Genomic DNA, 118182 nt, shown 5'->3' with positions numbered 1-118182 from the left:
TACTTGTGTTTTCCTCACCTGGCGCGTGCGGCGGAGGTTTCGCGTATTCAGTGTTGGCGTTTTCTCAGTGGTTCACAGTCATTGTTTCAGGGAGCGTATCAGTCTTGGCAGCTGCAGGCCTACAAATCAATTAAAATGTATTTTATATATCAGCCTTTACAGACAGCAACATCACAAGATGCACTTAGTACAGCAAGTTAATCGAAAAGCAATATACACTGAAAACCTACCAAATGGCTTAATGGTGGAAGCTATTAGGCAGCACATTAAAGTCAGGATCAGAAGTAAAGACACAGTGGAGTCACTTACTGAATAAAACAGAAGACAGAACAGTCTTAACAACATCATAGACCCCCGGGCAAAGTAGAGCACAAAACAGAAAGATACAGAGCCATCAGAAAAAATGTGAGCAACTGTGACACGTTAATGCGACACACTCAGAAACGCTTCAATGGTAGAGCATGAGTGTGTAAAGTCTATTATTCAACAAGCTAATGAAGCGAAATTCAGATCTATACTTACCCACCTAACATTTTATAGATAGATAGATGGATAGTGCTTTGTCTAGGTAGAGTAATACATATTGCTCTACTTTCCCCTATTGTATTATTAATATGTAGCCTTAGAATGCCTAATCTCACAGACTTACCACTGTTTATAAGGTATTATTGTATATAACTTATCCCCACCTTCCCTTCTATATCTATAATCTTAGGCAATTAGATGTAGTAAAAGACAAGCAGAAGTTAAGTTACAGTTTAAACAATGTATTAGTATTATTGATAATATTCATAAATAATAACAAAATGCAAAGTACATTTGAATATTGGCAACCATACAACTGATTAAATGATGATATGTAGTTCAGGTGGCACACAGTCTTCTGGTTACTTAAATGTCTCTAGTTAAGGCATCATTGATGCTCAGCTTTCAGCCACATGTCTGTTCAAAATGGCTGCTGAGCTGTGCTCTTCATTGTGTTCTCTTCATCATCACAGGTTAGCAAGAGAGATGCTTCTTTCAGATGTTGGTTAGTAAGAGAGAGATACTGAGGTTAAACACATACATTTATAGATGTTCTGTCCAATCCCGAGAGCCAATAGGACATCATGGTACTTAAAGGTCTCTGAGACAAGCCAATTCCAAACAGCCATACCTCAGACCAATGGGGGAAATAGAACATCTTAATACCTGCCACCAAACCATATGTTAAAGTACACCTTAGCCTATTTGCAGGGGTAGAAATGACTTTAGCAAAGAAACACTCGGCAAACTGGTTTAAAACACACATCCCCCAAATCCTGTCGTAAAATTCAAACAGACCCATTCCTAAGGGGGGGGGGGTAAACACTAAATTACACTGCTTTGTCTAAATTACAAATAAAGATATACAGTACAAAATATTCATCAAGTTATATGTAAAATCTCACATCACAATAGATAGATAGATAGATAGATAGATAGATAGATAGATAGATAGATAGATAGATAGATAGATAGATAGATAGATAGATAGATAGATAGATAGCGTAGTTGGCAGGATTAGATAGATAGATAGATAGATAGATAGATAGATAGATAGATAGATAGATAGATAGATAGATAGATAGATAGATAGATAGATAAGTTGGCAGGATTAGATAGATAGATAGATAGATAGATAGATAGATAGATAGATAGATAGATAGATAGATAGATAGATAGATAGATAGATAGATAGATAGATAGATAGATAGATAGATAGATAGATAGCGTAGTTGGCAGGATTAGATAGATAGATAGATAGATAGATAGATAGATAGATAGATAGATAGATAGATAGATAGATAGATAGATAGATAGATAGATAGATAGATAGATAGATAGATAGATAGATCTCATAAAGATGCCCACTTTTGGCTGAATTGGAACACCACCTGCTAGTCAGGCCTTATCCCCCAACTCCGGTGCCCAGTGTCTCTCTATGGAGGTTGCATTTCTGGCTTTTTTCTTGATTTTATGCACCTGCTAGCAATGAATGTGTTTCAAATAGGTGACCCCACTAATTTTAGGGGTATCCACACGCTTCTGCCCATGTAGCGCTGTGTTAAGCCGCAGACCTCTTACTGCACAGTTATCTTCTTATAGTTTCTTTACACAGTCATGCTGCTGTATTCCTGATCTCCCTTACTGGGACAGCATCCTTTTTCCTCAAAGTTTCCAGTATCAAAGGTCTATGATGGTCATATATCTTTCATAATGGTACAGACATGCAGTGAGTGATGTGAGAAATATCTTTGTACAAATAGTAAACCTCTGCCAACTCCCTTTCCTATACTTTATGTTTACTTATTTGGCTAAGGTGACTTACAACATTTGAGGTACAGCTGGTTACACATCTTTCTGTTTTTTCCAGATGGCACACTGGCAGGTGAAGTGACTTGCTCGTGGTCACACGGTGCCAGTTGTTGAACCCACAGTCTTAAGGTTTGAGGTCCAAAGCCTTAACCGCTATGCCACACTACTTTACAGTACATTGCTGATTGATGTCTGTTTCTTTTTTAAATAGACTTTTACTACAGCATGACGTTTGTGAAAATATGCTTTTTAGCAAAAACTGTTCTTTTCACCAGCAAACTTTTACCCTGAAATTTTACATTGATTCCACTCCAATGCAGAAGAGACCTTAAAAGCCAAGATGAAAAGAAAAAAAGAATGATATATTTAGTACATTTCTCCTTTTCTCTCGGTTGAGAACAAACATTACTCGACTTCCTCTTTTGCAGGTTTCTGAAATCAATTCTTGGAAGGACAGAACAATACGGCAGGAAGGAGCTAAACTGAGATTTTGACTATGATGACACCTTTAGCTGGCCTTTCATGGTGAGGAAATTGTGAAAGCTCCGATAGGAGGGTCTTGGAGCCTAATGGCTAAGAACTAGGCCTGCAGTCACAAGGTTGCAGGTTCACTTCCTATCAATGACTTCCCTGTGTGACGCTATTTTTAGTCACCTCACTTCAGATATGTGGAGACACTACATACTAAAATACATGGAAAGCATCTTCGGATTGTGTTAAAAAAAAAGAACACAGAACATTCTACAAATTTGCTTCATACAATTTAAGGACGCTGGACCCCCTGGATGGGGTGTCAGTCCATCGCAGAACCCACTAATACACAAACAGAAAGCCACTTTACAAAGGCCAATGATCCTGACTAGCAACTCATTGAGGGACACTGAATGGAAACCTGAGGATCCAGGAAGAAGGCCATGCAGACATGGCGAGAACGTGCAGATTCCATACAAGACAATGACCGGCGGCAAGATTTGAACCCAGGATGCTGGAGCCATAGGCAACAGCACTGGCAACTGTGACAAGCAAGCTTAACTCCAAGGCTTCCCATCCAGGCTCAAGTAGATGCTGAGCTGCCTCAGCACAGTCAAACGACACAACAAAACTGAATTCTGTTCACTCAACAATTTGAGAAGAGTGGTTGTGATGAACTGCACATCCAGGCGTAAAGCAAACACAAAGACGTTTTTCTGTTGTACGAGAGGTTATTCAAACACGCGCAGCGCTCTGCTGTTAGTCTACTCAAGGCCAAGGTCAAAGGAACATGGACGTTCCACTGTGGGGTTGCACCCATGTTGAACAATGCACCGTAGCGAGGTTTCTGTGGGCAGAGGGTGTGAAACCTGCTGAAATTTACAGAAGGATGCTGTCTCAGTACAGAAGTGGAATCAGCACAACTCAATGAAAAGTTTATGAATGGCCAGAAGGCGGAAGGAGGAGTGTAAGCGACGAAGCTCGATCTGGTTGACCATCAACAGCACGCACGGAAGCCTACATTGACATGGCGAATGCCTCCATCAGACTACATTGTCTGCTGTTGCTGAACATCTGGGTATCAGCTATGGATCTGCATACGCCATAGTGCAAGATGACTTGTGTTACCGTAATGTTTGTGCAAGGTGGGCACGCAAACAGCTTACTGATCTACAGAAGCCAACATCCTTAGGTGAATTTCAACAGGTGTCACTCGGTCTGCCCAAAGAAACCTCACTATGCCACATTGTTTAACAATGGTGCAGTTTTGCCAGGGGAATGCCCATATTCATTGGCTTCAACTAGAGCGCGGCACTGTGCATGCTGAGACTACCCATAATCCATCGCAAATGTATTGTATTGCGTCACCTTCTAACCATTGCGGTTACCGTTGAAATGGACTTCACACACACGGACTGGCATCCCTAGCTGGCACTTTACAAGGATCCCTACCCAGCTGGCAGGCCTGTGCTAATGCAAGGTCCGGAAGAAATGAGCACTGCTGAATATCTTCTCCTCCAATATGCTGGATGGCAACATCCCTGGGTTAGGATTCCCACACGGACACCCACAGGGCATGCTGGGACCTGTAGTCCCATGGGGAAGACCTTTTTGGATTCTGTGGGGCAAGCTGTTGGGATTTTCGAGGAGGAATGGAAGAATCAGAATCAGAATCAGCTTTATTGGCCAAGTATATGTACACATACAAGGAATTGGACTCCGGTTTTACCTAGTATTGTCCCTGATGCTGTGAGATTGACTTAAGTGTTCATGAGAGTGATGGCCTGAAGAAAGAAACTGTTCACATGTCTGGTAGTTTTGGCATACAGTGCTCTGTAGCGCCTACCAGAGGGAAGAAGTTGAAAAAGGTTGTAACCAGGGTGTGATGGGTCTGCACTGATGTTTTCTGCTCGTTTCCTGACTCGAGATCTGTATAAGTCTTGAATGGAGGGCAGATCAACACCAAGGATTTTTTCTGCAATCCTGACTGTCCGTTGAAGTCTGTTCCTGTCCTGTTTTGTGGCTGAGCCAAACCAGACTGTGATAGATGAACAGAGAACAGACTGGATTACTGCAGAGTAAAATTGGATGAGCAGCTCCTGAGGCAGGTTGAACTTCCTGAGCTGGCGCAGGAAGTACAACCTCTGCTGGGCCTTTTTAACAATTGTGTTTATGTTTAGTTCCCACTTTAGGTCCTGGGAAATTGTGGATCCCAGAAACCTAAAGTTTTCCACAGCAGACACAATGCTGTTGAGTAGTGTGAGAAGGGGCAGCACTGGGGGGCTCCTCCTGAAGTCCACTGTCATCTCCACAGTTTTAAGCTTGTTCAGCTCCAGGTTGTTTTGACCGCACCAGAGGGCCAGCTGTTCGACCTCTCGTCTGTATACAGACTCGTCACTGTCCTTGATGAGGCCAATGACTGTCATATCATCTGCGAACTTTAGGATTTTAACAGACGGGTCTCTTGAGGTGCAGTCATTTGTGTAGAGGGAGAAGAGCAGAGGAGAGAGGACACATCCTTGGGGGGCGCCAGTGCTGACTGTTCGTGTGCTGGATGTGATTTTTCCCAGTCTCACTTGCTGCTTCCTATCTGCCAGGAAGTTTGTGATCCACTGGGAGATGGGAGCTGGTACAGTGAGCCAAGTGAGTTTGGTGTGGAGGACTTCTGGAATGATAGTATTGAACGCCGAGCTGAAGTCCACAAACAGGATCCTAGCATATGTCCCTGGAGAGTCGAGATGTTGCAGGATGTAGTGCAGTCCCATGTTGATTGCATCATCCACTGACCTGTTTGCTTGGTAAGCAAACTGTAGGGGGTCAAGCAGGGTGTCTGTAATGTCCTTCAGGTAGGTCAACACCAGTCTTTCATAGGATTTCATGACCACAGACGTCAGGGCGACTGGCCTGTAGTCATTTAACCCTGCGATGGAGGTTTTCTTTGGAACCGAGATAATTGTGGAACGCTTAAGGCAGGAGGGAACTTCACATAGCTCCAGGGATCTGTTGAAGATCTGTGTAAATATGGGGGCCAGCTGATCAGCACAGACTTTAAGACAGGAGGGTGACACACCATCTGGACCTGGTGCCTTCCTGATCTTCTGTCTCCTGAAGAGCTGACTCACGTCCCTTTCACAGATCCTGAGTGCAGGTATGGTGTCAGTGGGGAGGGGCAGGGGCTTGGTAGTGAGTGCTGGGAGTGTATTTAGATTGGCGTGGGTGAGAGGTGTGAAAGAGGGATTATCAAACCTGCAGTAGAACAAATTCAGCTCGTTGGCCAGTTGATGGTTCTCTTCAGTATGGGGGGATGGTTTCCTGTAGTTGGTGATGTCTTTCAAACCTCTCCAGTCATTTTCTAACTGGCTGAGGGTACTGGAACTCATTCCAGCCAGAAGAGGGCGCAAGATAGATAGAAATGAATTATGCATTATATAATAGATAGATAGATAGATAGATAGATAGATAGATAGATAGATAGATAGATAGATAGATAGATAGATAGATAGATAGATAGATAGATAGATAGATAGATAGATAGATGTTAAAGGCGCTATATAATAGATAGATAGATAGATAGATAGATAGATAGATAGATAGATAGATAGATAGATAGATAGATAGATAGATAGATAGATAGATAGAAATGAAAGGCATTATATAATAGATAGATAGATAGATAGATAGATAGATAGATAGATAGATAGATAGATAGATAGATAGATAGATAGATAGATAGATAGAGCTCCAGTCCATCTCAAGGCGAACACACTCACGGCCCAATTTAGTATCGTTGGCCCATCTGAACCGCATGTCTGTGGACTGTGAGAGGAAACCGGAATACCGGGAGGAAAGCCACGCAGACACGGGGGGAACATGGAAACTCCATGCAGGGAGGACCCAGGAGACGCGAACCCTGGTCTCCATACTGTGAGGTAGAAGCACTACCCACTGTGCCACCCTCTTTGTGAGGTATTTGGTGCAAATAAACCTTCTACTGTACCGGGCCTTTTGTCATGGCGGTTGTGTCAGGGGTTTTATGGGGTGCTGCAACGCCCCCTACTGGTCATTCCGTGCAATTTTCAAATTGCTATTACTTTTTGATTTACCCTTGCATAATTTTGGAAAAGGCAACTGTTATCCAAATAGCATCAACTACATAGACACTTACCGTTTCAGCAGTCTAATGTCACCCTCCCAAGGATTCTTACGGATGCAGAGAGACTCAGTAGGCACACATAAAGGGGAAAAAAATGAAAGGAAACAATAATGGGTGTTTATCGGAATCATCTTCCCAAATAAGATTAGCATTTTGATAAATGAATAAAAATCCACACACTCATTTATTTCCCGGATTGGCTTTTTCCATTTATAGGTACCCACTGAACCAGAGCCTACCCAAGGAGCACTTGGCACAAGGCATGAAGAAAACGCCTCGGATGAAAGAGCAGTTCGTTACAAGGCACATTAACATTTACTTCACAGATTAATCCAACATGAAAGTGTGTTGAATATGGAAGGCAAATAAAGAAGCTGGAGAAATCTCAAACGCCACACCAACCCCGACAGAGCTGGAAGCCGAACTGCAGATTCTTCCAATCCGTAGCCCCCGTGCTGCCCACCCAGAACAACAAGTCTATCATCACAACAGCGGTTTTGCCTTGCTGTGTTTTTGTTTCTGCTACCCAGAATTAATTTTTTAGTCATGTCTATTTCTTTTGGCAATAGCTGAATATGGTGCATGGGAGGTGCTGCTTAAGTCCACTTAATCACTCGAGTGCACTTTTTGAACCTCTCTGGTGCTATTATTTTCACTTGGGAAACTTGGACAGCTGCACGCCCATGTCAACAACAGAGAGGATGAAGTTCTACTGTTTTATTTCAACACCAGCAGTAATAGGCGGAGGATATCCTCAATTAGGCGCGTAAGGCGCACAATGAACTGTCTCACTGACAGAAATATGACTCTTGTTATCATATACTGGAAAGAGGGCCGTGCTCTTTACTACCCTTAAATAACATGTTGCTCTTTCCGTCTCGCTATTCTTTTTTCCCCCCAACACTTTACCTCTGGTTTGATTATTCTTGGTCAAGGAATGGCTTATTTTACCTCACAGACCTCGACACTACGGGCTGTCACTGGGATGCTGCCAATGTGTCTAAAAGAAGCAATAAATATAATTTGTTATACCTCAGTTATGTGTCTTCTTTAGAATCCTGTTTTATACGCTGACATTTCATAACAAACACAATGAAAACACACAATGTACATTTACAGGAAAAAATGTTCTGATCAATCCATAAAATTAGCACAGGCCAGTGAAGAGAAACAATGAGGGGGTCAGTAATGAGGACTGAACCAACAATTTTATGATTTTAAATAATACTGTCCCTAGAAGGCTTATTGATATTTTAATGTACAAGTGCTTTCATGTTTCTAAAATATAAACAATGGCAGAATTACTGACTCACTTACAATCAAACACTGAAACAATGGCGGGGACTGAGACTGCAGCCTTGTGGTTTACTGTCTGCAGATAAACGACTTATATCACTACACACCTTACTCCATAGACAGATTATCTACAGTAAAAACAACAACAATGTAATTATCGGCAACATCACAATGTCACAGTTCTATATTTCTGCAATGAGGGTATTGGAATATGAAGTGACTTGTAGTGGTCTTGTCACATGTACAGAGTACAGTGAATTCCTCACTTGAATGTCTGACCAACCTGCAACACGTCATCACTCTCTGATGCCATCATAAACAAGAATGTGTTAAAATATAAAACTTTATTTCCTAGGGTTTATAACCAATGTTTTGACTGTACAGCTCCCAACAGTGTGATGATGGCCATTTCAAGTCAAGTCAAGTGGCTTCATTGTCATACCATTCATACGCCACATTACAGCATACAGTGGAACAAAATAATATGTCCCGGGACTGTGGTGCAAACACCTAAATAAAAACAGGACAAGCACAAGACAATAATGAACTAAACAATACTAGAGACAGAATGATAGATGACAGGCACTATACAATATATAGATAGATAGATAGATAGATAGATAGATAGATAGATAGATAGATAGATAGATAGATAGATAGATAGATAGATAGATAGATAGATAGATAGATAGATAGAAATGAAAGGCATTATATAATAGATAGATAGATAGATAGATAGATAGATAGATAGATAGATAGATAGATAGATAGATAGATAGATAGATAGATAGAAATGAAAGGCATTATATAATAGATAGATAGATAGATAGATAGATAGATAGATAGATAGATAGATAGATAGATAGATAGATAGATAGATAGATAGATAGATAGAAATGAAAGGCATTATATAATAGATAGATAGATAGATAGATAGATAGATAGATAGATAGATAGATAGATAGATAGATAGATAGAAAGAAAGAAATGAAAGGCATTATATAATAGATAGATAGATAGATAGATAGATAGATAGATAGATAGATAGATAGATAGATAGATAGATAGATAGATAGATAGATAGATAGATAGAAATGAAAGGCATTATATAATAAACTAGCAAAATACCCACACTTCGCAGCAGAGAAGTAGTGTGTTAAAGAGGTTATGTAAACATATATATACACATACATATATATATACATATCTACATATACACGTATCTACATATATACATATATATATATACATATATATATATATATATACACATATCAACATATATATACACATACATATACACACATACATACACACACACATATACATATATACATATACACATACATAAATACACATACATATACATATCTACATACATATACACATATATATACATATCTACATACATATATATATATATATACTAGCAAAATACCCGCGCTTCGCAGCGGAGAAGTAGTGTGTTAAAGAGGTTATGTAAACATATATATACATATACATATATACATATATATATACACATATCTACATATACATATATATACTGTACATATATATATATACACATCCATATATATATATATATATATATATATATATATATATATATATATATATATACACACATATCAACATATATATACACATACATATACACACATACATAAACACACACATATACATCCATCCATCCATCCATCCTCTTCATATATACATATACACACACACATACACACACACATACACATATATACATATACACACATACATAAACACACACATATACATATACACATACATACATAGTGCGTTGTAACACGGGCTGTGATTGTTACATGGGAGGGAGACGACAAATGACAGCTTCCCGCTTTCTAATCGGGCCTGTGATTGGTGCTTTGACTGATGCCCAGATCCCACAGTATGTCTCCTTAGGAGAGGCGTTAGGCAAGTGTAATTGAATAGCGGTGCTGCAAGTTTAGCTTTACACCTGTTTTTAAGGCTTATTGACTGAAAGGGGCTTTCATGAAAAAAGTTAGGGCTTTGCTACAGGATACACCCTCCACAAGTTAAGGAAGTAAAAATAAAGGTATAAATTTCTGTTTTATTTAAACCTTTTAAGTTTGTATGCGGGCAGTATGGTGGCGCAGTGAAAGGTGCCACTTAGGAGACCCGGGTTCGCTTCCCTGCGTGGAGTTTGCATGTTCTCCCCGTGTTTGTCTGGGTTTCCTCCGGGTACTCCGGTTTCCTCCCACAGTCCAAAGACATGCAGGTTAGGTGCATTGGCGATTCTAAATTGTCCCTGGTGTGTGGGTGTGTGTGGGTGTGTGCACCTTGCGGTGGGCTGGCACCTTGCCCGGGGTTTGTTTCCTGCCTTGTGCCCTGTGTTGGCAGGGATTGGCTCCTGTATTTAGGATATAGCGGGTTGGATAATGGATGGATGGACATTTGTATGCATAGCCCCATTTGCCCATTTTCATTTTTTTTCCGAGACTCATTTTTCTGTTCAGGTACCCATTTACTTTATGTAATCCGCGGATTCTCCGCTATTTTTTGTTTGTTTATTACAATTATAGTTATTTATTGATTCCCTTCTTTAGCTGACTGCCTGCTCATATAAGGCGCTCTGCTGTTTTTTTGTGAAGCTGCCTTTACACAGCTTCTCCGCTGTTTTATAAACGAACGCCATATAAGGCCATCCTTTTTCCTTCCTTCGCCAAGGAAGCAGCCTTTTTATTTAATCCACGGGTTCTCTGCTGTTTTATTGTTCATTTATTACAATTGTTATAGTTCTCTTTGTATACCACGTTGTCAGTTCAGCACTCCGGTTGTAATATGACCAAGCCGTGCAAGCTTACTGTTGAGAATGAAACGTATAGTTGTACAGGAGAAAAGCAATCTTGCCTCAAATCAATGGCAACCTTTTGTAGGTCTATGAACTTAATTTAAACTTTAGGTTTACACGGTGCTTTGTTTCCGAAGTACCTGCACTCATGAATATGTCTGTATGCGTCAGTCGCTTCATATTCTTTTCCTACATTATCAATTGTGTAATGTGTTTTTTGAACTGGTTTGAATCATCGACGTGATCACTCGTGCTGCGTTCAGTCAGTTCACGTGAGCCGCTCTCTTGTGTGATGTTGCGATGTCCATGGCTTTATTTAATGTTAGCTAAGACCCGGCACTTAAAAGTTTCTCGCTACAGCAATTTTAACTCCGTTACAAAGTGATCCAAAGTCTCGTTTATACCTCGTGTCTTCTCATTAAACTTGTATGTCGCGAATATGGTATTGCAAAAGGCAGCGGGAGCGTTTCTATAAACTTAATTTAAACTTACGGTTTACACCGTGCTTTGTTTCCGCAGTAGCTGCACTTATGAATATGCTTGTATGCGTCACTCGCTCACTTCTTATTGTTTCGCTGCCTTCTCAATTGTGTAATGAATGTTTTCTTCAGCGCTCTTTGGGGCTCTTCCTTGTTTTCTATGTACTGCGTTCACAGTCAGTTCACGTGATTACGTGGGAGGCGTGATGACGCAATACTCAACTCCGCCTCCCACGGCCATCGAGTTGCAGTCTATTACAGTATATGGACAAAAAAGAGGTTCCAGTTATGATCATTACGCGTAGACTTTCGAAATGAAACCTGCCTAACTTTTGTAAGTAAGCTGTAAGGAAAGAGCTTGCCAAATTTCAGCCTTCCACCTACACAGGAAGTTGGAGAATTAGTGATGAGTCAGTCAGTCAGTCAGTGAGTCAGTGAGGGCTTTGCCTTTTATTAGTATAGATAGATAGATAGATAGATAGATAGATAGATAGATAGATAGATAGATAGATAGATAGATAGATAGATAGATAGATAGATAGATAGATAGATAGATAGATAGATAGATAGATAGATAGATAGATAATGCCTTTCATTTCTATCTATCTAATAGATAGATAGATAGATAGATAGATAGATAGATAGATAGATAGATAGATAGATAGATAGATAGATAGATAGATAGATAGATAGATAGATAGATAAAAAAAATTAAATTTTAAATAGACCTTTATTAAAAATTATAACACAATTGCAGTCAAATTAGCAGCCAAAATTTACTACTTTTCTACTCACACTTTAGTATTAGACATTCATTTTTCATGGAACATAAAGCATCATTTACAGCCCAGATTTCTCTAAATACGTCTAATTGATTAATTAGTTTAAAACATGCAAATTCAATCTTCAATCTCCTTTGAAGGAGGACCTTAAACATTAATAGATCGTCAGTGGTTTTCAGACTTTATTTCTATTTCTTCTTGTTTTTAAAGCTGCTATCTTGGCCTGGCCTAAAAAAAATTGCAAAGTAAACATTCCCTTTTACAAATTCTTGACACCGACATTCCAAAAATATAAATGAGTTCGTTAAATATAATTCCCAAATCCATCAACAATAAAGCAAGGAAATTCAGCAATGGTTTTAATCTGGTACAATACAGAAATAAATGATAAATTCCTTCATTCCGAAGGCAAAATGGACACTTTTCTGTTGTGCTAGCGTCAATGGTTTTTAAGAATGAATTGGTGCCTACTGCTACATGTAGAATCCTCCATTGCAAGTCCCCAAGTCTTTTTTCAATGGGAGGTTTATATAAAGTCCTCCATGCTGGAGATGTTGTGTCATGCAGACACATAGATAGATAGATAGATAGATAGATAGATAGATAGATAGATAGATAGATAGATAGATAGATAGATAGATAGATAGATAGATACAGTGGTGTGAAAAACTATTTGCCCCCTTCCTGATTTCTTATTCTTTTGCATGTTTGTCACACAAAATGTTTCTGATCATCAAACACATTTAACCATTAGTCAAATATAACACAAGTAAACACAAAATGCAGTTTTTAAATGATGGTTTTTATTATTTAGGGAGAAAAAAAATCCAAACCTACATGGCCCTGTGTGAAAAAGTAATTGCCCCCTTGTTAAAAAATAACCTAACTGTGGTGTATCACACCTGAGTTCAATTTCCGTAGCCACCCCCAGGCCTGATTACTGCCACACCTGTTTCAATCAAGAAATCACTTAAATAGGAGCTGCCTGACACAGAGAAGTAGACCAAAAGCACCTCAAAAGCTAGACATCATGTCAAGATCCAAAGAAATTCAGGAACAAATGAGAACAGAAGTAATTGAGATCTATCAGTCTGGTAAAGGTTATAAAGCCATTTCTAAAGCTTTGGGACTCCAGTGAACCACAGTGAGAGCCATTATCCACAAATGGCAAAAACATGAAACAGTGGTGAACCTTCCCAGGAGTGGCCGGCCGACCAAAATTACCCCAAGAGCGCAGAGACGACTCATCCGAGAGGTCACAAAAGACCCCAGGACAACGTCTAAAGAACTGCAGGCCTCACTTGCCTCAATTAAGGTCAGTGTTCACGACTCCAGCATAAGAAAGAGACTGGGCAAAAACAGCCTGCATGGCAGATTTCCAAGACGCAAACCACTGTTAAGCAAAAAGAACATTAGGGCTCGTCTCAATTTTGCTAAGAAACATCTCAATGATTGCCAAGACTTTTGGGAAAATACCTTGTGGACTGATGAGACAAAAGTTGAACTTTTTGGAAGGCAAATGTCCCGTTACATCTGGCGTAAAAGGAACACAGCATTTCAGAAAAAGAACATCATACCAACAGTAAAATATGGTGGTGGTAGTGTGATGGTCTGGGGTTGTTTTGCTGCTTCAGGACCTGGAAGGCTTGCTGTGATAGATGGAACCATGAATTCTACTGTCTACCAAAAAATCCTGAAGGAGAATGTCCGGCCATCTGTTCGTCAACTCAAGCTGAAGCGATCTTGGGTGCTGCAGCAGGACAATGACCCAAAACACACCAGCAAATCCACCTCTGAATGGCTGAAGAAAAACAAAATGAAGACTTTGGAGTGGCCTAGTCAAAGTCCTGACCTGAATCCAATTTGAGATGCTATGGCATGACCTTAAAAAGGCGGTTCATGCTAGAAAACCCTCAAATAAAGCTGAATTACAACAATTTTGCAAAGATGAGTGGGCCAAAATTCCTCCAGAGCGCTGTAATAGACTCATTGCAAGTTATCGCAAACGCTTGATTGCAGTTATTGCTGCTAAGGGTGGCCCAACCAGTTATTAGGTTCAGCGGGGCAATTACTTTTTCACACAGGGCCATGTAGGTTTGGATTTTTTTTTCTCCCTAAATAATAAAAACCACCATTTACAAACTGCATTTTGTGTTTACTTGTGTTATATTTGACTAATGGTTAAATGTGTTTGATGATCAGAAACATTTTGTGTGACAAACATGCAAAAGAATAAGAAATCAGGAAGGGGGCAAATAGTTTTTCACACCACTGTAGATAGATAGATAGATAGATAGATAGATAGATAGATAGATAGATAGATAGATAGATAGATAGATAGATAGATAGATATGAAAGGCACTATATAATTAGTAGAACGATGGATAATAGGTAAATGAATAGCTAGAAAAAAATTGTTAATAAATAAATGATAACAATAACTAGCAGCAAGTGTAACAAATGCACTGCATATAAATAAACTACTAGCAGCAGATCTAAGTGCGTGGGGTCAGCACAGAGTTCAGTGTCTGGACAGCCAAGGGGTAGAAGCTGTTGCAGAACCTGGCAGGTATGGATGCTACTAAACCTTCTACCAGATGGAAATGGGATAAAGAGACAGTGGAAAGGGTTGGTGTGGTCCTCCACAATGCTGTAGGCTTTACAGATGACACACTTCAAAAAGACGCCTTTAACAGAGGACCGAGAGGTCCTAATGATGCACACTATCCCTTGTAGGACCCTGCAGTCAGAAGCACTGCAGTTCCCAAACCAGATGGGGATGCAGATGGTCAGGAGGCTCTCAATGCCCCTGTAGAATGTGGTTGCCTTTCTCAGCCGCCACAGGAAGTGGAGATGCTGCTGTCCCTTCTATAAGGTCAGCTGCCAGGGGCACACCAAGGAAATTGGTGTTCTTGACCAGTTCCACCACAGAGCCCTCGATGTGCAGTGGGGTGTGGACAGCATGTACCTTCCTGAAATCACAGTCTTCACCAATAACAGATCTTAGGCTTGTTAGTGTTTAACTTTTCCATGTCAGCTCATTCTTAAATCAAAGTTTTATGTTTTTTTCCTTTCTAATGATACGTGATTTGAAGCCTAAAATGGAGGAGTCATTTTCAGTTCTTCATTTTCCCTTCTGAGTATTTAATGAAACCAAATAGTGAATGATGAATACACACAGGTGGGAATGGAGACAAGCTAGACGGAGAACTGCTGGTTCCTTTGTCATTTGCATCTTGTTGCTAATAAGGGGCAGTTAAACCAATTAATACAGCTATTTAAGGCTAAAATAAGCAATTCAGGGTCCAAAATCTAAACAAGAGAGACAACTAAAATGAAGCAGAGAAATGTCCCTTGAGTAATAAGTGCTTCATCAGCAATGAATGATTTCTCATCAAACAATTGGGTTGGAACAAAATCCTGAAGTCACCGCGGCACTCTGAGACCGACATTGCTTAGCCCTGATTTAAAGGGTCAGAGTCGTACATAGCAAAAACAATAAATAAAGTTAATTAGTACCAAAAACTAATTAAGAAAATGGTTAGGATGAAAACGTGTAACCACTGTGGCTTTCTAGGATCGGAGTTGGCCACCCCATTACAGTCTGTGGAAGTGACGTCACATCGCATCACTTCCTGGTGTGGCAATTAACTGATACTAACACCATAGCCACTGATTGGTAAAAGTAACCAAAACTGGTGGCTCACAAATAAATAACAATAATTATATTTTTATATTTATATATTATATACCTTAAAAAAATATAGCAAAGGAAGCAGAAATTGAAACCTGCACTGTTCAAAATCCAAAATCATGGAATCAGGAACATGTCAATCAAATGTTTTCAGCATTCTGCATTTGGCTTTGTGCATTACTGACATTACCTTTTCTTTTGTTAATATTCGTATTGTCATAATGGTGCCCTCATCTCACTGTCATTTTGTGTATTTGTCTTTTCTACAGGCGCCATCATTTTTTTGTTTTTTGTTGTTGTTTGCATGGCGACCTCCATTTTGGTGACTGGTCACAATGATGCTTTGTCTGTTGCTAGGGTGCGGGTCTCTTGAGGAGTCTGCATTTGAAGTCAAACTGCTGACCTCGTGCATTACAGCTTAGAATCATAGCTGCTAGGGTCACATTATGTAGTGCCTGGCACTAATCCCAGGATATTCTACTCCAATACTTCATCACCTATAACAGCGGTTCTCAAACTGTGGGGTGCGCCCAAAGTAACAAAAAAAGGGGGCACGAATGTTGCCATATGTGTCGTAATTTCACTATTCATAGGAAAATTTTAAACTTGTAGCGGTGTATCGGCAGCAAAAAATATAGGAATAAATTTAATTAGGGTTTCAAAAAAATGTTAGGGGGGGCGCAATTAAAACTGTTATGAAAACACGGGTCGCAAATACTTAAAGGTTGAGAAATGCTGATCTATAAAGTTAGCAATATCTTACTGGTTATGAGAATCAGTATCCTTTAGCGTATCAAACCACCACACTAGAAGAAAAACTTTAGTATCATAATTTTTTTATATTGTTTTAGAAGAATCAGTTCAAGGGAAACATATAATATAATTTATTACACATTGTAAAAGAGCAGTTCCTAGAAGTTGCCGGAAAGGAGGTTGATAAGGGTGACTAGATAAAAAATAATGTTGCTGATTGAACAGAAAAAAAGGCCAGCAGAGTGGTTTGTGTTTGGCCTTCTAACTACGAGGGACTGTCTGTGATCCTCAGCCAATATCTTTATGCAGCCCGCACATCTCTCTAGTGGTTTTCTGATTTCCTGTCATAACCCAAAGATATTACCTGTTAGGCTAATTGGTATCTTTTTAGCTTAACAATTCCCAAACCTGTTGAATTCAATTCAGTTTCACAGGGTCCTGAGCCTATCTTGGCAGGAACGAGTGCTTGGCTAGAAACAATACGCTTTTGCCTCACAGATCCAGTCTCGTGGGATCAAATCCCAAGCCCAGTTGTGGTCCGTGTGCAGTTTGTAATTTCTCCCCAGACCTGTTTAAACACATCCATGTCAGATCGACTGACAATTCCAAATCAGCCTGGCATGAATGTCAGTGCGAGTGTGCGATTGAACCCTAAAATGGATTAGCATCCTGTCCAAAGACGTTTCCTACGCTGTGCCCAATCCTGCTAAGACAGACTCTGGTCCCTGGACTGGATTAAGCAGATTTGAGAATGTTTTTTTTTTTTTAACTGATTTTATGGATTGCATTGCAGTAAGTAAATTACAGGATTGTAAGCCATATGGCATTACGATTTATTCAACACACATCAGATATCCTTTTTCCCTACCCATTCAGAGAGCAGAGAAAGAAGATGACTCAACTTCAACTTCAAATTTATTGTCATGTGTAGCTAAAGATATTGGAGTAGCAAAAAGGTTAGCAGCTGTTTATTATTAAAAATTTTAACACATTTTTATAAGCTTTAATATTGGCCTGGCTAATTTGTTAAACGTGTAAAGGGATATACAGTGAATCCGGAAAGTATTTACAGCGCATCACTTTTTCCACATTTTGTTATGTTACAGCCTTATTCCACAACGGATTAAATTCATTTTTTCCTCAGAATTCTACACACAACACCCCATAATGACAACGTGAAAAAAGTTTACTTGAGGCTTTTGCAAATTTATTAAAAATAAAAACATTGAGAAAGCACATGTACATAAGTATTCACAGCCTTTGCCGTGAAGCTCGAAATTGAGCTCAGGTGCATCCTGTTTCCCCTGATCATCCTTGAGATGTTTCTGCAGCTTCATTGGAGTCCACCTGGGGTAAATTCAGTTGACTGCACATGATTTGGAAAGGCACACACCTGTCTATAGAAGGTCCCACAGTTGACAGTTCATGTCAGAGCACAAACCAAGCATGAAGTCAAAGGAATTGTCTGTTGACCTCCGAGACAGGATTGTCTCGAGGCACAAATCTGGGGAAGGTTACAGAAAAATGTCTGCTGCTTTGAAGGTCCCAATGAGCACAGTGGCCTCCATCATCCGTAAGTGGAAGAAGTTCGAAACCACCAGGACTCTTCCTAGAGCTGGCCGGCCATCTAAACTGAGCGATCAGGGGAGAAGGGCCTTAGTCAGGGAGGTGACCAAGAACCCGATGGTCACTCTGTCAGAGCTCCAGAGGTCCTCTGTGGAGAGAGAAGAACCTTCCAGAAGGACAACCATCTCTGCAACAATCCACCAATCAGGCCTGTATGGTAGAGTGGCCAGACGGACGCCACTCCTTAGTAAAAGGCACATGGCAGCCCACCTGGAGTTTGCCAAAAGGCACCTGAAGGACTCTCAAGACCATGAGAAAGAAAATTCTCTGGTCTGATGAGACAAAGATTGAACTCTTTGGTGTAAATGCCAGGCGTCATGTTTGGTGGAAACCAGGCACCGCTCATCACCAGGCCAATACCATCCCTACAGTGAAGCATGGTGGTGGCAGCATCATGCTGTGGGGATGTTTTTCAGCGGCAGGGACTGGGAGACTACTCAGGATAAAGGGAAAGATGACTGCAGCAATGTACAGAGACATCCTGGATGAAAACCTGCTCCAGAGCGCTCTTGACCTGAGACTGGGGCGACGGTTCATCTTTCAGCAGGACAACGACCCTAAGCACACAGCCAAGATATCAAAGGAGTGGCTTCAGGACAACTCTGTGAATGTCCTTGAGTGGCCCAGCCAGAGCCCAGACTTGAAGCTGATTGACCATTTCTGGAGAGATCTTAAAATGACTGTGCACCGACGCTTCCCATCCAACCTGATGGAGCTTGAGAGGTGCTGCAAAGAGGAATGGGCCAAACTGGCCAAGGATAGGTGTGCCAAGCTTGTGGCATCATATTCAACAAGACTTGAGGCTGGAATTGCTGCCAAAGGTGCATCGACAAAGTATTGAGCAAAGGCTGTGAATACTTATGGACATGGGATTTCTCAGTTTTTTTTAATAAATTTGCAAAAACCTCAAGTAAACTTTTTTCACGTTGTCATTATGGGGTGTTGTGTGTAGAATTCTGAGGAAAAAAATGAATTTAATCCATTTTGGAATAAGGCTGTAACATAACAAAATGTGGAAACAGTGATGCGCTGGGAATACTTTCCGGATGCACTGTAAACATATTATAGTGTTTCCCCGAAAATAAGACAGGGTCTTATATTAATTTTTGATCCAAAAGATGCACTAGGGCTTATTTTCAGGAGATATCTTATATTTATTCATGTACAACAATATACATTTTATTTAAATACAGTCATATCATCATAACTCTCCACATTCAAACCCTGAATTTCTTGCTACTCCAGCCACTTTTAGGATCCTCCAGGATCGATGTGCACGCTTCGATGTTTGATGATCGGTTCGATGTGGTGAAGCAAAATGCCGACATACAAATGCATTTGTGGTGCTTTTATATTCAAGCGTCGCATATTCCTCAAAGTAATGACATGACACATTTTAAAAGTCTCACCTACCATCTTCTGTGCACCTTTACAATACCATCAGAATTTACGGCATGTATTTGAGCCACAGAGAAAAAAAAAATAAGGACATAATGAAAATGTCTATTTTGTGATTAAAGTGGATATTTCAGCTTTAAACTCAAAATGTCCTCTTTAACCTCTTAGTTTACTTTATCATTAAAGCAAACCGTCATAAACGTTATGTTAAAACCGACCCAGTTATTAAATCGCTACACGCTTCTGGGGCTTCCTCCTGACCTGACAGCAGCGGCAAGCAGCAATCGCCACACAGAACACATCAAATTTATAATATTCCAGCTCTCTGCACATTTAGAATTCTTAGATTTATACTTGATAACACTTTCATGGCGAAATACATAAAAAATACGTACGTTACATTTTACAGATAAATCGTTAACTTTGTTTAAATAATGTTACACATATGGGGTGCACGGTGGCAGAGTGGTAGTGCTGTTGTCTCGCAGTAGGGAGTCACATCCCTTGTGATCCCTGCCTGGATTTTGCATGTTTCTCCTGGTGGGTTTCCACAGTGGGCTCAGTTTTCTATCCAAAGATATGAAGGTTTGGGGAACTGGTGAAGGTACGATGACAGCAGTGTATCTGTGTGCTTGTCTTCACCTTGCGATGAGCTGATGCCCCGTTCAGAGATTTTGTTTCTGTCTTGCGCCGATGCTGCTGGAATGGGCACATCCCTGAACTGATGGATGTAATCATTAAACATCCTTTTCAGAGATATTGTGGCAAGGTGTTCTCGGAATTTAATAGATGTTTCAGGCGCACGCGTTGCATCGCATGAAGTACAGTCATATGAAAAAGTTTGTGACCCCCTCTCAGCCTGCATAATGGACTCTCCTTTCAACCAAAGAGATAACAGTGGTATGTCTTTCATTTCCTCGGAGTACTGCGGTGTTTTCCGAACAAAGAATTTTAGTGACGCAGTATTTAGTTGTATGAAATTAAATCAAATGTGAAAAACTGGCTGTGCACAAATGTGGGTCCCCTTGTCATTGTGCTGATTTGAATGCCTGTCACTGCTCAATGCTGATTGGTTGGATGAGCTCGTTAACCCTTGAACTTCATAGACAGGTGTGTCCAATCATGAGATATAAAGGGATTTAAGGTGGTCAATTGCAAGTTGTGCTTCCTTCCCTTTGACTCTCCTCTGAAGAGTGATAGCATGGGATCCTCAAAGCAACTGTCCAAAGATAATAATAATAATAATAATAATAATAATAATAATAATAATAATAATAATAATAATAATAATTCATTACATTTATATAGCGCTTTTCTCAGTACTCAAAGCGCTATCCACACAGAGAGGAACCGGGAAGCGAACCCACAATCTTCCACAGTCTCCTTACTGCAAAGCAGCAGCACTACCACTGCGCCACACAGATTGTTGAGTCTCCTGGTTTAGGAGAAGGTTACAAAAAGCCATCTCAGAGGTTTAAACTGTCAGTTTCTGTAACTGTAAGGAATGGAATCAGGAAATGGAAGGCCACAGGCACAGTTGCTGTTAAACCAGCAGGTCTGGCAGGCCAAGAAAAATACAGGAGCAGCATATGAGCAGGATTGTGAGAATGGTGACAGACAACCCACAGATCACCTCCAAAGACCTGCAAGAACATCTTGCTGCAGATGGTATATCTGTACATTGCTCTACAATTCAGCGCAATTTGCACAAAGAACATCTGTATGGCAGGGTGATGAGAAAGAAGCCCTTTCTGTACTCACACCACAAACAAAGTCGCTTGTTGAATGCAAATGCTCATTTAGACAAACCAGATTCATTTTGGAACAAAGTGCTTTGGACTGATGAGACAAAAATTGAGTTATTTGGTCAGAACAAAAAGCAATTTGCATGGCAGAAGAAGAACACCGCATTCCAAGGAAAACACCTGCTACCTACTGTCAAATTTGGTGGAGGTTCCATCATGCAGTGGGGCTGTGTGGCTAGTTCAGGGACTGGGGCCCTTGTTAAAGTCAAGGGTTGGATGAATTCAACCCAATATCAACAAATTCTTCAGGATAATGTTCAAGCATCAGTCACAAAGTTGAAGATATTAAAATAAGACAATGACCCAAAACACAATTCGAAATCTACAAAGGCATTCATGCAGAGGGGGGAGTACAATGTTCGGAATGGCCGTCACAGTTCCCCAACTTGAATATCAGAAAATCTATGGGATGATTTGAAGTAGGCTCTCCATGCTTGGCAGCCATCAAACTGAACTGAACTGGAGAGATTTTGTATGAAGAATGGTCAACAATACCTCCATCCAGAATCAGACACTCGTCACAGGCTATAGGAGGACAGCGTCTAGAGGCTGTTAGATTTGAAAAGGAGGCTCAACTAAGTATTGATGTCGTATCTCTGTTGGGGTGCCCACATTTATGCACCTGTCTAATTTTGTTATGATGCATATTGCATATTTTCTGTTAATCCAATAAACTTAATGTCAATGCTGAAATACTGCTGTTACCATAAGGCATGTCAGATATTAAAAGGAAGTTGCTACTTTGAAAGTTCAGCCAATGAGAAACAAAAATCCAAAGAATTATGAGGGGGTCCCAAACTTTTTCATATGACTGTATAAACCTGGCCTTAGGCACTTTACTTTTCAGCTGACGATCTTGACTAGGGCTTATTTTCAGGGAAACACGGTAGTTTAATATCATGTTTATAGAGTCTTTAAAACAATTCTAATAACACATTTTACAAAACAAACAATCGATACATTCTAACACAAATGTGTTGTCGTTGTACTGAGCTAGTTTTCTTGTTATTTGTATGTACCTGTATGTACGTACATCTTGAAAGACTCAGTTAACTAAAGAAGCAGACAGGTTTTCAGATATAGAGGATCAATTGAATGAGAATCGTGACAATCGTTCTCGGGTAATCATTCAGTTTGAAGTCAAAAGAATCAGTAGATGGTACAAAGCCCTGTGCAGTCGATGAGTCATTAAAAAAGTGTGAACGTACTAAAGTAAAGTGGAAATTAAATAATTGTTAGAAAGCAAAATAATATTCTTAAGGTTCAGTTTTGTGTGACTAATTTGTTAATTATACAAAACGACATAATATCAATTATACATTAAGTTTAAAACATGAATTTTACAAACAATTCATTGTAATATAAATGTGTTGTTACTGTATTACACTTGTTTAATGAATGACAGAATCATCCGTTACAAAGTTCTTGTTCACCAAAATAATACAAATTGTAAAGAATCATAATCAAGTCATGACTCACAATTAGGGAGGCTCTTACACACACACACACACACACACGCACGCACACACACACACACATACACACACACACACATACACACACACACACACATACACACACTTTAAACATCTAACAGCATCAGTGAATCAAACGAAGGTGATGACATCACGCAGGAGACGCATGCGCTTTATCACTGCTGTTCAGCTCCTCTGCATCGATTCACATGATTCACTGAAAAGAATTGTTTAGAAAGAACAAATCATTTGCAGATCACCAAAAGATACAGTTGGTGTGAAAAGAATGGTTAGTGTCTCTGGTGTATGAAGAAGCACCAACAATGGTCAGGACAGCAGATGAGGACAATGATAGTTCTGAGATGACGGTGGGGCTCTATGGGGGATCCATTCTTTATTTTTTTTTTGATTTTATTGTAATCACACAACATTCCATACAAATATATCAATTTTTACAAAAACAGGATTGAAAACAAATCAACCCCCACCCCTGAGAAAGAAAGCATGGCAAGCAGAGTAAAACATAAAATCTAGTAAAAATAAGTCTCCATCCATCCATTATCCAACCCGCTGCTATATCCTAACACAGGGTCACAGGGGTCTGCTGGCGCCAATCCCAGCCAACACAGGGCGCAAGGCAGGAACAAACCCCGGGTAGGGCGCCAGCCCACCGCAGGGCACACACACACCAAGCACACACTAGGGACAATTGTAGGACCGCCAATGCACCTAACCTGCATGTCTTTGGACTGTAGGAGGAAACCCACGCAGACATGGGGAGAACATGCAGACTCCACGCAGGGAGGACCCGGGAAGCCAACCCAGGTCTCCTTACTGCGAGGCAGCAGTGCTACCCACTGCGCCACCATGCCGCCCATAAAAATAAGTAAATAGATGAATTAATAAGTGAATAAAGATAAATGGAGAAGAAAAAGAAATGGGGAGAGAATCTGCTTCCTCAGTGCTTTAAATGCTTATTCTAAAATGTTATTGATCAGATCCTGCCAGGTTTTGAAAAAGTTCTGCACAGATCCTCTAAGTGAGAATTTGATTTTTACCAATTTCAAATAGTATATGATATCATGGGCGGCACGGTGGCGCAGTGGGTAGCGCTGCTGCCTCGCAGTTGGGTGACCTGGGGACCTGGGTTCGCTTCCCGGATCCTCCCTGCGTGGAGTTTGCATGTTCTCCCCGTGTCTGCGTGGGTTTCCTCCGGGCGCTCCGGTTTCCTCCCACAGTCCAAAGACACGCAGGTTAGGTGGACTGGTGATTCTAAATTGGCCCAAGTGTGTGCTTGGTGTGTTTGTGTGTGTCCTGCAGTGGGTTGGCACCCTGCCCGGGATTGGTTCCTGCCTTGTGCCCTGTGTTGGCTGGGATTGGCTCCAGCAGACCCCCGTGACCCTGTGTTCGGATTCAGCGGGTTGGAAAATGGATGGATGGATATGATATCATTCACCCACTGACTTAAAAGGGGAGAGTTAGGATTCTTCCAGTTGAGAAAGACAAGTCTACATGCCAATAATGAAGTAAAGGCCATTACAGCTTGTTTGTCCTTCTCCACTTTAAGCCCCTCTAGAAGAACACCAAACACAGCTGTGAATGAGTTAGGAGGGATTGGGACACCATGGGGGATCTATTCTGAGTCCATTGCTTTTCACAACAGACATGGAGGTGTGTAAACAATTTCCTTGTGAGCTCCCGTATGCGGATTTTGTCATTCTGATGGCAGAAAGTGAAGTGGAATTGAATAAAAGGCTAAAATGGAAAGATGGTTTGGAAGCAGACGTCCTTCAGGTTAAATGCAGGAAAGACAGATGGGATGGTAAGAAGCAAATAGACAGGAGGCGAGGAAGAGGTGGGTGCTTGGCCATGCAGCATGTGTGGTAAACGTATTGGGACAAACTCAATCCGATGCACAGCTTGTCAGGAGTGGGAGCATAAAAGACGTAGTGGTGTGAAGATTAATGAGTAGGACGTCAAGTGCAGCCTTTGTTTGTAGAGTTTGTGCGTGTGAGAGGGGGGTGCAGAGAGCTGAAGTCCACTCATCATCACTCTGCATTTGCCTAAATTAAACTTCATCATCCAGGCGTTTGTCCAGGTCTTTACAAATTGTTTTTTCTGACTCCTAATATTTGCCATCTCTCCAACATCTGCGTCATGCCCAAATTTCACAAATCTACTAATATATCAGAATCTGTATTATTAACACACATTAGGATGGACATTAGGAGCTTTCTTTTCTTACCTGTATCCATTTGTTTCTGGTCTACTGATCAGCTTGAAAAATAGCAAATTGCTTCAAGGCTATATTAATTGTTCTCTTTCCTTGTCTTCATTTGATTGCTTTCAAAAGAGCAGAAACCGATATAAGCAATGTGTATAAAAGTACAACTCAGAAACTGACTAATGAAATGCTCTGCAGATACCTTAGTCAATAAAAGTAGAGGTGGCAGTGAAATTAAACGAAAGGTTCCACTGCCATCTTGAATCGGTTTGGTCTTAGACTGGATTGAAAGTTGACTTGCTGTCCCAAAAAAAAAAAAGTTTCTATTCTGTAACAAGAAGTGACCTGGAAAAAAAATAAAAGAAAGGAACGTCAAATGCAAAGGTTTTAATTTCTAAGCAGGTGTCCTTGTCCGCCTTTGTGTGTAAGAATACCGCTGCCTCATTTGTCTTCTGGCTATTGCCTGATTGAGCATTGTGACCATTTAAGCTTCGCACTTCCTCTGTGCAATCAAACTGTGCCGTTTCTGGGTTTTCCTTTCCTTCCTGTATATTCAAAGTCTTATTTATAGCTCTGGGGAAAAACATCACTTGGTGGAGAACCCTGAGAATGACATTCGTTTTAGGACCTTTTATTATTTTTTAAAAACTAGTCATTTAGCCCGTTACAATAACGGGCGCTAGAACAGTAGTGCATAAACATTAGTAGGAACAGTCTATATTAAATGGCAAGGGACTTTGACCTCATTCTGTTTGTTGGTCGTATTTTTCTTTCTTTCAGCGTTTCTTTTCTTGATGTTTACTTGCTGAGCTGACCGTTCTTCGTGGGCTGCCGTCGTGTATTGTGTGTCTTTAATTTTCTGTGACAGTAATACTGTTTTGTACGTCCGCTGGCTTGTACATCCGTAATCCATATTACTAACCGAGAATGGTAAACCAGATATGGACACAGGTACATGCCCATGGATGCAGGCGCCACAAAAAAATGAGGAATCAGCCCCCCGCCCCAGAGTGAAACGGGAGAGACTACGAACAAAAGCACAGGCGCCTACAACGCGCTATACACCGCCAACAACGAAAGAGCTCAACTAACAGAAATAAGAAATAAAGCAACAAGCCCAGAGAATACGGAACCCTAAACGTCCACACCACACAGCAGAGGCAAACCCAACATAGTACGGAAGGTGCAGGCGCCTACATCGCGCGTCGGAAGGCGCGGGAAATTACAAAAGGCAAAGGCGCCTACACAGCATAGTGAAACCCGACATAGTACGGAGGGCGCAGGCGTCACCGCCATATTGTGAGTGGCACTACTGCGGAGTGAAGGCGCAGGCGTCACCGCCATATTGTGAGTGGCACTCCTGCGGAGTGAAGTTAGGAATAATGTGCTGCTTGGGATTATACAAACCGCTGAACGCTTTACACCAAATTCAAACACAATACAGCTCAACAATGCTAACACTAGCCCACCTGGATAAGTTCAATGAACGCAGGCGCCTACAATGCACGTCTGAAACTGCGGAAGCAAAGCAGGCACGGGTTCAAAACGAACGAGCTCGACTGACGGATATACAAACACGAGCCCGCCTGGATAAACTCAATGTACGCAGGTGCCTACCACGCGCGTCTGAAATGCCGCGGGCAAAGCGGGCACGGCTCCAAAACGGATGAGCTCAGCTAATGTATTTCAGTATACCCAACGCCGGGGGTAGGCGAGCGAAGCGAGCAGGGGGCGGAGCCCCCTTGTATACCTTTAATTTTCTCTGGCGGTAATACAGGCGTGCACGTCGGTAATATGCCTTTAATCTCCTCTGACAGTAATACTGGCTTGTATGTGGCTGTAATATGCGTCACTGTATTGTGTACCTTTAATTTCCTCTCGCAGTAATACTGGTTTGTATTTCCGTAAAATGCCTGCAACTTTCTCTGACAGTAATATCGCTCACACCGTGCCCCGCGCATGCACACTTCACCAGAAGACACACACACACGGACACCTGGACGCACACAGGGATTTTATTAAAGAGGATGTTACTATTATAATGTCTTGCGATTAGGTACGCTTGATATAAAATTCTATGTAATAGCACAGAAACAACAATTTGCTTAATTACTGGCTGATATTACCCTAAGAACGCTATTTACTGGTAGTTTACTTACACTCTTGGTAAATGTCAATATTTTAGGTTTCCTTTGAGACATGGATGCTATCCACTGACCTGAGACGACGACTGGACTCTGGAAAATCCTTGGGTACATCTGGTTAGACTTTGTGTTGCTCATGGAGTCCCGAATGAGGCACATTACCTGCATTGTGAGGGAGCGTCAGCTACGGCACTACGGCCATGTGGCGCGTTTCCCCAAGAGTGATCCGGCTCGTAAGATCCTCATTGTTGGAGACCCGAGAGGCTGGTCCAGGCCAAGGGGGTTGCCCACGTAACACCTGGCTTCGACAGATAGAGGGTCATTTCTGAAGGGTGGGACTGGACCGCGTGTCTGCCTGAGGGGTTGCCAACTGGGATCCCGAGTTGTTTCGTCGTGTAGTGGGTGTGGCAACACGCTGTACCAGTGCAGGCTCCCCAACTTGACTTGACTTGACTTTGATTCCCAATAACAGAGGATTTAATCTGCTATTAGACATTGTTTTTTTTTTAATTTGCAGTTAATATTTCACTTATGAACACAAGTTTCCAAGGCCAAATATGTATGCAATGATAATGAAAAAAAATAACTTTTCAACGTACAGTGGAACCTCGGTTTGTGAGCATAATTCGTTCTGGAAACATGCTCACAGTCCAAAACACTCGTATATCAAAGTGAATTTCCCCATAAGAAATAATGGAAACTCAGATGATTCGTTCCACAACCCAAAACTATTCATATAAAAATGATTAATACAAAATATAAAGTAAAAATACATAAAACAAATTAACCTGCACTTTACCTTTGAAAAGAATCATGGCTGGTGTGAGAGAGTTTCTAAACTCTTGTGGGATTGCACCCAACGGGACGACACGCAGAAGAGCGTCCCGAACCAATCGCAGTCTCCCAGCACTGTAGCAGTTCGCCGTAAAAGCGAATCCGAAAAGATCACGGACATGCTATAAGTGCCTGCCGTCGATGGGTGATACAAGGAACAAGGAACGTTATAAATGCACAGGGCACAGTATTACTTGGTCATGACCCTGCCTGACTGCTGTGTCAGTGTATAGGTGAGCGGCAGATCCCGCTACAATAAATAACCGCGCTGTTGTTGTTTCAAGCTGAATAAAGTTGGTGTTGCTAAAGTACTGAGACTCAGCTTCATGTTTTGGGGTGCAAGACGGGGACTCGCACATCACAGCACACACATGGTCACAATGCTGTAGTAAACAGTATACGCTCGTACAGATCTTGACTATACGAGTGAGGCACGTCGACTCAGACGGAGAATAGGAGACGATTGCCCACAATCCCGCAGAGAGAGAGAAGAACCATCTGCTCAGTTGTGATCACATGACGCTCAGCAGACAAAGCGTATGCATACTACTCGTATTGCAAGACCTCGCTCGTTTATCAAGTCAAATTTTATTAAAAATTTCAGCTCGCCTTGCAAAACACTCGTAAACCAAGTTACTCACAAACCGAGGTTCCACTGTATCTTTTAAGGCCTAAGCAGCACCTACAGTAGTGTGCGGTGGTCTCAGAGGCCAGCATAAATGGACTATTTTTGTTGGTGGACTTAAGATTTTTTTTTAGGCCTACCCCTGATCGACTTCAGAAAGACATTTAAAGCCACCTCATGTCATTGGCCCTCTATATGCTAGAGATGAGTGGCAAGTCAGGTCAAGCTCAACGGCAAAAGGAAGAAAGGGAGAAAGAGGGAAGTGAGAGACTGCATTTTTGTGCATGCAGTCCCCACATTGATGGATTGAAGGCCAGATGACCATCCTCATCTAATTCTTCCATGTGAAGCCTGAGAACTGATTGAGATCATTGATGTTAGGGGGGCTGGGTGGTCTTGTGGCCTCGGGACCCCTGCAGATTTTGTTTTTTTTTTTTCTTCTCTCCAGCCCTCTGGAGTTTTTTTTTGTTTCGTTTTTTCTGTCCACCATGCCATCGGACCTTACTGTATTCTTTGTAACTTAGTATTGCATGATCTTCTTGTATATAAACGTCTATGCGTGGAAGTGTGTGCGTGTCTGTCCGACCTGGAAGTGAGAGGTGGAGTCAGGGTAAGGGCTCCACTTCCGAGGATACACAAGCAAGGCCAGCGCATCGGCAAAACAAAACCTCAGAAGAAAGTCACTCGCTTAGCCGATAATACAGAAGCGAGGTGAGCACATCGGCAAAATGGTATCCCTTTTACTTTTCCTCCCACCGCTAATGCACAAGTGATGCGAGCACGTCAACAAAACGAAACCTCCTAGGAGAGAGACGCCCAGAGTAGTTCCTTTCAATTACCTGACATCTCTACATTTCAATTTTTTCTCTGACAATTTCAACAGTGTCTAGGACCCCGGGCTTTTTACAGCACGGGCTTATGCAGCTAGTCTCTCTATTATAACCATTTCTGGATAACGGCTGATGCCCGCAGTCCTCTCAACTCTCATTCATGTGAATGTTTTTGTCAGACACAGTTCCTGTGCTCTCAGCTCTTATAGATTTTTTACATTTTCCACACTTTAAGTTCCCAATGAAAGAAGACGTATTATGTCCAAATCTAACTGAAAAATTTCATCCTGAAGGGTTATCAACAGAAAAAATGAGTACACGGGCAATCCTAGCACCGAGAAACGATGAAGTCAAACGAATTAACGTGAAAATTGTCGATCGGTTACACGGCAAATTTGGTTAAATAAGGTTATCCCCTGAAGATGTACTACATTACCTTTCCTGTTAAAATTTTACATGTCAGAATTGTTGGACCGATTTTGAATACAACTAATCTTGTCCTATTGCATAGTCCAGACTCATAAATTACGCAGTAACATTACAATGCAGCCTGCTTTCTACAGTAATTTGTGCGGTGGAAGACCAGACGGTATTAACAGTTGTAGATATTCTTCGTGATATTGTAAGTTGATGTTTTGATCTTCCGCACCATCACCACCAACATTTTCAGCAGAGTCTATTGATACGCATTTAACCAAACAGACATTTAAAAATTGGACAGAAATTTAATTGGACTCCTGGGCTAATTAAGTGGACTGTTATTTCTCAGATCTGTGTTTTGGGAACAACATAGAAATTAGAAAACTAAGTTTGGTAAAAAAAAATTTAAAAAATATCAGAATAATGTTTTTTTTTCTTTTGAACAATATTTTCACCTTGATTTTCATTCTAATTGTTTAATTGATCCATTATTTACTAATCAGTGGGTCTGATGCAAAAATTGTTGCAACCTTTCATGATTCTGTGTCGTTTGCCAGCATGTCTACTCTGCTCGTTTTTTAATTATCATCATTAAGATACAATGAAGGGAGCAAACTGCACAGAGAAAGGGCAAAAGAGAATGAAATCAACAAAAAAGAGTTAAGCATTTAATTCTATAGCAAAAGCAGAATATTTCTAAATGTCTTATAAATGCAACAATTATGCTGCTGTGTTGTTCTGAATGTAGAATAAGAAAAGAGAGAAAAAAATACCAACTAATTAAATGGGATCAGTGTTATCAGGTGTTGTCACGGATTATGAAGATTGTTGGAACAAAAACCTGCAGCCGCAGGCAGTAATGAACCCTGGACAAGTGGTCAGACTAAGGGAGTCCATGCACACAGACACACACACACACACACCCCTACCGAGGCACTTTAAAGATGGAATCAGCCTGTAAAGTTGATAACAAAAACATTTATTTCAATAGTACAGGGGTCCTCAATCACGGTCCTGGAGGGCTGCAGTGGTCATCCTGGAGAAGTTGGACACTGACGGTGTCCAATAGCCAAATGTAAAACGAGTGACAAAACAGATGAGGAGGCCTCCACCTGTTAAACCGTTCCTTCCTGTTTTGGGGGTCGTCTTATTGTTGCCCCTCTAGTACACCTGTTACAATAGTTTATTTTTGTATAGCCCAAAATCACACAGGAGGTGCCGCAATGGGCTTTAACAAGCCCTGCCTCTTGACAGCCCCCTAGCCTTGACTGTCTAAGAGGACAAGGAAAAACTCCCAAAAAAAACCTAGTAGGGAAAAATGGAAGAAACCTTGGGAAAGGTAGTTCAAAGAGAGACCCCTTTCCAGGTAGGTTGGGCAATGCAGTGGGTGTCAAAAGAAGGGAGTCAATACAATACAATACACAGAACAGAACAAATCCTCAATAAAAAATAAATTTTTTTTAGATGTATGGAGCAGAATTTAACAGTAGATGATATCACATAATAAGATGTGGATAGTTTTAGACTCCTGGAGACCTCATCCATCAAGCTGCCTCTCCCATTTGGCCATTCCACGGCTGAAACAGTGTTGGGCCAGCCAATCCGATGAAAGGACCCCTCTTTCCCACGATTCCTGCGATCCTCCATCTGGGATGACTTTACCTTAGGCAGTCAAAACAACTTGGCAGGTGGGCCGTGGCACCAAGTGGCACATTTGAGTACCGAAAAAAGAAACAGAATAGGTGAGGGTTAGTATCCAATTCTAACTATCATGTTACTTATGTTTTAGTGCTAATGACTAACAACAGAGATGCAGTCTGTACAGTTAATCAGCAGCTCTAGTCAGGGTGTGCTAAACTGAAGTAGTGAGTCTTCAGCCGGGATTTAAAAGCTGAGACCGAAGGGGCATCTCTTATAGTAGCAGGCAGACCACTCCACAGTTTAGGGCCCTGTAACTAAAAGCTCGACCTCCCATTGTTATTTTATTAATCCTTGGAACCATAAGCAGACCATAACTTCATTAACACCAAAGCAGCTGAAAGTGATTAACAAGCCCCTCTGCTACTTAACCGACCAGATCAATTGCCCACAAGTTTCATTGCCTTGATGCTATACTCGGATTAAAAAGTGTTCCTTTCATTTTTTTGAGCAGTATATTAAAAAAGGGCAACAATTTCCATGGGGTGTACTTACTTTTTCATATGATTGTACGTTCACCAGGACGAGAGAACGAGAAGAAAAATTTCAACAAACCATATGTGATTCTTCAACGCACGTTTCTGGTTAATTGTGTCATTTTTTTAGCGATTGCCCGTCAGTGCTTTATCTTTCTTCTCTAAATTCTAAAAACATTCATTCAATGTGAAGATCATTGAAATGGGGAAGAGAATTTCACTTTTCACCTGCTAATTCAAACACTCGACCGAGCATCCCTGCGCGAAGCCGACGCCTCCATGGGCTGGCGGGCACGCGTACGACGTGCGCGTACCGGCCCGCCACCCTGCGCTCGTCACGTGACAAGGTTGCGAAGATGGTGGAAGTTTCTTGTTTGCTGTGAACAGAAGTGAAAACCAAAACAAACCGTGACATTTCGTCCGCCCGCACACCCGGGGGACACGCGGCCTCGTGCGAGACCTCCTTACGAGAAGGGTGAGTTCCTTTACGAGACACGCTGCTACCGGCGTCCGGCTCCGAACGCTCTATATTTCGGTTCTCCGTCTGTACCGCCGAGTCGGACTAACCTCCGCTTCTCGCAACCGGACCAGGGCCCCCTGCCGCCCGCTTGGACCTTGTCAGCGCCGTAAGGGATGTTTGGAAGGCAGTCTGACAGGTTAAAAAGAAAAAAAAATCCAAGAGATTACTTCCTCAAGGAGGCGCTACCTTACGCAGGTGTGTCAAGGAGTGAGGGAACGTAATGGCAGTCGTTCGTTGTACTGTACAAGGTTCGTGTCACGCCTGAGCGAACGCGTGCTTTGCCAACAGTGGCGGCCGCGTCGGAGCCCCTGGGCTTTTAGCGTAAATGGTGCCTGCCGCCGAGCCCTGGACCCGTTACGTCACGAGCCCCAGCGGGGAGCCTTACCTGGGGGAGGCTTTGGTTGGGGAAAAAAGACGCGAAGCGTAACTGCAGGTTTGCGTCATTTGACGGAGTCTGAGTTCAGGTCTCCCAAAAGTGAAGGTTTCGTTTGGGGTGGCGTGTCTTTTAAGACGCCTCCAGATGTTTTACTTCGTGCAGGGGATTGTAAAAGCGATCAAGTCAGTTTATTTACACACAAGGACCAGCCTAAGCCAGACAAATGGTAAAGCTGAAAAGAAAAGCAGGTTAATGACGCAAGTCGTGTCAACTGGAAAGTAAAAAGCAGGAGACATACAAAGGAGGAAGGACGGAATAAAGCCAGGGCAGATAAAAGGAGAAAGGTGAGAGTGCCTGAGATAAAGCTGCCATTAAAAAGGCGAAGCAAGTGATCTGTTTAAAAAAAGTTAGTTGGTCATTGACACCTGCAGAAATGTGTGATCTTAGCTACTGATTTTCTTTTGATAAGTGTGTTTGAAGCCCTGATAAAGAACACAAACAAAGATCTGTGTGGCCATGGTCAATGGATGTGTTCTACAGGAATCTTTGATATAGTCCCCGAAATGGTCTGCTCGTCATCTGTCTCCCTGTTTCACAGATGGCTGAACGTTTCCTACAAGAAATGCAGTAAATAAGATTTTTAGACTGGCAAGAGCCCCTGTGTCTAATGGTGAATTTACCCGAGGGACCAGATACAAGGGTATGGTTGGTAGCAGTGAAGGAGAGAATGAAAACAAACCGAGTGCCATTATGAACAATACTGCAAATTCCTCTCTCTGTCTCTCTCTCTGACACACTGATATTCAGTACTTTATTCAGTAGTAGTGTGTGAAGAAACACAATGGGGGCTCCTTTATACCAACAGATGTACACCTGCATAGTGACTATGGCTACCTACTTAGAAGTTTTCTTTCTTTTTGAATTTTTTTTTTATTTTCATTCATTCATTTGGATTTGTGTATATATATTTTTTTCTATCAATTTACACATTTATTTGAAGAGCTTCTTTGAAAAGCCAAATCATCCCCTGTGAATATCTATTTCTAGTATAGTTTAGTTCATTATTGTCTTGTGCTTGTCCTGTGTTTATGTATGTGTTGCACCACAGTCCTGGGAGAAGTTATTCTGTTCCACTGTATGTTGCAATGTGGTGTATGAATGGTATGACAATGAAGCCACTTGACTTGAAATAGCCATCATCACACTGTTGGGAGCTGTACAGCCAAAACATTGGTTATAAACCCTAGGAGATAAAGTTTTATATTTTAACACATTCTTGTTTATGATAGCATCAGAGAGTGATGACGTGTTGCAGATTGGTTGGACTTTAAAGTGAGGAATTCACTGTACTCTGTACATGCGACAAGACCACTACAAGTCACTTCATATTCCAATACCCTCATTGCAAAAATATAGAACTGTGACATTGTGATGTTGCTGATAATTACATTGTTTTTACTGTAGATAATCTGTCTATGGAGTAAGGTGTGTAGTGATATAAGTCGTTTATCTGCAGACAGTAAACCATCTTTTCAGTGTTTAATTGACTTATTCTGCCATTGTTTATATGAAACATGGAAGTAATTGCCTTCTAGGGACAGTGTTCTTTAAAATCATAAACTTGTTGGTTCATTCCCCATTTCTGACTCCTTATTGTTTCAATTCACTGACCAGTGTTAATTTTGTAGATTGATCAGAACATTTTTGCTGTCAATCTAACACAGTGACTTCTGTTACAGCTCATTGTGCCTAGTGGGAAATGGCAGTAGCTGCAGACAACAAATTTGCATAGGTTGAACAGTCAATGGAAGAGGATCAAGGGATGGTTAGAAAGGAAAGGTTCTTGTAGAACAGGGATGTCAAACTCCGGTCCTGGAGGGCCGAGTGGCTTCAGGTTTTCATTCTAACCATGTTTTTAATTAGTGACCAGTTTCTGTTGCTAATTAACTTTTTTTCTTTAGTTTTAATTCACTTGACTCAGGCCCCTTAGTCGTTTCTTTTTCCTTAATTAGCAACCAAACAATAATGAGACACAAAACAAGCCACCAAATGACCAGCTCATCTGTGCCCATCACACATTATCTGAAAATAAAGAAAGGTGAAGGTCTCGGTGAGGTTGATCTCTCATGTCACCAAAACATCTTGATGGTGTTCTTGGAAAGAACAGAAAATCAGCAGTTTTGGAAATGTCTGCCGTGGTAGAATGAGGGAAGCAACAGGCCAAGGAATTAAATAACGGGTTTAATTAATAGCAAGACTCGTCTTCTCATTAAGAAACTGGTTGAAGTTTGAAGACCCAATTTAGCTGGTCACCTGTTGGCTCGTTTCACATCTCATTACTGTTTGGCTGTCATTTAATGAAGAAAGGAATAAATTCAGAGGACCGAATCCTTAACAACAGGGATACTAAATTGAAAGGCAAAGAAATTAATTAGTAGTGAAAACTGGTCACTGATTAGGAAAATGGTCAGAATGAAAACGTGCCGCCACTGCGGCCCTCCAGGCCTGGAGTTTGACACCCCTGTTGTAGAAGGATCAGTCTGCAAAATTGGGGACATTTTCTTTAATGAAGTGTGTGTGTTAGGGACCACTGCAATGCAGGTTTAATTACTGAGGTTCCTCCTAGAGTCGAGGTTATTAGGTCTACTCCTTGTTTGATTTAGGGCCCTGTCCACAATTTGAGAATAGTTTCCTCTATTAAGGAAGAAAATCCTCATTCTGAGTCCTTCATTACAGAAGTTACCCTCATCATTGCAGAGGCAGCAGAGTCTAAGGAACTGTGAAAGAGGTTGAAAGTTTTTAGTATACCAGATCTGGAAGGAGCTGCAGAGACTAATCGACAGAGGTTTTAAGTTCTGGAAAGCTGATAAAATGACATATCTAGAAATGGAAGAGTTGTGGTAGAAACATTGAAGGTAAAGCTGAGCGTTCGATGGAAACTATATATCCATCCATTTTCCAACCCGCTGAATCCGAACACAGGGTCACGGGGGTCTACTGGAGCCAATCCCAGCCAGCACAGGGCACAAAGCAGGGAACCAATCCCGGGCAGGACGCCAGCCCACCACAGGGGACACACACCCACACACCAAGCACACACTAGGGCCAATTTAGAATCGGCAATCGACCTAACCTGCATGTCTTTGGACTGTGGGAGGAAACCGGAGTACCCGGCGGATAACCCACGCAGACACGGGGAGAACATGCAAACTCCACGCAGGGAGGACTTGGGAAGTGAACCCGGGTCTTAGATGGAAACTAGTAAAATTATTAATGAATTCCTGTACCCGGCTTGTAAAGCAAGTGGCAGTACACAATCGTCATTGTATCTTTTGTACATGTCTGATACAAAGCCTGAGCCATATTGGAGTGGAATCCCGTGTGTTTTTAAGGTGACCTGTTTCTAAAATTATGACCATGATATTCAGGTCTCTGAATGTAACTTAAGTTTGTATATCTGCCAGAGTTAATGCTGTTAGTGACAGTAGCATTTTGGATCTAATCTCCTTGCTTACTGGTCTCAGCAATAGGTTCTTGTTGTTAGACGATTATCAGATTCAGTTAAGGAAGATGATCAGTGCATAAAGCAATTGTTTCAATGTAGTGGATTCAGAAAGTATTCAGACAACCTCACTTTCTGCACAATGTATTGTGTTGTAGATTTCAGTTTAAATGGATACATTTGAAGTTTTTGCCCATTGATCTACACTTAATAACCCATAATGACAAAGAGAGAGCATTTTTTCTGAAAGGTTTGCAAATTTATTAAAAATCAAAAACTAAAATCTGTCATTCACAGAAGTATTCAAACCTTACATTCAGTTTATTGAAGCCCCTTTGGCAGCAATTCCAGCAATGAGTCTTCTTGGGTAAGTCTCTACAATCTTTAAACCCCTGGAATTGCGCAGTTTATCTCATTCTTTCTGGCAGATCATCTCAAACTCTGTTAGATTAGATGGGAAGGGTCTGTAAACTGCCATTTTCAGGTTCAGGTGTGCAGAGCTTGTAGAGATCAACCCAAGAAAACTCCATTTCTTTTCATCATCTACCTCTGTTATCACCTTTTTGCTCTATGTAGTCTTTAGTTAATTGTGTCTTGTTTATTTGATTGACTTGTATTTATTATAATCATGATATGTTTTTTTATCTTGTAATTGTTTTCCTAAATAATTAGTAACACTACGATAGTCTTGTTTGTCATCTATACAGTAACCTAATGCCTAAGAGCGAAACCCTTATTTACAGTTTAAATAAATTATTAATCTTTTTTTCTTAATCCCTTCTAGGCATTTGTGAGCTGTTGCCTTTATAATAGCCATTGAAGTCAGTAGTTAAGTAATTAAAATCTTAAATATTTGATTTTGGTCTGATTTCTAGATGGTTTCCTTTTTGTTTTCTGGCACTGCAAATTTGAAAACACACCTAGCAGAGCTGCTTGCACATGGACAGTGTCTTTTGTTTTAGACCTGTGCCTAGTTGTTGTTCATATGGAGTTTGCACATTCTCCCTGTGTCTTTGTGGTTTTTCTCCTACTTTCACAAAGAAGTGTTATTTTGGTTGAATGGAAATTCCAAAATTAATAGTAGTGAGTCCAGGTGTATGCGTGAATGGGTCCTAAGATGGACTGGTGCCCTGTCCGGGACGAGAACACCCTCTGTCATGTATCCCACCTTTTTCTGCTCCACCTTCTTCCTATTGCTCTTCTGCACATGTGCTTCCTGTGTACTGCTAGTCAAAAGTCTGGACACGCCTAGAAATGTTCATGTATTTGGTAGAAATTAATACCATTTTTATCAAGATCTCATTAATTTAAAAATACCTTGAAGATATTATTAGTGTTGCTAATGACTATTACTGTTTAAAATGACTGATTGTTATTCACATATGATTTCAAAGCCCCATTTTCATCAGCCATTTCTTCAGAGTCCAAATGCCCAGCTCTCTTAAATTATCCTTATTTAGTCATTTTAAATGCTAATTGGAGTTTGTAATTGCAATAGCAGTGCTAAAACCTATTACTCTCTTCACTTGGTTTTCAGATTACTGACTATACCCTCAGTTCTGCAATCAGAAATGACCAAAATGAAACCACTTTCTTAAGAAACATGTCAGTCTGTTGTTTTTTTGAAGAATGAAGTTTATTAAATGCTACAGATTGTACATGCATCTCAAGAATGTCTGCATCGATCAAATCCCTTTTCACCAAGACTTGGAAGTTATCCACCTAACTTCACAATTATGTTCTCCTTCCTCTTATTAGGACACCCCATTAGTGAAGAATCATCAGAGAATTTCCGAAAGGGCCATGACGTTCTGTTATATTTATGGTCCACTGTGTACAAGCTGGACAGTAAAGGTGACAGGACTGTGCCTTTTGGAGCTCTTGTTTTGCTCTCATCAATATCAGAGACACGGTCCTCAAGCCTCACAGTCTGCAGTCCGCCATACAGATAGGCTCATCCACCTGCATATCCTTGAGTGGACCCTTTAACTGGCACTGAGGAAATCAAAACCATAATTCTCACAGTGCTGCCAGCTTTGCCCTGATGGACGTAAGCCTTATTTGAGCAGGTAGATACTTGCAATGTTCCACTACAACACATGTTTGATAGGCAAACTGCAGTGTGTTTAAGTGCTGTTTTGCAAAGAGCAATCTTATAGTCCAGAACTGGCCTCTCCAAGGTGTTTGTGATGTGAGATGTGGTCACCGGTCTCTAGCCATTGGGGTGAAGAGACACCTGCTTTCCTTGAAACTGGAACAATATAGAACAGGGGTCTCCAACCCTTACCCCCCCGAGAGCTACGTTTACCAAATTAAAATGGCAGAGATCTACTCATGTTTTCTAACGTTTATTCTCATATTTTACTTCAACCCAAACAAACTGAATCAGCTTGTTTTGCCTGAACATTTACAAAATGTTGGTGTCCACAGCTGACATTTTGCATTAAAACATCACAAAAAAAATATTGAGTTCACCTGCAAGTGTATTTTGTATATGTCTGGTATCTCACGGTATTGAATTAAAGCATGAATGCTGTCAAAACAAAACAATGCAATTCCAAATCCACAGATGTCTTATTCATTTGTCATTTTGTTCCATGTCACTGTGTCACTTTATTCACATGTCCTGTTACAGGTGTGATGTGTTGTTTGTTTAGTTAGATGACTGGCACTGAGGTGTATGGTAGAGTGGAGCCACTTTGGTTCACTCTTATGGAGTCATTTCAGTGTTCATCTGTCAGTCTTGTTCTGAACTTTGATTTCATGACATTTGTGTCACAGACTCGCAGAAGTATGGAGACCTAAACAAAGCAGACATTTTCAGAGCTGCTTGGTGAAGATTCTTATAGTTATTTGGCTCTACTAAGCACCAGAAATACTGAGAATGCTGTTGAGACTTTAACTGCACATTATTTTGAAGGTTTACTAATATATAAAATCCAATGTCTCTCTGTCTGTATGTCTGTCCACTTTTCACAAGAGAACTACTTAATAGATCGGGTTTTTTTTTTTCTATAATTTGCTTGAACATTCCGGTTGATTTTGCGACTTCTCTCATTTCACTGTGTATCATAGTTCGCTTGTGGTAATGATTTATTTGCGCGAATCCGAGAAACATGTAGCAGGCTGAGGGGGACGCTCTCCTCACTCACTCACCAGCTTCGGGGCGTGTTCCTTAACTCCACATAGCTAGCAAATGAGAGAACAATTGAATTCTACTTTGTTTGATATTTAAAATAAAGTTTTACTTAGGTCTTGAGGAGTTTTGAGTCCAGATATTCTCTTTAAGTGTACGCTACATTGAAAAGAGAGATTGCAATTCTGATTGTGCATCATGATTTTGTGTTAAAAGGATCGTGATATGATTTTTTGGAAAGATCGCCCACACCTAATTTGACTAATCAAGTTTTCAAATTTATGTAGGATTCATTAACCCTTTGGCGAGCTACTTGGAAAGGGGTGGCGAGCTACCGGTAGCTCACAAGCGACGTGTTAGAGACCCCTAATATAGAATGTTTTTGACAGCAGTGACACTTTCTGGAGTCTTAATGACAGTATGAACAGGTAAACAAAGGGCACCACAAAGTTGGTCAGCATAGGCCTTAAATACTTGAGGATGGACTCCACTTTCTCATAGGGAAAGTATTGCAATCTTCCAAAAATTTGATTTCGAGATTTTGATGAATTTTGATGTTTTAGACCTCCATGAGTCCAATTTACTTTCTCGTAGGGAAAGTATTGTAATCTTCCAAAATTTCTATTTCGACTTTTTGTTGAATTGTTTTAGTCCTCCCGGAGTCTGAAAATACCATTTTTGGAATTATGTCTGTGTGTTTGTGTAAACTTATATAACTTGAGGACGCTTTCACTTAGATCAACCAAATTTTGCATACAAGTATTAGGTACAAAACATAGATTTCTGTCATCTTTTGAACTATTTGTGCTAACCGGAAATGGTACCTTTTTATTCATGCAGCTGCAGAGTCCAATTTATTCAACTTTACTTTTCTAATTATTGCTTGATATATTATTAATTTGATTTGTTGTTGATGGTTCTTTAATGTACACAATACAAAAATATAGTCATTGTCTTTACTCCTCAAATATCCATCCCCATATCTAATTATACGAGAAAGTCGTGGGGAGACCACTCCCGTTTTTTTTCTGTTGTGTGTGGTTAATATTTTGGTATTGAGGTTAAAAAATACTGTAGGACTTAGATGTTGGCTTGATTCCATCCATCCCTCATTTTAGCATAGCGGCTTCATCTGTTGGCAACCTCGGCACCCTCCCAGAAGTTGGGGTTTGCTACGTCAAGGATTGTGTGGTTTTGTTATCTTTCCATCCCAAGGACAGGGTAGTCCATCAAATAAATGAGTGCCTCCTCAAGTCACCTCTTCTGGCCTGCATTCTTTTTAAGTGCCTCTCCCCCCTCTTATACCACTTTGAGCTTTTTGCGAAGCAACAAAGCCAGACAGCTTTACATGTTTCCACTGCACCACAACAGCAGTCCAATAATAGAGAAAGATAAACAGTGAGATGTTGTTTCCAAGAATTATTTTTAAAAAATGATGCGCAGAAACAGTGACTCAGATCCAATCAGTCAGATCCAGGATGCTGTATCTTTGAAGCATCACTGTTGCCTGACAGTACTCCGTTTGCTAGTAAATTACATTTCCAGTGCTATTACTATAAAGCTCTATTTTATTAGCATGTTAAACAGATTCAGACACATGCGTTCTTTTATTATGCTTTATTTATTTAATGAATATGGAAACTCCAACCACGACACCAGCATTAAGCATCTTCTAAAGTGAATTACCAAGAAATATGGAAACAATTTAGTGTAGGCTCCAAAATCCAGTGTCCCCTCTAATCGATTATATAAGCCTTTGTTTGTATAAATGCCTGGTCATTGAGTACAACACATAATAATATCCCAAGCCTGGTAAATGCCTGAAGGAGATAGATTCTTCAATGTTAGAAAGATTCTGGAATAAAATCTGCTTTCATTGTGAGCTGTGTGGGTGGCTCACACGTAGGAACACATAGGGAAGATCAGATTAAGCCTCCTTTGATTTTTCTTTTTTCAATCTTATCATCAAAAGAGGGAAATCTGGTTTGTCAGCCGGTTTTAAGAGATCACACTGTAGCTTTATGAAAACACATCACAAAGAACGCAGCCATCAAATATAAATTTTATACAAATAAACAAAATATAGCAGTGAACATGATACTGTACATATGGTGTATTGCCAAATTCTGCATATTATAGAAAAACATTAAACCAACATTTAGACCTCACTGATGATTGGTCAGGTGTGTACTGTTTAGCCCATTTTTTAAGCCTGTGGATAGCTATTAAAGTTGAACCTGTTTAGAAGATTAAGTGTAGTTGGGATCAGGGCTGTGGAGTCGGAGTCAAGGAGTTGAAGATAATTTTGGGTACCTGAAGTCGGGGTCGGAGTTGGCAAAAATGTACCGACCTCCTAATAAATTTAAATTGTAATGGAAAAAAAATACAGCAAGTTCAAATGTCCCATTTCACAAACACTAGTCCTAATTAAATACTTCTCTGATGTAAGAGTAAAGCAGAGTGTATAGTTGTGTTACTACTTGTGTGAAATTCAGCTGAACTATTGTACAACCTCACATTCACATATCGTAATCTGGATTATGGTATATTACAAAAAGTGTTTTCATTTTATTTCATATATAATGTGTTTAACAAGTTCATGTGAGTGTAAACAAGTGTAATGATGCAGGTGGAGGTGTGTGCTATGGCCTGACGTGTGTTCAGGGGTTCTTGCCTTTTGTTTAAACTGGCCAATACGGCAGAGAGGCCGCTTCCTAGCCAGTAGTTCGGTGTTAAAATAACATGTGTGTTGCCTTCTTTCAATCAACATGGAAAATACATTAGCATATTAAATACAGAGGAGTGGGAGTCAGAAGTACCGGAAAATAAGGAGTTGGAGTTGAAGGATTTATGTACCGACTCCACAGCCCTGGTTGGGATGAATTAGAGAGTATTTGAACCATACATTTGTTTTACTCCTTGGAAAATTGAACCGGTGACCTGGTGGCAGCAATTGGAATTGAGACTGTAGTGGGTGAGGCCTGTCTGAGAGAATACACCCTGCTTTCCATAATACTTGTTATTAAACAGCTATAAGCAGACAGTCAAACACTGTATTAAGATGGCAAAAGACCAAAAAGGTAAATGACATAGATATAGATCAGGGCTCAGACTGGGCTATTCTAATTGAAACTTTGTTAAATAACTTAGGTAATGTTGCACGTTCTCTTGATAATTTGAAATGAGCACAAGCAAATGAGCTGCCATTGTCAAATCTAGCAATGTTACCTCCCCAGGATATTGTTAAAAAATACCATTACTAACTTAGACTTGGGGTAGAAAGCCCAAGCCCGTTCTTTTCCAGTTTCTCATTTTTAATTGATTTTCTCTAAAAATGAACAAATTGACAAAGTTAAAAGAAAGGTAAAGTATTTTAACAGGATACAAATACTGCCCAGAAGAGTGCCCATTAGAGACATTTTCTGTCTGTTTACGAAAGTGTTACTGGCATCAGACACAAAATAGTAACCAGACCCTGTCAAGCGACAGATCAGGAGTATTTCTGTTATATACAGTATAATGTATTTAATGCATGGTAAGAGGTATGAGGAAACGCAGCTCGAGAGGCACATACTGGAGAAGTCACATGGCTGAAGGACATGTGACAAAGATCCTGAAAGCAGAGGGCGGAGTTAAAACTAATTATGTGACATCACCCTGTGATATACTGGTGGACATTTGTTTAGATTAGTAGTTTTATAGAAACTGCAGATGTTATTAAAAACTTGTTCATTTGAAAATGCTCAGCTGGAAAGAGGGTACTGGTAACGTGCGTGCCATATAACACACAATAGAATGACGATAAAAAAGGTTTAGAAACAGAATAGGCTCAACAGGGCACCAGAATTGTTGGTTTATATGTTTGTTTTTAATTGAATTTGATTGATAGATAGATACTTTATTAATCCCAAGGGGAAATTCACATACTCCAGCAGCAGCATACTGATAAAGAAACAATATTAAATTAAAGAGTGATAAAAAATGCAGGTAAAACAGACAATATCTTTGTATAATGTTAACATTTACCACCCCCCCCGGGTGGAATTGATGTAGCTAGACCCTTAATTCTAGTCTAGTGTAGGGCACACGCATACTTAGTCATGTGTCGGTTTTCAGTCCGGCTAATACAGTTACTAGTTAATGAGGAGCTACAGTTATGTTTTGCCAGCACCAAAGATATGATTGGAACCAAGTTAATGGATATTAGGAGACTCTTTAAATTCAGGACTATCTTGGATACCTGTTTTACCAATATAATGAATCAGACATTGCATATAGTTGTAAATCTTATAAAGTTTGTTTTTTTTCCCTCAATATGTTTGAAATGAGATGTATAGTAATAAAATGTACTTCTGCCTAGCAGTTTCTTTAGCTGGGTTTAAATACCAGCCTGGTTGCAGTCTGCGTGATGTTTGTATGCTGTGCCCATGTCTATGCTAATGCTTCCTCTAGACATTCTGGTTTTCCTCCCACATCCCAACGATGTGCAAATTAGCTTCATCTCTGATTGTAAATGATCCTGATATTGATGTGTGTAAGTGATTATGTGACTGCAACCTGCAATAGACCAGCAGCCTGTCCTGTATTGGTTCTCAGATGTGTTTTTGATACTCTCTACTCCATTATTCTGGATTGGATTGTGCAGATTAGAAAACTAATTAGAGTGGTGAAGCTACTGGTACTAACACATAATATATCTATTCATTGGAAAGTTTGAAAAAAGCAAAACCGAGGCGAAGTGCAGCTTGTGTTGTGGTTGCAAAAAGTACACAGTGAAAGAAAGATCTGTTTCTTAGCTTTGAAGCGTATTCATCACGATACTTCTGATAGAGTTCTTTCTCACTTAGGTAGCTATTTATTGAGGGGGATGAATTACAGAATGGAATGGTGCGTCTAGCAGGGAGCATAAGCTCAGTGAATGGACCAAGTTCACCGGTGAGAAGTGCACAGTGGAAAGGTGGTTCTGTTGACATTTATCATTTACATGTTACTTAAATCCACAACAGTGATTAAAATAATAATAATAACAAGCATTTCACCTCAAGTGATTTTTGATTAGAATAAGGTCACCATCCCTTTTGGGCTTTCATGAAAAGAGAGTGAAGGAGACAGGCATCAGGAAGGGACATCCAGCTGTAAAAACTGATCTGCCAGTACCATCCTGGATCTACCCAGAAAATGGCTGTTAAACTGACTGAGAACAACAAAAAACGAGCACAATGTAAATTTTTCTTTTTACTTCACTTGCAATGAATAATCATTCAGTACAACAATGTCGAGTACTGCTGGGATAACCCCATTGGAATTCAGCAGGTTGAATGGTTGCTCTTTCTTTGTAAACCAAGGTGCTGTAAGTGTTTCCAGTGATCATCCTTTCTAAATGTTCTTCGAGCATGTGGAAGGTTTAGAGGGCAGAGGTTACAGAGCGCCACAATTCAAAAGTCCCAGGGTCGAGCAGAATTACTGTTGATGCTCCAATTTGTTTGTAGGTTATGAAGTCCCAGGATGTACAGCAGTACCACTGTTTATAACCTTAAGATGATATTGTTGTAATCAAATAAAGGTATCAATATTTAACTGGTAGGTTTGCCCTCCTGTGCTAGAAATCTGTGGAAATCAAGAACTGTCTTGGTGTTTCTCTTTGTGGGCCCCAAGGACTACTACTCTTTCTTTTTTGTACAAGCTGACACAACATAACAGTGAAAGCAAAAGTAAAGCTGTATAATATGTTCCACCTGAAAAGGAAAACAACAATAATAATTTTAAGTAGAAGTAAAATATATTTGAAAGAACAATATTTCACAAGCAGGTTTTATATACAAATACAGTGGAACCTCGAGATACGATCACCTCTGTATACGAGAAATTCAAAATACGAGGAAAGTATGAGCGAAAAATTCAGATCTAAATGCGAGCATTGGCTCGCGTAACGAGCCACGAGTCAGGCTGTGGGTATAGCTCGCGGCTTAGCGAGGGGGCGTGGTAGCAGTTGCGAGCCGCGATCTGCGGTGTCTGCGTTTCTCACTTAAGTGCACAGGTGGGAAACTGCCCACATCCATGATTGTTCCTGTGGCTGATGGGCTGCAGCTGCCATGTCCTCCCCGCATATATAGAGAAGCGCGAGCCGGTTAAGGGGGAGAGAGAGAGAGCAGGCAGGAAGTCGGTGCGAGGGAGAGAGCGAGCGAGCGAGTGCAGGCTCGCGTGTAGCTGAACAGGCGAGCCAAACGGTGTAGAGAAGGTCAGCTGCATTAAGAGTGTCTCGCCTGTTGCAGAGCCTGCAGGTGAGACGCTAACAAAGAAGAAGCACCGGGGATTGTCATCTGTTTTTTAAAGACTGCATCCTTTTGACGTTTTAACCTCGTGTTAAAGGATTGTTATTCTTGTGTATTTTAAACCTCCACTTCACAACTGTTTTAAGGATTATTTATTTAAAGATTTATTGAATGCTCTACTGCACTTTGGACACCTGTTTTGATTCTTTTAATAATCAGTTATATTATTTACCAGTGTTATTTATTAAAGGTAGACTACAGTATATATAATTTATGTGTTATTTGTTAGGAAAATTGATTTTTATGTTAATATATTTGGGGTGCGGAACGGATTAACTGGATTTCCATTATTTTCAATGGGGAAGTTTGTTCTAGATACGAGAAATTCGCTATACAAGCTCAGTGCTGGAACGAATTAAACTCGTATCTAGAGGTTCCACTGTACAAAGCTTTTGAAATAATGTGGACAACAGTGACCTATTGAATATGGAGTGAACCACCTGCCTCAACCCTAATACTGTAAAAGAAAATCTACCTGACTGATGATGATCTTTTTATTCATTCATTTTTTGGACCCACTTATCCCTAATCAGGTTTCCTGAGCGTTGCATTGTCCAATGCAGGAATTGACCCTGAACACCATGTTAATCTATTTTAGGGTAACAACCATAATGGGCCGATTGTCTATTTTCTTAACCTGTTGAGGGGGGTTTGGAGAGGGGTGAGGTTGGCAAGACCTATTCTGTCCGCTTTAGACAATAGATGGGTACAAGCCTGGATGGGGCCCTATATGCATTCATACAGACTCCATTTATAAAGATTGCACATGCTATATTGTGTGAATGTTAGGCTGCCAGTCCAGGGCTGTGGGGAGAAGACCGGAATATCTGGCAGGGCCCAGAAGTGCATTTAAGCCCAGTCTCCTGGTGTTGTCAGGCACCAGTGCTAACTCAGTTTTATATATAATGATTAATTACATTTATACAGTACACCCAAAATTTGCGGAGGTTACATTCCTAGAGCACCCGCAAATTGTGAAAAACTGCAGATTTTGGATGTGGTTAAAAAGTGCCTTTTAAATGCCTATTTTTATAGTTTAAACCCTAAATATGCCCCAAAGAACTTTAATTTCATTGCAAACTCAGCTTGATACATTAATACATTACCTAAAAAAAGAATGTAAAAGTAAATCGTCTACAGTACTGTACTGCTATATCTCCCGCTGTGCTAGAATGTAAAATACAGATCTTACCGCTATACGTACTGTAATTCATGGAAGCGCGTTTTCTTTGGTATGCGCTGTTGTTTTCTTTATTACAACATAAGTAGAGTAAATACGTCATAATTTAATTTAGTTAAATTACAGTAAAATATACAGGTATTCGCCAATGATGAATGATATTGATGATGAAGTAGCTGTGCAGTACGATGCAGAGGATTTACAACTCCTTGGGTGGCGCCTCTTCTTCAGGCTCTTGAGGAGTCGTATTTTTGGACAGGTCTTCTTCTGATGAGATTTTTATTCCTTACGGTCATTACTTTTTTGGCACTATCACAGAAACTTTGATACGGTACTCTGGATCGCTGCCTCGTTCTTCTTTATGTAGCGTATGGTGCTTTCATTAATGCCATAGTGGCGCGCTACTGCAGCATAACTTTTTAGTTCCCGGAGCAAATCTAGTAGTTCAACCTTCTTCTGGAGTGTTTTAAACTTCTTTTGGCGCTTAGGCTGAGTGCCAGAAGCATTAGAAGGTGCAGGGCGTTTCGGCGACATCGTGTGCATTTAAGAATAACAAAATGAATACAATATAAAAACGGAAAACACGAGGACACTCGGCTGGAGAAATGTCACAGGGCAGCAGTCAATCAGCAGCAAGGAGAAATGAATAACGCTCTCGGATTGGCTACTTTCACCATCCCAAACCACGTTTCCCTCAGCGGTTGCTTCCTGTTCTCTCAACAGCACAGTATTACCACGAAAAAATTGGAATTGGAAAGGCCTTCATCTATAGGTTTACACCCAGAAGTGACGTCAACAGGGCCAGGTGGAATTTCCCGTGAATGGTCTGCAGAGAAGCAAGAAAAAGAATCGGTGCACTCTGCTACATCACGGTCTGATTCGGAAGCCCTTTAGCTGCCACCAGTGTGCACGTGTGTGACAGTATAACTCGGGTCTTGAAACCCGAAAAATTGATTATAAAATCAGACCCCAAGTTATACACCAGTTCAAAAATGAGACACTTAAATTTTTTTTTGTTTTTTTTACATCTTCTTGCCTCCAATCTCGCATCAGTTTCGCAGACACATCAAATTTTGTTGCAGCAGTGCAGTTACCAATTTCGTTCGCCGCTTCAACGACTTTTAATTTAAAACAAACTTCATATTTTCTTCTGATTGAACGCTCCATCGTAGATAAGGGATGCTGTTACGATAAAGGTGTATGAAGGTGTGAGATACAAAAAAACACAAATCAGTTCAAATGTTGTTTCGGAATAGTTTGGGTATTACCGTGTAGTCACGTAGGCACAATACATAGAAAAATAAAGGCCGTGTGCTCCGTGGTTATTCTCTCAGGTAGGCATTACCATATCGTAATCTCTTGGACCAATAGCGTGAGTTTTCCACATTTGACTTATACGACCAGCATTATAAAATACCAGAAATTATATGGTAAAATCAAGCCTCGACTTATCCGCAAGTGTATACATTAACTAAGTTCAGGACCCCTGTGTGGCCCTATTTGATTAACATGACATAGTTTGTGTTGTATGTAACCATTTTCCATTTTACCAATCAACTTGCTATTGAGCAGTTATTTTACTTAATCAGCAACTGCAAAGAGTGGAGCAATCCGTAATTGCCAACGTGAATCACTTATTTTAAAACATGACTCCATGGTCCAGTAACACTGAATGCTGGCTGCTGGATAAAGACCATTTTTCTGTCTAATCCGTTAATAAAAGATTGTGTAATTGGGGAGGTTAAGTGAGGATTAAAAAGTAAATTGAGGAAAAGATCCCATTGTGGAGGTTCCCAAATTATCGTTTTAAACATTTGGGCCATTGTAACAGTTTTCTTTACTTTTTCTTGTTTTCATCATGCAGCGCCTAGGATATCTTCTGAGAACTAAAATGATCCTGCTGTAAAACTGCATATTTCATTTCATTGCGCTTATTTGTTTGCTTGTAGTCAATGGCTGAATTAAACTTCTGCTCTGCAATTGCTCTGTTCTGGGTATGATGTTAATCTGCAGGTCCACCAACTTACAGGGGAAACTTGGTAGTTGGTGACAAGATTGGCACTCCAGACACTGTTTAAAAAAAAAAAAAAAAAAAAAACCCGTTCCACTGTGGTGCTGAGGTTTCACCTGATACTCTGGTCCCAATCCAGGGGATCCGTCATGTGGTGTGTGCACCAACACACTGTCAGCTCCTGCTCCCAACTACAGTGCAGTTACACTCCTCTCTTATTTTTTAGGTGTCTTTCCCAGCCCTATGCAATGGCATGTAGCAATTCCAGGTCACTCTCCACAAATGGATTCACAATGAAAGCTCAGCTTCAGATAACAGGTGAGCGAATCGTATTCAGTTTACAAGTCATTTGCACCATATTTTCCTCCTGCTTCTCTACTTTCTATCGAGTCTTTTTAAATTAATTTAAACTGAATGGCATTGTAAGTGATGTCAAAGCCTCATACAATGCATCCGGAAAGTATTCACAGCGCATCACTTTTTCCACATTTTGTTATGTTACAGCCTTATTCCAAAATGGATTAAATTCATTTTTTTCCTCAGAATTCTACACACAACACCCCATAATGACAACGTGAAAAAAGTTTACTTGAGATTTTTGCAAATTTATTAAAAATAAAAAAATTGAGAAAGCACATGTACATAAGTATTCACAGCCTTTGCCATGAAGCTCAAAATTGAGCTCAGGTGCATCCTGTTTCCTCTGATCATCCTTGAGATGTTTCTGCAGCTTAATTGGAGTCCACCTCAGGTAAATTCAGTTGATTGGACATGATTTGGAAAGGCACACACCTGTCTATAGAAGGTCCCACAGTTGACAGTTCATGTCAGAGCACAAACCAAGCATGAAGTCAAAGGAATTGTCTGTAGACCCCTGAGACAGGATTGTCTCAAGGCACAAATCTGGGGAAGGTTACAGAAACATTTCTGCTGCTTTGAAGGTCCCAATGAGCACAGTGGCCTCCATCATCCGTAAGTGGAAGAAGTTCGAAACCACCAGGACTCTTCCTAGAGCTGGCCGGCCATCTAAACTGAGCGATTGGGGGAGAAGGGCCTTAGTCAGGGAGGTAACCAAGAACCCGATGGTCACTCTGTCGGAGCTCCAGTGGTCCTCTGTGGAGAGAGGAGAACCTTCCAGAAGGACAACCATCTCTACCATACAGGCCTGATTGGTGGATTGCTGCAGAGTGGCCAGACAGAAGACACTCCGTAGTAAAAGGCACATGACAGCCCACCTGGAGTTTGCCACAATTCTTTGCAAATTATACTTGAAAGGTTGTACCAACACAGTTCGTTTCAACACTGCTTTTATACAGAGAAAAGTAATCAACAAAAGTTAGGATACCTGTAGGAATTGTTTGCATCAACTTTCAAGGCTTAATTAAATTCAATTGCTGACGAAAAGCTGTAAGTTGTTAACCATCACATGTTCCCTCTTAGAGGCTTTTTGTGTGTCTCAGAAAATTACATTTTTCTGTTTTTATTTTTAATCTAAGCTTTTTTTTTTTTTTTTTTTAACCGTGGCAGTTTATCATTTTTGCAGTAGCAATCACAAGATCTGTCCTCAGCAAATTTTTCTCTCATATCCTTGTGAATTCCCAAATGTTCCCAAGGCTAACTAAGATGTGATCCCACCACCATGCTGTGGGTCTGCCCCTGGGTCTCAGTGGCCTACACCTCTGGAATTATGTCATTACTACAGTATTACAATGTATTAACGTATTTTTGTTTACAGTAATCTCTGCTAAATTAAAAGAAAACAAAAAGAACTGGTTTGGACCCAGTCCCTACGTAGAAGTAGAAGTTGATGGGCAGTCCAAAAAAACTGAGAAATGTACCAACACTCACAGTCCAAAATGGAAACAGTCCCTTACTGTGTAAGTTTTATCTCACCATTTTATTCTGTTTGGTAAACAGCGACGAGAGCTTACTTGAGAAGTGCTTTCTCTGAGATGTATTATAATTACAAACTAGTTTTTGTGTGCTTACAATAACTTTTCTAATAATTCAGGTTGGTTAATTTAATTTTTTTTTTGGGTGTGTGTTTCTGTCGGTCCGTCAGTGTCTTGGTTGGTCTGTGTCACCTTTCTATAAATCATAATTATACTGTAAATCACGATTATGAATCAGGATTCATTTCTTTCTTGGAAAACCAAGTTGAGAACACGAATGGATGGAATTGTTTGACTAATTTAATTCTTCCTTAACATATTATATTATTTTACCCCATTTTACAGGTGCTTTTCTATCATAACGATTATTATTTTTTCCTTTAATTTCAAAATCTGCTGTTTTTACTTTTATCTTAAATAACACTAAACAGTTCTGCAAAGTAAATTAGAATGGAATTCTGTGATAATAAGCAGAAACTTTTTTCCCCTAAAACAAATAGAAGACAACAAAATAAATGTATTTGTTCACACTTTTTGGTTAAAAATACTATAGAAATGCAGTTTTTTGTTTTGTTATGTCATGTGTAACAGCACTATTTTTTGTATCTGTTTCTACCAGAATTGTAACTCCTTTTAGTAAGTTAATCTTCAGAGTATGGAGTCATCAAACATTAAAATCTGATGCATTGTTAGGAATGGCGACACTGGATATCTGTGAAATCCTTAAGTCTAACAATATGAAAAGTAAGTATCTTGCATTTTTTCCTTAAAAGCGGACATTAACAGTACTAAAAAGTTTTCCCAATGTTCAGTGTGTTTATACAGTAAATGTAGGCAATGCTGTCTAATGTTGAAGATCGTGTATGATTATCTTTCTACAGTCCAGACATATACTACTTGTTTTAGTTCTATAAAGTGTCCTGGTTTGAGTAAATGCAAATAGACTATAGGCTGCTATGGCCAGCAGCCATACCACATGTACTCCTGAACAGGTAATCCGCCTGAAGCTAAGCTTGTTCAGGCCAAGCCAGTACTTGGATAGGAGAGCATCTAGGAAACGCTAGGGTTGCTGCTGGAAAAGATGTTGGATAGGCAAATAGGGGGCGATTACCCTGTAATCTGTGTCTGGATCCCAATGCCCCAGTGCAGAAACGGGGACACTGCTGTAAACGTGGTGCTGTCCCTCGGATGAGAAGTAAAAGTGAGGTCTTGCCTCTCTGTGGTCATTAAAGATCCCTGGGCATTCTTCATAAAGAGCAGGGTGTATACCGATGTCCAGAATAAATTGTCCTCCATGGCCTTGTCATTCTGAACCCATAACCATGTCTTTTTTGTTTGTGCTGTGATGCATTTTTTTAAAAATTGTAATACACATGATCACTTAAATTACCCATTCAAACATAATAAACATTACCCACACCTTCATTTTTATAGTAAGATTGCTGCAGAAAAGGGTGGCAAAAGGCAGAGAAATGGCCCTACAAAGAGAGAAAGAGGAAATGTAGTGGAAGTAAGGCTGCAAGTTAACATACAAGCATGGGAAGAAGGGCTCCACTATAGGGATTTAAGCCCTGTAAATGTAACAGGTGTCTTGGAAGAGCAAACAAGCTGCAGACCATTATGAGAGAGTAGGAGAGAGAAAAATATGTAATTGTTCCCTCTTAGATCAGGGGTGTCCAACTCTGATCCTGGAGGGCTACCATGGCTGTAGTTTTCTCTCTCTGCCATTTTCTTTATCAGTGACCAGTTTCCGGTGGTAGTGGACTCCTTTTCCCTTCATTTTAATTGCTGTATTTTTAAGACTTGGTTTTCTGAATTGATTTTTTCCCTAAATGGGCACCCAAACAGAAATGAGATGTTGAAGCGAGCCTACAGATAGCCAGCTACATCGAGACCACAAACTCTCATCTAATTTCACTTCAACTAGTTTTTTTGTTTTTTTTTAAAGTAGAAGCCGATTCTTGTTGTTTAATTAAACTTGCTATTTGATTCCATGACATGATTGTGCTTTTATTCTGCCTCAGCAGACCTTTCCAAAACAGGTTGGTTTTATTTTTTTTACGAACTCTGCCAAAGTGTTTTGTGGGCCTGAGCAATTTGACATTACTAAGAACTTCACCTTTCTTTATTTTCAGATATTGTATGATGAGCACAGATTAGCTGGTTATGTTTTGGCTCATTTTGTATCTCATTATTGTTAATTAACAAAAAAATTTTTTAAAAAAATGGAGGATTATGGGTCTTGGGGCGGAGTGGTGGCTCTGAGGCTAAGGATCTGCGCTGGTATCCCCATCACTGCCAAAAGAGATCCTGCTCTGCTGGGCCCTTGAGCAAGGCCCTTAACCTGTAATTGCTCCAGGGGCGCTGTATAATGGCTGACCCTGCACTCTGACCCCAAGGGGTATGCGAAAACTAACAAATTCCTAATACAAGAAATTGTATAAGGCGAAATAAAAAACAAAAAAAAAAAAGCAAGTCAAGTGGTCATTAATTATGAAAATGTTTAAAAACTAAAACCTACAGCCAGGTTATCCCTCCAGGGTTTGGAGTTTGACACCTCTGCCTTAGATACTAGCAGAAAGGTAACTACTACAACATTTGGTGACAGAGGACGCCTTATCCTGTTGCTGAGAGTAAATGTGAAGCCACAGAAGGTTTGTCGGTCCGTTTAAATGGCTGCTAAATGATAGGGAGCTGCACTTAGTGTTTAGTCAGGAGACATTGGCATCATGTGCCTTTTTAAGAGGTGGGGCTCAGGGTGCAAGAATGCCTGGAGCTGCTAAGGAGATTTTTTTTTAGCTTAGTGTCTAAGTGAAGAAAGGCCAAAAATAAGAATATCACATAAAAAGGTAATATAGAGTTTCAGTGTTTTGAAATAGAAATTTTACAGGCCCAAATATCACTTGTGCAAAAACAATAGCAAATTGGACAAGGCTTTGAATACTTTTTCAGTTCACTTTGCATTTTTTAATATAGATATTTCTAAGAAAAAATGCTGACTTTTATAAACCTAAAAGTCTATTTAAAAACGCTGAGTGTGTGGACACGTTGCTTATCTGCTCTTTTGATCATGTCTGTTAATGGATCCATTGCCAAAGCAAATTTAGGACTTGAGTAATTTAGTCATTTGTAAAGCACATGTTAAGCATTAGTGATGCCTCCTTCTTTGCCCATGACTGTTTCACCTTTCATACCGTTTGGGTTATCCTGTGTGACCTGATCTAATTGTGTCCTGGACAACAGAGAACATGAGGTAGAGATCATACTTCAGGGGAAACTGTGACACGTAATGAATGGAGCAATTTAAAGTTTGTCATTTTCTTTGCATGGAAATTAGAACAAGTACATGATCACAAAAGAACTATGCATAGGCTGATTCATATTTATGGATTGTTTTGCTGCTGTGCTAGGAAAACGAGACGGATGAGAAAGCAAACTAGCCTTTATTAGTTTGCAGGGTTAGAGTTTATCAGGCAATGCTCCTCTTGTTCCTGATGTTCTTGACAACCCCATTTCACCTAACAGGAAGGATGATGGTGACATCTAGTGGCTAAAATGTGTGCTTCTGTCTATACTGGAGGATCAACTTCAAAAATAACACTAATTATATGTCAGTTATTTGTCAGATTTGTGGCATGTATTCATTTGCCATGCAAACTTATGTTGTTAAATGAAATGTAATATAGAAATTAAAAAAAAAAAATCTCCAGCAACAGCACCAGTGGTGGTCAGTGAAACACCAGAAACAAAAGCTTTACTATAACTTAACAAATGTAGTGAGAAGTCAAGCAAAATGGCCCCTTTTATTGGCTAACTAGAAAGATTACAATATGCAAGCTTTGGAGGAACTCGGACCCCTTCTTCAGGCAAGTTGGAATCATTACTTCTTGCCTGAAGAAGGGGCCTGAGTTGCCTTCTTCAACACAATCTTGATTTCTCACTACATTCATAATGGCTAACATGCTATAACACCCTAGTACTACTAACTTAACAAATATATCTACTGATAAACAAAAGTTTTCATTTCAGAAAACATACCTTTTGCATGTTGATAAAACATTTATGGCCAAATACCAAATTTGTAATGAATGATTCTTGGCACGGTCATGTTCTGTGTTCACAGCAACTGCAGTGGGTGGAGTTTTCATGTAAGCAGCAGCCAGCTCAAATAGAAAATTGAAAGTTGTAGTATATGTATGTAAGCTGTGGGGCATTAGTGTTAAGTAGCATTCTGACAGTCCACAATATAAAACAGCTGCACACTATTGACTACTCATGTTTTTATGTTGTTCTTTCCTCCATGTATGATATTTTTAATAGTGTAAGAATTATAAATAAAATAAATAGCAAGCACTTTAGATATTCGTAGTCAATATGTCTTGCAAGACATTTTCCACTTAAAGTCTCAGTCAACAAGTACCTGATAAAAATTTTTTTTCTTGATCATACTGCCTTGCAATCAAAATTGAGATTGCAGCAATTTTTTATAGGGTCATTATTGTCACCTGTGCAGGGCCCACCCCTGAATTAACAGCCCAAAGGCAGCAACCAGTCTGGCAATTGCTTTTTTTTTTTACCTGCCTTTAAAGATTCAGGACTTTGTATATAGAAATTGAGTAACCTTGGAGAGGAGGGGGGATCTCAAATATAGATTCAAATATATGTAAGTTGGTGGGTGCAGAATTTGTTTAAATCCTTAATAAGTCTGCATTATCACTCCTCCTCCCGGGTTATATAAAATACCTTTAAAATTAACCATATATTAAGTTCATTCATTTGCATTTATTTGTAATGGCAAAAGTAGTGATTTAAGGTATCTAAAGAAATGTAAAATTGACTCAGTTTTGTTTTTTTCTTAACCATCGCTTTAATAATAATAATAATTCTTTGCATTTATATAGCGCTTTTCTCACTACTCAAAACGCTCAGCAGTTGCAGGTTAAGGGCTTTGCTCAAGGGCCCAACAGAGCAGAGTCCCTATTGGCATTTACAGGATTCGAACCGGCAACCTTCTGATTACCAGTGCAGATCTCTAGCTTCAGAGCCACCACTCCGCATGCTTTACTAATACTCATGTCAACATTTCTTTACAAATTACCTATAACAGGGATTCACAAACTTTTTTTTAAGGCAAGCTCATCCAAAATGTTGCACCATCTGGTCACGATCCCTCACTGATATAAACGTAGTGCTGCGAAGCTGGGCAAGATCTTGTTTTCTGCTAACAGTAGTCACATGGCATGATTCTGGGTAACAGCAGACCTTTTAATCAAAGCAAATTAACTATTACAAACTAATGATGCATGAGTGATCAAATGTAATTTGGTATTTCAAGACCAGAGGTTCTCAAAGAATGAATTTTTTGGCCTTAAATTGTTAAGTATTATATTGTTAATATTTCTTTAATCTAACCTTCTAAATACTACATTTAGGAATTTTAACAAAGGGTTATTGTTAGTTTTCAGTGTGACTCTGTATTTTTTAATTTCCATGTATATGCCAAATGTGTTTTACTGTATTTTAATGTAAAATCATATGGTTTGATATGGAATTAAAAAATCCTAACATTTCAATACTTTATACAGGGAGATTCACTCAAAAGTGGCTCAGAATATTCTCTAATAACTCTTGCTAGGAGGAAGCAATCTGAACCAAACAACATGCAATGTAATCCTCGGTATATGGAGCTTCGAACAAGCCGGGATGCCCCTGCGTCGGAGTGGTGAGGTAGGCGCCGAGCAGCCATTGCGACATTTAATCTCAGTTTGCAACTTTTGGGTGCATACCGCCCCTACCCCTTCACTCAATCATTCGACTTCTCATTAGGATGGTGGTGTAGAGTATTGAGCAGCACGTCTTCATGGTGCGAACCTATTGGGTCACCAGTTCGTTTAAACCATGTCAGAATCAACTGGATGATCACAAGTTAATGGAAGGTTACTTCCAGCAAGATGGAGCAACGTGTCAAATATCGGCAAGGAGCATGGCAGAAATGGAGTCCAGCTTCGGGAACAGGGTAATTTCGAAGGGGCTTTGGCCGCCACGGTCGCCGGATCTGACACCACCAGACTTCTTCCTTTGGGGTCTGCTCAAAGGAAAGGTCTATCGGAGCAGGCCTTGCACTATGGAAGATTTGAAGGAAAACATCCAACGTGAAATTGCTGCTATTCCCCTTGAGACGCTTGCCGATACGTTCAGGAAGATGTAGCGCCGTGTCGAAATGTGTCTGGCCGAAAACGGAAACCACTTCTAGCATCACATGTAATGCAATCAATTACACATACGTCAAGGTATATAGTGTATTTTTTTGTTTGTGATTGCTTCATCCTAACAGGAGTTACAATAGAGTATTCGGGGCCTCTTTCAAGTGAATCTCCCAGTATTTATGAAAAGTATAGAATTATATATGAATCTGGATCAAAAGCAGGAGAAAAATAACTTAGAATGGCATTATGTCAATTTAAAGACTGAGTCTGTTCAGAACTGTGCACTTCTATTGTACCTTCAGCCAATTCCAATATTTAATTTTTAAGGAATGACAAAGGTTACCGAACATTGGTGACGCTGTCTGAAACAAAAGTTTTCCACTATTAATATTAACACTGAATGAAATATTATATACAGGAATTTTATTATTCATATTTGTCTCTCTTCCTCTTTATATATTTTTCTGCACTATCCAATTTCTAAAACTGTTCTGAAAATAATGATACAGCAAATAAGTTTACCAATACTAAAAACTACTGCTTGTGTCAGGGTGAGAAAGAAAGCATTGTTTCACAAAAAAAGGTGGTCATGTTGCACTGTACCTGGGCACTTTTGATTATGGGTTAGCTTAAAGAAGTGGAGATCAAGAGGGAGCTGTTACCTTGGACATGGTCATGGTCATGGGGATGGGTGGTTAAAACAGGATTGGAGAACGAGGTCAAGCGAGTGAGACAGGAGTGGAGAGTCACTGCAGGAGCACTGTGAGATGGAGCAGTGGAACTGAAATGCAGTCTACCTACCAGAGAGACTTAAATTTGGACGCTGTGGAACTAATGGTCTTTTTGTATGGCTCACTCACTCCCTTTATATGAGTTTCATTGCGTACCATCTGACAGCTGATCGCATACCACACTGGCTAATAGCTAGTCTTAAAAACTGGCAATTGGATTTTTATTTTTTTTAAAGAACTAGGGGGCTCTGCCCCCTGCTCGCTTTGCTCGCCAACCCCTGTGTTTGGTTAATCGAATATACAATTTTAAAAGCTTTTTTTTTTTTTCCTTTGGAATTGTTTCAATTTCATTTTTTGCACTTTTACTTTAAAGCTTCATTAAAAACAATATTTGGAATTACCTTTTCTTCAAGATTGCATTGAATTTTGATTCCGTCTTTGGAGACAAATTGTGACAACGCAATGTATGAGTGAGTGAATGTTGTTTCTGTTTCTCTAATAAATAATCAGACTTTTTCTAATTTTTGTCCCTGTGATTTGTTAATTGTCATAGCAAAAGCTATTCTCGCGGTAAACTGTAAACATTTTAATACGAATGGCATATCACAATCTCCTTTGGTGTCTAATGTTATTCGTGGAATATATACATTACCTTTCTTGTTGCCTGTTAAAATTTACATCACTTCTCCTTGATCATAAATATACACCTGACTGAATTGTGTATTCTTTGAAATTAAACTTGTCGTTGCTTTAACTGGTGTGGGACCACAGATTCTCATAGCGTATGGTCCATTATTGTGTAAATCCACGTTTTATGCATGGAATGATGCAAAGGCGAAAAGACTTTGTTTTCCACTGTTTGCCTTTTATTTCTGACCTCGCTTTGTCCTGCTATTTTTTCAATTACACCTGGTTCTGATGATTAATTACCTTTTGTTTGCGCTAATACGATCTTTACTATCTTTTTTTTGATACTGTAGTGATGTAATAAAGTGTGACAAAAGTTCTACTTGAGCAATCGCCAACTTTGTAACCCCAAACACAACTTTCTAGCACCCTCTCCAACCCCTCCTTTCGCCCCCCCTTACTGCATCAATCAATACCCCGCTATGAGTCTTCCATGCTGTACTCCGCCCTCCCTCAATCGGACCTAACAGTCAATTAAAAACAAAAAAGGCTTCAACTTGGCTGGGAAGCTACAATACTTTCGAATTTTACTGCTTTCATATTCTGTACCTTTCTGTGCATGTGTATCGCGCCATCATTTGTTTGAGCCTTTCAAATTCCACTGCTTTCATATTCTCTTATCTGCCTTTTTTCTCTCCAATGCTTTTGGGTCTCTTTTCTCCGCGCTGCTCTTTCTTCTTTGCTTAGCCGTTGACGTTTCATCTAGAACGTATTGTCCTTACACGCTTTATATGTGCTGAGAGCACAGGATCTGTGTGTGCTACGTGCCTTTACATGACTGAGTGTTTTGCTAGCCGTGCTCTTATTTGATAAGAAGGGCGTGTCTTGCAAGAATCTCATGTTCCACGTCCCCGCGAGACAGCCTTGGGACAATCTCTTGGCACCAAGTCTCATGTTTACGGTCCCCGTGAGACGCTCCATGGCCAGTCTTTTTGGTCTCATGGATCTTTTAAGTGTCTTCCTAGAACTTCCGAGAAGATCACGTCTCGTCACCCTGCTTTTCCTTTCCAGGATTTTTTTTTATAATAGAGAGATGTCACAATCACAGGACTGCTGCAGCCCCTCAAGCGCAACCTGGTGGTGCTACAGCCTCTAGTTTGAAGACCACTGACATATAACACTCACAAAGAGAAAAACATGTAAAGAGAAAGCAGCAGCATTATTTGAAATATCATCAGCAATGAATATATTCAGTAATAGCTGTATATTATTATCAATCTAAGTTTTTGAATGTGACCGATTAGCTGTATTTTGTTTGTTTTTTTATTTTCTGGACTGCTTTTATTAGCAGCCAAGAAAAATAACCAATGCATTGGCTTGTTTTTAGTTTCAGAGGTTGTTCAGACCTTAATGCTTTGCACAGATAAAGATCCTGCCGAAATAGTAGGAGATCTCTCCGTTTGTTTGGATGGACTCACCGTGGATCCTGAAATGTTTGCCTCTGTGGAAAATGGTATTGAAAGTAAGTACATAGTGTTTCAAAGTTTTAAGAAATCAAGTCAACAACACTGGAGTTACAATTCTTAAGCGGGATGTTCAAGTATGAGGGCATAAAAATACAGAATACTATTCAGATGTTTTAATTCCAGTCTGAGTTTGAGCTGATAAAATCTGTGTGATTATATAAGGAGTGGATGAATCCAATCTAGGCTTCATACCGTTTATTTTACTTGTTCAATATTCATGCTCTTCATGATTCATTTGTAAAAAAAATTTCAAACTAGTTTTTTTACTTTGCAGTATAGTAGAACTACAGGGTACTTAAAAGTTGTTTGAGCTGTCACTCTTTCTGATGTAAAATGTCCCATGCTTTACCTATAGCCTACATGAAAATGTATAACTCAAAGAAAGTCTGTTTGTTTACCTAGAGGCCATCCACTGTATCTTTTGAAAATGTCAGTTTTTACCTGCTGCTACAAAAGGGTGGGTCTGTGGCGCCCTAAAGATTTTATCTGTAAAGAAGACTTGTATAACTGAATATGTGAAAATGTGAACAGCAGCATCCCTTACTGTCAAAATGCTTATAAGCAATGCCCTGCTATTCTCCATCCTTGTTCTAAAATCTGGGGTTGTGACCTGTTTCTAACCAACAGCCTTAAATTGTCATTAATAGTGACTGATTACAGTTGGTAACAGAACATTTGCACACTGGGTAAGCTAGAAGTAGAGGGCAAGATACAGGATCATTTAACATCAAGCAAATGCAAAAGATTTCTCATTGTAAGGCTCTGTGTATAAAAATGGAATTGAGCTGTGAGCTGTCAATTTTTCAGTTAACTAAACTAGCTTGTGATTTAGTTGTCAAATTGCACACGCTCGCTCTTGCTGTGTCACTGTTCAAAATCAGAAGATTTTTCTCAACCAGAGCACTTAAATTAATAGATACAGTACCTCACTGCAGCAGCCTTCAGAATTAAATGTCATTTTCCAAAGACAGATGTTAAATTTCCACATCTCCCTGACACCAGGTTATTGTGTCTCAAGCCTAGTGCTACCCCCAAAACAACCACACACACAACTCTAAACAGGCATTGAAGGACAAACATGCAGACATGAAGGGACAAAAAGCACTTGGCTTTTAATGTTTATTTAACTCCTTGAAACTTATAGCTGTGAATATAGCCCATCAGCGTCACCAAGCAAGAGCCTTTGCTCCAGGAAGAACAAAGCCAGTTTCTTGTCTTGTTCTGAGATTTTTGGACCCTTCAGCTGTGCCCAGGTGATTTGGTTACAAGTAGATGACCAAAGGCTGGATGGCGTGATAACTTCAAACAGTGCAGCTGATATTAACTCATAGTAGACAGCAGCAACAGTATATTGTAGCTGGCACTTTTATTATCTTACTCAAATGCTTTTTAAATCTGCAGCTATAATTTTGTTTTTTTTTTACTGTCTCTCTGGATATTTACTTTTTAAAGACCATGTTCTGCAGTTCATGTTGTGTCTTTCATTCTCAGTACAGCTAAATACTTGTGTGTTTTTGTAAATGTAAAATGCAGATCTATATCAAAAAGTTTTATACTGTGTGTGTATATATGTATATAGTTATAGTTATATAGTGTGTGTATGTGTGTGTATATATATATATATCTATATATATATATATATATATATCCTCTTTAATAAAACCCCTGTGTGCATCCACAGTGTCCGTGTGTGTGTGTCTTCTGGTGAAGTGCGCATCGCATGGTGCCGTGCGCAGTGTTTATGCACTACTGTTCTAGCGCCCGTTATTGTAACGGGCTTAATGTCTAGTATATATATGTGTGTGTGTTTGTGTGTATGTGTGAGAACACACACACACACACACACACATACTGTATATATACTATAGTTTATGTTTAATTTTTTTTCCCAGGTTCAGTGCAGAATGCTGATTCACGAAGAAATAGTGCCACAGTTATTGGGAGGTAAAGAAAATAATAACAATAATTACATTTGGTCACCATGACTTCTATTGTGTACATATGCCAAAAAGCAGAAAAAAAACTTGGATTCAATTTAACAAAATGTACTGTTAGAATAAAGGTATACCATGACAGTTAAAACATAAAATACTCATTTCTTTATCTTCCAATTTGTTATTTTACATTATGCTGTCCATCCATTTCAGTTTACAATTGAAGTGTTCACATAGTTTGTTTCTAATTAGGAAAACTGGTTATATCTGAATAAGAAACATTTTTATTAGAGTAGGTCTTTTGGCCCAGCATAGCTTTTCAGTCTCTCTATACCTGTTTCTGCAAAATATCTAGTCTCACAATTCTACTAAACTAGTATCTGTTTTTCTGTGTTTTTTGACATTGTTATGAAATGTACACTTAGCCAGGTCTTTTGTGACCCTGTTCACCTTGTAGAAGAACACATTTTAAAGTAAGAGCTGGCTCTATCCTGCTACATTGCTTTATAATTTTAAGCACTTCTGTTATGTGATGTCCTAAAGTTTGTTTACTTAAACTGAAAACTGCAGAGATTCTACAATTTTGCCTTATAGCTCATACCCAGCAGACCTGGAAATTGTCTGGTTACTTTTCTCTAGACTTTCTCAAGAACTATTAATTTTTTTATATTTTGGAGACTAAAACCGCACTCAAAGTCAGACATATTCTAACCTGCTTAGTCCTGAATAGGGTCGCAGGGCATCCTGAATCTTATCCCAGCTAGCATAGGCCACAAGGCAGAAACAGACACTGGACAGGGCACCAGTCTATTGCAGGGCAAGTGAACACACACTCACCCACCCCCAGCTACACACTATGCCCAATGTAGCACCACCAGTCCATATAACCTGCATGTCTTTGGACTGTGAGAGGAAACCAGGGTACCCGGAGGAAACCTACGCAGGCACAGAGAGGACCTGGGATGCGAACCCTGGTTTGCTTACTGTGAGGCAACGGCGCTACCACTTCGCCACCATGCCACTCGAGTGCACAAAGTTCCATCTTAAAATATTAGTTTACCCATCCATGTTTTCAGAAAATGTTTCCCACTGCAGGATTATAGTTTTCTGGATCTCCACCGCTGCAGTGTAGTGTATGCACTGGGAAAGGGCAAACTTCACCCAAATTTTGGAATGAAAAATGGCAGTTAAGTCTTTAATGACACCCACATCAGATTATTATCGTCTTCACTCACAGTAGTGTAAAATGATTTGTGTTCCAGGGATGCTTTCAAGTTGCATGAGTGACTAATAGGAGGACACTTCTCCATGGGTGATCTCTAGCCTTTGCCCCATCTCATATTAAGTTGGTTACAATTAGGTTGTTTACAGTAAATCTAAGTGGCTGACCGATTGTTTTGCTAAGTTCTAACTGGCTAACACATGTTTACTAACTGACCACTGGTTAAGACCAGGGACCTGTCAAGCATAGTTTTGCTTGCTTCTGGTACCAATTGTCCTCACACCTTAACAGTCCTGGCCAGGTTGTTGTTTCTTAAAAGAAAGTGGTAATAATACAAGAAAATAACATCGAAAGTTCTGTAAAGGTAAGAGACAAGTTTTTTTTTGCCTTGCACAAGACCATACTGCAACTGCAGCGTTGTTCTTGCTTTGCAGTTTTGAACACTAACATTACAGGGTGCAAGGCAGGAACCAGTCCTGGAGAGGATGTCAATCTATCACAGAGCATATTCACATGCATACTAAAACTCTGCCACACTGGGCCATTTTAGAGTCATCAACTAACCTAACACATACTTCTTTTACGGGAGCTGAAATTCCCAGAAAGCACCCATCTAGGCACAAGGAGAATGTGCCAAGTCCGTAAAGACAGTGACCAAGATACGAAACATATGGAGCACCTGAACTGTTTTATCTTCTTCATGGATTTACAACTGTCCATTAACAAGGTAGACAACATGACATAATTCTAAAAAGCTGTTTCAAGCTACCTCTCTGGAGGGCAGAGGCAGCAACAGTCAGCTAATTTGTCTTTGATGCTGATAAATATCTGTTGTGTCTTTCTAAACTGATGTACGATACTTGTCAGGAGAAGAAAAAAATGTCACGACATGCCTTCACATATTTACAACTTTCAACTCTAAAATATTATGGGGATAGTTTATGATATGATAAATAATAAATAAATATGGAGATAGGTATAGCTAAAATTTCAGTGCTGTATATTTTTTAATTTAATTTTTTTTTACCTATTAAACCATCTTAACAGTCGAAGTAATAACGTCATTCCATCCTGTTATGTACGTCTGTTTATATAATATTAACATAACCATAATCATGGTTGTCAGTTTTCATCAGGCTTCATGTAATGTAGAAACATGTCTTAAGGTCAAAGGTCATATAGTATTCCATCCATCCATTATTCAACCCACTATATCCTAACTACAGGGTCACGGGGGTCTGCTGGAGCCAATCCCAGCCAACACAGGGTGCAAGGCAGGAAACAAACCCCGGGCAGGGTGCCAGCCCACCGCAGGGTCACATAGTATTTTTTCATTTTTCTGTTTTTTTTTCCTTCAGTATTTAATCTTGGTGACCATGAAATTTCTGTTCTAGGACAAACATAGACATCTCTACATCTGCAGAAAGCATTGAAGATTTGGCTTCGGGTAACAGCAGAGCTGTGAATGGCAGTGATTCTCCCTTGTTATTGAGTAGTTCCAAATCTTTAAGGCCGCCCAGACCTTCACGTCCCCCACCACCAACACCGCGAAGGCCAGCTTCAACAGCTGGTATGAACAGATTACAGTTTGTTCTGTGTTAATATGAAGTATTTCAGATTTGTAATTTAATTTTAGATTTTTAACACTCTTATAAAACAATAGAGTTAATGTGCAATTCTTACTGGTTTAGGAAACTGTGAAAGGATAAAGTTGACTTCAACTACGTGGCTTTCTTTGTTTTGTTTTTGTTGTATTAGTAATGTTGATTCTTAAAGTTCAGTTAACTGCAAGATTACTTGGAGATTACAAATATGAAAACTTACTAATCCATCCATTTTATGAATTACTGTTAGTTGCAAAATCCAGTGTTCAAATAATGAATGGGAATTATAACATTAATTAGTTTCAGGTTTCTGTAGGAGTCAATAACTTTTTTACACTTGTTATTTCATTTTTCATTACCTTACACATCAGACAAATAAACAAACGTGCTAAACCTGGGTGACTCTTAGAAAGATTTGGCCAAATTTCCTGGGATAATATATATAAAAATAGATCATCAGACTGACCTACTATTTTTTTCATTCATATAATGGACTGACATTCTGTCTAAACCAGATTGATATTTTGACTGGTTTACAGAGAATTGAATAAAGAAGTATGGAAAACATTTTCATTGTGATTGGCCTGTTGAAATTAATTGTGTCCTTTTTTAGTTTGGACAGCCTGTCCATCACTAGGTGCAGTCATACACATACACACACATTAAACTCGTAAAATGTTTTTTAAAAACTCGGAAGAAACCAGTGTCTTGGGAGGAAACTCATGCAGTCATGTGGAGAAAGTGCAAATTCTGCATATTTACTGGGATTGTGATGGAATGTGAGGTAACAGATACTGCACTATATGCCAGCTTATATTTCCTTATTATGGATCCTATACATTCACTTTTAAGCAAATGAAACTTGATTTTTAATCATAAACTTTTCAAGCTATGGGTCTTTAATTGTAGTCTTTTTTGTTATCAGTGCAAGCAGACAACAGCACTGTTTCTGTTCATTTGTAAATAAATATTTGGTTTCTGACATTGATAGATTATTGCAACAACATCCAGAAATCACACATAAGGCTCTGTATTTGATTATATAATGAAACAGAAAGTGTGTCAGAATAATTTGGTAATAGTTGAGCATTACTGTGTAACTTTTTTTCATTAACCTTATTTTTTACTACTTGATCTCATATATTTACTCATAGGTATAGTGAATGCACTTAGTTTGTCTCTTTCTTTTCTCTCTCTAGTCCCTTCCATCGAAACTGTACCTAGCCCTCCAAAAAATGCATCAAGTAGTGATCTCTCCATCTCAGAGTCATCTGCGAACCATGTTGTTTCTAACCATACGGGTCGATTAGAATTGTCACCATCCAGCTCTGCACCGTCAGATGTAGGAACACAGCCATTGGTCACACAAAGAATGAACCCCATCAATTCTGGCCCTCTTCCCCCAGGGTAAGACACATTTTCTTCTTATTTTCAGTACACCTGGTAAAAATGGTAGCAGCGGTCATTGTGCAAATGCATTGGTTTCAAAGTTTTATTTAATAATAAGAAGATTTACATCTATAATAAATATGGTTTTATGTTTCTTTTTGGAATAGATGGGAACAGAGGGTAGATCAGAATGGCCGTGTTTATTTTGTGGATCACATTGAGAAGAGGACAACATGGGAACGGCCAGAACCCCTTCCTCCAGGGTAATTGCTATGATGTTGGAGGGCAGTTACACAGCAAAGAACATCTGTATACGTAACAACATATAGATTACACTTATATCTAAAGAAAGTGGAGGTGCTTATTTATTTATATAGTTGGACAACTGGCAGGTTGTATTGACATATGTCTACATCTCTACCATATGTGCAATCAACAGTCCCCTACTTTTGCACTACAAATGCTGTTATTCTCTGATCGTTTATTTGAAATGCAAACTGAAATTGGTCTAGAAAGTTTCAGAGTTGCCATTTTGTGATCGCCCACTTCTGGGAGCTTACTGTGTACAATGTTTTTCTCAGTACATCAGTGACAGATAGTCAGAGAATAAAAATTCCTAACAGTTCCATTTTAATAATCATTTTGCAGTAGTGTTGGGCAGAAAATTCTATGACATCTGCACAGATTACATGAAAGTTTTTTATTGAGTGAACACAATACTGACTGCAGCCACTAATATTCCTTTCCCACATCTTTGTTCGGAAGACACAGCAGTGATCTTTCAGCCCTTTCACCTAATTTTGTTTGGCCACCACAAACATGTCATGTCTGGCTGGACAGGTTGTTACATCCATCCATCCATTTTCCAACCCTCTGAATCCGAACACAGGGTCACGGGGGTCTGCTGGAGCCAATCCCAGCCAACACAGGGCACAAGGCAGGAACCAATCCCGGGCAGGGTGCCAACCCACCGCAGAACACACACAAACACACCCACACACCAAGCACACACTAGGGCCAATTTAGAATCGCCAATCCACCTAACCTGCATCAGGTTGTTACAACTGCGGTGAAAAATTAACACAGCCAGAAATGATACTGTACCTTGGTTAATGGAATAGTTAAGGTTTTGAGTTAAATGGGAAAATGACCACCTGTTTTTTAGTGGTTGGCACAGAGCTGGCAATTGTTTGTTTTACAGCAACACTTCAGGCACAAACCCTAACTTTTAGCTGTAAATTTTGAGTATTAGCAAATTTCTAATGAACATCACAATGTGGTGCTACATTTTTCTGTTCAGAAATGTGCTCTGATTTGAATCACTCTGCATCCATATTTACATGTTTGTTATTCACTGTTAGTTAGAAGGTTTGTCTTCCCTTCTACTTCATAGCTGGGAACGACGGGTTGACCCCATGGGAAGGATTTACTATGTTGATCACATCACAAGGACAACAACATGGCAGAGACCAACTGTGGAGTCGGTGAGGAATTATGAACAGTGGCAGCTACAGCGTAATCAACTGCAGGGTGCTATGCAGCAGTTTAACCAAAGATTTATTTTTGGGGTAGGTCATGAGTAGCGGCCTTTTTTTTTTTTTTTTTTTTTGACCCAGGTCACTACAAATCCAGGGCAAGTTGACTAATCTATTGCTTTTCTTTTTAATCAGCTTCAGGACCAGGTCCCAGCTACACAGAACAAAGAGTTTGATCCACTAGGACCACTACCACATGGATGGGGTAAAATGTGTTCTCTAATTGTCATAATAAGTTGTCTCATCAGCTTCAAACCACAAGTCAATCATTTGACATCCAGAAAGTGTCCATAATGTGAATTACCTTCTAATTTACTACCACATGGAACCAGGCCAGTTGTTTTGTTTCCATTATGTTTTTTTTTTTCCAAAGTTTCTGGAAATCAACTGACAAATTTGGAATGTTTGCTTGTAAGCAAAATAGATACACAGTTTGACTGATCCTTGGAGAAAGTGCAAGCGACTATTTACAGTTTTCAACAGAATTTGGAAACTTAAATCCACAGTGAATTCCAGCATTTATGCAAATATCGAAAACATTGTCAGAAATGAACATCCTGTGCAGTATAAAAACAATCAATAAACAGTCAAAAATGGGTTATCAACAAAAAGGAACAAATAAGTTCATTAATAACATCTGCTACCTCTTCCTTGTGTTTATGTATGCAACTATCCACCTGTTTGAGGTAATCACTGTGTAGGTATCACCTCCTTAAGAGTTTTTGCTTGTGTTGGTGACATAACTGGAGCTAGCTCATTAGACTTGTTCTGGTTCATGGCTGGTCCCTGGTGTAGGTGAAATATTGATGTAAATGCACATGCAGTGTTTTTTTTTTTTAACACTAGAATCCCTGAAGCCTACGGAAAAACTCGTAATCCTGGGCCACCTTAAATTCCTTCACACCTCTGCATTGGCGTCTTTTGTTTTGCAAATGTGTTGATCAGCTCAAGCAGCCTGCTATCCTTTTCCCAGCTCAAGCCAAGGCTCCGATTCTGCCTGTGAGGTGCCTGGAGATGTATTGGGTAAATAATGCAGTATATCGTTATTTGGAACACATGCATTTCATGAGTGTTCAGTGTCTACAAAGATCTGGGTAAGTGTAGGATGAAAGGAAATGCGAGGCAAGAAATGCTGAACACATACCTAAAGCAGAAACTTTTTCCATGTTATACTAATAATGACGTGAAGTATATAATGTGTGAAGACTTTAGTCCAAATATCAAATAAACGTGCGCTTTTATTCAAGAATATAACCAAAGTAAAAATAAAAATCAGTTTACATGTTGCTGTCAATGAGTTAAAAACCCAAGTTCAAATGTCAAACAACAGAAAGTTAAAACATATTCTTGGATGGTGGGGAGGTAAAAACTGCTGCCTTATAACCAACAGGTTGCCGGTTCGAGTCCTGGTGCTCCACGTTTTGAGTAGTGAGCTGCTTATTATTACTATAATAAAAACATACAATTGATTTGAGTCTAACACCTGGTGTAAATTTTGGCTACTTGTAAAAGTTAGCACTTTTCTTTATGATTCAGTTTTATTCTCTCAGTGACGTTCACATGGTACAATAAACTTTCCTTTCCCTCTCTGAGTTGATGGCATTTATCTCCATTCTTTTCACAAGAGCAGTGATGATTACAGTTGGTACTGTGGTTGATGCCTGCTCAGAACTATTTGTGGTACTGGCAATCAAAGATATAATGTCCTGTGACCGCTATCAGACTGGACAAAGGCAGAACCGTAACAAAAGACTGCTTCCTCACAGCTGATAGACTGTAGCACTGCAACTATGGTCACTTTAGTATGCAAGCAATTTACAAAACGAAAGACCCTGATGAGGAGAGGTGCGAAGCAATTTGAGGTGGCGTGGGATTACAAGTTTTTTCATAGGCTTCAGGGATTCTTGTGTTAATGTATGGTTAATTTGACCAGTTAGTTGTTATTCTCTATTTAGCCAGAATGAAATAATAATAATCTATTAGAAACAGGACAGAAGCATGGAATTTGTCTGCAGACGTCTAAATGCCCGGGTCATGTTCTATCTATATTTCATTCAACCTGTTAAAAGGGTGACACAGGGCCTAAATACTTCTGAAACAGCATGTCTCTATAGGTTAGTATTTAGCAGTTGTAATGAGAAAATTGTAGAGAGGTTTGCTGACATTAGAAATTAGCTGTGTTCCACATTTTTCTCTCTTCTTTCAAAATAAGTGCATGATTTTAACATACCATTTTTCCCCTCTTTAAATAAAAGAAAAACGAACCGACAGTAATGGCCGAGTGTACTTTGTTCATCATCCTACTCGTTCGACACAATGGGAGGACCCAAGAACACAAGGGTAAGTTGTTTTTATGGCGGCTTTTCAGGTTTTCACTGATTTTCTGTGTTCTGTAATCTAGCTGGATTTAACCAGTTAGTTAAGCATTAGTTTGTATTGCACCTTTTATAGTGAGCAGTATTAAAAACTGAGAATATTGTAGTCATCTCTGTGATGGAACAGTGCCCTCTCTATGTTGTGTACTTGTTTGTATACTGTAAGATAACAATGCTTCAAACATTAGTAGCGAAACCTCGTTACAGAAAGGAGATGGAGAGAAGATTTTAGGATTGAAAAGAGTGCCGTACATGCATCCACATATCTGTCTGTAGGACTGTGTTGCCTTTTTAGATAATGTTTTGCTTTCAAAGGGTTTTTTTGAACAAAATCTCAGTCCGCTTTTCCAGCAACAGAGTATTACCTGTATGTTTGTGAAATGTGAGAATGAAACACTTAGCTAATGAATCTCTGTGTGTCTTGGACTAAGTGTGAGAATTTGCAATCGTCTTTTTTTTTTTTTTTTTTAGCCCAACACCTTTGCTAGTAATAGGATAACATTGCCTTCGATTTGAGCAACACCCCAATTCCCTGGGGTAATAAAAGTTGTGAACTAGCTGTGTGGTAGGAAAGTGGTAGTATGGAATGCAATCATCTTTGCTTATTAAAGTTTTCTTCATGCTGAGCAGCATTTCCCAATCTACGCAAATGCCATGTACTTCTTTATATAGATCTGCAATGGGTTTGGCATGGAAAGCAACTTGTAGGCAGTCACAGTGGTTCAGCCTAGAGCTCCGATGTGTCCCCTTTTTTATTTGTTAGTCAGTAGAGTGCATGGCCAAATCGCAAATTGTTGAGATTTTCCAAAGGTGATGTTAGTTGGAGTGGTGGTGTTTAGGATCGATATTAAAAGTGACTGGGTTAGGGTACCATGCTTGACAAAGAAAAATTGGGTAGTGTGTGCCAATCACACTCCAGGGACTGTCATGTACAGCTTATAATGGAGACAGACTTAACTTCTTAGACAGGTCTGGAATAAGATAATTGTAAATATGGATTTGACACTCTTGTCTGGAAATGTCCTAGAAAGTGGACACTTTAGCCTTACTTTTGCATTTACAATGTAAATCTTGGGTTATCCATTGCTGGCAACAGAGTATGAAGTAGCTACATTTTTGTGGCTAGATTTGTGTCAAGAAGTGCAGAATTAAACAACTTTATACATTAGTGTAACTGTTTTATTCTGGGTTACTATAGACAATTTTTAGCCCCCAAATGCTCTTTATGGTTTAACATAGATATTGAGGAAACTGCTTCATGGTTACCCTTTCTTAATAAACTCGTAACTTTTTAATGGGCTGTAATAAACACATAATGGAAAATGTATCTGTAGGCTAATCCCCAGCCACTCAGTGGGATTCAGATAAAAAAAGTGCTGATCTTGAGTTTTGCCTGTTGTTCAGTTCATTTTATATATACTGTATGTATATATGTATATGTATGTATGTATGTGTGTATATATATATATATATATATATATATATATATATATAATGTGTGTGTCTGTTTCAGCATCACTTCGGAACGGCTGGAGCAATTTTCATGACACTTGGTACACATGTTTCTCATTGGTCGACTAAAAATACTGTAGGGTGAAATCAACCCTAACCCATCCCCTTCTGGGTAGGGTGGGGGGGTGATCTTGCGATCTTGTATGCATGTTATCATCCAGTTGACACTTGAAATGACCACCAGAGGGCGAACTGGAGGTGACTGCCAGCATTCTTTATGTCTGAGCACCCCCACTGCCCGGGCGCCTGCTGCTTTTGAAATTAAATAGAGTTGGCCGGTTCTGAGCATCAGCTGGATGATAACATACATGCAAGACCGCAAGACAAGCACATTAGTGAGTCTTCATTGTTTGTTAATTTATTTTTATTGTTAAAGTTGTGGGGGTTTTTTTATTATATTTTTCTCAAACAGTTAAAAAAAAAAAAAAAACAGTTTATTCCCGGACAACACTGGGTATTTCAGCTAGTATAACTATAATAAAGGACCCCCTCATATTCGTCTGAGTAAACTTTACTTCCTTTTAACCCTTGTGAATCCTTCTGTATTTTAGTTTTGTTCCAGCATGACTGCTGTTCTCTTATTGTGCCCTAACAGTAGTAGCTCCTAGCTTTCAGTGCATTTCACCAAGTTATCGGGTATCTTGTGTAAGGTGTAGAGTTCTAGCTGGTTGGAATGCAAGTGAATGTCCAAACCCCTGTTCACTCACCTCTTTAAAATGTATGATGCTGACACACAGTGTGTCAACATGCCAAGCTCCTGGGTACCAGCTGTTAATGAGGTATAATTTAGTTTAAATTTGCATATGCATGTTGCTCTTTTTTGGGAACACATGTCTTAGCATTTAATTAGGAAAAACCTGGACTAAGATTGCCCTGCTGCTTTTTGTAGGCTTTTGAATGAAAAACCATTGCCAGAGGGATGGGAGATGAGATTCACAGTTGATGGAATCCCATACTTTGTGGATCATAATAAGAGAACTACAACGTATATTGACCCAAGGACTGGAAAATCATCACTGTGAGTACAAAGTTAAGCAAAAACTTGGTGTTGTGTTATGTAAAAATATTTATATATAGATAAAATCTGTCAAAATGTTGGTTAGTTCAAATATGTTGTAACAATTCGTCTCGAGCTCTAACATGAGACGATTGTTACCACTAATCTGTCCTAGGTGACGGCAGATGATAAAAGGATAGGCCAATATCACACCCCAATAAATTTCCCGTATACAGTAATCCCTCGCTATATCGCGCTTAGACTTTCGCGGCTTCACTCTATCGCGGATTTTATATGTAAGCATATTTAAATATATATCGCAGATTTTTTGCTGGTTCGCGGATTTCTGCGGACAATGGGTCTTTTAATTTCTGATACATGCTTCCTCAGTTGGTTTGCCCAGTTGATTTCATACAAGGGACGCTATTGGAAGATGGCTGAGAAGCTACCCAACCAGAGCGCGTATTACGTATTAAATAAAACTCCTCAAATATATTGTGAGCACGGGGGCTGTTCGCACCCCTAGAGGATACGGCCGCTCCTCAAAAAAACGCTGAAAGATTACCTTCACATTGCTCTCTTCCTTGCTGGGCTTACATATGGCTGCTTTCTCAAGCAATATGCTTCCTGCACTGTGCTTCGCATACTTAAAAGATAAAACAGCACGTATTGATTTTTGATTGTTTGCTTTCCTCTCTCTCTCTCTCTTGCTCTGACATTCTCTGCCCCTGACGGAGGGGGTGTGAGCAGGGGGGCTGTTCGCACACCTAGACAATACGGATGCTAGTCTAAAAATGCTGAAAGATTACCTTCACGTTGCTCCCTCCTGTGCAGCTGCTTTGTCAAGCGACATGCTTCCCGCTCGGTGCTTCGCATACTTAAAAGCTCGAAGGGCACAAATTGATTTTTGATTGTTTGTTTTTCTCTGTCTCTCTCTCTCTCTCTCTCTCTGACATTCTGTGCTCCTGACGGAGGGGGTGTGAGCAGAGGGGCTGTTCGCACACTGGCATAGAGGACACGGACGCTCCTCTAAAAAATGGTGAAAGTCTACCTTTACATTGTACATCCTTGCAGCTGCTTTGTCCGGCGGTGCTTCGCATACTTAAAAGCCAAACAGCCCTATTGATTTTTGTTTGCTTTTTTCTCTCTCTCTCTCTCTGACATTCTCTGCTCCTGACGCGCACTCCTTTGAAGAGGAAGATATGTTTGCATTCTTTTAATTGTGAGACGGAACTGTCATCTCCGTCTTGTCATGGAGCACAGTTTAAACTTTTGAAAAAGAGACCAATGTTTGTTTGCATTGTTTGTATAAAGTTCCTGTCTCTCTACAACCTCCTGTGTTTCTGTGCAAATCTGTGACCCAAGCATGACAATATAAAAATAACCAAATAAACATATGGTTTCTACTTTGCGGATTTTCACCTTTCGCGGGGGGGTCTGGAACGCAACCCCCGCGATAGAGGAGGGATTACTGTACCCTTTATTCTACACAAAACAGTCCCTTAATACCAATGCATTTATAGCCCACAAAAACTATAGTCAATATCTATCATCACATTACATAAAATAAACAACAAAAAAAATACAATCCCTTACACATGCACCCCCCAACCCTAAATAACCCTTATATTGCAGCACCACAAATATATACATATATACTGTACACAATAACAATATTCATTCCCCCAGTTCCCCTTCCAGAGATGATAAATAGATCCACAGTTGTCCACTGTTCTGCCCCGCAACTGCCGGCAGGCCAAATGAGGAGTCGTGAAAATTGCGGACTACTAGCACAATCACCTGTTCGTCATAAAAGACATACAGTCAGTCTTGCGTCATGATACAATATAGTAAGTCCTTAGAAATAGCTCACCCGAGTCCGTAGGAATTAGCGGAACGTTCGATTCCCCGATCAAAAGAAGACCTTCCACCTTCTGAGAGGACTGTAGGAGCTCCTAGACTTCTTACATGGCCCATGTAGTAGCTGATCTGTTTTTACATATCCAATGCTCTTTTTTTTGTCTTTTTTCCGCCTCTTCCCCTTCTCTCTTTAAAATGGCGCGCTTTATTCAAATGACTCCCCGAAAAAAACAGTAAAACCGGAAGTTCCACCTCTGGGGCACCGCTGTCAATCTCTGGATGTAAGAATGTTCCCCACAACACCTGATCGACAGCAGAAAACATATTATGTTTATGTGGCAGCGCTACAATGTACTGAGCAGTTCCCATCAAAGATTAAATACTTGGTAAAAAGCTATGATATTTTTGATTCAGCCTGATGGAGAACCCACTGATAAAATGAAATGTACTTCTGCACATGTAAATGCAATTCAAAGAAAGTAAATGTATTGACTTCCTCTCTGTTAATTCTGTTGCGTACGAGATGTATGCAGTTTTTAGATAGTCATTAAATAGATCATATTGAAGCAGGTCTGATCAAATTGAGGTGCATCTTTACTCCATTCTGTAAAAGAATGAAAACTGCACATGGAAAGTCATTTTAACATCACAACAGAGATATGTTGACTTAAAAATGCAGATTCATTCTTTGTTTTATTTATTTAGGTGAGGCACAAATATATAAAGATTATTTCAGTGACAGAAAAAATGAAAGGAAGGCTAGAGACCCTATAGCCTGAGTCACTCCTGCTGATGGCTATATTGACAAAAAATTGCATGTTTAACCTTTTTATCATTTTTCAGAGTGGAAGTAGCCTTCAGTTGTTCTTTTTTTTTTTAAGGGGCATATTGTCACTGTCCTTCACTCTCACATTACAGATATTTATTCTATCACATAACAAAAATTTGAGCATCATCATTTTCTTGTAGTTTTTTTTTTTTTATAAATTAAAATAAAGCTGTCGAGCATAAACTAAATTTTCCTTGTACCATCCTTCACTTCTCTGATTTTCTCTAAATATTCCCACTAGCATTGTACAGTATGGTTAACTTCATAGATTATGATATTTTAGTAGTCAACATGTATGCCTTTCAGGGTACGGCGGTGGTAGCAGCCAGCATGTAATAATTGTTCCCACCTGAAGACCTTCCTTTTTCACTTGGTTTCGTTTTAGTAATTTACAATGCATTGTTAATTCACAGCACTATTTTTTGCTCATGTGCTAGACTAGGAAGCAAGGGTGTTCTAAATTAGCATTGGAAAGGGGTGAACCTAAAGCCAGAGCATCACACTGTTGTTACAATATGAATAAATTAAATACATTTCATATCCTTAGGTACATAAGAGTTTTAAGAATCAAGAATTGAACATGATTGCATGCTGTTTGTGATATTGAGCCACATAATAATACTTGGGTCTAATGTACTGGAAAACACAATCTATCCCACCATGATATGCCTTTTATGTCTTTTGTTCAGTATCTTTCCTTTGCTTGCAGAAATGAGTCTTTACATTATTTCATAAACATTTAAACAGTCCAGCTGTGTCTCTTAGTTATCAGTTAGTTCAATTATAGTTTAATTGAACATCTACAGTATATACTCATTTGTTCTTCACAAACTCTTGTTCAAAATTGAAAAGATTGAGGTGATATGTGCAGCAGCTATGATTCATTCTGTAGTATTTGTGGTTTGAATGCACTGCTATCAAGATTGTCCTTGGCATCTTTTGTTGGAAGTAATTGGTTACAACAAATAGAAGAATAGTCTGTCAGTTTGCATAATCAGCCTTTGGCAGTCAGCCTAGCATGACTAATTAGAAAAAAATATTACTTACTGTAGCATAAATCTGAGTTCTGAGTAAAATGTTAATCATATAAATAATTATTTTCAAATAGTATCATGGGAAGTGGGCACACTTAAATCTTAATACATGTTGGTTAAATGAATTGGGCACTCAAAATTGAACATCTATAACCAAATATCAAAGTCTAAAGGTGTGAATGTGCCCTTAGATGAACAGATGGACTTCCGGAACCCGTACCTGCTTTGTATGAGATTGCCAGGTAAGGTTTCACATACTACCTCCAAGAGAGCCAGTACTGGAACTAATGATTAAATAATAAGAAGGCACTGAATACTGAAAAAAAAAATGTTTTTGGTTCTGTTAGCCTTTTTATGGCCACTTTTATAGAATTGAGGAAAATGTACCTTCTGCCTTACCCACAAGTGACACATAGCAACCAAGCTCCTGATTGGTGTCATTTGATATAATAAATATGAAATAACACAAAGGTCCCTTTTAATTCACTGTGTGTGATTGTGTATGCACGCTTCTGTTTATGTGTGCCGTTTGATAAACATGCACACCTTGGACAGTAGATCTCTATTTTGAGCCTAATACTGTTAATATAAACTACAGCTGTATCACATATTTAAGATATTTAGATTAATTCTGATTGTTTTTATTTGTTTGTCTTACCCGTATAAAAGTGTGGCTTCAGTGTATTTTCTGGTGAAGGAAATGGCAAACAAATGGGTTTCTCGCTGCTGCTATAAACCTCTTGTTTAGTGGGCTTGACAGGTAAATGAATGTTTACTCTGTTTTTTCTATCCAGGGAGAATGGACCACAAATTACATATGTTCGGGACTTCAAAGCAAAAGTACAGTACTTCAGATTCTGGTGTCAGGTAATTTTATTTCGTTGCTTAGGGTGCCTCACCGGCAGTTACAGTCTGCACAACAGAAGGCTTCTGACAGTAGTCGATATCATAAATACTCATGACAATGGATGTACATGAGCAAATGCCATTTTCTATCATTTCAGTTTATATGCAGTGTTAGATGCAAGATATCTAAGAGTTACCAGAGAGCTAGCTTATTAAAAATCACCTAGGAACTGTGTTTAGCTCTGTGGGTAGATACTTGGCTCTGATATCAAATGTCTGGTTAAAATTTAACCCAACAGGAAATTCTACCTTAAAGTGTTGCTGCAATTGCAGTGTTCATAGCAAAATGTACCACTTTATCAAATGGCTGAATGAAAATCAAGTGCTGCACATATTCTAGCAACAGAATAGTCACCGTAGAACATGGATGAGATAGACTTGGAGAGCCTGAGTTGTTGAAGGCTTTTGCTGTAGTTTCTTAACACTAGAATTACCAGAGCCTATGAAAAAACTTGTAGATCCGTCCCACCTTAAATCCTTTCGCACCTCTCCATCAGCGTCTTTTGTCCTGTAAATGTGTCGATAAGCAGCAAGCAGCCTGCTATCACATCCCCCACCGCTGCACAGTTTTCTCAGCTCAAGTCTGTTTACCTGCATGTCAGTTGCTTAGAGTTGTACAGAGTGAGGAGTCAAGCAAAATGACACCTTTTATAAATTCTATATCGTTATTTGGAACATATGCATTTCATGTTTGGATATTTGGCTTCACACATTAAACACTTCATGTCTACATTTTGTCAATTATTACTAAAACATGAAAAACTTTTGTTTTAACGATGTGTTTACTGTACATAGATTGTTGTAGACACGGAGCACACATGAAATGCATGTGTTCCAAATAACGATATAGTATTTATAAAAGGTGTCATTTTGCTTGACTTCTCACTCTGTACAACTCTAAGCAACTGACATGCAGGTAAACAGACAAGCTGAGAAAACTGTGCGGCAGTGGGGGATGTGATAGCAGGCTGCTTGGTGCTTATCAACACATTTAAAGGACAAAAGACGCTGATGGAGAGGTGCGAAGCGATTTAAGGTGGGACTGATCTACGAGTTTTTTCGTAGGCTCTGGTAATTCTAATGTTAATTTAATGTCAGCCATGTTGTTAACTGGACTCATTATTTAGTGAGATAGCTTACACTGGTTAACTGTCTGCTGTCTTTGAAATTATTAGTGGTGATTGTTACTTCTTGAAACATGGCAAGATGCTGCTGATATGAGTTCTAGTCAACAGGTGTCTGTTAATTTTAAGTCATATAAATTCAATATTGTGTCATTTTTACGTACAAGAAGAAACATCAAGGGAGACAAAAATAAATTCCATTTTATGCACAATTTATATTCATAATGAAGTAGCTGCTTTATTAAAATATTAAGAGGAAAATTTATTCAAAAACTTGAGTTGGGGTGGGGATTAGGAAGCTCTAATAATGCCAGTTGACTTTTCTCAGAAAAGTTAAACATAGGCTGGGTGGAATTTCTGACACTGAAGGATTGGGATAGAGTTGAAGTTAGTACAGGAGTACAAATACAGGGAACATTCTATCTGTTTAAATTGCATTTTTCATAAACCAGAATAACTGGATACTAATTAAGAAACCGGTCAGAACAAAATCCTGTAGCTACTATGGTCTTCCAAGACCAAAAGTCCCCATCACATCTACATTATCTTCTGCATTACTAGTGACATAGTAAAGCAAAAAGAAAATAGGCTGTAGCCTCAAATTTTATTGTCTCTTTCCTTTACTTGTACTTTGAGATTGGAGGTCAATGGTCGAGTAACACTTTCTCCTATACTACAAGTTAATGTAACAATGTTTTAAATGATTAATTCCATAGTTTTAAAATGTTTCTTTTTTGCAGCAACTTATGATGCCTCAACACATTAAGATCACAGTTTCTAGAAAAACCTTGTTTGAAGATTCTTTTCAACAGGTTAGTACTCCCTCTATTTTACTAGAATGACATCAGCTAGGGTGCTTTCTACGAGCTGTTTGCATGTAGGGTTCATTGCGTAGTTCATATGTCCATCCTCCAGACATGCTTAGTGATAGTGTGTGTGTGTCTTGGGATAGTTTTTTCATTAGTGTTACTTTCCTTTTATCATCAATTTCCTTTTTTTTCTACATATACTGTATTTGCTGAATCAATCATTAGATTGGTACAGCTATTGCATTCAGGCCTTTAAGCTTCTGTTTACAAGAGCATTGGAAAAGCTTACAGTGGCAGGAGCCAGTGGACAATTGGACTAAATGTTACAATATTGTCTATATGCATTGCGCATCAGAAGTGCTTACATGAAAACTTTGCTGATTAACTAACTGATTTAATCAATAATTGTTTTCCTCAAACCACATATGAATATAGTAGACGCCAGAGAAAAGAGCAATTTTAAGAATTACTTTTCATATACCTGTTGTTGTTTTATAATTGTCCTATTGTTTGCATTGATTTAACTTTTCTGTTTAGTTGGCTTTTACAGTTGCAATTACCATCAGATGTTTTACTAAGGCCTGGAAGCATAACATTGTAAACTATTTCTTCTACAGAAAGAACAGAAGTTGTTCAGTTTTTGGTTAAGAGAAAAACATGAATAAATTCACTGTATCCCCCAAGTCCTTTTCATATATATGACCTGGAAATTAATAGATTAACTAATTAGTTAATTTTTTGGCATTTGAATTGCTCACACAAACCAGGGGGACTTGGATGTTCCCTGGTTTAGTACCATTCCCTCTTTAGATTTTCCTGCAGGAAGGAGGGGACTTCTAAAAGCTGTGGAAAGAGTTCTAGCCTACCAATTATGCAGTGTTTTATCTAAAAGCAAATGCATCATTGAGCAGCGGTTGTTTGTTTAATTATTATCCCTGGGATAATATCCCTAGGTAATGACCAGGCAAATTTCCAAGTAAACCTTCCTGAAATTGTTAACTCTGGCTTTTTTTTCACAAATTTGCTCAGCCTGATAATTTACCGAGAAATTCCTGGGGTGGTCAGAATTTTTGGAAAAAAAAAAAAACCTCAAGTCTGACAGATTGAACCAGTTATTGACTTCCAGCACACCTCCAATTTTATTGTCTCTTTCCTTTACTTGTACTTTGAGATTGGAGGTCAATGGTCGAGTAACACTTTCTCCTATACTACAAGTTGTGAGAAGCGTTTACATTTTTGGCACTCAGTTTATTATTTTGACCAATTGTATTTAATAATATATTCTTTGCTTTTAGTGCTTTCTCCCTTGAGCCCCTCCATGGCTGTTCATCCTTTTGAGCAGATGTTTAAAGTGCTTATGTTTGCATATGTTTGAATTCATTTCAGATAATGAGCTTTAATGCACAAGACCTTCGCCGAAGATTGTGGATTATTTTTCCAGGGGAAGAAGGGCTTGATTATGGCGGTGTTGCAAGGTCAGTAATTTTAATTTCTTATCTTTTATTAACTTGAAATCAAAGCATAGTTCTTTTAATAGAATTACAGATTTTGACATGGCCATGTAACTGCTGATTACACAGAAATAATTCCATTATAAAAGTGGCTGTTGCTGTTTTGTTCAGCAGGCTCAAACCACAGTTGCACCTTAAGGGGATTTGACTCCTACTGGTTAGTTAAACTGATTTTTTTTTTGTCTGTGTCTTTCTTTTCTATAAGGCAAAGACCCCCAAAGGGTTTATTTATTTATTTATTTATTATGTAAGAGTGGCCTCTGTTTCAGCTTACAAAATACTTTTCTGCATACCAGAGTAGTGAAAACGTACCTTTATATACTCCAGTAGTTGTAGGACATTTATCATATAAAGAATATCCAGAGTGTCACCATATAAAGAATATTTTATGCAGATGTTTACTGATCACAATGCAATATTAAATTGAATTATTGTACAAAATTATTTGAGCCTGACCTATTAAAAAAACACAACTTAAACTAAACAAGTTTTATTTTTGAATTTTAAGTCTCATAACTTTACCACTCAATTAAAGCATTGTATATTCAATCTTCTGTTACTGACTTTTAAGTTTTTGTCGTTGGCATAGCATGTCCAGTGTATGTAGGCAGCCCTACAGATTATGAAAGAGGTGGTAGTTACAAGGGGACGGGTCTGCAGAAAGGAATGAGTGTTCAGATCCACAGTTTTGCAGAGCGGCCTTTGTAACCTGTGTAGTGCAAGTAGGGGCCTTGTTTTAAAGCAGAAGAGGGGTAGTTAACAGTCTTCTCCATGGCTTTCCCTGATTGACTGCTGTGAATTCCAAATCAAATCAGTGTAACATGACTTGTTATACGTAACCCATGTGGACTACACATGTAAACTTATGCACATGATCTTTCCAGTAGTGCCATGAACACTGTATTTGTGTTTTGTTGGACAGTCACCTCACTTTTCACTTGTTATGTGGGCTGTGGGTCCTAGTGATGCATTCAAGTTTCGTCCACAGTTTACAAAATGATTCTTAAATTTCTCCCTATCCAAGTTTATTAGCTCAAGATTGACCTTGAAACATTGCATTACGTGGTGCTTCATTTCAGGAGTCAACATTCTGGAGTGAGACCCACGTGTACAGACCTTACTCAAGTTTAACTTTCGTGAAGAATAATCTGACTCATACCTAATCCATATACAGTAGTGTCAGCTGTCATGAACACCGTCACTGTTTAATCCCACAATAAAATTTGCTTCATGATGGTAACATTTTCTTCTGTCGTTAATGTCAAAAGCTGGACAGACCTGGGGGCATCTTTAAGAAATACACTGCTACAGCAGAATTCTAAAGCACACCTCTCGACTGTGGCATATGATATGGACTGGTCTTAGTACACATTGACTAGGCAAGAATATTGTTAGAAATCCAGTGATAGCATATATCGTTAGTTTGTGGTTCTTGGCATCAGTGTTGACTTGTATTTTAAACCACACATCTTAGACGATTGTAATTTGCATGCTTTAATATGCGAGAGCTAATCTTCAGCTCTAAAATTGTCTTTTTCAGTTCAGGTTCAAAATATTTTATTCACTCCAGTTATTTTTTTTTTTGTCGAAGATTGTACATGTTTTTACTTTTTTTAAGAAAGTTTTATTTTTTTAGCAACACTAACCAAACACCAAGAAAAAAATTCAAACAATAAATAGCTTGACTGTAATTAAAATGAAAATAAATAAAATTGCATTTTCATTAAAAAATATATACATTTTGCAGTAATTTATTCAAGTATATTGTTTTGTATTAAACATTTTTTCACATGTGACAAATATTCTTCACTATTGTCCACCTATATATAGTCTACCAGCACATCCCTGTAAAGAGGCCCTTCATACATGTTGTGTGTGGAGTGGACACTGTGACACTTGAAACACGTCGGACTGAATATTATTTTTTGAGATTTGTATTTCAACTTTTAAAACATAATCTTTCTTTATTGACTTTCTGCTTGGCAAGTACAGTATAACATAGTGACAGAGCAAAAGGAAAAAGAGAGCTCATACCACAGTAATGTTGTGTAAAGTTAGGGCAGCAGGATTCAGTGTCCTCTTCTCTGTGCTGGCTGTTCAGAGATGATCAGGATCCTGGGATTTCTTTAGAGAATGGCTTTTGTGTGTTCATGTGTGGGCCCTCCAATCAGCTGGAACCCTTTTTAGGGCTGTTTCCAATCTTTCACCCTGTGTTAAAGGGATAGGCTCCAGCCTCCCACCATCCCTACAGTCTGATTCTTAGAGTTGGTAAGTAAGTGATGGTACATTGTTTGAAACCATTAAAAGTTGATTAAACACTATTATTTTTTGTTTTGAATCCAGCATGTTTACTTATTTTGTAATTGTTTTCAAATATAGTTACCCCTTTTTGCTGAAATTTTCTACTTCTAGAGAGTGGTTTTTCCTTCTGTCACATGAAGTTTTGAACCCCATGTACTGCTTGTTTGAATACGCCGGAAAGGACAACTACTGCCTGCAGATTAACCCTGCTTCTTATATCAATCCTGACCATTTGAAGTATTTCAGGTTTATTGGCAGGTTTATCGCCATGGTAAGTAACCGATTGTTTTTAAATTTGCTCCCTTAGCCTAATTCATCGTTCGCCTTAAATCTTACATTTTATATATGTGTGTGTGTGTATGTGTATATATATATATATATATATATATATATATATATATATATAAATAATCTTCTGATTCATCCTGCTTTCTGCTCAAAAGCGGCCCCGCCCACACGCAGCTGACACGGCATTTCTCGATTGCTATTCGTCCTCTTCCAAACCCTTCTCCATGCTGCCTGTGGCCTCCCATACACCCCAACGCCGCTTTTCTCAATTCCTATATCTCCTTCGGACTACCGCATTCCATGCTCCTCTCTCATGACCCCAATGGTGTCACGTCACCACCCTATATCTAGCCTGACCGTGTGACCTTTCACTTCAGCCATGTGTCCGCCTGGGAGTCTTTTCCGTAGCCTGCTACAGAAAGGTACTCTGTCGACCATTGGCATTGGTTTCGCTCCTTCGTATTTTCGTTATACTGCGACGGTTGTTTCCTAAGCCTTTGTTATAAAATGAACGACAATATCTTCTCTGTCGACGGGTTTTTGTACAACGTTCTCTCTATTCTGGGATCCAGCAACTGCCTGTTCCTATCAGTGGGTTATTTCTTGACACAAACGGTTGACAAAGGCAATGCACTCTCACTATGACATAGCGCAGTAGATTTCTGAAACAATCTTCATTCTCAGAATCTCTCTCCTTCCTTCCGATACCAATCTCCCTTTTAAGTTTAAACGCACACAATTCCCACTCAGACTCGCCGTCTCCATGACTATCAACAAGTCCCAAGGACAAATGTTTGCAAAGATTTGTGTTAATCTACAACAACCAGTCTTCAGCCACAGTCAGTTGTACGTGGCTTTTTCTAGGGTTGGATCTTTCGACTCATTACCTGTCGTCTCCACCAAAACACCTATTCACAACTGCGTCTTTCAAGAAGTATTTATTTCTTCTTGATTTCAGAATTCCTTTCTCACCGTTTTCCGTTCCTATTCGTACACCGCCGTATGCTACGGCAGGCGTCGGCTAGTATAAAATATAGTGCCTTCTAGTGGCAGAAAGTACCCATTCCATCACTTACTAAGGCTTTTTTATTTTTTTGAAGTGACGCTTGCATAGCTTATACTGGCTTCTCTAGATATTTGTATATGATGTGGTAAAGTCTGTAAGCATATCCTTTATGTTAATTCAATTTTAAATAAATTAACAGGTTTTAAACATCAATGTGTACTTAATTGAGTTTACATCCTCCAGTAGATTTCATTGTTTTTGTTTTGATTGTTTGTGCCCATTAGGTCAATTATTTCAGAATAAAAAAATATTTGACCCACTTTTTGGTCAAACTGTGTATAACTAAAATCATCCTACTGTGACAATAGTAATTATTCATCCATTCATGTGATCTGGAAAAGTCTCAGCACCTCTTAAATAGGCAGTATTGAGTTATGTTTAAAATAAAGGGAAAAAAAAACCTACTATGCTGCAGACATGCATATATCCACCTCTTTGAATTATATGTACAATATGACATCTGTGTTTTCTTGGTCTCATCAGAAATTTAATGACAGCATGACCCAACTTAGCCTGTCTGGGCTCAGCCCAAAAAAATCTGCATGGAGGTTCAATATGAGCTAACCACTCAGAGGGCAAGGAGTGGGGGATAGTTACAGTTATAGTTATGTGAAAAGCAATAGTGGGACAGACCTTAGCAGTAAAAACTGACTTTTAGGACAGGGAAAGTAAAGAGCCAGAACATGTGCAGGAGGTTGACAAATGCTGGATAGGTGTAGTTGGACTCGCTTCTGTGACCTGCATTGGCTCTGGAACCACACATCTTGGTTTATCTCTCTCCTTCTTTCAAATTGCCCCATGGGAGAGGGCCTAGGCAGCTTTAGGGATACTGACAAGTCTTTGGGTAGGTGCCATATAGTTTGAGTTTGTTTCGGTGCATTAGAGAGTTGTCTTAATGTTACTTCAGGTGTAAAGAGGAAAAGCTTGACTGTTTGTGTGCATAAAATGACCTTTTAGTTTATTTATTCTATCAGAGATGCTGGATTTGGTGTTTAGTAGAGTACCATCTACTGACTCTATAATCCTTCTGAAAGACTTCAGTGATCACAGACGGAATGGTAGAGCACAGCAGAGGGTTGTGTAAAGGTGTTCATTTCTCTGTTCACTGCAACCTCCATAAAACTGACTTTTACAAAACATTGTTTTTCCCTCATTCTGCTTTTATTCAACCTAATTGACCACTGTTTTGTCACAACTGGCAGACATATTGCTTCTCCAAATCAGATAAAAGATCATATTTTAATCTGACTTCTGTTTTTTGTTTATAAATGTCAATTTGAAATGAACTAATGTTGATGGATCTGTGTTTGTTTTTAATTTTCACAGGCTTTATTTCATGGAAAATTCATTGACACTGGGTTCTCATTGCCATTCTATAAGAGAATTCTAAATAAGCCTGTGGGATTAAAGGATTTGGAGTCTGTGGATCCAGAATTCTATAACTCACTTATTTGGATAAAGTACGCTCCTAGAACATTTTAATTTTTGACTTGTTTTGTTTCATTATTCATTTTGTAATACTGTCATTTTATTTGTAGGGAAAATAACATTGAAGAATGTGGTTTGGAAATGTATTTTTCTGTGGACAAAGAAATCTTGGGAGAAGTCACCACACATGAACTGAAACCAGATGGCAGCAATTTACTCGTTACAGAAGAAAACAAAGAAGAATATATTAAGTAGTGTATTCTTTAAAATATATTATGGCTACTCTTCACCCTGAGCTGTTTTTTTCCCCTGATACTCATTTTCAATTTAAACAAACAACTTTTGTTGTTTTATCACATTCTAATTAAATTTGCAAGTGTCTTCGTTAACTTAGTTAATTTTTTGGTGTATGTAATTAAAACTTTTGAACTGGGTTTTGAATTACAATATTCTTAGATCAGTAACAAGAATATTCATTTCATTTTGTTAGTTTATTTTATTTAGCTGTCTAAAATAGCCTTTAGTTAATCAAAGCTTTGCATGATAGTATCTCTTATTAGTGTGTATTTTCATAGACTAGTTGCAGAATGGAGATTGTCTAGGGGTGTGGAAGAGCAGACTCAGGCTTTTTTTGAAGGATTCAATGAAGTCCTCCCACAGCAATACCTACAGTATTTTGATGCAAAAGAGTTGGAGGTAAGATCTGGCATAATCTTTTAATATATACAAGGGGTGTCTGATGGGAAGTGAGCCTATCTATGAAGCAGGAATGTCACATACATGAAACATTTGTCTTAAGTAGACCGGTCACTATTTATAATTACTGCCAGCTTTTGCCCTGGCTCCATGACTCTCTTGAAGTATCTTTTTAAACAGTCATCGTTTCCTCCAAAAACACCAGTCATCAGCATATTCATTTTAAATTTGTGTATTATCTTAGGCCCCATCAAAGTTTTGCTATTGGACAAGCTACTGATTGCCTTTATTATTTTTGAATGTACCTGGCACATTTCATGACGTATTAATCATTTTATTTTTTCCTCCAATACTAATATTTTCCTTTTTGTTTTGTGCGTTTTTTTGGTTTCTTTTTATCCTATTCCAAATCATTTTCCACCACCTACTTTTTGGTAATTTACCCATATTGTTACTATTCCAAGTCTCACAGACGAAATAGATTCTTGTGATTTTAGTTGGCATCTCCTCTATGTGTACAGCACCCATGATGGCTACTGTGTAGTTAACAAAATAAGATAAAAACTGCATTGTTTGCGATTGTGATATTAAATATGTTTACAGTATATTACAATTTCAGTGTTCAGTGTATTTAATGCACAGCACTTTTCAGTGTTATATGAATTAATTTCTTGGTAAAGCTATTTGTCCTTGTTAATTATTAAGTAAGTGAAGCAAAAGTATAGTACTAGTATACAGGGTGTCCCAAAAGTCACTATACACTTTTAATACATTCCTAAAAATTACACAAGAAACTGAGTTTATTAATATTTCTAGCATCAACAAAGGAGTCATTACAGTTTTACTTGCTAGGCTTGCCATCATGTTCCAACGCCTTGAAGACTAGTTGTATTCCTCCACATGAGCGCCTCCATTTTTGACAACTTTCAGCCACCTTTGGACGTAAGCCTCTCCGACGTTTTGCAGCATCTCTTCCCTGACCTCACTGCAGGTCATGCGGTTTCTTTCCTCAAGCTGTGACAGGTTCTGGGGCTTAGGGGCATACACCTTGCTTTTGATATAGCCCCACACAAAAAAGTCACAAGGTGTAAGGTCAGGGGAGCATGGAGTCCATTCGAGGGGACCCCTTTGACCGATCCATTGGTCAGGAAATCTCTGACTAACTTGGCCAAGTGGGGAGGGACTCCATCTTGTTGAATGGTGAAGGGAATGATACGCTTACAAAAACTGCAAAGCCTAAGTTGTCATATGCTGATGGCTTAAGTCTCTCCGAATGGTACCTGGAACGAAATAGAAAAAAGGAAGTGTATAGTGACTTTTTGGACACCCTGTATTTTAGTATTAGTATTTCGATCCATCTTACAAGATTCACCATTACAAATTTAAATGAATTAAATTGTTTGTAATTTCTTTCAGTGTCTTCCTAGCAGATATCAGGATCCTCCATGTTATGGAGTGTGAGCCTTTTTTTTTCCTAAGATCTTCAAATTTGCCTACATCTTGTTCACTACATAGCACCTAACTGTTTGTAAAAGTTACATTCCCATATAATAAAGTAAATGAAAGGTCTGCTGCATGGTATAGGTGTGCACATTTTGGGTGAAGTGTTCCGATTTCTTTAAATGAAGTGAAAGAGAAGCACCTGAGAGGAGGAGAGCAAAACACATATGTTTAGAATGAAGAATTGTAGATCTGGAAAACAAACTTAATTTAAAGGTGATTATTTTACATCCATGTGTAAGCCATTGGAAGAGTTAACTGTAATATCATTCTTCAAAAATTGAAAAAACTGCAACTTCTTGGCTGCTCCACTCAGGTTAAAATGGCACTGCTTCTTACATCAGTTAGCTCGCTACTGTAAAACAACACAGGTGTTTATGAAAACATACCATTTGCTTACAAGTCTGGAGTCCAGATTGAACAAATCAAATAAAAAGAACAAAAATTGCTCGGTTACACTCAGTGGCCATCAGGTCCTTCCATCAAATGTTTAAAGTGATTTGTTTAATTGCTTTTGTCATTATTACAATTATTTTGTTTTATTGTGGACGTGATCATTAAGTTTGCTGTGCCTGAGCACAGTCTTACTAATTACCATAGCTTTACTGTTCATAGTGTGATTAAACTGTTCACTCCACACCAAACCCAGATCAGTTATTATTATTTAATATTAAATATGTATAGCTTACTCTGTTACTACAAAGCTCCGAAAATGCACTCACAGTTTCCACATTTATACTGTTGATATTCAAACATATTTACAAGATATTTCAGATCTTGTGATATCTAACTGTTCAGCTCTTGTTAATGAATGTGCATTCAGTTACATTTATTTATTTGGCTGACACCTTTATCCAAGGCAACTTACAACATTTATGATGCAATTGGCTACATTTCTATTTTTTCCCTCACAGACGGGTCACACAGTGTCAGTAGTGGGATTTGAACCGACAACCTCAGGGTTTGAAGTCCAAAGCCTTACCCAGTACACCGCACTATCTGTTTTCAGCATCATGGTGCCCCTTGTTAGTACTCTTTCCTCAACACTGCAAGAAATTCTACTGTAGTGTCTCACTTTGAGGATGAAAGATGCGAACTTGTGATCTTCATTCTCATCAAATTAATTCTGCTTTCGTATGGTAAACTGTAGAGTGAATCTGTAGACCACACCAAAATGAGTAAATGTAACTTCTAGGATACCCATTTAAGCCCAATTTCTTTATTTTGTTGTTTTGTTTAAACTAAAACATTCTACTAAACATATTCTACAGTTGAATCTCTGGCGGAAAAAAATCTTAGTTGCTGAAACTGCGAGGATGTAGGAACCACTGGGGACAGATCTCTCCAGTGTCAAGGAGTGCATCAGTTTGTCCAGGCCATCTGTGTGGTTAGGATTTTTCAACCCCCTTTTCACTGAGATTGTTGTAAAATCGTTTTTTTTATTTATCAAGGGTAAACGTAAGCAGACACAAGTCAAGTGAAGAACATCGAATCGTGATTCATTTGCCTCAGTAAGGATGATCCTCCAACATGTAGTATGTAATGCTATTTGTGTGCTCCAGCTACTTAGACTGCAGAGAGCATCCAGGCTTTAAAAATGTAATCTTGCACATCTGTTACACTTCACCCAGTTTCATATCAAATCAACATCAATAAGTAGTTTATTGTGCATTAGTCACTCATGGTGTTTTGTTTCATTTACAGGTCCTGCTTTGTGGAATGCAAGAAATTGATCTGGTTGACTGGCAGAGGAACACAATCTACCGACACTATGCAAGAAGTAGTAAACAGATCCTTTGGTTTTGGCAGGTCGGTTCAGTTTTGAGATAGACTGAGCTGATTATAATATTTACAATGTCCAGTAATCCAACCGTTTATTTAAATCATTTTTTTTGTGATGGTGTCTACAACTTTTTGAAACATCAAAGCTTATACAAATTAATGGAGGTTGCATTGGTATAAAGACTGATGCCAGTTTAAGTTCAGCTTATATGTAGAAAATGTTAGCTTTTCTCATGTAAGAATAAGTAAACTTGTATTAGGCTGTAATGGGAAAAAAGAGAAACTGACACTTTTGTTACTGAAAATATGAATCAGTGAATAACAATTTTGTTAATTTTATGGCTAGCTGTTTTCATTTAAACTACAGTAATCCCTCCTCCATCGCGGGGGTTGCGTTCCAGAGCCACCCGCGAAATAAGAAAATCCGCGAAGTAGAAACCATATGTTTATATGGTTATTTTTATATATTTTAAGCCCTTATAAACTCTCCCACACTATTATAAACATTTCACGCACAATTATACAGCATAAACCCTTTGTATTCTCTTAGATATTAGGTAAGATTCATTGAAATTACGTATGTAAACACAGTTTACATACAGTAAAACCTAAATATTATTTTAAAGATATCGAGCGTCTCCGATATCACATACGTTACAGCCATTACGACAGACAGGCCACCAGCAATAAATACGTACAATGCAAGAAAAATTGTGTACAGCGACACTAAACTATGTACATGTAATAAGTACTGTACGTAAATAGTTAATTATGGTTACTCACCAACAATGACACGACGACTTGTCCGATAACGATGAGTTTAATTTTACTGCACAACAAAGCATAGCGTTACAGCTCTTCTAAAGGAGCTTCTTCAGGCGACTGTTTAGCACCGCCGTTGTTGTTCTTCCATCACTCTTCAATCCAAATCCCTAAAGCAGATTCCATCCAGATTACTGCCTTATCACATCCACTTGCAACTCGTTTTGCGCCCTGGTTAAAGGACACTGCGGCCGTAGATCTTATATGCTTTTCCTCCTTTTTAAATAAAAAGAATCGTGGACTCATTGATGCTGTAATTGTGTCCTGCAGTGGTGTAGCTGTTTCCTTCCTTCAACATATCCAAAACTTTTACCTTTTCTGCAATCCTGAAGCAGTAACGTGCGTTAATGCTGAATGAGTGAGATTAGACATCCTGGTTAATGCAGCACTCCGTCGCTGAGCCAATCAGCAGCACACAGGAACTTAACCGTGTGCTCTGATTGGGTAGCTTCTCAGCCATCCGCCAATAGCGTCCCTTATTTGAATTCAAATGCGTCCCTTGTTTGAATTCAAATGGGCAAATCAACTGAGGAAGCACACGTACTATAGACCGCAGACATCTGCGAAGCAGTGAAAAATCCGCGATATATATTCACATATGCTTACATTTAAAATCCGCGATGGAGTGAAGCCGCGAAAGACGAAGCGCGATATAGCGAGGGATCACTGTATTGTCAGTAAAGCCATTTATTTGCTTTAGCTTAAGCATGAGTTGCACAAAGAAAGTCATCTTTGTTTTCCTAAGATAGATAGATAGATACTTCATTAATCCCAAGGGGAAATTCACATACTCCAGTAGCAGCATACTGATAAAGAAACAATATTAAATTAAAGAGTGATAAAAAATGCAGGTAAAACAGACAATAACTTTGTACAATGTTAACGTTTACCCCCACGGGTGGAAATACCTACATGTGGCTTATTGGATGCATCATAGCACTACAGGTACAAATGTTTTAGGAAAATCAGAAACCGAACAAACAGAAATCAATTTCTTATGCATGTTAGTGTAACACAATTCAGAATGACTAATTCCAGGTAGAAAGATAAACACAAAATAATTTGAAATACAAGATAACATGTAATGAAACAATCTCTATAAAAAGTCTGCATATATATACATATACACACACACACACACACACTGAGGCCGGCTCTGAGGCTAGGGATCTGCAATGGTAATCGGAAGGTTGCCGGTTCGAATCCCGTAAATGCCAATAGGGACTCTGCTCTGTTGGGCCCTTGAGAAAGGCCCTTAACTTGCAATTGCTGAGTGTTTTGCGTAGTGAGAAAAGCGCTATATACATGCAAAGAATTATTATTATTATTAAACTTTATCACGAGCCATAGCAAGGTTTGGGGCAGCCACACATATATTTTCCTTGCTGCAAAATTGCAAACAAAAAAGATAGCACTGGAGTGCACAAATCAGAGTCCAAAACAGAACTGAGGGAGCAGGGGAAAGCTGGAGGCTTTTAAAGGTCAGGATAGGAAGGGATGTCAAAGGGGCCGGGATCGGAAGGGTCTTCAACCATAGGCTCGGGCCCGGACATGACATCAAGGGGGCCGGAACCAGAAAGGTCTTCATCTATAGGTTCGCAGTCAGAAGTGATGTCAACAGGGCCAGGTGGAATTTCCCGTGAATGGTCTGCAGGGAAGTGAGAAAAAGAATCGGTGCACTCTGCTACATCACAGTCTGATTCGTAATTGCCCTCATTCAAGCCCTTTAGCTGCCACCCATACGCAAGTGTGTGACAATATATATATATATATATATATATATATATATATATATATATATATATATATATATATATACAGTATATATATATAAAAAAAAAAATATATATATATATATATAATATAGTTTTACTGTCAAATAATGCAAAGAGTATGCGACACGTGTTTCGCTCTAATTCTGGGCTCATCAGGCGTACACACTCACTGCACTCCCCTCTCGGGGAACCGAACCTCAGACGTCAGCGCCAGAGGCGAAGCCTCTAACGTTGCACGGCGTGTGGTTCGTTCATTTGACAGCATGTAGATCGGGGTAATTACATTCATACCCATGAATATAAATATATATATATATATATATATATATATATATATATATATATATATATATACAGTCAAATCTGAACGTTTAACTTTTTGTGACTGCAAGCATTCACTTGATTTTATTAGTAATCTCATTTTTACGTTGACTTGGCAACCGCACAAATTTGTGGGCATCGTGGCTTGGCACAGTAGAGGGAAAAATGAAATGCTCGATGCACGCAAGTTTGGGGAGCAGATGGTATGTACCACACCCGTCTTGTTAACCATACCACTGTAGAGCGCCCTGTGCATTTGTTTCATATTTTCATTATTTTGCTGAAAAAAAAAAAAAAATGAAGTTTTTGTATTGCAATTATGCCCTTAAGCCAGAGTGAAAGTTCTTAGGGCTGTAAGCTTGAGCGTGCAAAGCCAGTGATGAGGCTTTATGAGAAAATAAAGGTGTTAGATTAACTTTGTGTCTGCAGCTACTGTTGGCTGTGAGTTTGATGTTAACCAGTCGACCAGCTGGCTAGAAACATTGAAGCTGCCAATCCTATCCTCAGTTAAAGCCTGAAGGTTAAACATAAACACATGTCTGCTGTGCTCCCATACTCCGAGACCATTAAGGAGCTCAAGCGGCACATGAAGTAGACATCGCTGACTGATTATTTTAAGCTGGTGCATCCTTCACGATCTCCAATGGCATCTGAGTGAGTTTGTTGCACAGTAAAATTAAAGATAAGAAAGCAAGTCTTTCTCTGGCTGTTTACTATGTATTTAGAATTCTATTGTACCTAAGCACAGAAAGTGTGCTTTATGATTCTGAAACTGACAGAAATAGCCAATGTAGTGTGGATTTGGGTTGTGTGACTTCAAATAAAGAAGTCTGCACGTGATGGAGGACACTCATTTTTTTTGCCACATGGAACTTTGTCCATGTCTGTGGCCTGGAATAGTTTTCATGAGCTCAATTTGGGTGGTAGGCTCTTTGTCCTGTCCTTTACAGCTTTGCAAGGAAAAGTTTGACCCTTTCTAGCACAAGATTGTAGTCACTGAAGTTCCCTCCTTGAAGTAATGCTTCTCGAGACTGTAATCAATCACTGACACAGTGGTTAGCTTGGGAGAGCGGATCGTATAGTAAGTGTTCAGCTTCAAGAGTTCCACAGGCACTTCCATGTTCCTAAAGAGGGCAAAAGTCAGCAAAAGGTGGAGAAAGAGATGTGTGCACCTAGTTTTTAATGAAAGATTAAGCTTCTGCTGGCTCAATCAGAGTGCACTTCCAGGTACAGGTCAGTGCTTGCTTGCAGTTGGATGAGTGAATCCAACAGAGTAAGCAAGAAATAAAATCTCTTACAGGCCCCTTTGGTCAGGCAGAAGTCAGCAGAAGTGTCGGCTCTTCTTTGATTCAAACACTTATGGTTGGTTATCAGATGTAGTTCAGAAAGCATATCGACCAGATGTCGGGAGAGCTACATAATGGCTCAACCATTCAAATACTGTCCTTCTGGAATGAAGGTGGGAGAGGGGCATCTAAAGGTCCGCATCACATTCAAGCTCAAAACCATTGTCTTATGTACATAGAACAATGAGATTCTAACTGGCATACCACCCTCAGACCTGCTAGAGTAATACGATACCAACAGTTAAGAGAGGCAATGCATACATTATACAGTGAATGTTAACATGAATGCACAATATTAAAGCACGTATCTATCAGTATGTGTATCTGTTGGGTAGCCTTATGACGCATAGATAAAAACTTGATAATCTCTTGGCTAGACACCATTGACTTTAAGCTGACAAAACAAGTTGGTAAAATCACAATTAGACAGTTCATAGTGTAATGCAGGGTACCTGGGTCATCTAACCCAATATTTTAATTTTTGGAGAAGCACTTTACCCTAAGCATGGTGAACTCCTGTCTGCCTTGTTGGAAACGGGAAGATAATTTGCCAGGGACAGAATCAGTTCTTCTGAATGTGTTGATGTGGTCTCAACTGGAGCAGCAAGATTTGTATTTTTTTTTTCATTACAGAGTTGTATTATTTGTTATGCGGTGGATTTCTTAATAGATTCTGACTCTCAGAAAGGAAGAATATAGCATGCTGCATGCACGAATCTCTAAACCTCTTCAATTTAATTTATTTACTTTTTTCTCCACATACAGTTTGTTAAAGAGATGGATAATGAAAAACGAATGAGATTACTACAGTTTGTTACTGGAACCTGCCGTCTACCAGTTGGTGGTTTTGTTGATTTGATGGGTATGTAAGATAATTTGAAAGATTTGCTTTCTGGGGAGATAGTAGTTTGTTTATATACAGTAAGTGTTGGTAAAATGTTACATTTTAAACATGTGGCTTTTCCTAAGGGGTATTTAATTTACTGTTGATGTAAAAAGTGCTTTAAAACCTCATTTAAAGAATTCAAGTTAAAACAAATGACTTGCAGCATTCTGAAGTTGAGAGGATGAGCACATTGGTTCATTGGCTCACACTCTGACCCCGAAACTAGTTCATCAGGAATAAAAATGAGTTGATGGATAAACAATTATGTTTAAACCTTATATTCTGCATTTTCTTGTAATTTTGTGGTAAATGTGGGTCAAGGAAAGTCAGTGAAATGTTTTAAGATTTTTATTAAAAGTGGACCCAGGAAGTAATGGAGAATAAATTAACACATGTTGTCACATTACCTGTGAATTTTCTCACATAACTGCCATGGAGCTTATGGGTTGTGTAATGCAATATCCTGGAACAAGTTTAATTCATTTAACTATGTATACTTGAGTTTAAGTGGTACATTTTTGAGAATAATAATTGTCATATTTTCATGATCTTACTCAAATTATTATGCTATACAGAAGCTAATTTTAACTTTACCTGTCTTAACATATTCTGCCCTTTAAATGTAATATTTTAATTTAAGCAGACTTGATGATGCTGATGGAGTTTTTTACAATTTTTTTCTGTCATCAGTATGATATACAGTGTTTACTGACAGTTGCGTTTCTCTGAGTAGGTGCTGTGTCTGTCTAAGCCTCCTTTCAGAATAAGTAATTAAGCAAGATCTCTCATTTAAAATTCTTGTGTATTGAATAGAATTTTCAATTGCAAACATCTGAATAGCTGATGCAGTCTTCTTAATTGAGCTCTGAAGACACAGCATTTCAAAAGATTGAGCCAAAAAAAACCAATAATCACAGGATGGAATACATTAGAAGCAGACAATTCTGTTTAATTTATGTACTGTGTAATTATTTTTCATGTTCTTTTAGGGAGCAATGGTCCTCAGAAATTCTGCATTGAGAAAGTTGGGAAAGAAAACTGGTTGCCCAGAAGTCACACCTGGTGAGCAGTCAATAAATTGATAAAAGAAACTTTATTGTAATCACACATTTAAAACAAAAAAATACATTGCTTTTTTGTTAATCCACCTAAACATTTATTTTTAATGTATTTTTGTTATTTTTACACATTAACTTATATATTATGCAGTATTTCACTGTTATCTGAAATGTGTAAGAACATATTACACATTAGCCAAATTGTCCCACTCCCCTAAGACCTTGAAATTGATTGATTAAGATCTAAAATGAATGTATATTACATAGTTTGTTTTTTTTTTAATTAGGGTTTGTTTGTACAATTTATAAATACAGGGTTAGGGTACTTTAAAAATAACATAAAAATTTGCATGTGATACCAAAGCTGTTAAACTGCGTTTGGTGCTTGAAACACAATACATTTTCATGAAAACTGATTTTCTCTTTTTTTTTTTTTTCTTCCAATTTTTAGCTTTAACCGTTTGGATCTGCCACCCTATAAAAGTTATGAACAGCTGAAAGAAAAACTGATGTTTGCAATTGAAGAAACTGAAGGTTTTGGGCAGGAGTAGCAGCTGTGTTCTAAAAGACAATAATCCAACCCATAGTTTGTTGGTTTTGGGTTTTTTTTCTCTCCCCGCCAATTTTTTGGAGGAAAGTCATGCTGTTAGCTTTGTTCTTCATACCTAGGTATAAATTCCAGCTGTTTAAATGCTGGTATTTCTGTTTGGAAGGTCTTATTAATTTGGTTGATTCACTAAACCTTGGCTATCCTATGAGCAGTTTACTTGTATGATGTTTTTCAATTCAGAGAAGGATCTATGATTTTTTTTTTCCAATTCTTGATATACATGTATTTTAACAACTGGGGCCCATTGGAAAAAGTTTACAAAATTACATAAAAATCTGTTTATATATATATATATATATATATATATATATATATATATATATATATATATATATATATATATATAATATAAAATATTATATATATAATATAAAATATTATATATATAATATAAAATATTAAGAACTGAGTATGTGCAATACCAGATCAATGTAAAGTGTAATTTAATGTTTAGGTAAATTGTTCTTTCTCATTTTATATTGATCTATTTGTTTGGATAAATTATGTTATTGTGTTTCCCTAAAACTGCTAAGGCAGTGTCTTTGATTTATGGACAGTGGCTTTAATACTGTGAATATGTAAGAAGTAACCCTAAAGCCCATTTGTGTTAAGATACAAGTCAAGATATATAATCTTATGTTTTTGGAATAACTCGCAGGGTCATGTGTAATAAATCAAATGCAAGGTACAATTATAGATACATTTATTTTATAACTGCTTTTATATTAACAGAAAATACAGTGAAAGATATTTTTTTTAGGCTTGGGTTTAGTAATTGCATTTTTGCTAATGTTGATGTGTGACTTAATCCAGGTACAAACTACTAAAGCAGACTTTGCACATGTTCGCTTCAGCATCATGATAAATTACATCTGTAGATTTAAAATTAATGCACAAAGCTAAAAATTCAGAAGACTTGAAGTTGTAAATTAGTCTCATTTTGGAGAGCTTGTATTATTTTACTAAATATGTAATATATAAACACAAAAAAGCGCAGTTGCATAGTCTCTCCTTTGTTCCCCTAACTCTGTCCCTGAAATCCTTTTCTAAAACAGGAAGTAGTTTCTCATCTTTCCCTTTTCACTCTTGTGCCTACAACTAAAACAACCCTCATGTCACTTGAAAAAATCATTAAAATATCATTAGCGAATTATTGATTATTTTAAAATTGCTTTACTACCACCAAATGCTGCCTCCCCACAAATGGTGACAAAGTGTGTGTTCTTATCTTTTACAAAGCAGTATGCTACTTGGTAAGGGCAAAGAAGCAAGGGTCTGCAGGTAGAATAAAAGACAATGAAGTTAAAGTCTTTGAGAGCAAAGCTGTTATTAAACTGGAAGTTTGCATCTGGAAAGGGAGTAAGCTAAATGTCAGCTCACTTTTAAATATTGTGCCAGATCATAGATATTCATCTAAAAACTGGACATCATCTAACACAAACCCAATACCATGTTAATAGTACCATTTGATCCATTAAAACAAAGGTTGATTAAAATATCTGGGGGGATGACTCTGTATTATTTTAGTAAGCTGGAACCAATTACATGTTGTGATTCATGGTTTTCCAAATTGACATCTGTCACAGATCATTAATTTGCTGTCTTTCTGAATTCAGAGATGTATGGACCAATAGGCGTCTCACATGTTAGTGTAAAATTGAGTCATTATACTAAGTTTCTGGAAATTCGTGGCTTTCATTCTTTCGCAGAACTATGGTGATCTACTGCATTTTACTGGGATCTAGTGAGTATAGGTAATAGGTGACCAGTTGTTTATTGTACAGTGCAGTTGTTCCTTCACACCTGAGCCATGAGTCAATTAGTACATTACAGTAAGTTTCATATTACTACAATGCGCAGATTCAAAAATACAGAATCAGTCTTCCACATATTTGATTCCATATTATATATACATTAGTAAGCTTTCCCCAGAGCTTAAATGTATTTCCACGATATAATTGAAATGAATTAACAGTCCTGAAAAAAAAGCACAATTCAAATCCGATCAAGTTAGTTTTTCAAAGGGGATTTCTTGAATAAGAGAACCTGATATAATAAACTCAGCAAATTTAAGTACAGTGAGAACACCACCAGTTCCAAAGTTGTACAACTGATTCTCTTTTAATAGAAGATGTTGATACAGTAGCTTGGTACCCCAAGGGATGTCATACAGTCTCACACTATTGAACAAAGTTGTAATTAACAATGAAAGATGCACCCCAGGGTTTCTCAAACCCTCTTTGTGGCTTTGTGTTTAAATTAAACTCCTGACTGAATTTAGCATGTTCTTTCCCTGTTAGTTATGCACAATATTGTGAAGATTCTTGTTTAAGTTTAACATTTATGTTTCATTCAGAAAAATCTGTTAGTTTTGAGCATGCATCATATTTTGCTTTTTTATTTATTTTTTTTGTTAAAACCTACACTTAAACATGGACAAAGCAAAATTTTATTGTGTTCTTAACAAAAAATGCTCAGATCCACAGAACAAAACCAAGCTCTTTAAAACAGGCTGCTTAGTAAAAATATGAGAATTGATCTCAAATAAAATGTGTTTCATCTCGGACTTCTTAACTACAGAAGGGGCATCTAGACAGAGAATGGGAACCACTGATGATTGCCAAATCATAAAATGTGGCCTGAGATCCTGAAGAGTATAAGGAGCTTTAGCTGATTTATGTAGGAGTGCTGCCAGAATAGAAATGTCAATTGTAACAGGTGTAAGACCACAGTACTTGAAGGAGAAAATGTCCCAGTTTGCTTGAATTTCAAGTGGACACATAACCGCGACTAAATCAGAAGAAATGGGGCCAAATCTTGCATTGCAACATCTCAGTGGTATAACATAGCCAAAGGGTCACCTGGCAGCCTGTAGACATACGTCTGAATTTTTAGGCTAGTATTCTATATATTTAGTCGGCACAATTTTAAGACCTAACACCTTTTATAATGAATCAAAAAAGTAAAAAAAAACAATTGAGTTACTGTTTAAACCAAAACAACCTTTCTTCAAATCAGTTGCTTTACCTAACCTACAAATATAGCAGCTTCAATTACCGAAACACTTCAAAATTTATTTCCTTTCTATCCAAAAAGACAAGACCAGTGACAGTAAGCAAATGAAACCTTGTCTATTAATGGGCATTAAGAGGAGCAGGTATATTTGTGTCTTTTAAAAGCAAAAAGTACTCTGTCATGTGGAGGCTTTGAAAAAATCAAGATGTGAAATAATGCAGCCATTTTTTCATAAATCTGCATAGACGATTGGACTGGTGAAGTCTTTAGTCAAGCGAAGAGCTCATGGGCTGTCCATGCACATCATAATTTATGCTGCCCCATTGATTCTTGGGATTTTGACATCACTGGTCCACTCTTTTCTCCTGATTTGCACACAAAAAAATGGATGCATCGTTTCATATCATGATTTTTTTTTCAAAGCGCCCACAGGAAAGGGTACTTTTTTTCTCTTAAAGATTAGAAAGAAAAGTACAAACGTTAGCAAAAGAAATGTAATGCAATCCAGAAACCGTTTCTGTAGTTTTTTTGAGCACCTAGAAAACAAACACTCCTTGCATTTTTAATTGAATGAGGAGTAAAGCTTGTGTAAAATTATAACACATACCACCAACAAAACACAAGTTATAAAAATTTTCCATAGTCACACCATTTGCAAGCCTCAAAAGCAAAAATAAACAAATAGCAACATTTACATTGCCTCATAAAATGCTAAAGCCAGTGCATAAAAATTGTAAATACCTAAGCAGTGCTGGACAGATTAACATGCTGTTTGTTGGCTCTGAATTGTAATATACGTTGCTCTTGGTATGAGCTTTGACTTGTGATGTTGTAGGGCATCCCCCTAGCCACAGTGTTACCCCATAATCATTCTTTTTTCAGTAAGACTTGGGACTAATGGCTTTGACTCTTCTTTATTCAGTTCTAAACGTCTGCTGTCAGATAAGTCCCGGTTAATTTCCAGACACTGCAGGTGCATTCAGTTTTTTTTTCCAGGCTCTTTGTGTTCCAGAGAAAGCATTTTATTTTTCTAGTATGTCTGTTGAACTGTCTCTTTTATCATATTTACACATATCAAACCAATACATAGATTGGCACAATTTCCTGAAAAATGTGCTAAACAGTAGACAACCTTTGTTTTATTTGAATTTCTATACTCCTAATTTTCTTTAAGGAAGCCAGAAATTACTGGATAAATGTAATATCATCTCTTTTCTCTTGTCTTTTCACTTAAAGAAGACAACGACATTTGAATGAGTTTATGAATCCCTAAGGGTCACATTTATAATGAGCATCAGATGTATGTGTTTTTATATAAGTGATGAAGGCACTCGTTGGGAAAACGTGCATTGGGCTGATAACTACGCTCCACTACGGGCACCTTGGCATGTATCCTGCAAGGAATTAAAGCCCCATATTTAGATGTAGCCAATAGAAATTCATTCTTAAATTAAGCTTTGATTATATCTCTGCTTTTCATCCGGAACTGAAAGGGTGGCACAGCCACAGCAGACCATTTCTAATTATGCTTATTTTGCTGATTAATTAGCTTGCACCTAAGAAAATGGCAAATAAGTGGAAATTTATAAAAGAACAGTAAAATTCATTGGTGCCTGCATATGCTAAACAAGAACACTGCACTACACAATTTTAAGCGTCCCGCAGTTTTTACAAATCAGCTGTAGCAACTACTGTAATTGCCTTTTTCTGTATATATTAAAGTTTTGCTTAAACCATTTATTGACCATTGTTTCAGGGATTATTTTTCAATTTGGTATATATATACAGTATATATTCAGGTAAAATTCTTAATATCATTTAAAAGCTTTCAAACATGCTCAGGAATCAGAAAGCATAGCGATGGTTTTCTAGAACTTGGCTGCACTTTACAGCAATTTGTGATTCTGCAGTGATTCATCCCTTGGTCTGTAATGCCTTTTACTTGCCAACTATTAGGTTTTTACATTTTCAATGTTCATCAGATTAAGCTGAAAACATCAAACATCAGTTGGTTATTTTTTTTAGTAAAACATTCACAATTATATTTACCTTTTTGTAATTGGATTACAAAGAAAATGAAGTATGGTGTTAGACCCTGCAGTATGCCTCCATTGTTCTAGAACACACCCATTACTTAAGACATAGTTAATGGGATTTAGTTTGCCAGTCATTCTGAGTTAATACTTGAGTAATGTGAAGAAGAATTAGTAATTTTAAATGTTTAATGTGACCAAATTTTGCACTTCACCTTTGCTGTTTGTTTGCATTTGTCAAAAAATAGTTCAAAGGGCGGCCTCACAGCTTGCCGTAAATAGAAGCAAGGAAATAAAGGTTGGTTCTGCTTAACTCTTCAGTCATTTAATTGTTCCTCCTAAACACGTGCAGTAGTTTGTCACATACAACGTTATCTACACTCGCTACCATTTCAGGGAAACCGTAAGAGGAGTGCACAATACTTGAGCATTCATTTAATAAAGTAAATGTTTTAGATTGCACCCACATGCAGATGGGATTTAGATGTCCAGTGTAACAACTGGCTGGCATTTGTACTGTTGAAGTTGTAATCATCTTTTCAATTATACATATTGCTTCTCAAATTAAAAGTGTATTTTTAAAAATGTTTGGTATTTAAACCCTTTATAAAATGGCGTCACAGAGAAGCCTTGTTTTATTTATGTCAGTGACAGAAACATCGAGCAGAAAGTACCGCACAAGAAATGTAATCTTTTTGGACATTTATTGATTTTTCACGGAGGGGTTACTAGATTTGTATGCATTTGTGTGCTCGTGTGCCTAGTTGGAATTTTATGTTCAGTTTTAGGATTTTTTTTTTACTTCTAATTACAGCAGTTATATTCTTGCCATTTTAAAAATACTGTTTTCCACGGAGGGGGTACACATGTTGTCATCTGTTATACATAAACAAGGGAAGGCAGTCTCTGTTCTGTTTTTATTTTATTTTATCTTTGTCCATATCTCTGGATGAATATTGATATATTTTTCTTCTGAAAACTAACAGAACAATTGCATTTTCCTGGTGTATAATTTAGTTGTAAATCATGTTAATAATTATTGCTCTGTAACATTTGACTTTGTAAAACTTAAATCTTTTAGTAATGACAATTAATGATTTAAACACTATTTAAGAATGCATTTTTGTTTCATCTGTACAGTAAAGGTGTAAAATACTTAAATCTGTTTAGGAATATAAAAAAATAAAAATATATAAATGGTACAGTTTTTTTTGTTAATAAACATGTTAATCCATCTGAATGTTTGCACTTTCTATTATAAGTCATACTGTATAATGCTTTTTTCTTTTGAATTCATTTCTCCTAGGCTTGTGATTTGGACACGGCTTGTGGGACTCTGTGTGCCCTAATGATATTTAGAGATCTGTGCTTCTCTTAGGGTTACCTGAGGCAGTTTTGCCTAAAGGTAGGGCCAGTCAAAGAACAATCATTAACTGACCCACATGAATGTGCCAATTAAATTAAAGAGAACCTCACCCTGACAGGTAAACTGAATCAAGGCCCGGGAGTGATACTCACCCCTGAGCGCCTGGTGGGCAGGACCCTGTGTAACCCAGTAAGCATGTAGCAGTCAAGGAATTTTTAAATAAATACATTTACTGCTACAGTCTTTGGGTTTAAGTCACCCATATTAACATGTATAGAAGAGATTAATTTGTAAAAATTGTGCTTTTGTATACAAACAAACAAACCATAAATTAACACAAATACAAAAAGGGCATCAGATAATCCCAATAATTGGTCCAACACAGTCCTTAAATTTTAATTATAAATGCCTTTGTGACATGTACAGGGTGCTGTGAAAATCTTTCTTGCATGTGTTAATCAACATTCAATCCATCACCACTCTTCAGCACCCTTATCAGTAAGCTGCAACTCCGGCTGAATTGGCTTTGAGTACTGAGAAAAGTGCTATTTAAATGTAATGAATTATTATTATTACAGCAGCAGTCACAAAGGAAACAAACAACTTCCTGTATGAGCTAAAAATCCGACATTTTGACGTATCGCTCAAGAACACTTTCTTCTATTGTTCAGCCCCCCAGTCTTTGTATGTTTTTTGGTTTTGTATCCACTTCAGAGAAATGACTTTTTGGAAGCAGATCTTTCATGAAGACCACTTCTGACAAGACTTCTGTGGATTGTAGAGGAGTGGGTTTAGGTCCCTGTGGATTCTGTGAGTTTGGAGCTTGCAGCAGTGCTGGGTGACCTCTGATATCTAAGAGGCATTGCTTTGATGGTTTCTCTTGTTTGCATCTCTCTGTTTCTGTGGGCTAACTACTGTGTGTCTGTTCTTAAGCCTTGCCAGTCTGCCTGTGTTTCTTTAGAAGAGCTTGGACAGCACATCCTGAAACTCCTCTCTGCCTTGGGACAGGCCTTCGCTGATACAGAATGGCCACCTTGTGTCATGTTGCTCTGTTCACTTCTGAATTGATGATTTCACACTTAAGCTGTCCCACCTGTGACTTTCTCACGTTTTAGCTTGGTGATCCTCCACACAGTGTTAATTCCTTTTTCTGTTTCAGTTCCTAAAGTTATGTAATTGATTGCTAGCATGTCTTTGTAATTTTTGTTTAATTCTGCACTGGACGAGAGACCTACAAAGTCATCAGATTTTAATCTGAAAAGTAGTTGTAACCAAACATGTGAGTTTCTTAAATGAAATCCAGACAATTTCTCACTCTCATTTATGTTTGTAAACCTGAAATTTGCTGTTTTCTATTGGCACTAATGCAGGAGACAAAAATATATATCTGAACCAATATGTATATAAATAAAAATCAAGGGGCCTTGTTATTTACTCTTCCATAGTAAAGTAAATAATCCGGAAACTAAGGTGACCAAACTAAATCCCTGCTGTACTAACCGAGCAAGGTTTTTTATTTTACTTCATGTTTCATTTTGCATTTAATAACATGTTTATAATTATGTGTTAGGCAGCATGTTGAATTTAATTTTTATTTTATGTTTTTTAGTTGCTTTTAACTTAGTTAAAATAGTTAGTGTTACATTTATTTTGTTACGCACCACCACTTTGTTTTTACATGTTGTGAACTTTTGTTTGTGGTTGCTATGAGGCAGTGTGAAGTGTGCCATACATGATGTCATCATTGCCTTAGTATAAAGGTCAGCATTGTGCACTTCCAAGTTGTCCAAGATTGGGGATATTTCAAAGAATCGTGAGTGCTTTCTTTTGTTTTGGTTTTATTGTTGAGTTTTACATATTTTTGACTTTCCATTTTATCCAGTTTTTAAATGTATGAAATGTTTGCCTTTAAGGTTTAGAATCTTGCAAAGAATTGTCTATTGTAAATTTTCCAAGGCTTTGGTGGTCATTTTGGTCTTTCCAGTTTTGATATCCCACCTGTTTTTAGTAATTGCGACTCCATCTCCTGGTCTTCCTCCTGCTTTTCCTTCTCTTTGGCAGAACACCTACTAACTATAGCCACTAGTACAGAACACATTGACAGATGTAATTGGAAAAATGTAAAAAAAAAAAAAAAATTATTGTAGATCAGAAACGCTTTAAAAACCCCGCGCAGCAGCACAGCCTCCCCACACTTGAACACAAAAAAATAACTCATGCACCTAAGACCAGCGTAACAACGGGTTTAGAAAGAAAAATCCCTTCAAAAGTCCATTGCACTGTTCAATTGATGAATGTCTGCTGCTTCTTCAATCATACGAGGGGCGTTCAAAATGTTTCCGCACTTTTATATTTTTGTTGGAAACGATGAAGGGAGGAGGAGGAGTAGTTGGGCATTAAAAAGTTGGTATGACGCTGAGAAAATTGCATTGTAAAATGAAGGTGACTATGTAGAAAAGTGATGTCATTTGTTTTTGAAATTCTTAATAAACAGAGTTTAAAAAGAGTGTAGAAGCTTTCTGAACGTCTCTCGTACTTTGCTTTTCGGGGAAGTAATTAGAATTTTTTTTTTTTTGCTTCTTTAATAACCATGGGGTTCAACAGCTGGTCAGGTAGTTGGTAAAAATTGGGTACCTCAGTTAAAACCGTGCCGTGAATCTGTGACAGAGTTGATGGATTCCAGTTTTCCTGTATTTTTGTTGTAAACTTACCTGAGAAACATGGCAAGGCAAGTGTCTATTTATTTATTTATTTTTTAAATGTGAACTTTGTTACTTCAAAGTGAACAAGTGTGTTTTTAAACCTTTTATTTTTTCATGTTTTTAGTTGTGTCCCATACACTTAAGTTTAAGCTGTAAAAACAGGTATAGCATTTTTTAAATTTGTAAAAAACTAGAGGGCTCTGCCCCCTACTCGCTTCGCTTGCCCCTTGGTCCCTGTGAGATGCTCCATGGCCAATCTCTTTCATCTCGTGGGTCTTTAAAGTCTATTCCGAGAAGATCATGTCTCGTCTCCCTTCCACCAAGATTTTTTTTTATAATAAAGATATATATATGAAACAATACTTTTTAAAAACCACGCTTATATTAAGATAAAAAGTGTACTAAAAAGTAAAAAATAAGTCTCTCATACATCACTCGTAAAATAAAAGCTTGGGCGCTTTTGCTAAGATTTTAAGAAGTGTTTTTTGAATGTTAATTAATGAAAAGTGCCCAAGCTTTATTTTACGAGTGATGTACAGTACTGTACAAAAGTTTTAGGCAGGTGTGAAAAAATGCTGTAAACAAAGAATACTTTCAGAAATATAAATAATGATTGTTTATTGTTATCAATTTACAAAATGCAAAGTGAGCGAACAAAAGAGAAATCTAAATCAAATCAATATTTGGTGTTACTACCTTTAGCCTTCTTATAGGTCCACTTGCACAAAGTCAGGGATTTTGTAGGATTCTAGTCAGGTGTTTGATCAACCAATTCTACCAAACAGGTGCTAATGATCATCAATGTCACACGTAGGTTGAAACACAGTCATTAACTGAAACAGCTTAAAACTGGGTGAGGAACAGCCAAACTCTGCTACCAAGGTGAAGTTGTGGAAGACAGTTTCATGTCATGGCAAGATTGAGCACAGCAACAAGACACAACGTAGTTCTACTGCGTCAGCAAGGTCTCTCCCAGACAAAGCTTTCAAAGCAGACTGGGGTTTCAAGATGTGCTGTTCAAGCTCTTTTGAAGAAGCACAAAGAAACGGGCAACGCTGAGGATCGTAGATGCAGTGGTTGGCCAAGGAAACTTAGTGCAGCAGATGAAAGACACATCAAGCTTATTACCCTTCGAAATCGGAAGATGACCAGCAGTGCCATGAGCTCAGAACTGGCAGAAACCAGTGGGACCCAGGTACACCCATCTACTGTCCGGAGAAGTCTGGTCAGAAGTGGTCTTCATGGAAGAGTTGCAGCCAAAAAGCCATACCTCCGACGTGGAAACAAGGCCAAGCGACTCAAGTATGCACAAAAACATAGGAACTGGGGTGTAGAAAAATGGCAGCAGGTGCTCTGGACTGATGAGTCAAAATTTGAAAATTTTGGCTGTAGCAGAAGACAGTTTGTTCGTCGAAGGGCTGGAGAGCGGTACAATAATGAGTGTCTGCAGGCAACAGTGAAGCATGGTGGAGGTTCCTTGAACGTTTGGGGCTGCATTTCTGCAAATGGAGTTGGAGATTTGGTCAGGATTAATGGTGTTCTCAATCCTGAGAAGTACAGGCAGATACTTATCCATCATGCAGTACCATCAGGGAGGCATATGATTGGCCCCAAATTTATTCTGCAGCAGGACAACGACCCCAAACATACAGCCAAAGTCATTAAGAACTATCTTCAGCGTAAAGAAGAACAAGAAGTCCTGGAAGTGATGGTATGGCCCCCACAGAGCCCTGATCTCAACATCATCGAGTGTGTCTGGGATTACATGAAGAGACAGAAGGATGTGAGGAAGCCTACATCCACAGAAGATCTGGGGTTAGTTCTCCAAGATGTTTGGAACAATCTACTAGCCGAGTTCCTTCAAAAACTGAGTGCAAGTGTACCTAGAAGAATTGATGCTGTTTTGAAGGCAAAGGGTGGTCACACCAAATACTGATTTGATTTAGATTTCTCTTTTGTTCATTCAGTGTATTTTGTTGATTGATGAAAATAAATGATTAACACTTCCATTTCTGAAAGCATTCTTTGTTTACAGCATTTTTTAACACCTGACTAAAACTTTTGCACAGTACTGTATGAGAGACTTTTTTTTTCTTTTTAGTACACTTTTTAACTTAATATAACTTTTTTAAAAAGTGTTTATATTATTTTCAACTTTTTAGTCTTGGGCTTGTTTTAGTATAATTTTGTAATTAATATTTTTAACACTTCCTTTAATATTTCTATCCGTTACTAGCGCCATCTATTGGTGAAATCTTTACCTATTCTTCATATGAAAATTTTCATTTCTTAATTAACATGGATTAATTGATCAATTAGTGAAACTGATTACTGATTCATGTATTGTCATCGGAAGTGAATAAATGTGCAAAATATCACATCATTTGGACAATAAGAAGTGGGTGGTAATAATTTAAAAAAATGCTTTGCCTAACAACACAGGCTTTATTTTTCCTTTTGTAGCAAATGAAAGCATATGATAATTGCAAAAAAATAACTTCATCTTGAAAAATACCAAACTTTTCCCTTATTACATTGCTGTTAACCGTGGAGCTGGAGAGTGGTGACGTATTGCATGTTCTTTGGACACGTAAGTAAGGATTTCATTAAACTCTGTACACGTGACACTAATGCTTCTGTAGCTTAAGTCACACACTAAATGAGCATTGAACTGTTCACTTTGTGTTTTTTTGTGCAAACCATCAGCCACTAGAGGGCCACATTGCCTAGGTAGCCTCATCTGAGTGTCTGCTGATGAAATTTTAATTAAAAAAGAAAAAAAATCTTCTGCCATGCAGAGTGTGACAAATTACAGAAAGCAATGAGTGTTTCATAGAAAAAAAGGATCGTGGAAACATAGTTCATGTTTTATTTATTTGTTGCTCTCTGCTCTGTTCCTTGACAAAAAAGAAGGCATTTGGTACATGTGAGTTGTTGGTGTATTTGCATAATTCAGTTCTCTCGCAACCCAATGGAGCGAACAGGTACAGTGATTAGAGATGGCACTTTTTGTACGATAGCTGGCTTTCTGTTTAAGACTGAAGCCTCGTGTCGCCACCAGAAAGTGTTGGATTTTTCCCAGTCACTGTCCTGACTTTTCTCTTCTATTTTCTTCATCTTGTCCCATTGGCCTGTCACTCACTGGCGGGGCCTAATCTGAATATCCCTTGATGTTTTCATTCTTCTTTATTGTAAACCTCAATTATGTTTTTTTTTTTTTTTGGTAACGATTTGTGAAGCATGCCAGTTCACACACTGCTCATGTCGCGAAAAAAAGAAAAATCAATCAAACAACGGGATGCTGATGCATCTTTGTCTGTCTCGGTTAGCGTCAGGTCATTGTGATACCCTCTGACATCATCATCATCTAACAAAATGCAGCCATGGATTTAAACACTTAAATAACATGAGGGCCTCACAACCACCTGCAACTCAGGAAAATCTGTTGGCTATGAACTACTTAAATCAAAACGGCAAGACCTCAAGCATAGAATCGAATGGGTTTGGGTTTAAGGTGAAAAAGGACAAGTTGCAGTAACAGCTTACAGAACACGTGCTGAATGACTTGACCAGCTCTCCCGATAGCGGCGCTCAGTACAGTGGAACCTCGGTTCACGAACGTCTCGGAACACGTACAAATTCGCCAAACTTTTGCATCTGTTCACGACTACACACTCGGTATACGAACAAGCCAGTTTCCCTTCCGGTTTGTATGTGTTCAGTCTCTCCCTGTGCAGCAAGCGAGAGAGCGTGACACACACACGAGAGAGAGAGAGAGAGCTGGACGCATAAGGTAGAAAAGGCAGTTAAAGAATGCACTGGGCTTGTTTTTGTTTTCACTTCTGTTTACAGCAATCGGTTCGTAGCGTGCATTGTTGCAATGTTACTTTTCTTGGTGGTTTATTAAATTACGGATTTTTTCAAATGTTAATTTTTTTCCCTGTGCTTAAAACTCATTTAAAAAAAAGTGTTTTTAACGAGCGGTTGGTAGCGCTATAGCGCAAATTATTTCAGTGTTAGTTTTCTCTGTTGTTCAAGGTTTTCTCAGTGTTATTCAATGTTTTTGCATTTAGTTTACTATTACGCTGTGCATTCTATGGTATAATTAACTATATTTGTGCTTAAAAACTTAAAAAAAAAAATATATGTTTACATACAGTTTGTATGGTCTCGAATGGATTAATTGTATTTACATACAATCCTATGGGTGAAATTACTTCGGTTCACGACCAAATCGGGTTACGACCAGAGTTTTGGAACGAATTATGGTCGTGAACCGAGGTTCCACTGTACTTTGCGGCCAGGTATTTGCTGCTCGATTGAAAATGGTGGGCAGCATTTTTTTTGGACCTTCGTTCATTCTCTCTTTAACTCTTTTAGGGCGGATGTCGACTTTTGTCAACACAAGGAGTTGAGGGTGGATGTCAACTAAAGTCGACATCCAGGGGCAAAGGGTAATAAAAGCTGTAAACGTTGATAAAACTCACTGTTACATTATAGGTAGACCCTCTTTCCTAGACTTGTTGACTTGACGTTGAATCCCTACGTGGAGTAAATAGCATGGCAGCGACAGGTGAGAGACGCAAAAGCACAGAGCAAAATACTCCATGCATGCCATTTATTTATTTATTTTTTGTGTATTTTTGCTGAATCAGGCTCTGGCTTATTGAACTCCAATTTTGATGCAAGTGATCTGGAGGTCGGGAATGAAAGTCTGGTACGTGCATCAGCTGATCGATTCCCAGCTAACTGTAGTGCTGAACACCCAATGGCAACATTCACCCTGAGAGGACAACACAGACATGCTGTAGATCCATGTGAGGAAAGTTGGCTACTGGACTTCATCAAACAACACAGTGTGCTACTGGACACTATATGGATTATCAGCCACTTCAAGGTGTTGTTTTCCAGAAAATGAATTTCAGCTTCTGTGTGATGAGACAAACAGGTATGTAGTGAGGATGTGAATTTACATACCGTAGAGCAGGGGTGGCAAACTCCAGTCCTGGAGGGCTGCAGTGGCTGCAGGTTTTCATTCTCACCCTTTTCCTAATCAGTGACCAGTTTTCCCTGCTAATTAACTTCCTTTTCCTTTCATTTTAATAGCCCTGTTTTTAAGGATTCATTGCTCTGAATTAATTATTTTCTTCATTAAATGACTGCCAAAAAGAAATCATATGTGAAACAAGTCAACCGTTGACCAACTAAACTGGGAGAATAAATAACGAGAAGCCAGTTCTTGCTGTTAATTAAACTCCTTATTTAATTCTGTGGCTTGTTGCTGCTCTCATTCTGACACAGCAGACATTTCCATAACTGTTGAATTTTCTGTTTTTTTTTCTAAGAACATTGTCAAAATGTTTTGGGGACCTGAGAGATCAACCTCACTGAGTCTTTATTTTCAGATATTGTGTGATGGGCACAGGTGAGCTGGTCATGTGGCATCTTGTTTTGTGTCTCATTATTGTTTGGCAGCTAATTAAAGAAAAAGAAACAACTAAGGGGCCTGAGTCGAGTTAATTAAAATGAAGGCAAAACAAGTTAATTAGCAGCAAAAACTAATGAAGAAGATGGTTAGAATGAAAACCTGCAGCCACTGTGGCCCTCCAGGACTGAAGTTTGCCACCCCTGCTGTAGAGGCTCATGGAACATAAAACTGTGACATTTTTCTTGATTTATGTTGATTTATGTGTGAAACCACAGCTTTGAGTGCTATTTAGAAAACTGAGTTTTTTGGAAAAATATCCAACCCTGGGACAAATGGGGAAAAAAATAATTAGCCTTGAAAGAGTTCATAATTGTTTAATAAGAGGTTTGTAACCATTTCTCTGAATGACTTGAACCGCCCTCCTGGTAGCGGATTTTGATCCTGTGTGGCCAGTGTGGACGAAAGGTCGAGACAACAGCAGGCAGACACCAATTCACATAAGCAGAGTTCTTTTATTCTTTGCCATTCTTGATGAGCAGAGGGTCCTTGCCTTTACAGAGCCTGTCAGCTTTTTTTCTCACTGACTCTCTGAAGTGCAAAAGCCCCTTCATAGGGGGGTGAGTTGCATTTTTATAACAGAGATCTTCAAAGAATAAGCTCAGTTTCATCCAAAGGTCACAGAACATTCTTACACAATTTGTTGATTACAATGGAAAGCAGAAATTCTAATCTTTTCTTATATTTTTAATCAAGCTTATCAGAAAACTTGTCATACGTTTGGCATCTTAATTGGACGATAACCAGACACTGCTGAGACAAGCCGGGAAGTAGCCAAAAACTGCAGCCCTACTCTATGTAAGCACGCTTATTTATCTGTTGTAATAATACCTAGCCACACGGAGAACATGCAGATTTTCATACAGAAGCTAGCAATAGATTTTAAATTCCATTCCACACTAGATATTTGCTGGTCAATTGAAAATGATGGGCAGCATTTTTTTTTTTTTTTTTGGACCTGCCTTGATTCTCGCTTTAATAATCATTTAATAAGAGGTTTGTAACAACTTCCCTGTCTTCTGTTGAAGAGCATTTTTGAGAGTTTGAGTTTAAAAGCCTCAGCCACGTTTTTAGGCCTGGGCTGGCCTGGGTCCTGCCATTTGAGTTTGTGGCTAAGCTGATTAGGATGGAGGCCGTTCAGTGGATTCCAGCCTGGCTCTGGCTTTTGATCTTTTTTGGTTTTTTTTTTTTTAATGTGTGGAAGGGAAGGGAAGATAGAGAATTTGGGAAATGATAATAGAAATGTATTAAGAAAACCGGGGTGTATAACGTGGCACAGTCGGTGGCTCATTCTGTTTCACAGTCTGACCCAAGAATGCTGGATAGTAGCATATAGAGGAGAAAAAAACGAAGCTGCTTATCTTAAAGTTAACCGTTAGACCACTTGAATATCATTAGAATTACAAGTGAAGGAGAACTAGATTTAAATATAAAATGATATATTAATGCTATAGTGACAACTCTCTGGAGAGTAAGTTGGGATATGCAATTTTCCTAATACAAGAAATTGTATATGGTGATTAAAGGATTCAAAATCACTAAAGTACATGTGAAGAAAATGAGGGATCTGCTGGCATGGTGGAGTCTGTGGAGATTTCTGATGTGTGTGATGAAACTAGGAACAGGAAACAGGGCACGTGAGGGGATTGAGACGACATAACTGATCTGATCTGATTTACCATTGAGCACATTTTCTGTTTTGAGTCTCCCAAGCATGGCAAAGACACGTCTGTCCTTGAATTTGAATGTGAAATTGCATCTTCAGGTGGCAAACCGAGTTCGACTTATCCACAACTCCTATTCCTTTTTGTATGTCAGACAAATAAAAATGGACATCAGGTGACGGGGCTGCTCAGCAGCAGGAGGAGGAGGAAGACGGCTACTTGTAGCAGCTCATTAAACGGTTCTTGAAATAGCCTCGTTTCCCCCGATCGATTTCATTAACAGTTTCTTTAAGAATAACTTAATAAAAATTTAGATTCCATCCGTGTTGCTGGCTGCACTTGAAGCCGTTCTATCAATAAATACGTCCCTTATGTCTGCCGTGCTCAATTTATTCAATATTTAGAAAGGCCTGTCTGTAACTTGTGAACGTCGGGTTCAATACAAATGCTAATTCCCTATGGATTTTTCTCTTTTTTGCAGTGAATCCTTCACCAATTTTTGTTGCATTTCTTAAAACGGTTTGTCACCGTAAAAGATGCGAGTGAACCTTTGGCTCGTTTGTTGAGATTCCATTTTCTGTGCTTTGTTTGTTAAGATTTTGAGGCTTGTTTTTTTATTTTTTGTTTTTTTCCTTCTGTGAGTAAAACGCGTAATTTTACACAACGTTTGTTTTGATTTTGATCTTACAGTAAGTGTGTGTTGACCTCGACCCCACAGAGAAGCAGGAGAAGATGAAGAGGAAGATTCATGAACACTTCGGTTTGCCCAACAGGTGACACTCCTTCTCCCCCCCCCCCCCCCCATACCCCCCCATTGTGTTACTAGCAAAGTTCGTAACGTCAAAGCCCCCCCCCCCCCTTATTTCAGGCCATGCCACACTTCAATCCGTGTCCAGTTCGTCCTGAGTTTGCTTCTTTCATTTGTTGTTTTCTTTGTTTTCTAGCTTCAGCTGTAGCCAAGTTTTGTTTCTTTTTATGGAACTTTCCTATTTTGTTATTTTGTAAGTTTTGATTCTGAGTATGTTTTTATTTTTATTCCTGTGAATATTATTGTGTTTAACACTTATACGATTTCCATACATGATTCTGTGTATTCTTAGGTTCCTTGGGTTTTGTGTGTTGCGTTCAGGGAGCCTCACTCTGCAGCCAAACCCAGGCTGACATACAGTGGATTGACAAAGTCCGCAGACCCCTTCCCTTTCTGAACACTTTATTGGGTTGTAGATTTAATTTTTACATGGATAAATTTTCCATTTTTGCCCATCGGTCTACACTCAATAACTCAAAATGATAAAGGTTTGCAAAGTTAGCCCAAATCAAAAGCTGAAATCTCTCCTGCATATTACTATTCAGACTCAAATTCAGTACTGTGTAGAAGTAGTCCCTTCAAACTTGGCACACCTGGATTTGGGCAGTTTCTCCCATTCTTAATGGTCGATCCTCTCCAGCGCCCATAGAACAATCCGGAAGCGTCTGTAAAATGCCATCTTCAGGTCTCTCCACACATGTTGTTGTTCTGTGTGATTTACTGTACGTCTGGGGCTTTGGCTAAGCCACTCCAGGGCACTCGGAGACTCGTCCCAAAGCCACTCCAGCACTATCTTGGCTGTATGCTTCGGGTCACTGAACAGTCACGACAGTCTGAAGTAGTGTGCTCTCTGGTGCAGGTTTTCTTCAAGGACCTCTCTGTATTTGGCCGCGTTCATCCTTCCCTCAGTTCTGATCAGTCTCTCCGTCCCTGCATTACCATAGCATGATTCTGTGACCACCGTGCTTCATCATAGAGATGGTATTAGATAGATAGATAGGTAGGTAGATATGAAAGGCACTATATAACAGATAGATAGATATGAAAGGCACTATATAACAGATAGATAGATAGATATGAAAGGCACTATATATCTATCTATCTATCAATCTAACAGATAGATAGATAGATATGAAAGGCACGATAGATAGATAGATATGAAAGGCACTATATAACACACAGATAGATATGAAAGGCACGATAGATAGATAGATAGATAGATAGATAGATAGATAGATAGATAGATAGATAGATAGATATGAAAGGCACTATATAACAGATAGATATTTATTGTCATTGTCACTTTTACAAAGGAACAATGAAACCGAAGGTGCAGTCGACTCAGTGTGAGGCAGAAGAGTTAAAAAGACAAGAAGAGAGAAAATAATAACAAACCGAATAGTAATAAAAGTACTTTACAAAATATACAGATTGCACTTGTTGACTTTAAGGTCCTTATTGCACATTGGGAGAATGATACAGAGCAGTTTTATTCTGAGTTCAGGGCCGTGATTGCTTTTGGATAAAAGCTGTTTTTAAGACGGTTTCTCCCGGTTTTTGTTGCTCTGTATCACTTGCCCGATGGCAGAAGCTGGAAGAGCTTTTGCTCTGCTTTCTGCTTGTTTCGCTGCCCGATCATTTTAAAGCCTGTACAGCTGCTGTCCTTTTGCCACTTCGTGTCTCTGCCACTCGCGTTGTGAACGGGGGGTTGGGGGTTAGGGTGGCTGAACGCACGCTAAGGAGATGCCGTCGGATCATCTGCTGGATTTCTGCTGCTGGCGAGATGCGTGTTTTGCTTGTCGCTGGTCGTTGTTTTAAGAGCTGAGAGCAAGTTAGTGGCTCTTCCAGGACTTCAAATTGTCTTCCGAGAATATCACGTCTCGTCTCCCTAGTCTCCTTCTCAAAGATTTTTTTTTTTTTTTATAATAGAGAGATAGCACTTTTGTCTATTTAGGACCTTTCACATCTACCTATATACAGTGGAACCTCGGGTCACGAACGTCTGTGAACATGTACAAATCCTTATTGCACATTGGGAGAATGATACAGAGCAGTTTTATTCTGAGTTCAGGGCCATGATTGCTTTTGGATAAACGTTGTTTTTAAGGCGGTTTCTCCCGGTTTTCGTTGCTCTGTATCTCCTCCCCGATGGCAAAAGCTGGAAGAGGCAATGACCAGGATGTGATGAATCCTGTGAAATGTCTTTTGCTTTTTTGCGGCATCGGGAGGTGTAGATTTGTTCCAGAGTGGGGAGGGTACAACCAATTGTTCTCTCCGCTGGGCTGACGACCCTGTGGAGCGCCATACCACACACACAGTCCGTACGTGAGCACACTCTCCATGGAACAGTGATGAAAGGCAAGGAGCAGATTTTTGGGAAGATGGTTCTTTTCTGGTTCTCTGCTGCGCCTTCTTCAGCAACTCCTTGGTGTTGGCGTTCCAGGTCAGGTCATCCTCCAGCTCAATGCCCAGAAACCTGAACACCGGGACCCTCTCCACACAGTCCCCGCCAATGATGAGAGGCTGGATGTCAGTTTTGTTTTTTCTAAAGTCAACAACAAGCTCCTTTGTTTTTGTGGTGTTGAGGAGCAGGTTATTGACTGTGCACCACTCTGACAGCCGCTCCACCTCGTTCCCTGTATGCCAGCTCACCCTCCTTGCCCAAGAGGAGTCCAACCACCATCGTGTCATCCGCAAACTTTATAATTTTGTTGCTATGGTGAGTGGGGACGCAGTCATATGTGTAGAGGAGTGGGCTGAGCACACAACCCTGTGGCGTCCCGGTGTTGAGGCTGAGAGCAGTGGATGTGTGGAGACCCAGCCTGACCCTCTGGGAGCGACCAGACAGGAAGTCCAGTATCCAACTGCAGGTGAGTGATGGAAGTCCCAGATCTGCCAGTTTGGACACCAGTCGTTGTGGGAGGATGGTGTTAAACGCCGAGCTGAAGTCTACAAAGAGCAGTCTGGCGTAACTCCCCTGTTGCTCCAGGTGGGTCAGGGCAGCATGAAGGGCTGTGGCCACAGCTTCCCCCGTGGATCTCTTTGCTTAGTAAGCAAATTGAAATGGGTCCAGGTCTGCTGGCTGGCAGGCAGGTGATGATATAACTCCGCACCAGTTTCGCAAAGCACTTCATGATGACAGATGTGAGTGGCACTGGGCGGAAATCATTCAGATTCTTCGTGATGGATTTTTTCGGAAGCGGAACAATGATTGAGGACTTGAGGCAGGATGGGACATGGGCCTGGGACAGGGACTGGTTGAAAATCCTAGTGAAGATTCCGGCCAGTTGATCTGCAGAGTCTTTCAGCACCCGTCCAGCCACACCGTCTGGTCCTGCAGCCTTCCTCGGGTTCACCTTCCTCACACTCTTCCACTATGAGTGTGTTGCTGTTGTGAACAGGCGGCTGTGATGGAGCTGCTGTTGGTGTCGCCTCAAAGCGGGCAAAGAAGATGAGGTGAGGTATTAGGCAGGTGATGAGCAGCACCTGGTCTTTACCTGGTCATTCTGCCCAAAGTGTTTGATTTTTGTCTCATCAGACCAGATACGGAGTCAAAGTGGGCCTTTGATTCAAGAGTGGCCTCAGTTTAGCACCCGATTGACGGATTGCTGCTGAGATGGCCGTCTTTCCAACAAGTTCTCTCCGATCTCAACAGAGGACCTTTGAAGGTCTGTCAGAGTGACTGTTGGGTTCTTGGTCACCTCGCTGATCAAGGCCTTTCTTGCCTGGTTATGTAGTTTGGCCAACTCTAAAAAATAGCCCTGGTGGTTTCAGTCTTCTTCCATTTCACAGTTCTTGAGGCCTCTGAGCTCTTGGGAACAGTCTAAGCTTTTGCAGTGGTTGGATCCCCTTCCCCTAATCTATGCCTCACCACACTTTGATCGTGGAGGTCTACAGAGACTCCTTTTGGTCTTCAGGAATTGTTTTTTATCCTGCCATGCAGTGTGAATTGTAGGAACTTCTATACACAAGTACACTTGTCTTACTAAACAATGTCCAATCAGCTCAGTGGGCCACAGTTGGACTCCAAACAAGTTCTAGAAACATCTCAAGGAGAATTAAAGCAAACAGGAGGCACCCAAGTCCAATTTGGAGTGCCACAGCAAAATGACTGAATACTTACAGGAATAAGAGATTTGCTTTTTAATAAACTTGCAAACCTTTCAGAACACACATTTCCACTTA

General features: G+C 38.9%; 1 protein-coding gene across 1 annotated transcript; it reads left to right on the top strand.

Moving 5' to 3' along the window:
* The first annotated feature begins 32768 nt into the window (after positions 1–32768).
* On the top strand, positions 32769–97189 carry LOC114659761 (E3 ubiquitin-protein ligase Itchy-like). The gene is made up of 24 exons (XM_028812402.2): positions 32769–32840; positions 49649–49740; positions 51158–51299; positions 51934–52058; positions 60266–60400; positions 62297–62348; positions 64955–65130; positions 66364–66571; positions 66721–66816; positions 67947–68121; positions 68224–68293; positions 70344–70428; positions 72865–72993; positions 77490–77562; positions 79466–79537; positions 80921–81009; positions 83458–83617; positions 86027–86160; positions 86239–86379; positions 86704–86824; positions 90029–90133; positions 95136–95232; positions 96246–96318; positions 96766–97189. Exons 2-24 carry the CDS (start codon positions 49671–49673, stop codon positions 96863–96865), a joined length of 2628 nt encoding a protein of 875 aa, XP_028668235.1. The 5' UTR covers positions 32769–32840; positions 49649–49670; the 3' UTR covers positions 96866–97189.
* Positions 97190–118182: the final 20993 nt, after the last annotated feature.

The sequence above is a fragment of the Erpetoichthys calabaricus genome, chromosome 10, assembly GCF_900747795.2.
Source record: "Erpetoichthys calabaricus chromosome 10, fErpCal1.3, whole genome shotgun sequence".
NCBI lineage: Eukaryota > Metazoa > Chordata > Cladistia > Polypteriformes > Polypteridae > Erpetoichthys > Erpetoichthys calabaricus.
Note: the sequence above shows the minus strand (reverse complement) of the source record. Positions and strands in the feature narration are given on the sequence as shown.

Bases quoted from the DNA above. Each gene is read 5' to 3' on its own strand.
- LOC114659761 (XM_028812402.2), top strand. From the start codon at position 49,671: ATGGCATGTAGCAATTCCAGGTCACTCTCCACAAATGGATTCACAATG. The intron at 68,294-70,343 runs GTAAAATGTGTT...TTTAAATAAAAG, and splicing joins ACCACTACCACATGGATGGG to AAAAACGAACCGACAGTAAT. The intron at 81,010-83,457 runs GTCAGTAATTTT...TTCTACTTCTAG, and splicing joins GATTATGGCGGTGTTGCAAG to AGAGTGGTTTTTCCTTCTGT.